Here is a 144179-nt window from a genome sequence, read left to right on the forward strand (position 1 = left end):
GAAATGTTTAAAACCGTATGCAGCCAGAGCAGATTTGAAAATGTATCCTTGTACAGGGTATAAGACGTCTTCTATCATGTTTATTGGATGCGGTCTCGATAAACTCCATCCTTTACGATTCAATCACTGCAGTAGCATTTCTTTGGGATGAAAGATGGCGAAGTGGAAGATGGTATCGACTCGCCGATGCAATCTGTATTTTCGAAAATATGTAATTTTTATACGGAAATCTACCCTATTGAATATATTGAATAGTTCGCGCTTTTTATTATCTATTTATTTGCGTTAAAATGCTATAAACCTTGCTTTTAAATTCCAATAATTAATGTTTTTAAATCGTTTGTATTATCATGAAAATCCTACGCATTGCTACATTACTGAAGCGAATAAACTAGGTCGTAACTAAGTTTTCTTCAAAGAATCTTTTATTAAACAAAACTTTATGAAGCAAGAAGACAAACACGATCAACATAATTATTATCTTTTGACAATTAAGATGGTGAATTGTGATGAAGAGGGAAAGATCTTTTGTGTTAGCTCAGTTGTCTTAAACTCGACCCGAACAATTAAATCAGTCGTCTCTTTTCAAAGAAGCTAAGCTATAAAGAAAACGAACACGTTAGCTTTTAATTAATTAAGACTCTTTCTCCCAAATGACTGTCGGTAGGCTAATAAATGTCTTGCAAAGTAGAAAAAAGTACGATTACAATTAGTTTGCACCCGATAGCTACGAAGAACCTCGTTTCTTCGGTTATCCAGGACAATAGAATGTAAACACGCTCCTCAAACATTGCATTTTCATTAATAGACGGTTTCTACCGCATAATTACAAGAAGTGAGAAAGCTTTCGACACTTTTTCTTCTTTCTTACTACTTGAATCAATTAGTTTCACGTCGTACACTTTGTCAATTGTTTTTTATTCCATTCCCTAAAAACTCTCTTTTGCTAATTAAAGAAAAATGTCTTTCTCTAAGTTTCTATTCTAAATCGAAACTGGAAGAAAGAACGAGACAACCAAGGGGAAAAAATAAATTAAAATTGACATTGATTAAGTTCTTGAATGATTAAATTTTACATAAATCATAGAAAATGCGAATTTTAAAGAGAGAACTCTTCTTATACAAAGCATATTGATTGTGTTGCATTCGATCAAAAATTCTATTCTTTGAACTGTTCTAAAGTAAAAATAAAGAAGAAAGATTTACGTTTTGTAGAATTTTGTTTTGTTTGGCAATCAATAATTTTATAGGTAATTTTGTTCTTGTTTAAAAACTGGATTTTGAAGTCTATAAAATAAAAAAAAGCATTCGTTTTCCTTAATAATTAGGCATAATAAACCGAACAAAAAAGATAAATTGACATTCCTCGCTAATAGTAACAAAAATTTGATTTGTATTTTTATCTGTAGAATAGTATTTTGTTCTATTTTTCCTGGTCTCAATCAAAATATTTGAGTGAATCGGTCCAAGACGTTATGTTTCTTAACTGTTGTGTGCAACGATCGATAGTTTGACTTTGTGGTTGATTCAAGGTGGCTATCGACAGGTCTCACTTCTAATGGATGCTTCGGCTGTTTCAGACAAAGCAACTGGGTGGAAGAGAACGGAAAAAATTTGCTCTGATGTCGGTGACAGCGACTCAAATTGTTGTCACATTCGCAAAGAACAAAATGATTTTGTTTAAGAGGCTGAGCTTTGGTTCCGTTTCTCTTCATTGCTTTTCTGATGAAATGCTTTTATTTTCTTCGATCACTTAAGGCTAACTCACTTTTTCTAACGTATTTTTTTTATTTTACACACACACAAAAAAACATTATATAACTAGTTTCTTCTACTATTTTGTTAATATTCTTTGTTTTTTCCTCCTCTATCGAGCTGTAAGGTAAATATTTATATAGATATTATTTAATTATTATTCTGACTTTAATATCCTGTTATATTTATTATCATCATCTTTGTCGAGAAAAAAATAATTTAATAATTTAAAAACAATCTTTAAAAAATTAAATTATGAAAAAGTGAATTTCTACTATAATTAATTATTGAATTTTTTGACACAGTTCATTAATATTAATGTTTTGAGACAAATCCCACTCAGTGTGAACCCGAGTATTGATCAGTTTTTGTAAAGAAATAAAATTTATAGTGTTTGTGTTGTTTATGTGGTGAATGTCCAAGAATTTTCTCGCTGTGTTGCACGTGTTTGAGATTGTTGCTTTTTGTGATTCAATTCAGGTATTCTTTCCTATGTCTAGTGTCTAGTGTATTGGGGATAAGATCTGTGACAGAGAGGACCGCAGCCATTTTAACATTTTATGCCTCTTCTAACCTTTTTCCTTCTTTAGAAAATAAAACTTTAAAGGCTGTTTATATTTTTTTACATTAATCTTCTGTGTATAAATCTCACAATTGTTGATATACAAATATTTGTATACTGTATACTATTTATTTTTGTTTATCCGTCTGTCAGTTTGAATTTTCTTATTTTTTAAATTCAAATATTTTAAGAATGTATTAATACGCTATTGTTAAATTAAATTGATCGCTATCATATGGATATGTAAGATATATCGATCTCCGATACCATCTCGTGATATTATAAACAATATATCTGTGATGCAGTCTATGTTTTTGTTATTTCAAGAAGAGAATGAGAGATTAACCAAGTACCTGTACCTTATATCTAAATAATATCTCGAGATTATGTTTAGTCTATAAGAAGCACAGACATTTCATTAAAAAGAACTAAAAAAATAATTTATTTAACGCCAGAAGAAAAATAAAAACTAGATAAATACATAGAATAGTGTAATTATGTAGAATTTATAAACATTTTTAATGATTCCAAGTATTTGCTAACGAGAAACTACGATTTTTTGCCTCTTATTATCTTTCAATAAGTTTGAGTTAATTAAGCACATAATAAAATATTCAGATCGTGTCAACATTAAAAAAATATTTGAATTATGCCAAAGTCTTATACGAAAAAATATGGAATTTTTTCCTTCGTTTGATGAGATTATTCAAATTTTTTTCAAAGTTTTCAATAAATATTCAGAGTTGTTCTTCGAGCAACATGTCAGATAAGTCTATAGAGTATAGTTAGTGCATTTTGACTTACAAACAGCAACATTTAGCTAGGATAATGATGAAAATCCACATTTCAAATTTTATGCACTATCGTAGAGTATTCAATTTCGAAAGTATCATTCTATTTACTTATTCATATAACGGAGAATGCGTTACGAATCCTTCCAATTGGTATTCGACCTTTTTTTTCATTTATTATAACTGGAGTGTAATGGTTCGATGTGGCATTGATGGATTTTTATCACCTCCTATAAGGTCTAACCTATCAAGAGTTCAATAATTTCGGGTCCAACCGGAAACTTAACGAGACAGATAGCTTCAATGACACATCGCTCTCAATCTGTCTCTGACAATCTCACTATCCACTAATTGTCAGATTGTCACAGCGGGATTTAGAATCAACTGATAACAGGATGAATTGTTGTTTAAGAGCTATCATATTTTACGAAAATGACTCATTCATATTAATTTTTTCTAAACGTAAAAATCGAATTCTTTCCTTTCTGTCTACTTGTTATTGTTGCAAGTTTAGAACTGATGGAGAGAGTTGGTAACAAGAAAATCTTTCTATGAGATCGAATTAACAATACTCAGACAACCGGAAGAGACAGTACATCACATGATTCTATTCCTTAACAACTTCCGGCTTCATTCTCACAGTTTTATTTTACTTCTTGCTTTAATGCCTGTTTGATGGTAGGGTTGCGTATTAACAATATTCATCGATTCGTGTCAAGAGTTTAAAAATAACAAGTTCCAATATAGAATGGAAAAAACCGATTGGATAGTCCGAAAAAAAAATGTTTTTTAAGTGCATTCAATAAGTGTAGATTTTTGGCGTAAAGTGTGAATATAAACTTTTAAATTACCTTTTTCTTGGATGGGGAGAATTCAATTTTGATTGCACTCTCGAAATAGTTTTCCATCTTAAAATCACATTTCATCCCTAACCAAGTTGCTAACTGCCTTGCTGCTGAATCAAATGGAACCAATATTCTGACCTCCAATCTCATTGGGCGTTACTATTCCACCTATCTAACTCCCTCTGCTAGTTTCTTTACCTACTACCAAATTCGACCCGCTATTTGCCACATGGTAATCTTTGCATTATTCATGACAAACTCTATATTACAGCTGACTTTAAGCTTAATTTCCTTTGTTTTTCGATTTCTCGATTCTCTTATATTACCTAACTTTCAAAACTAGACTAACACTCGATATTTTATTTAAAATCATACATCGAGCTTCTATATAACTTTAAAATTATAATACTGAAGTATATTTCTAAAATACCTCATTTTATTCTTATTGAAATTCAAGTTAATCGTAATTTTCTTTGATATTTATTATTTAATTTCTAACGAGTAAATGTTTACCATATTTTTATTGATTTGTTATATTGTAATTAGCCAAATATTCATAGTTATACTTTATTTATTTAGCCATTCTTGTATATCATATATTTACATTCCAGTTATTGTAATTACTCCCTATTGGTTCGAGCGAATTATACTTCCCTACGGATCTCAGAAACGTCTTTAGCATTTCGTTAATGAATTTTTGTCGCCTGTAGTAAATTTTACGACGTTCTACTAGGAAAAAATCAAGGAAACTGCCTTTGGATGGCAATAACGCCCGTCTACCTACCAGCCTGGAATTAAATGGCGTCAGGTGAGGTTGCTGGAATTTTACGACACTCGCAAGCTATATCTCGTCTGTATCTCATAAAAACTAGCAGAGTAGGGACCACTCTAGACAGGGGGAAGATATCCAGATTACGATTCTTTCAGATTGAACTACCGTTATTGAATGATCTTATCCAATTTTTTGTTGTAAACGAAACAAAATAGCTTGTATATTGTATAAAAACAACGTTGAATTAATCATTAAACTAATAAATGAAGAGCATTAATAATTTTATCGCATGTAATAAACAATCGGAGAGGAGACTTTTGTAAGTGATCTTACGCCGCAGGATGAAAGTCAGCATTGATACATGACTTCGTAAAGGTTGGCATCGGAGGCTATAATAACACGTCAACCATAATAAATGGAAATATTTATCAGCAGAGAAAAGTATGTATGTATTTTTCAAAAAATATGAAAGATCAAATCAAATTTGATATTTCCCCAGTCGAATATAGCAAAGTAGTTCTTACGCCTTGGGGATATATCTGTACCTCCTTTCAGATACATCAATGACGACGTGTAGGTTGGCCATCTCTTTTTAGAAGCTTATCACAATCTGGCATCCTACTATTTTCTATCACCAGACAATGCACACCTAGCTTCAGACATTTAACTTCAAAGTAGTCGAAATAATGCCATAGATTTTTCGATATCCGATCAGATAGAAAAAATGGAATATTTTCGCCCTGAAAGTGAATCCATTACTTTTATTGATAATTAAGATTTATGATTACTTTTTCTTAAGGAAAAAGTATGATGTTTGGTCACGTGATGCAAGCCGAAAAAGATAAATTGTCCGGATTTCACTTTAGGCATTTGATTTCCTTTATCCCATCTTCACTCATCTAGAGTAAAAGATTAGGGCAACCTCCCAGGTAATTCCTTTTCTTTTGTAACGTCTTCAACTATGAGAGATTTATAAGAAACTTTTTCGAACCTGAAAATAAGATTAAAAAAAGAAAAAAATATATCGAACCGTGCAATTGTGTAAGAAAATAGTATATATAAAGATCTCATACATATAGGCCCATTGAAGTCCAAGAGATGTGATAATTCTTTAAAGAGGATTTACAGTAAAAGAAAACATATAGTCATATTTTACAAAATATATTTTTCCTGTATCGAAAAAATAATAAATTGTCAGGATATCGGCACGTTTCTATGTAATAGTGTGCCTATATATATCCTATATTTGCCAGAAAAAAGTAGAAAAACTTTTAGGCGAATTCAGGAATTGAAAATATAGATCTATGAAAAATATATGAAAAATTCTACACCAGCCCCACGAATTTCATTGCTTTGCAATACTTCTTTTTCATTCTCCATAAAAACTTGAAAGAAAATATAAAATATAAATAGCATTTCGTATAGAAAAGAATTGTTATTGGATACCGTTCTCGGGTAAAGGAAGAATCTAAAGGTGCCATTCAAGAATGGAATTCCTTCCTTGTTTTTATGACATTTTACTCGAAGATATTTATCGTTTACAGTATTTAACAAGCATTTCAAGAGTAAAAAGAAAAGAATATTTTAAGAGTTTAAAAGCAAGAATCAAACTTGTATGACCAATTCTTAATGATGACATCTTTCTGTTTTTATTTTCTTATTTATTATTGTCAGAGAAAAGTTTTAATTTAATTCTCTTACAAGATTATGAACAAGAGTTAAGCCATTAACCACGAGACTGTTTCACAAACACTTAGATAGAAAAACGTATTTGTAGTGAGTCTGACTATCGAGATAAAGCTTTATTGGTCGTCTAAGGGATGTCATTGACTTAATGGTGCTGTCAACTTTTGCTTTACAATTACTTTATTTCATTGCTAAGAGAATAAAAAACACATATCTAAAATACTTTTATTTTGCTTTTACTTTGTATTTGTCGAAGAAAGAAATCAAAAATTCATTTTCTACAATTGATTTTTTGAAATAAATTCTCTCGCTCCCGGACTTTATAATTAACTACATCCACGCTAATGCTGCTTCAAATTAAATTAATAGTTATTTTAATGAAGATACTTCAATTTGCGAGAGAATAAGTGGAGAAGAATCTTCCTGTTTCAGTAAAATTTTGCTACTTAAGATGCTCTTCAGTGCATTTTCTAGACTATTTCCGATAGAAGATAAATAAAATAGAAACAGATTTGTAAATTAACTGATTAATTTTAAAATAATTTCATCATTTTACGAAGTTTCGGTTAAATATTTTTGAAACTAATTATTTTGTCATTTACGGTGGGTCAATCATCAATGATGATGGGAAGGAGATTCAGTCGTCAAAAATGCATTTAGGAAATTTCGATTACTTTGCGACTGTTTAGATATAGAGTTTAGTTATATGAAGTTACTACAGCTTCAAAAATGTAATTAAATAATTAAAAATAAAGTTTTTATCCTGAAATTTTCTAATACTTGAAGAATAAATATTTCATTATACCAATATTTAATTCAATTATTTAAGTTGTCAATTATGAAAATTGGATTATAAATTTTTAATAAGTACCATCAAATGTTTGTACGATTGGAGGCTTAATGTAAATTAATAAAAGTTTAAAGAATATTTCAAAGTTCTCTTATGTAGAGTCAATATTAAATTATGAGATCTTACACATTTCTAAAGTAAAAAACAAAAGCTAAGAAAAATTATTTTAAAAGTTCTATAAAGGTATTATTTTTTTATAAATAGAGGAAGTCGTTGTTCATAATCCAAGTTTTAAAAGGCAATTGAATCTAAGGTAACCTTTAGATTATTGCTTATTTTCCAACTTACAAGGTGTCGAATGGCATAAAACTTACAAATTTGGACGTATAATCTTTTATATTGCTCGAGTAAGACGATCCGCCCTATTCTTCAACGTGAAGCATTATTGCAAGAAAGAAAGAAGAAAAACGAACAAGATATATAAAAAAACAAGAAAAAAGGGGGATAACTACTTTAAAGTAACCAATAATTCACCTAACTCAGAAAGCATCTTTTAACCGCAAATTGTACTCTCCAACTATTGAAAGCGGATCTTATGTTTCCATCACTACAAACATAAAAGACGAAAGCTAAGAAACGCGAAACTCCCATTATCTTTTAACTAATGTTCTTTCACCAGAAAAATAATGCGTCACATAAATAATAAATGGTAGAAGCCACCTTCTATTCACTGCAACGACACAACTGTCTGAAGATAAATAAAGTAAAAAGCAAGAAACGTTATTTTTCTCTTCTCCTCTTCCTTACATTTTTCGCCTCCAGGATGTACAGTACAAAATACAGAAAAGCAAAGCAGATAAAATGAATTTTAGTTTTTCCCCCCTGTTCTTTTCTATTTTTATAAAAGTTTTTAATAGTTTCTCAGATAACAGAATATCTCTTTTAATAAACGTCTTGTATCCCTGCAACTGTTTTCTGCTGTATGGAAGAAATAGAGTTTAAAATAACAAATTGTATTAAGAAACTTGTAATTATTATTAACGCTTAATTAGCTTTCAGTTTTTTATTATTAACAGTTTTTGTTATTTTTGTCTGTTTCATTTATCTCTGGTCCTGCGAATTATTTCCGGTTTCTGACATTGCAGCATCGAGAATTAATAGAATCTCATTTGTGGCAAACTTAAAATGTTTTTCACACAAAAGAGCGAGACAAAAATTCTTTATAAGAAATGATAAAGTAGCATTTTAACGTGTTTATATTCAAATTTTTATCGATATTTTAATAACTATAATGAAGTTCATTTATAATTTGACACGTAAAGCTACAAAAGGGTTCTTGTAATTAATTTAATCAATGTTGATGTTACATTACCTATATCAATTTAAGCCATTCTGACATTGATTCGCAGCATTCTATTGTTTATAAAACGTTAAAAAGTATACATTAAAGTGGAGTATTCATAAATATAAACTATTTAACAATTTCCATTAAATCTGTAATTCTTTCAGAAACATACATTCTACATAATAATGCTAAACATTTTGTTTAAAGTTAATTCTAGTTTTATACTTTAAAATGTTATCGCAATTTTGGTTAGAAAAGAGAAAACATCTAATTAAAGTAGTCTACTAATGTTAATAATCTTAGCCGATGAATGTAAGTGGAAAAGGAAGGATGTACTGTACTTTCCACAGATTTGTTAAGCCAATAAAAGCCATGCTGAAGTTATATGTCTCCACAGAAAACATTCAAGTTGAGATCTGGAAAGTTTCAACAATTAAGATAATAACAGAGATACAAATAATGAAATTAATACATCAAATTTTGTTAGAAATCTTTTACAAATGCTAACTTTTCATTTATTAACATAATAAAATGCTCGACAGCAGGAATAATATGATATTTTTGTAATTCAAAATTGTCTTTGATCTTTATCAGGTTACTTTTAATGTCATAAAATAGCGACTATTGTCATATGTCTTATACGAGAATGTGTTTTGTCAGATGCAGTCGTACCCTTAGAATGAGTGATTATTAATTTCATACTTGTAATTTAAAAATTGCACTTAGACAACGATAAAACCAGCGGCTATTTTCCATAAATTACAGGTTGAGATTTAATATATTCTGCGTTAAATCAAGCATTCTATTTTAACAATCGTAATATTCTTTGATCTCCTTTACAAGATTTGAATCGCATCTTTTTAAATTTATCTTGTTGTATCTTATTAAACTAATAAAACAAAACTATGAAATAACTGTACAAGATATTGCATGATATAATTTAATGTATTTCTATTTAATATCTACAATTAAGGTTAAATAAATTTTATGAATTTTGTTTATTTTCAAATTAAAAACGAATAAAAGTTATATTTAATTAATCCTAAATACAAATTTATGAAATCTTTTAAGTAGACTTATGAGAAATAATATTTCTTAGAAAATATTTTTGGTAAGTCTAAAATGCATATACAAAATTCAGGGTAAGTACCGCTATTCAATGTTGTTTAGAGAGATGTTTAGAAGTCCACATGCAATCAAATTTAGTATGGCGACATTTTAGGACACGTGGAAGACATTTCCTTGAAATAATTAATAACAAAACTCACTTGTATGGATGGCACTTTTGAAACTGCACGTAACAAACATTTGTACAATTTGCTACACAGAGACCTTAACAATACAGGAATACTATTCAATGTGATCCCATTTTGAGCAGTAAACTGTGTGTTCAACGAGATCGTCTGTGATGCTTCTCACATGCAACGTTACACTGTCTTTTAAGAGTGAGAAAATGTATAAAAATGTACAACATGTCTCCGATAAACCACAATTTTTAAGTGCCCACAGTTAAAATTCACACGGAATACGATCAAAAGTGCCATAGTGCTGAGTTTTGGTACTATTTTTACGTAAATGTCTTCCTCTCATTGTATAATGTTACCGTACTAAATTTAAACTCTAAATATCCCTCTAGACAACATTGAATAGGAGTACTTTAATCACGATGGTATTAATTTATATTAATTATCAAATATAAGAATACAACTAGGTAGGTAGGTAGATAGAAAATAGTGTTTCTGGATTAATTTTCGATATGCTACAATCTCAACACAATTTATAAACCAATAAATTAGATTTGCATTATTTTATTGTTTATTTTTGTTTCCAAGCAAAAAAACAAGATCAGTTATTATTATTGTTATTTTGATTAATAAAATACAGCTGATAATTAGGTCTATTTAAAAATAATTTTAAAGTGTCGTGGTAAAAAAAGATAAGAAGAATTGAGTCTAGATTAAATTAAAATTGTTGGTAATTTTAAAAAATATAATATTCGAATGTTTATTAACTTTTATCAACATTTCACAGACCTTTGTCGAATTATTAGCAAATTGGATATGTAAATATGTATTGGAATCTCTAAAATTGGTTTGATGGAATATTGCAATGCAACTAACGAGTGATCTGTCAAGAGCGGTTGTCTCCTAGAAGAATCTTCTAGGGGGAAACTGATTGCTATTTAGGCGTTAGACACGTAAAGAAAATCCGGAAAATTCCACACGGGTAGTCCGTTGATCAGGCACGAACTCGCGACACTTAGCAGTGATCAGTGATTTAATCCACTCGGCCACTGTAAGCCGGAATCTCTAAAATTACTTTAAAATCTTTCGTGCTATCTCAAACGACTTTCTGTATATTTGTTAAAGGTAGTTGACATAGTGGTAATTTAATAAACTAGCATTATCAACTGCCTATCATATTGGAAAAATAAGATTAATGTATTAATAAATTGGCATAAATATAAATTCAGAATGCATTAGTAAAATATGAAAATTTATACAACAGAACACTAGACTAAAGTTTCAAATTTTTGCTGTTTGATTAACACAAATTCAAGTTTATAAATTTATTCTGATCTATCGAATTATCTGTACTTTTTATACAACAAGAGGGCTTATACAGTATATACAGTACTTATGTTCGACTCAGATTTTAAGCGTTATGAGAAATGAAAATAAATATACACATATCTGAAACGAATTGAAACAATGTATAACTTGCATTCGCAACATAAAAAAGCTATTGTTTTTCGAAGTGTATCCTTGAGGCAAATGAATCGATAGAATGTACTGTACAATGTTTACACAAATCCATTTATTTATAGAATTTTATATATTTTAATAGCATCTTATTTTATCGAAAACATTATTAATGTCGATACTTTTACAAGTCATTTTTCAAATAAAATCTAAATGGGTTTTATAATATATTCAATTTAAAACAAACTTCATTTCGTAAACTATTCAAGTTATATGAAGTGGGAGTTATATAAATTTTTAAAAATATTTTGCGAATTATTACGAATTTTTATATTTATATGAAATAGTTTAAAATAAAAAAATTTAGAATTCAAATAGTCTTTAAAATGTTTATTCTTTATTGGTTTCTCATTAAAAAAAACCTCTATAATATCTCATAAATAAAATAATATGTTATTTTAAATAAACTAATGAGATTTTTATACAAATACGGGGCACTCTGCGCCCTCTCCCCTTGTTTCCGAGTCATACCACTTACGTATATATTATTAATTAGGAAGATTAGTTGGGTCATCTTAACGCATCGGCACGCTAGGCAGTTGCCAGGGAGGCCCCACAAACACAAGGGACACATACTAATCTAGTTGATGAAAATTTGAGACTAGTGAGACTTTCTGCATTGAACAGAAAAATAATTTCAGACAACTTAAAATCTGTGCTTCCCTATTTTGAAAGTGAAGTCAGATGGTTCATGCGCATTATGGCAACCAACTGTGTAGAAGGACGTTTATTTTCAAGACTGAAACTTATTTAAAGATTAAAAAGTCAGCTTCGCAACTCAATTGGGCAGCAGCGTTTGAATTGTCTTTCATTCAAGTGTATGGAAAATGACATCCTGCAAACCATTGACTTCGAGTCAATTATGAAGCAAAGAAATTTCGCAAATTTTTGTATTGAAAGCTTCATTAATAATAAATAATTCTTAGTAATTTCATACTGTGCTATCTACGGCTTACCATTAGTATGCTAAATTTTTTTTTTTTTTTTTTTTTTTTTTTTAAGGTTCATATATTGTTCAGGCGTTTGTGTTGATTATTTGCTATACAGCATGTTCTTAATGTTTAAAAGCTGATTTTGTCTGAAGTACCAATAAATATATGTTTAGTTTTATCGATATTTAGCCTACGTTTTATCCTGTGTGTGGTTGTGTACATAGGGGCGCCAGTGAACTGTTTTGCCTAGAGGACTATGATGTTGTTAAGACAATCCTGAAGGCTAAAACATAGTATTAAACAGCACGTTTCAAAATCATACAATTTTATTTTTATTAATTATTATTTTAATTTTTTTTTTGCCAGCGACAACCTCTTGTCTGATTACGTAGCAAAGATACGTGCAGCCAGCCAGAAGGATTAGGATGTCAAAACTATTATATACCTCTATATCTACAACAATAACAGTTAATAAACGGTAGCAATTGTTTACTTATAGCTATGACCGCTTTTAAAAAAGATTGGATTGTATAGAATATTCCAAGATTCTTCAAAATACAAGACATTTTTCCGGGAAATTCTAAAATACGAGACATTTCGGTGCCATGACAAAAACTGTCATGGCAACGGAAAAGGGGATGTCAAAATATGAAGCGGTCTTACGGGACGCACAGTTGCTTTATTTTAAATTATAATATTAAAATATTTTCCGTACAATAATAAAATCAGTGCCGTAACTAGGTAGGTATAACGAGTACAAAGGCACAGAACCAGTACAAAAGGGTACCCTAAAAAATTTTTTCCATCGCATTTGTTTTTTTTCTTTTTATATTTTACCGAAAAAAAGAGAATCAAAAATAAAATTTTGCACAGGGTACATGAAAAGCTAGTTACGGTACTGAACGGTACTAATTCGAAATAAACGGCAATTGTTATGTCTATTACTGTATTAATAAAAACTTATAAATCTTAAATTATATATGAACCTTTATATTGTTTATAAGATTTAGAAGTAACAAAATTCATATTGCATGCTTACACCTGACAATTAGAATAGCTTAGAACCTTATGTTCCTAACTCCAACGAATCGTAAGAATGGATATGTTACAGTAAAAACCCGTTTTTAGTGAAAACGCGTTTTAACTAGTTGAAACTAGTTTTTACTGGATGTCATTGTTATAACCCGTTTTGTCTAGTTAAAACTAGAATTTACTGCTGTACATGTTTTGATTTTAGATAAAACTAAAATCAAACATTAACTTTTTAACTTTTAACATTAGTTAAAACTAATTTTAGCTACATAAATACGTTTCGGGGAAATAAATAAAGTGATGATTGGGATTAAAACATTTGTATTATTTAATACGATATTTATTGAAAATATTGGTCACACATCTGTGTTATTAACGTTAATTAACCCTTTATCCCTGAAGGCACCGATCGATCGGTACCCTGGCTTTTTAAGCAAAACTTCGAGGGTACCGATTCATCGTTACTTTGGTAAATATCGATTTTTGTAAAATTTATTAACAACAGATATAATCTCGTTCGATATGAAGTGAATAAAGTATAATAATTCATTATATTAGTTGATAGCTGTATAAAATTTTGATTTCAAACAAATGTTTGATATAATGCGCGATAATTTCACAACGAATAAACATACATGCATAAATGTTATATCAAATTGTACAAAACAATATTCTACGTCTTTCTGGCTCAGTGCCGGCAAACAACTATGTAACTAGACAATGTTAATTTTCACAAAATGTTACAAATTATCAAATTTGTGTGTCAGTTCTGATATATATTATTTTTTTTCTTATAAATTTTTCTAATAAAATGTATTGAAAAATATCGTATTTAAAACTAAAAATATTAATAAATGTAAGTGATTTTTTCATATAGATATAATAATAATTTGATTTTTGGTGAACTTTTAAAATAATATCGCCTGACTGACCTATATTGCCTTAGGAGGGATCGCAAAATAAACGTAAACAAGATGTCGGGGGAAAAGGGTTAAAGCGATACGAAATTCATCATACACTATAGGAACGTGTTAGCTGAATGACCTTGGTCGAAACAGTTTTTACTAAGCCATTTTGTTAAAACCCGTTTTGTCTAGTTAAAACTAGTTTTAACTCAAATTCATTTTTGACTAGCAGTAAATTCTAGTTTTAACAATGACATCCAGTAAAAACTAGTTTCAACTAGTTAAAACGCGTTTTCACTGTAACAGATAGACCAAAAATAAATGCAGCGTGATCATAATTAAAGAATAAGTGTTCAGAGTGCTATGTAGAAATAATTATTACGCAAATTTCAACCGAATCTAGTACACATATTGTCCTGAGTGTGCGGTTTCGATTTTCGGAAAAAAATTATTTCAATACAGCCTCTAGGGTGAAATTTGGCTCTGTTGTTTCTTACTTTATTTTCTAACAAATTTTTGGTAGTTAAGTAACGAAGTACAATAGTTTTATTTCAATTACAGATGTGATTATAGATGTGGAATGTGGAATTGACGATTACATCAAAGATATGGTTCTATGTGTCTTCCATCTCTGTGCTCTAAAAATTGCATTCACTGCACAACAAAATGGTGAAACACAACTGATTTCTTGGAGTTGGCTCATATATGAAATTCTGTATTTTAAGACAATTAGATTGGAAACATTGCTTTGATAAACAACAGTCTTCAGATAGTTCCATAACCGAAATCACAAAAGTCACAGGAGTTCAGATCTGATAACCTGGCGACCATAATATTGGAAATGATAATCTCGCGTTTAAAAACATTATTGCCGGCGAGGCTTGCACATTTAAGGTGATATGTAGCGATGTACCATCTTACATGAAATTATAGTTTTCAGGCAATTTCTCTGTACACTGCTAGAAGGATAATATGCTTTTGGAATCTATCTTCGTATCTAGTGACATTAACAGAATATATCACTGGCCCAGATGTACAGTTTTCATTAAAAATTAAGATTAATGATAAAGTATGCTCTGAAAATACACCACGCCGTTACTTTAGATAAGTGCAATAGAATTTGTTGGTAAACGAGTAAATTTTTTCCAGACCAAATACAGCAGTTCTGCGAGTTCGCATCATCAAACAAATAAAAATGAGTTTCGTCGCTTCAAAGAAGTTGCCAGGACCATGAATTATCGACTATCATTCCAGTTACAAAAGCCAAAGTAAATATTTTCCTCTTTTCATTATTACCAGAAACTTAATTCTTGAATCTATGGATAAAAATGCAAGATTTTTTCAGAACTTTCAATATTGTCAAATAGGATATGTTTAATTGCCACGATATTGCACTGCACCATTTCTGCCAAAAGAAATTTCCATTTCGTTCTTTACTACTATAGTAACAACGTTTTCCATTTTCAGATGACTAATCGGTTTGCGACCATGTGCTGGTTCCACAGCAAAAGTTCTAGTCTCCTCAAAACGCAAAGTCTTTTTGTAAAGATTCCCAATAGTCAGACTTTAACCAATAATGCACGATCAGGCAAACTGATCTGTCAAAGAATTGACAACATTTCGCGATTCTTTTTATACTCGAAATTCGTTATATAGAAAAACAGTAGCGAATTGAAAGTAGCCTTTCATTTTAAGCCTTAATATTTACAAATACTAATTTATATTTGTAAGTTATGTAATAAAAACTGAATGTATTTAGGTAGATTACTTTATATATTCTATTCTACGATCTTGTGTAGTGTTTATTTTTTTATTTTTTAAATAAAATAAACTCGACTATACTATTCATGCAATTGTATAGCCTACAATACAATTGCATACAATGATTCAAATGTGTATCCAATTGTATATTTTATCACATTTGAATAGTTTAAATTAAAAATAATAATAAAAAAAATTTTCTTTTTAATTTTCCTATAATAATTTTAAAATATAATTTATATGTCACTAGTTTTTATGTAAGTCCATAGATAAATAATGATTACTTTATTAAATTTTACACAAATAATTTTAAATAAAACCACAAAAGTATCACATAAAGATTTAATTGTTACGATTCGTCGTATTAAATGTAAGATATAAATTAACACATGTAAATACGTTTTAGTAAAAATTATTAAAGATAAACAACGATTAAATTACAATAGAGAATAATCGGATGGTTCATCATGAGGAGGGAACGTGTTCTAATCTTATCTACAACTTCATCATTTTTTCAAGTGTGGTTAGTAAGGCTCAACTACATCAATATTTTTTGATATCTTCTTTAAATAACGCTCTTTTAACACAATAAAAAAGCTAAGAACAGACGTACAGTTTATACAATAGGAGGCCGCTAAATGTTTCAGTACGGTTCACCGTCTGATTTTCTTAAAAACATTTTAATTTTATTAGGATGACTCAAATATTCATAAATGCAGAGAAGTCGAATGTCTTTTAGTTTAATTTAGTTCCGTATTGTTGGATTTTACAAAATTATTTGTTTTATATCCATATGAATACATTTTATACTGCTTCGACCCGAGGCAAAACTTAACTTATACACCTTTGGTCTGCGGAGTAATATAAAATATATTCTGACAAAAATCTGGCTCTAAATATTTGTGAACTACTTGCTAAATCTACTCACTCTTTATTATATATACATTTTTCGTAAGCTGTTTTTTGTATACTTTTTTTTATTTATTAAGAATTTTGTTATCTGAAATCTTACCAGAAGTTTTACCGTTTAATATATTATTAGAAATTATTAATGATTTAAGTTTATTGTATTGTATTATATAAATGTTATATGATTGTAATATAATATAACATTTATATAACATTATGTTATATTATATAACATTTATTAATGTAATATAATATAACATTTATATAATATTTATATTCAAGTGTTGTAATATAATGTTATATTATATTACAACAATTTCAACAATATAATTTATTATATTGTTCTAGTTTGGCCTGGATATGATTAAAGTTATTTTCAAATTTAATCACGTATTCAAGAAGAAGAGCTGTTTTTATAGAAAGTTTTAATTTAACAAATAAATCTTGAACGTATCATATACCACACTGACGCATAATTAGACAACTTAATATTTATACTAATTAATTAATCTTAAATCATTTGTACAAGAACCTATTACGCATATATTTTACGAACTGCATTGCTTAATTCTAAAATGGTCACATATTTAAACACGAAAAACAGAAGAAAAGATAATGTTAAAAATCGCTTATGAATTTTCTCAACAATAAACAGAAAATCCAACAACGAGTTGCTTAACATACCCGGCAACATTTAGTAGCGCCATCTCTTATCATGTTTTATTTTAAAAACTTTTTATATTTTTTAACTATTATAAAGTGGCAGAAAGCTTGATTTTGAAGGTAGAGATGGGTTTTATAAAAAAAAAAAAAAAAAAAATGTAAATGCTAATAACGAGTAAAATCATTAAATTCGACCCTACTGGAGATACATACGACCCCTTTTATCTCCCCATTCCCGCGACCTTTAATCACTAAAAGTTAATAGCATCAATCTCCTTAATTAATACACAAACCTTCTTGGAAAATTTCAGATATTTTCGACTAAAATCACAGGAGTTATTAAGCTTCAAAGAGGCGAACAAAATCGTGCCCCCCCCCACATACACACTTACATTAATACATACAGAAAAAACCCCGAATTTTTTTGCATTTCTCGACGTTTCAAGGTTTTCTGAGTCCAAAAATGTAAAAATCTGGGGGGGGTCATTTTTTGACCAATCGCCATACTTTCCCTCTGTTATATATAACAGACGGGAAAGTAAAATTGTATTATGTAAAAATTCTATCTATGTTGGTCTAAATATTTTAATTATATTATATTTTGCTAGATTCTTAAAAACTTTAAATATAAAATACGTGTTCAGCTATGTCTAAATTAATGAAAAATAAAAATTATTTTTAACATTGGGAAAGTTTTAAGATTATTTTCTATCATAACAACAAAACTTTTCGTTTGTATTGATAAATGATAGCAAATCATGCGAAAACTTGTTACTGTAGGTGAATAAGATTTATTCATGGTTTACAAATATACATCTTTTATATAAGAAACTATTTTTAGCTTATCGTGAGAATGAGATCTTTACTTATAAAGATCTCATCTTTATTAGAGTGGTGGCTTGAGGGTTTCACCTTGGATCCATTTATCTTGGATGATTCACAATTTCCTTTTCTCAATATTTATCTGCTATTTTTTCACATGAAATCCTTCGTGTGTATGGTCTTTTCAATTGGAAAAAAATAAATTTTGAATAACTTTTTGCTTTAATTTATGCCCTTAAATAGTAGATTGTTATAATTTACGTAATATTTTTGTTATTGTTTCATGTGAAATAAAAATAAAATACGATCAAATATAATAACTTTAGAGATGCTTGTTGACATATTTAAGTTGATGGCGAAGGTTTAAACTAATATAATTGTGCCATTTCTAAAATAAAACAAATATATATACAGGTCTATATACAATATTTACCGTAATGTAAAACTCAATCATTTATATACGTAATTTTGACTAAAGAAATATATATAAAAATAAAGTTATAATTTAAAAAATAGATTATTTCGTTAAGCTCTGAGTCATGACTTATAGATAACATAATATTTACTATCAATTTATAGAATTTATATTGGAAAATGACAAAAAATACGCTTCGTTGGTAGAAGATAATCTTGAAGACGTGTTTTAATTTTGAAATATTTTAAAAAGATTTAAATAAAGTTCAGAATTGTAAAAAGTTTTATAATAATTTAAGGATACCTAATAGCTCTGATGGATAAATTATTAAATATTTTAATTAACGAAGCAAAATGTTTTCGGTTTAGATTTTTGACAAAGTTACATTTTCGAATTGCTAGGGTTTTTTTTTTGTTTTAGTTATTTTATATTTAGAAAATTTGACCTGAAAGGGCTAATTATAACATACCTTAATTATAGTCTACTATTATATAAGTATTTTTTAACGAAATGACTTCAAAATATGCAGAATCTTTTTTGTTCCAGGTATTTATTATGAATAAAATAGTCAATTTTTGCTTTGTTCTTATCTATTCACTATAAAAGTAAAACTGTTTAATAACTTAAACTAACCGTATAAGTCATCTTCCTGATTAGATTGGACTAGATTTTTTATGAAGCATCCTCCTTTCCATGCATCGTTCCAGTCCTTCTATAAAAGTATCATAGACTATGTTCCTTGATGCTTTATGAAATGTTTGATTCTATATTATAAAATAAATTACTTTACTCACTAAAAATACTTGTTGTTTTTTAGATTAAAGTTGTATAAAATTTACACAAATATAAAGAACAAAATGAATTTTTCATAAAACAAACATGAGCTTTGAAACTGTCCTAATAGGTAAGAAGAAAATTCGTGCAGTTAAATAGATAAATATATGCAGCTTTATATTTCAAAATATTTAAAAATAATAAAATTTTAAAATTAAATTTAAAGTATAAAAACAAATATAAATAGTAGGTTAACAAGTAAACACGATATCACGATTGATGTTAGATTATGAAAGAAATGAAGGCAGTTAACTGTATACAACTACAGTTATTATTTCATTTAGAGTGCAACAATTTGGTAATTTATTTTGTATTTAGCTTGTTTCTTTAATTAATTTATTTTAAATTAATAGAATAAAAACTTTGTTCGACATGAGACGATGAATGCGTCCAACATAATATCAATGTGGAATGCTGCTGTGCGTAAATTTGTCGAAGTGACAAAGAGGCGGGTGTTGACATTCCAGATATCTTTGTTAGACGATCATTTGTATTTGTATTTGTAGCACCACACTGCCACACTTCTAGATTTTTTTTTTAACGACAAGACAATGAATGTTAATTTTCTCAAAAGGAGTTGCTGTTGTTAGAAAGATGGAAGGAAAGTGAGCATAAAGTTAACTCTAATTGAAATGCAGTAGTTGTTCCAGAACATCTGTTGTGTTTATACTGAATTTAAAATTACGTTTAAAATATCAATGTAACTAAATTATAAGCATCTAAAATTAAATATTGAATGTAAGGTATTTTGTTTGTATTTTCCTTTTTTAATAATTCTACAAAAGTAGCTTACTTCCGCTAATTAATATGTTAAATTTCTATCATTTGAATCACGTGTAAGCTTAATGGTCCTGTAAAAAAGTAGCCTCAAATATAGCTGTCAGGATTTTCTTTCTATAAAATTAAAAAGAAATACTTAATGAAAAGTTGCGAGATTATAATTTACTGATAAATGGAGGGATTTTAATATATAATAAAAATTAATTAATTAATTTTCGTCATAGATATAAATCTTAGGCCTGATTGTTATCGCAATCGTTCTTAATCCACGTTAGTTAATTAATAAGGCATGTTTAGTTTTTAATATTATCATCTGGTAATATAAAATTGCTTAGAACACATTCACGTTTTAGTTAAAATAACAATGGTTTAATTTCCTCTATATTAAAAGTAATAAATGAACATTAATTGTATTAGGGATACAATATATATGGTGGAAATAGAAGAATATAAAGCGTTATAAATAATAGAATAAGTAATATAATATTAGCATTATAATCAGTCTGTTTTTCGATACCATAATGAATTTTCGATACCATAAATGGATTATAGATCGATCAAAAATGTAAAAATCTATTTATCATTTTAAAACCCAGCTTAATATCGACTGTTGTCCAAAACAAAACAAGTTTGGTAAGACAAAAGGAAAGCTTCTTAGATATATTGTATTATGACACACTACAGTTTTATCCATTGATTACATATATAGATACAGTTACAGTGCTTAAATCAGAGGTCTGTGACAGAGATGTCAGGGAAAAGAATAGGATTTCCAGAAGTCGTGTGGCAACAAATGTGGTAAAGTTTCCATTGTAACGGGATTGTCATCGCAGGCGCGACAGGTAGTCTTCCTGGACGTCGAAATCCGAAAGAGGAACAGAATTGAAGTTCCTTTTTTCCCTATCGTAGCAGGTCTAGACACAATTGTGCAAGAGTCGGTCGATTTCTTCTTTTCGTGTTGTCTGCTGATCTCTGCACAGCTGACAACACGAAACTCATATGAGATGTTTTCATCTCGAACAACACGCAATTCCGATATCTGTCGAGCGCAAGAAAGATAAAGAAAAAATAATACAGTGAGAGAAAGAAATACGGCTAAGATTAATAACATTATTAATGGTTACATCCGATTTATTTTAAGAAATTAGTATCATAGAAATATTTGAAATAATCATCAAATTATATTTGCTTCGTTCACATCCAACATTCACTTGTATTGATCGATGATAACAATCGATGTTTCGTAATATGGTCTGTAATTACATTACAACAATTATAAAACACAATAAAAATAATACAATATACAAAGTTTGTTGTGTAAAATCGATAGTTTAAATATAAATACTTTAAGGTAAGAGTTGCTATTGTGTGCTTAATTTCGTTCAGGTGAAAATTCATCGGAGTTTCTGTAGTCAGTTAACGCGCAGCTAGCTTTAAATAATCTCCTTCATTAAATTCGAACAAGGCAAAGGTGAAGAAGAACCTCTTATTAAGTAATTTTGTTTGGTAGAGCGACCTACTTAAATCACGGTTTATTAAAACTCCAAAACGAATCCTTTCTCCGGCATCTTAATCTCGCTAATTGACTCAGAGACGACGTCAACCTTCACCAAAATTAAATTCTTCACTTTTCTCTCTTTAGTAATTATCGACTGACTTAACTTTGCCTAAAAGATTTACCCTCGATTGAGTTCTCCGTCTTTTATATAAAATTGCTAAACTTGTAAAAATTGATTGTCTTTACGGCGCTTACCACTTCGACAAACATAACTTTTAGTACAAGTGACTGCAATACAACGTAACAAAAAATCAAACTTTTCCATCGACTGGATACTCCTTTATTGATTTACTGAAAGAAACTACTAAAATTAATAGGAAAGGAAAAAAATGATCTAAATATTTAAGTTTTTATTCAGAAAATCTGTATAACCAAAACGAATCTGCAGAAGAATTACGTTTATTTCAGTCAACAATAGATAGAAGTTCCTTTTGTAATAGAATAAATTCGTTGGGAGTTAAATTATTTTTTTATTACAAACATATATCATTTTATTGAAAAACGAGAACAATATCAAAGAGCATAAAGGGAATTTTTAACCATTAAACGGAGATCTAATGATGGAGACTGGCAACATCCTATTGCTGATTCCCATTTGCGTCACCAGGTGGCACGGCATCTTCATAACAATGCCAATTCTTCCGGTCCAATTACATTTTGGATAATTGTGGTAAAAGAATAGGATCCTCGATATAACAGTTTTTGTACTCATTTCCCTTCTTCTACTCATCTTATTTTGCGGTTCGTTAATTCATAAGCCCATTTCTTGTTCTTTTCTCCATATTGGAAATGTTCCAATTTTCTAAAATGATAATTTCCATTTTAAGTAGTTTTATAAACAAAAAAAATAAACAAGAATAACGTAAATAAAAAAAATCAAGAACTGTTGAGAGACTGATCTTATTCAGTTTTCACTATAAAAACCACACATTTAAAGAGATTAAACAAATGAGAACAATTGAATCATAAATACATCACACTTGAAATCTTTCATCGTCTTTCTTACTACTTTTTCCAATAATTTAATGTAGGAATCTTATGAAAAAAAAAATTAAACTGAGAGTTAATAGTTCATAAATAATACGAATTTTATTTTATTTAGTTTTTTTTTCTAAATGAAAAATGACGAAAATAATATTAATTTATGAAACTTTATTAATGGCTGAGTTGAATCCCGAGACTACTATTGATTGATAGTTTTGATATTGTTTTGACGTCTAGGTAAGAACAAATGTATTGTTTGACCTATCTAGACAAATCTTTTACCATTTCATATGTCTTTGCCCCCGAAAAATCACTTTTCACTAAAAGGAAAAAAATAAAAACAACTGCTGCGATAAAGAATGCGATATCATTTCTCTCGGAACAATTTCCTGTTTGAAATAAATAATTAAAATATATATATATATTATATATATATATATATAAATCTTAAAGTATGAGAGAGCAAAATAATAGAAGAAAATATTGTAGAAGTTTAGTAATTTAAATCTGTTTTCAGAAGTGTATATTTTCTGAATTTTTGCAATAAAACAGACATGTGTGCTTACTCTAGTTTTATTCTGTTTGCTTGTTTTTTTTATTATTGAATAGATGTTTTAAATTTTAAATTTTGTTGAAGTTTGGAGTAGACATCAATAAAATTGAAATCTACTAGAGATAAAAGAAATGCAGATTTTTAAAGAAAACAAAACTTTATATCTTTAACTTATCTAAAAATGATTTTTCTTTGATTTTAATAGAATTTGTATGAAGCGGTTCGAGCCGCATGAATGTATTAGCTTTATAAATAGTATTGAATGTCTAAAACAATTTTCTATGGTTAAAATCTATTTTTAACCATTATATTTTACATAAAAGAAAATGGAGGAGAAAGTAAAGAATGGTAAATGTCATTAGCGGATATCTTTTTATTTTATATTTTTATTTTTTAATAACATCAAACATCTAAATTGCCTTTCATCTGCTAAATTTCCTACGTAAAATTAATGAAAGTTCTTTTTTTAAAGTTCTTTTAGTTACTTTCTATAAATAATTATTGTTTGAAGTTGCTCCAAAATAGACTTTTAATCACGAAACTTAAGTTTATTTTTCGGAAAATTGCTTTTAGAATACTTAAAACTTTTAAGATAAATTTTTATCTGTTATGATTTTCTTATATTGCATACATTCAAAGTTGATTAAGAAAGTAATATTTTATCAGTTTTTATAAAGGAAACGAAACAATGGAAGTATGATGGAGGAATATTATAGATGGAGATTGGATGCAAGTGTAACTTATAGGGTGAAGAAATAGCACTTTCTCCAAGGCAAAATCAAAGTCTTTATGGAGACCAACTTTTATGTCGAACTCCCAAGTGTCCAATCATATTATAAAGGAAAATTGTTCCTTGTCAGGTTGGAGAGGGGAAGAAATCAGGCCGAATAGGAACGATTTGGACACAAAAGATCTTAAATCTGTCAAGCGTGGTTTAGTAGAGGCCCTAAAATCTTTCGTCGCTTCTATCTTCCTACCCGATGGACCAAATTTTTTTTCTATTTTTTTGCCTTCGAGCTTTTCGAATTTAACTCGATAGGTGCAGATTTTTACGATCTGTCTGTTCGCTTAGGTTTAAGGATGATCGTCTTGTCGCCATTTGTCTCCAGACGAAGAAATATGGCGGCTCTTGCAACGTACTATCATACCAAAGCAACTTGGCTCTATGCAGTTGTAAATAAGTTAGTTCTACATCAAAAATCCGAAGAATTTTTCAAAAAGTTTAAACTTTACTTACAAAACAGGTCATCGGTACTGAGGCACCATTTCATCTCAATACGATGCTCGAGTAAAACATTCATAAAATGTTAACAAATAATAAAATTCAAGCTATTAATTATATCAATTTAAACCCATCTAATAACTATAAATTTATAGTTAATTATATATAAAGCATTATAAAGTTTATATATTTTATAAGTAATAAAAAAGCTCCAGGTCAGAAACCAAAGAAGGAAAACTTCTTGTTGATCTTGATATTCTACATGTAAAAATATGTATTAAGATAAATTTTATGGCTAAACGCTTTAATTATTACTTGAATTATTTAATAAAATTTGAGTCTAAAATGACTGGAAATTCTCTTTCTTTAAGAAATGCATCCCTCGAAGACCATTAAAATACGCAAGTTTAAACATTAATTTAACAACTTAACGAAGTGATTAAAGTAGCATTTAATTGACCGGAACGAGATATTGCTTCATTATGGACACAAATTAGTCAAAGAGTCATAAAACTCTGTATGATGATAAAATATATTTTAAAAACATTAAAAAAAGTTTAGTCTTCTTACGATTCCTAATACGCACATTTAATGCATTATCAGAAAGGAAATGAAATATATCCAATTAAACATTCTTAATGAACGTAAGATTTAGAATATGGTAATTTATGGAACATAATTGAAATTTTATAAATAGATTTGTACTGTGTTTTAATTATTCTAAGGTTTTTCAATGAGACATCTTGTAATTTTTTTTTCTACTAATTTATTAAATATTTTCGCATTTTTTTATATATATTCTAATTTTCATAAATGTTTCTTCTTAAATTTAATATTTTCATATTACAGAGTGATTTGTTTATTATAAATATTAAATTCGTACATTTTTACAACTTTTATTCAATTTTCTATTCTATTTATAAATGATATATTTTGTAAAATATTGACTTTTTTTTTATACAATTTCTAAATTTCTACAAAATTTTTTAAAAAGAGAATTTTATTTTATAAATTTTCATGTTTTTAACTATTTAAATTAAGTATATTAAAGAGTTTTTAAACATAATTTGTGTTTAGTAATTTCCTGTAGTGTTTTTTTCTTAATTTACATAAAAATTATCTGCTCTAATTTTGTAAACTTTTATAATTTTTTCTATTATTTAGCTTACAGTTTTTAAGATAACAAGATTCAAACAGAAGATATTTCTAATTGGCAATTCAACATTGATCAATTTCGGTACACATCTAACTTGTAAGTAAAATGATGAAAGTAGTAGTAGTAGTAGAAGCAACTACTTTTTCTTCTTAATTATCATGCGATATAGGAATTTATATCTTCATTATCTCCAAGCGAATTTTAATTATCGTTATTTCCGTTTTCCAGATGAGATTGTTAGAGATGGAGTAGGTTACTTCAGCGTATAAAAATGCTACAATTCGATTTTTAATTAAGGCAGAGAAGGAGAAAAAACTACTTCCAGTTCCTTAATAAATATATATGAGGTAAATCGGAGAATATCGGGAGAAGCAGAAGAGTATATAAAACGGATAATTAATTTAATCTGCTAAAATGCTTTCATCAAATTAATTTTAGAAAAATTATTTACAGTATAGAAATACTCCTCCTAGAGGAGTTAATATTGTTTTTATTTAACGTATACAAAGTAAAATCGATAGTACGTAGACCTATATATAAGAAAGATTACACACACTGCACAGGTTATATTTATGAATTAATATTTTTTAATATATAATTATTAAATTTATTATGCATTTTAGTTAGCAGAGAATAGTGTAGTGAAAGAAGGGGTCAGAAAGCTTGGGTCCTTTAACTTCGTAAACAAACGAGTGTAAAAAATAAGTTCAGGAAAAAGATTTGAATGTGACAAACACACTTAAACACATGTAAATTATATACAATATCCGATTTTTAGTCCATACTGCTAGTGACTACACCCACAGTGATTCAGGGGTGAATGTAGATTTCCACGTGCTAATTCATCCCCCAATATCGATTCTAGTTACGCTACTGTAACAGATATATATAACATTTATTTAAAAATGTTATTTAAAAATATTAACTATAAGAAATATCTACTTTATATATCCTATAAGATCTCCTTTAGCATAAGTTTATTGAAGGTAGATTAAATAGGATTCTAGTTTGGTAATATAATTCCCAATCATAGGAGATAATTATAATGATGTCGAATAAAGAGGATTAAGTGATAAATTTTCAAATTTTATGATTTAAATTTGCCACTAAGATTAACGTGATTAATGCAGAAATATTCATTTATAAAATTTCGATTGGAAAAAATTAAATATTTTAAATTTAAACTGTAATTAATACCTCTTGTTTGTAATCTTAATAGTAATTAATAAGTTTCTAAGTTATTATCATAGTTAAAAATTCAAATTATCAGCACAGTTATATTCAATATATAACATCCAAACATATTATTTAAATCTTTAATAAGAGTCTGTAATTTAAATAATAAAGCATAATATTAATTACAATTGACTACTGTATATTCACACGTGTTTACTTAAGTTATAAGTATCGTAAACACGTGTGGATATACAGTAGTCAATACTATTCGACTGAATTATTATATTTTAAAAATCGGTATTCATTTTGTTTAATATTAAATAGCAAAAGCAGGATAACAGAAATAACACTTTTTTTTTTTTTTTGGTCTATTGTAGATTATGGCGAGACATAAAGTTTTTCAGTGGAAGATAAACTGAAGCATTGGTTGTTGCCATTTCTTTCTCTTAACGGTCAAAGAATAGGATGAGTATTTTCACTTGGATTAATGTATCATTTCTAATCCTTCCCTACGTCCCCGGAGAAACGAAGAGATAGTGAAATTATCACTCTTCCTTTCTATTATTACTAAGAAAGTAGTCCAATCCAATTTCTTGTTATAATCTAAAAGATAATTTTTTCTAATAGTCTCTAGCAAATTTAGAATTTGAAAGAAGCTACTAAAATGTTTTTATATCTGTAAATTCGCCGTTTAGATCAAGATAATTAAGTTTTCTTAAATGTATTAAAAAATATTTAAAAATTCTAAGTTTCCTTTCAGTATATTCATCTTTAATTGGGATATTAATTGAAATTACTATTTTTTCGTGATAATTATGATTATTTAATAACATTATAAAAATTTATTTTAATCGAAATCAATGATTTCGTGATTTACTGATTGAGTTCTGTAGTTTTAAACGGCGATCGATCGTATGATTTGATAGAATTTTTACTAGAAAGTAATCAAATACACTCAACTACATTTTAACTTTATTTTACAACATAGAAAATAATTCAAGAATTAATCCTTTGATTAAAATGCAGAATGGAATCAATCCAATTAAACATTTACAGTGATTAAGTCATCCTTATTATATTTTGAGGATGGCTCATCCATCAAACGAAATCACGTTTAAGTAAATATTTTCCTATTAATAACGGAGAAGTACTCTAATGAGATTGAAGATAAATCTATTCGAAATTCGAAATCTAATAGAAAACAAGAAGAAAGATTGCGTGTTATCTAATCAAAGTATTAAAATAGATCCTTCAAGTTGTCATTCTAAAGTAATTGTAGAAATCTCTGACATGGGGACTATCCACATTTAAAACCATTAAACTAATTCTTTAAATTCTAATATCTTTAATTTAACGTCTTCACATACACACACACATATATATAGCCATTTATCATATAATTTTCAGGTTATTACCTGATAAAGAAATATGTATTTCTTGAAACGTAACAGATTTTTTTCTCACGTAAACCGAATATATTTATGCGTGTTACACTAATAGACCAATGAATATTTAAATTTTTAAGAATTTAATTTACTGAAGTAGAAAATTTATTATTTTTGTTTTTATTAATAATATTGACCGAATTATTTTTTTTCCTAGAAAATAATCGGATTAAAACAAAAATTTCTTGTTCTTAATCCCCAAATAATGATATTGTTTTATCCATTTTCATGCATTTACAGATCACATGCGTTTTGCAATTGTTATTTTTCTTGCATTGTTTTTATATCCAATTTTCTAATGTATCGAATTAAATATATCAATTTCTGAACTCCCAAACCTCATAAAATAATAAAAATTATTATAAAAAATATTCTTTAATTCACTTTTATATTGAAGATTTTTTCACAGAATTGTTTCTAAATATATTCAGATTATACAATGTTAATTATTATTATTATTTATAGATATAATTTAAAAATTTAGAAACAATATTTAATATACAGTAACTGATATAATAATCGTTATAATTACTAATTTTAACTTCATACATATGATATAATCTGAAATTAATTAAGAAAACACAAACTTTATCCAATATATAACTACATATTAATCACTAATCGATAAGATATCTCGAAGATAAATATATTGATTTTGTATATATAAATGAAAACTGTGATTTTATATATTCCCCCTCAACGGAAAGATGCAACTCTGGATTAGTTCAATCGTAGTGTGTTTAGATAAAATGCACTTCCTAAAACAATGGCAATGATATTAGGGAAGGAAGGAAAATACGGACAAGTGGTCTCGAGGATCACAGTTGTTACAAATGACTTATAATTACTGCACACTTACTATAGAGTACTTCCTTTTAATTCAAATGATAATGGTATTTAATATATTTACGTTTTAAAAATTTTTATTCAATTGCTTACTTATCTTAATAAAGTTTAAAATAGATGAAATAAATTCTAATTCTGCAATAAGTAATTACGTGTTTAGTTATTTTAACACTTATCTACTTCAATTTTACTACTCATTCGAAGCGATTAAATCTAGCAAATGGCTTATTGCTACGAGGGATACTTTGTAATTTAAATGTTTGTAATCAAATAATTGGAATATTTTGCATAACAAAACAATTTCCTATTATGCAAACGTTATCTTTTCAATGGTATAATAAAGATTATCATCGTTGTTACAGTTGCATGCAGCTGAAATAATAAAAATGCGAAAACTTTTATTATAATTTTTATGCTGTACTTAAAATACATTAAATAATCTTTTTGAAAGATTAAGTTAACGTTTACAAAGAGGAAAAAGGCACATAAAAGATATTAATTTATATAACTAAGCACATCAATTAAATATATTTTAAAGCAAATATACTTTCTATTCAAAGCAAAAATTCTAACAAGTATTTAATTATAGCTTTTATTAAATTAATTTAAATTCAGAATATTTCTTTCGAATTTAATCTTTTAGAAAAAGCTTCGAGCGTAAATAAAGTTTATTAATTTGCATTCGGTAAGTTCTTTCACAAATATAATTTTTTTTTTTTTTTGATATAAATATAAATTCAATTTTAAGTTCATGTTTCATAATAAAATTTTTAAAGTTGAAAATAGCATTTAAACTTCCCATAAGCGTATTTATGCTGCGAGGGTTATATAGGCCTAGATGTTGTGTAATAAGATTTTTTTTACCGTCTTTTATATCTCATAAATAGAATATATGATATAAAAACATGATAAGATCCAATTAGAATAGTTATGTTATGAAGAGGAAAAAGGAACAAAAATACAAGATAAAAATCCTTTTTATTCGGATAAAAATATATATTATAAAATCATTTTTTTAAATTATATAAAAAAATAAATATTTAATAATTTCCATTTTTTTAATTTAAAATTTTACAATATTAATTATAATATTTTGCTAATTTAAATTTTAAAAATAATTATAATTTACTTTTTAAATATAAATTCATATTTTAGAGTAATAAAAAGTAATATTTGTAAATAAAATAAAATAAAATTTAATCAAAATTTCAATTGAAATAATTTTAAATGTAATTCGAATTTTTTTTTTTTTTTAGTTTTTAATACTCTATAGCCATGCTTTTTAAAAATTATATATAATTTATAATATTTTGCTTTTTAAAGGGACGTCTCAGTAGTCGATTGTAAAGATAGATTAATGCAGTTGATCAAACATAAATTGTTTTACTGCCAACAAGTGTTTTGTTTCGGTAAAAGTATGATAGAACATACAAGATACAGGATGGGGGATGTTCAAACGTTAATCATCTATCATTTTCTGCAGAGTATGGTTCGAGTAGTCTCCTTTCATCGTGACTAATCTAATAGGTCTCTTCGGATGAGTATAAAACTGTCATAAAGAGCTTTCCAATGCTTAATTATCTTAGATAATATAATTATAAATGTCGAAGAAGCGCAATTTGTCTTTCATACATGGAATATTTATTCATATAATATATACTTGCGTATCCTTAGAATAAATTATGTGTATATATATTTAAAAAAAATTATAATGCTGGAGTATATAAATAAAATAAAATTAAACAGATTTAAATGATTTGTAATATTGAAACTAAGAATTATTGTTTAAATTCTCAATAATCTGATTAAGGAAACGGAAACATTAATTATCGTATTTAAACTATTCAAATGAATATGTATATATATATATATATATATATATATATATATATATTTATATTTGTGTACAAGTTATCCAAATTAATGGAAATTATTCGTTGTTTGATTTTATTATTTTTATCATTTTTGTCATTTATTACATACTTAAAGATTCGGAGAGGAAAATTAAAGAAAATCTGAAAAATAAACGTTTTGTAAAAGTGACTAAAAACCTATTTTTAAATCCTAAACTTATTATTAAATGGAAGAAAGGTTTAAGAGTTTAATAGTATGAGAAACTCTGTTTTCAAAGAAGATTACTTTTACGATCTTTTAAGAGAACAAGGCACCGAACCGATTGTAATAAAGAAGAGAAGAGACAAGGAAAGTGCATATTTGTATTTGTGAAACTAGATAGATTATAGCCTTTTTCTATTCAAAGAGTAATAAAATTTGTAATCCTCATCGAAGATAGTTTTACTTTTCGTTGTATATACGACCATATTTACTTTTTGAGCTAGCCTGATCAATGACTGGGATTTAGGTAAAACTGTCGGAAGTAAACAGTCAAACAAACAAAAATGGAGATTCACCTTCTGAAGAGATTTTTCCTGTTATGGGAGAATGTGAATTTCTTGTTGAAATTCCACATAAGTAAAACAACATAGATGTATGGTATACCGGTACGAAATAGTAATCTCTGCCATTACCAATGGTCATACATCTGTGTCTGAGATGATGGATTTGCACGTATCCATTGGGATTCCACTATCGACTGTTTACTGTAACTTGTTCAGAATCCCTGGGGTGAAGAGAATGGCTAAACCTAACAGCGTCACTGCCATCATTATCTCGGTGCTATCGACTGATGCTTCGCGCTATTTTCTAAAAGAGGCAATTCTGGATAAGTAAGTTCTTAAGTACGTTTCTTTATTCAGACGATTCTTTCATTCCACGATACTCTTAGAAGCTACAATTCTTTTTAAAATCATTTATTTATTTATATACAAAGTACTGTACATGTTGCAAATTTTCTTTTACAATTTCAAAAAAATAACTGAAAAAATTATAAATTTTATTCAGTTATCCAAACAAAAATTTAAATATATAATTATTATTTGTGTAAATAAATTGTTAAAACGTAATATAAGTGTAATGAATTAATTGCTGTTATAAAAACAAAGATATTGAAGCAAAGCGGAAAAAAATTACAAAATAATAGAATTAGAAAAGTGACTGTATACTTTCTAGTCACGCCTTTCCTTTATTAAATGTTCATGTAACAATTAAAAGAAAAGAATTTCAAATACAACGCTTAAGTGGAGAGTAGAAACAAAAGATGTTAATGTTTTTGTAAGAGACTAGAAGAACAAGAAACAAAGAGAAAATAGAAAAATAAATAATTTAGCGGCATCATTGATATTGTTTAAATCGTTTTGAAGAATGGTATGAGTAAAATTGAATAGTTTGATATCAACGCTAGAGTCGAGACGAAAGGAGAACATTAGATTAGTGAGATAAATAAGTAGTAAAGCACTGGAGGATAGCCCTAGAGGGTTGCTTTCAAAAAGAATAACCTTAGAAATATTTATTACATTTAAACCAATGTAACGAAATAAAGGTAAAGAATTTCAAACGTCTCACAATTGCGAAATGAATATTTAATCGTTGTAATAAGATAAATGGCAAACAGAATACAAAATTCCGAAAATGTCGAGATATTTTAAAGTAATTGAAAGAAGAAATTTATTTCAGGTGAGTAAAATTATGCGTCAGAGATAGATTTAGGAAATAACTGTAAATGTCCGTATCGGATTCGGTATACTAAAAACTATAAAATATTAAATGATCACTTCAAATATTTTATTACTCGATACTTGTTAAATCTAGAATATATAATAAAGAAAAATGTTTTTAGAAGTTAGATATAGTACGAAATGCTTACAAATTAATGATACCAATTGAAAGGAATAAAATTAATTTGCCAAGATGGAGAAAAATATTAAAATAAGTGTTATTGCTTTGTATGAAAATTTAAACAAGATTATAATTAATTTGCATTAAAAATTTTGTAAAGTTTTATAATTAAATTCATATAAAACATCGTCAAAATAATTTATTTGACTCAAAGATGATGAACTGACATAACAAAAATATTTATTTTATTTCTTGCTTTAGGGAAGCTTCAGATAATTTTGATATCGTCGAGAGAAAGATAAATATAAGTAACTTAAAGAAATTTGTTAATTGTTTTCATAATTAACGTTATTTAATTTTAAATTAGTTTTATGATTTAATATGTATTAGGCTATATACAGATATTTATAAGATTTTAATCATTAATTATTAAATAAAATAAATTAAGTAGTATAATTGGAAAATAATTAATTCATTAGCTGAGGATTATGTAATTCAAAATTTAAAAAAAATTTAATAACAGGAATAACAAATGTTAGAAACTGTAAGTATGTTGAAAAAATTATTATCGGTAAAAATAAAAATTCCAATAAATTTTTTAGGTTATTTGAGCCTGAAACAAATATATTGTCTCGGATAGGAAATCTCACTTATGAAGAAAAATTCTCGATTCAGAAATAAGAAAAGAATTAAAGAAAATTGCTAGAGTTATAGAGAGTTAGATTCCCCAGAGATAAATATAGTAAAGTTAGAAGCATAAACTTATTATTAAAAAAAATAATGATAAATTATTTTCTGTAAACAGCTATAGGTCTTAGAGGAAATATTTTTTGAGTTGGAAACACTCAATTCATAATTTTTATCTCGTAATAACATACTCTTATGATAAATGATAAGGATAAAAGAACTGAACTCATTTAAAAAAGAAATAAAATCCCTTAGAATTTAATTAAAGTAATTGATAAACATATTTAAAAAATAAAATTTATTTGTATTACATTTTCAGTGCTTTCTTTTGTTTTTCTTTTGTTCAGTCATACCTGCATTTACTTCTTTTATCAAAAGAATTATTTCGTATATATCATCTGATACTAAAAAATAAATGTAATTTCATATTAATACACGTATGTATGACTAATTATTAACTTAATTACTAGTATTTTTTTATTCTGTTGTAGTTTTCTGTTATATTTATCAACCGAGAAATATGAAATTTCGACTAAGAAAAGTTTAAGAAGGGGTAAGAATAAAGAGCGAAAGAGAAAAGAAATTGCAGAAAATGTACTTTTTAAAAAAGCTCCCGAGGTAAAATACGAACTCATGAAATCCTGAAAATTCAAGTCCGGAAACAAACATTCAGTCACTCAAAACTTGTAGCCATCTTTTGTTACACGAAGACGATTAAAGACTCGAAGGCACAATATGAATGGACTTTTGTCTGCTGAAAGTCCGAGAAGTGGAGGAACGTGTCTACGAACCACCAATAGTTTTTCCTCCGGCTATTCTTTGTTCACAAAAGACAGAAAAGTGCAGAGTAAAAGAGAAAATGCCCCGGAGGCTAAACCGACACCAGAACATGAACAAGTGATCTTTTCAATGACCAGAGTTTGACTGATTTTCGATTATTTTACCCAACAGCTAGATAATGTTATGTTATATCCCAGCTTTTATTGTTTGTTTCTTCACTACGAGATATTGACGATATTTCAATACAGACTAACTCTGCGAGATAAATTTTTTCCTTTCCTAGAAATTCACAAATTTTTATATATAATATATATTTAAATTTGATTTATTATTAATTTTATTATTTTTTATTTTTGCTAAAATGTTTTTTCCCTTCAAGAAACATTCTATTTTTCATATAAATCTTTTCTGATTTTGACATGAATTTAAACAAATATACCACGTAAGAATTTTATCAAGGAAAAATGCGCATGGTTTAGTTCATCTTTACGTTTTCGTATTTATTCGAGGAAATTGAAAACAAGAGATTTTAATGACTTTTAAATTTTAATCATTTAAACTCCATAGACAAAGAAAAAGAGATTAATTTTCGTATGTTCTCTGCATTACAGTAGACTCCTCTCTTAAGATCTACTGCATGAATAGAAAAAAGACAGATTTGTTTGCTCGTTTATTGTATTTATTTTGCCTGTAAAAAATAATAAATAGTTAACAACAATCAATTTAACTTTTTAATTATTTATAATTATTCCGTCTGCAGGAAATAAATAAAAATTGAAGTGATTTATCGTTTGAATTAAAATGTAGCAATTCAAAAATATTTATTATAATTTAGACACAATTAAAAATAGTTTAGGCGAATTAACTTGACAAGCAATTTCCTATTTACACTTAAAATACTTGCACAAAAGGAAAATTGTTTGATGGACTGTACTCAAACGAAAATAATTAAGATATAAAAGTGTGGATTCTAAATTACATTACATTTGTTTCATTTGCATACATTAAAAATAGAAAAATCAAAACGTGTTTTTACTGTAGCAAACAAAATTCATTTTATATACTTTAAGTATATTCTTTCGTCGCACACGACGCTAATTAAATCCGAAAGTTAATTAAACATTTAAAAAATTATGTTAAAAAATGGTACGGACATTTTAATAATTAAAACATTTCTTATTCTTCTTTTACTTATTCAGTTTTTAATCAAAGGAGACATGTTTAAAAAATTTAAAATGACACGTAATAACAATAATTAATAATTTATTTATAAATATTTTAACGTAAATTAATTTATATGAATAAGTTATACTGATTACTTTTTATAATTTTTCCTAAGAATTTAAATCATTTAGTTAATTTTTCTAAGTAAAGTGCAATATTGAAATACTTTTATCTTATTAAAGCTAAAAATAATTATTAAAAATATAATAAATTTATTATTATTTTTTAAAATTGAGTTTTAGTTTATTAATATTTGAATTATATATTGATAGCAATAATTGTAATCAAATAACAAACGTATAAAATATTAATAGCACAAAACAATTTTCATGGGCATAGGAGCTATTAGAGTAGAGATTGTCTGCACATGAAAACCCAATATATGTTTATACATGCTATGAAAGAGATCATAAAGCGGATAACGTACGACATTTAATAGACAATACATTCAGAAATTTCATGTTTATAACTTTCTCAATAGCACAGCTTAATAGTAAATAGGATATCGAATAAACTTTATACGGTAGATTTATCATACGAAAGGTTACAAAACCTTAATAGAATTATCGTCAGCGAGCAGAATTTCCTCACAATAACATTTAATGATTGAAGTAGAATCGTGAAACTTAATCAGAATATCGACGAAATAAATTTGTTGATACATGCTGACTAAGCCAATTTAAATGCTAGCTTGTTTAACTAGGCTACTTTTAAATTTCTATTTTTAGAATTTATCATAGATGTAAGGAGAAGGAAACGGGCAAAAACTGATTTTCAGCGAATGATTTAAACTCAATAAAACGACATCCAGTTCTGATCAACTTCCTATCTTCACTGGGAATATAAAACATTTCACGTCTATTCGTATCAGCAGATATATCTAAAACTTACCAGATATTCTGTATTCTATATAAGAACAGAAGTAAGATGTCTGTCGTATTAGAAATATCTTGTGTGACAAACCTTACCCATTTCTAAATTTTGTAACATCTTCACATACGCCATATCAAATGTCTTTTTTGATAAGGAAAATATAGCTTATATATATATAATATAAATCAGGTTATTTTCGCTATCATTGCACGTTGTGTGTTTTTTTTAAAAAAAAAACAACCTTAACTATAATAGAAAATATTTTAAAAATTTTATTTACATATATTTAATTTTTTGCGCTAGAATTTATTAATTCACAAAGTTAGTAAAGAAAGGTTCATGTTAATTGGTAAGCTCGGAACAAATCACACGAACAACAATGGACAACAGCAAAGTCGTGTGTCACTCGCCAGCTGTTGGTGACACGTGACCCGAACGACTCCCCCGCATCGGTTTGAAATATAACTGATGAGACAGTAGGACAACTGCAACTATTCCAGAAAACAATAGAATTCTTGCAGAACTTTCTTAAAATCATTCATAGTTTATATATTAAAAAAATATACATATATTATTTTTCTCTTGATTTATTTCCCAACGAAGACTACATAAAATTCTAAGTTTATAAGCTTATCATAAAAAGTAGTCTGATTAAATAACAGGTTTTCAGTAATATAGTGTAGTATAAATACTATAATATATAACTTAGATTGACTCCAACTTACATTTTGAGATATGCCACAAATTAATAATTTAAAGCAATGTTATAAACCTATATTCCAATATATATATATTGAAGATGTAATTTAAATTTTCGTTTAGTCCTTCTGTACATATGATGGATAGTTTTGAAGATTTCTAGATAATTTATAGTCTATGTATCCCAGAAAATATATCATATATTCCAGAGTATATATATTGTTGTATTGTTGTGTACATAACAAAAGGATTATAAAACATTCTGTAGGAAATTGTACATATTTGTTTAGAAAGAATAACACAACGTCATAAACGAAACAAGACTATATTTTTCCTAAAAATTCTACAAAAAATTTATTAAATTAAATACAATAAAATTAATTTATAATGATCTTAAGTAAACATTCATTGGATAAATATCAAGATAATTATTTAATTAAAGTATAGAAACATCGATTATGTTTATATAATTTTTACTTTTTCGAAACGCCCAGGGAAATTAATACGTAAACATTAATCGATTTTTTGAATTCATTCTTATCATATGCGGCAAGTAATTAAGAAATTCGAAAAATTACACTAGATAAATAGGAAAAAAACCGTCAGATAATGGAAAGTATACTTAAAATAATTTTAAAAACAGCCGCCAGGAGACGGCACAGCATGTGAGAAGTATTCTACCAGGATAGGATTATTTGGACATCTCTTGTTATGGTATAAGCCGATTACATAGGCGACTTGCACGAATGGGTCGGTGGTAGCTGTGGTTAATTTCCCAGAGGAAATTTTCCCTTCCAGTTAGGTCATCATCGGATTGGGATTAGGATAAATAAGGTCATCGGACTGAAGAATGAACCAAGAATAATGTGACAGGTGGTTCTGTCACCAATTTTCTATCTCGCAACTTCTACAATCTTAACACAAAATGTAAATACTATTTAAAAGAAAACGAGAAAAAACACAATTTCAATTTTAAAAAACTATATTTTTTCGTCTAAGTTTTTAAAATATGATAAAAAGTTCGAAGTTTTTATATTAACAACAAATTTTATCACTACCAGAAAGGATTTCGACTCATTTCTTTTTTGTTTATACTTTTTTAAAATTTTTTTCATAACTACGAACATAATTACGAAAAAATATCATGAAAATTATCTTAATTTCTAAGATAATCATTTAATTAAGATTATCTTAATTAAGTAAACTTCGAAATTATCAGAATGTACAAAATAAGTTGCATTTTATTTTTATTTTTCGCTAATTTACCGCCTCATTAAAATGCTTTGATAATTAATATCTGATTTTATATTATAAAATAAATAATTATTAAAAATTTACAGAAAAAATTTCTTTATAAAGCTTGACAAATGACAATAATTCACGTAATTTACGTGTTATCAAACTTTACCTGTAAGTTTTAAGTATTTGGAGTTAAACTTTAGTTTAAATATCTGAGAGTTTTCAGTATAAATATGAATTAGACGCTTGCAATTTAATTTTCAACAGTAGACACAAGTGTGTTTTGATATCATCTTGCTCCTTGAAAGAGACAATGACACTTTACTGCATAACCGAGAAGCTGTGCAGAAAAGGTTAAAACACAAAGCTTATGAATAAGATTAATACCCCCTTCTATTATTAAATATATTATAATTTTAATGTTAACTAGAGAAATGCGGCTTTACTCGAACAATAAACTATAAAAATACGTTATACACGACCCTATTCTGCTGACAAAATTGCATCTTTACATAATGAATATAAAATGCCATATAAAGAATATTAATGCATTAATTAAAATATCTGTGTAACACTTAATAAATTTAACATCATAGCAATGCATAATAATAGACTCCAAGAAGGGATTTAATATATATTTGATTTATAGCGATCATCATCATTATGTATGCAGCAATCATAATTCGTGATTATGACGTTACTGTAAAATTTGGATATTATGGATTTACGTGTAATTACTAGCGATAAGATATAAATTTAGATACGGTTATTTATATTATAAATATTATAATTAATAGAAAAAAGTAAACATTTAAGTATAGTTTAATAAATACAGGAATTTAATCAATTCCAGTAAATTTTATTTAAAGAAATGAGATTATTAAATTAATATTTAGTTTGTTCTGAACGGATTTTTAACCGAATATTTTCTTTTATTTATTTATTTATGTAAATAACAATTATTTTTCTTTTTATTAAAATTGTTTTTCTTTTTATAATTATGTTTAAACAGTCAAATTCTTTCATTTTAATATAACAAAGTATAATTTTCTAATAAACAATAATACAATACATAACTTCTTTATCAAATATTTATTTTATACTCGATACATAATTGTTAATTTTTAAAAATAGATTTTATTCATATTAAAACTATTTATCACATAATTATTTTAAATTATCTATCTGCTTACCAGAAAGACATTTTTTGTTAAATTTATATTTCTTTATTATATGAATAATTAATTGAAAAACTCTTTCAATAAGCCTATTGTTCTGTATTATTAATTTTTATTTATTACTAAATAATTTATTGGTAAGTTATTTACTGATATTCACCAAACAAATAACTTATTTAATTTTTAATTATTATTAATCAGACTTTTCTTTATTAGAAGTTTGTTAGTTTGTCGAAGTCTTCCTTCGAATAGGATAAAAGTCATGATAAGTGAGTATTGGCAAGGTGGTATCTTATGTCGGTATACATTAGTCCGGTTGGACACAGTCTGCCATCCTTTCGACAACAGCCAATGACACTTCACTGCATGACACACCAGCATGCTGCAAAGAAGAAACAAAGGAGGCGTATTCTATTCTACTGTCTTTTAATGGAAAAAAGTAAAAGGAAAAAGAAAAAAAAAACATCAAAAAGAAAAATAGTTAACTTAATGGAGTAGTCAATAGCTAAAATATTTTATTTTAAATCATTAAAAACTTTTGTAAATGCCGATCGAACGTGGCAAAACTTCTCTCTCTCTCTCTCTTTTTTTTATTATATTAAATAATTAAGTATTAAATTCGGCAATTTAATTTTTAAAAAGCCTATTGAGAATAGGGGAAAAATATCGGAAATGGATTTAAAGTTTTAATCTCATTTGAAAGATAAAAATTGCTTTTTACTAGAAGGAAATTCCTCTTTTCCATTCGAGACACGACGTTTCGTAACAATCTTCTTTAAAGTAGATTTTTGTAAGAAAAGGAAAAACTTTAACATTAATACGAAAATATTCCCTGCAAAACTTTGCGTTAATGCGGAGAAACAGGCATTGCAGGGACCAAAGAAGAAAGAGTTGAAGCGAGGAAAATGCGTCTGGACTTCGATTTGGTAACAAAAGTTAAAGGAATATCACTAAAGTTAATAGCATTAACCTTCTACTTTTATAACTGCACTCCCCAGCCAACCGTTTATTTTAGATTAAAAGAGTATAAAAAATAAGAATCTATATAAAAGTATTTCTTACGGAATAAAAATGTGAAATTATTTAATCATTTTTTAAATAATTTCTCGAAATATTTATATTACAAGATATAAAAGAAAAATTTCTAAACTTATTAGACGCATTTATAAGTATTGATACTTTATTTTTAAAAAAATTTTTATTCATAAATGACGGCTATTAATTTTATCTACGAATTTATTTATTAATATATTCATAAGAGTGAATTGAATACGTCGGGGACGAAACAAATACTGATACATCCGAGTACAAGAATGACCTCGAAAACGTTTATCCGGTAAAATTTTTGAACGAAGGACCGGTAGTGAACTCGTGCGTCACCAAGGCAACCGCAGCCACCTAATCAGCAGTCCGAATGTTCCCGCTCCGAAGAGGTAGACTCGAGCGGATTGGACGAACTGCTGGAAATCGTCCAATTAGAACGTACTTCATTGATTTTAGTGTCTGGAGCTCGGAAGAGGGACACACAGCTTACCAGATTGAGTTGTCAAGCGGATGCGAGACAGATACTGGAGAAGCGCACCAAGGTGAGTTCAAACTCGTGATTAATACTTATTTATTGGATCGTATTAATTTAATACGACCCAAACGTAATACCTCTCGTAAGAAATTCTACTAAATTAATGAAATTTGTATTAAATTCTTGTATTTTATTTATGAAAGTGCTAATGTATTACGTCACTTTTATAATATTTAAAAATATAGTATTAGTAGAATTCTTAAAAATTTAAAACTTAATCATATTCTAAATTAATTACATTAGGATTTTATAAATAATTACGAAGGATTTTTTACTCTTTCTTTTATTTATTTATTTTTTTTATTAGTCGTTATTGATTCGATTGTTTTTATTAAAGTAAAGAATAATTATTTTTCCTATTTGTAGTATATATTTTTAACGTTAACCTAAATTTTAGTATTCGAACACGTTTCCAATATATGATAGATATGGTATTTTTCTTATCTTGTTTTTTCCAATTTTTTTAAAATTCAGTTGGTGTTTTTTGACATTATATTTTCCGGTTTTGTATGTACCAGACGTGTCTTCTTCCAGAACGAATTTCTTAAATCAAAACTTATTAATTCAGTTTTCTAAATATCTTTTAAGATTAGTTTTTCTCCTTTTCTCTATATATAACTTGTATACATGTCGATATTACGTAATAAAAAGTGAATAAAATTAAAATAAATAAAGATTAATAATTGTAGATCTATACAAATTTATCATGAAATGCTTTATTTATTTATTATTTATCATAAACTGCGGTTTAAGCATAATTTTCTCATCTACCAAAACAAGCATGTACAATGTAAGCACATGCGGTACAAGTACAAAAAAAAGTACTTAATGAAGGTCGGGTGAAACTTTATCATCAAACATGTCACGCAATTGAGTTTCGTGTGACTCATTGACTCACGAATTACATTCTCACGAGAATCAATTGTTTAGTCTACCATTTCATGTGCATACCTTGTGAGTTCTCAATAATTTGCTTTCCTTGATTGTCAGGAAATTCATACCACAAATTCCTTTAATAATTCAATAAAAAATTATTATATGAATTTTTTTTTTCTTGATTCATTTATCAGTTTTTAAAATAAGAATAATATATTTAACAATCTGGTACGGGATTTTCATAAGTTTCTTTATAAAAGAATAATCGAATCAGTCTTCCATTTTCTTCAGAAAATGTGTTTTTTATCAAGGAAAAAATAGGAATTTATATTTAAAAGAAATAGAAGGAAATTCGGATATAAGTTATCAAAAATTCAGATATCTCAGGTAAAACAGTTGATTTACTCAGGTTTTGTTATTGGTATTGTCAGAACCAACAGAATATACATTCTGATGTCCGAATTATGAATGTTTATTTCCAACGTATATTCTGCTGTAAGTGCTTCTGACAATAAAAGAGGAAAAAATTGCCAGAAAGCTATCTTGTAATTCCGAATAGAAAGTTCCTGAGAAGTCTATTATTTAGCACCAAGTTATTAAGCGTAAGCTGTCGGATAATGTCGAATATAATAATACATGTATGACATAAGTATCGAGGATATAAATATATTACATCAAAGCACGAAAGGTAACGTTTTAAATTATTAGTTAATTAAAAAATTTAGTAGTAACGAGCGATTGTTTATTGTGAGATCGTCACAATACCGGGCTGCAATTTTTAATCATATTTTAAATTTATTTTATTTAAAACATATGCTCTCCACCTCAAATTAGTAGTAGTATCTTGCCCCTGTAAATCATACTTTTCCTTTAACAATCGAGTCGTGTAAACTACTTTCAGGGCGAACTTTTGAATTGAAATAATGTGGCTTCTAATGCAAATCGAATGTTTATATATAGTTAATCGGGACTTTCTGCTCCTAAAGTTTCCATATTTAGTCTTATATTATATCTATCTAACACCGTTCTCTAGATTATAAAGAGTAAAAATTTGGGAGTATAAAAATGATTTATAACTATATATAAAGAATAAATTTATAAAAAAAAAATATATATATATATATATGTCGTGTAAACTGCTTATTTTATTTTTATATTTTTATTTAAATATTTATTATTTTATTTTTTATAAAATATTTAGTAGGTCAATTGTAAACTATTATAGGATATTTATTCATAAATTTTTAGTATTTTTTAAATAAAAATCTATACTTTAATCATACCGTAATTAAGAATTCGAATTTTTAATTTTAATTAAAAAATAAAAGAATTAATAATAAAAAAAATAATATTTATATTTTTTTCGACTTTCAACAAAATGCTTGTATTCAAAATATAAAAAAGTTATGTAAAATATTTCAATGATACTAAAAAGTTTTATTAAAAAATTCCTGTATCTCGGCACCGCCTATAAATATTACAATAGAAAATTTTATAGTTGAAGGAAAACATCCCTAGTCAATTTTTATGTTTCTTATAAAGCGAAAGTCTCCTTATGATCAAGTTCTTGTACGGTTTGAAATTTTTTTATTGTTGTTAACTACGACGTCGCCGAAATGACAGAATTGCAGTTATTCTCAAAGCAAGCGGTTTAGAGGCATTGTTGCTTGCTTACAACCAACCATTACAAGTCCTCTTTGGTCAATAACTACCTAGTTTGTTTTGACCAGATTTTCTTTCTCGCTCATTGGCTTCTCTTTCATTATCCTGCTTTACTCGACATATTTCAAAAGTGAGTGATGTAGAAGTTTTTCCGATACATGGAATGTATATCGTAATTACGCCTGTAGACAGTGTCATTCCTGTAGCCTTCCTTAAAGAGTATAATGTTTTGTCTAACTTATATATATACATATTTTATATGTCCGAATTTTACGATGGAGAAGAGGAAAAGCCATCCAAATACTATATTTAGTAAGCATATTTTTAATAGGCTGCACTGCCAGGGATTTAGGAAATTCAATATAAACGTTTTTTTTATCGTAAAAACCTTAAGCTTAAACACGGATTTCAGCATAACAAATAGTTTTTCAGCCGAGCAGAATAATCCTCATATACTATACACGGATACATATAATAAGTAAAGCAATAAAAATACATAGGCGTAATTTTATTTTAAAACAATATTTTCAATCTGCATTCGATAGCAATAGTACTACAGTATAGAGTCTTATTTGATCTTTCTGTGGGAGAGTCTCAACCACAAAAGTTTAGGAAACATTGCTCTGGAGATTGAATATCTTTCAGGAGTCGATAGAATGATTTTTCGAATTTTTTCTTTTAGGCATTTTTTTCTCTGGTATAAGGAAAGAGAAACAAATAAAACAAAAATGGTTTTTTCTGGAAGCTATCTCGTATCTCTGTGTGTCTGCGGTAATTTCTATTAAGTTTCGGTAGTAAATTGGAGCCATCCTGACATATGGGACAACTAACTTCATTAGCCGTTTTGGTAAATAATGAATAAAGGTTATAGATAGATGACTGGATTCGGGTTGAAGAAGCGCTTTGTTCCGACACCCTCCTGGCAGACTAGGACCTCGATAGTTCCCGAAATAAAGATTAACTGTCTCCTGGGAGGGAGATCTCCTGTGGTCGCCGAAGGGCTTTCGGTTTGTATTCGCAAGACTCCGGGGAGTAGTGCTGTTTGTATCTCGGACTCTGTAGCGCCAAGCGTGATCCCATTTTTCTTTCCATCGCTCCGACACGGGGCGGGCTCTAACTCTTTCCTTCCCCCTTTCTGTCCACCTAAAGGTCCCTTTGGCGCCACATAATCGATTTATAGTCGAAAACGTTCCGTTCTCCACCTCAAAAATGCGAGAAACGTTACGCGATTAGTTTAATCGCCAGCGATGCACGCGATTTGGCGAGGATATTCGTTACTAATTCAACCGTTACGTTTTTATATATTTTAAATGCATAAATTAAGATTAAATCACATTGAATCTATCTTTGAATAAGGATATTTAATTTTTGAGATGTTTTTCAAACCGAATACCAATTTCAACGATAAATGTTACGCCTTATATTTAATCATAGCGATACACGCAATATAGCGAGATTACCTGTTAAAAATTCATCTTTTCTGTTTTATAAAATTAAATAATCAACTCATAAGATTCTTAAAATGAATATTAAATATTTGAAATTCATTTTAAAAAACTAAATTACACAAATAAACAATCAAAAAATATCGCAATTATACCAACTACTCAACAAGAACATCCATTAAACATCCATTTAAATTTATTTAAATGGACAAAATATCAATAAATTATAATTTAGTTAAACAAGAATATTCGGTATTATGAATAAATTTATTTAAAAGTTCAAAAAATTCAAAAACAAAATGGAAATAAACTTTTTTTTTCTTTCAATTTGTAGGAGCGATTTTTTTTATCGACTAAATATTCATTTGCCAAGCTTTGTTTAATATTACTTGCAGTAAAACATTAGGAAACAATATAAATTCTCCAAGGAGATCAGATTTTTAGTAAATTGACTCTATCAGAAACAACGCATCTCTAGGAAAATAGTAGACTATAAAGGGTTTCTATAACAACCAGATGATAAACATCATCTCAAATTTATTACGTACTCTGACTTATAATGCATTTTATGTTTTATTTTAAGATACAATACGAAAAATTGCTCAAAGAAGTTCAGATACGATAATAAAATAGAAATCTAATATTAAAAAAATAATAATAAAATAATTGTTCTATTATGAAATACACATTCCATATTTCCATTTGAATTTATCTCTTGCTAATATATTTATTTATTTGGTATTTTCGTACAGTTCTCGATTTCTTAAAGTCACGAATCATCAATTGGAAGAGGCTTTTATTGATTAGTAAAAATAATGCCAACAAAATCTTGAATTTTAATATAAATTAAATTATATTATTTGTGCTGAAAAGTCAAATAATACTTAATGTTAAAACAAATAAATCATAAATATTTCTGTGTTTATTGTATTAAGTCTATTCAATTTTCTATTTTTAAGCTTAGCTTTTTTCCAACTGAAACGATTCATATTTTATTTTTGCAGTAAGTTTTTCAAAAAATATTCTTTAGTGACAAGATGTCATATATAGATTAGTCACCTACAGAAAATTCTATATTTAATTTTTCGAATGTTCTTCACTAGAGTGTTTACGATGTATGATGCTATTACTCGAGATCAATAAGTTCCTTCTATTTTTTCTTTTTTTTTCTTTATGTTTTCAGTAAATAGATTGCTTTCTGCAATTCATTTAACAAACTAACTATTTCACAATGTGTTTATTGTATTTTAAATTATCGAAATAAAATTTACAGCAATTTATTAAAGGTTTAAAATTGATTTTGCATTTTTATTCTCTTTCGAAAATGAACTTTGTAGTTAGATATACAGCGTGAATGTCCGTTTGCCTGTCCGTTTTTAATCTTCTTCTTCTTTAAAAAAAGAACGTTTTGTGCAATGTCATTTTTTCTTTATTTTTAATTAAAATGTAATTTTAAGCGTTTAATAGTAGCCTGTTTATAGAATGAAAAAGGTGATAAAACTTATCGAAATTTTCTAAATCCTTTAATTACTAGTTTTCGTTTATCGATAATTAAGTAATTTTGAATTTTTCAGTTTTTGTTAAGACGTCCCCCCCCCTTTAGTAGCAATCATTCATTTTGCTACAAACTTCATTATCTTTTCATAGACAAGTAATATGTGAACAAGCTTCATCTGTCAACTTGTCCAAAATATTTGTCAGGTAAAATCTGACGTCATCTGATCGGGAAGCTTTTTCGTTTTTTTAGAATTATTTATTAACCTATTTTTAAACTTGGATTCATAAAAGGATTATCTTATCTATTTTAAATTAGTCTAGAGTTTATTTTCCGGAAAATTTGACCAAAATATCGCCGAGATTTAATTAATTTTGAAAGTAAGAGAATTTAATTACTTAATTTAATGAATAGCTCATAATTATATTGAATATTAATCAGATCATTTGTGTTTCTGGATGATAACCGTATTTTAATTGAGAATATTAATTAGTAACTTAAATTTTAAGAGGCTGTCCTCTTAAATTATCCAAGTGGTGTATAGGTTGGCAAGTTCGATGGAAGAAATAAACTTTTATTCGAATATATTTTGGCACGATTATATATAGACGTTTTTAAAGCTTGAATTTTTGGCAACAGATACTGTCGGAAATATGGAAAATATAAATATCGATCAGTAGCTAAAAATACAAAAAAAGGAACTTCCGGCTGTAAAAGTTTAAAGGTTCTCCAGATAATTTAGAGCTTACATAATTTATTCTTGTTATAGTAAGAATCGAAGTATCAGTTCCTAACGCTTTGGGTTCTGTTTATGCATAAGAAGCTATCGGATCGAAACCATATTTAAATTTCTTATTTTTAATTTTAATACTGTAAAATTAATAAATATATTTTTTAAATGCTTAAAATTAATTTCTGTACCAGATTCATAATTGTATTTATGCCTTCAATGCTTATCGATAAACGTATTATATAAAATTGAAAAATTGAAATTAGCCAAAAATAAATACCATAAAATAAGATGAAATATTTTATATAAACAAAAAAAAATAGACAGTTATTTGTAACATATAAAAGATATAGACTAAAGGTTATTAGAAGCGATAGTTGGCAATATTGTTGCCTTCGTAATAAAATTACTTCAAGAGCTTGGAATAGACCAAGTAAAAATATCCTATCCATTTTATTTTCACTTATTAATCTTAATTCTCGTATTTTTCATTAGCAGCTTATATATGTGTGTGGCAGAACGCAGTGTTTTTCTTTTTACTCTCTAATGTAATTGTATGCTTTGCAATAACACTCGGAGCCACCAGTAGCCAAGTGGATAAAACCACTGAACATTGGTCGTGGGTTCGCGCCTGACCAGCGGACTGCATGGAGTTTTCTGTACTTTTCACATGTCTAACACCTAAATAGGGGCCAGTTTGTTGTGAAAGTCTTCCTTTGAGGCTTCTCACTTTCAGCAGATTGCCCATGTGTTCAATTAACAATAACATGATATGTGCTATTTAAAACATGCTAAAATAACATATAACTGTCGTGGTTTTAATATAGACATTTATTTTTTAAATACAGTTATATCAAGCAATCAATATAGATCAATACATTAAACTTTATATACATTATACACTAACCTATTTTAGAAATTTCGTTATTGCATAAATATATTTTTAATATAATTACAAACATGATTAAATTTTCTCCACATAAATCTATTATGAATGATCTAATAATTTATTAAGACATTTTATACTTATGAAAGATTCACCCGAGGGCAATTTTTATAAAATATTTGAAATTACTTCGAAAAATGTCAAAGGGTAATAAGACAAATTTATTATTTTATTATGAATGTAACGCAAAACTCGGTTAAAATTTTCAAAACGATTCATATATTAAAATAAAATATTTAATTAAATTTTTATTAAAAAATAGAACTTATAAGTTCCTTTAAAAAATAAATATAGACTATTCGATCAGTAATAATGTTTAATTAATAATAATAATATGAAAATAAGCAATTTGCACGTCGTTTTATTGTTTAATAATTTTTAAAATATTTAAAAATAAATTGTAAACAAATCAATATAAAAATGAAGATATAAGAAATGTGATTTTTGAGAAAGTACTTTATCACAGAAAATAATAAAAAAATCATATTTCTTCTATTGCAATCTTTCGATCGAAGAGTAAACTATCGAAATAGTTTTATAACCTGGAAGCTCTATATATTTAAGTTTCGCTTATGACATTTTTCGGTAAAAATTTGTACCTAATTTAAAATCCCAAAGCGATAAAGTCGAAGTTCGGCATCATAAAATGTTTCTTTAAGAGTTAATATATACGGTGATAGAATATGGTTTTCTTCTTATAAGAACTGCCTCTGGATAATATTTTCCTTGACGTGCTGTGAAGGATATTGAAACTGAAGTTTAGACCTAATCTGACGAAAGGAAAAGTTGAATAAGTCGGAAACATAAAATAGAAAAATGCTTTTAAGAAGTTGATAACTGAAAATTTTAATGTTTTCCCCTCCTTTTAATACTATTTTCTTTTTTTTTTAATTTTGCATTATACATTTATTTAACTATAAACACAAACTGTACAGAAACTATTTTGTATATGAATAGCGTGTCTTATTTATATAAAAATAAACTTAAAAAAATTTTTTCTTATACTTGGAATATCTGAATATCCAATTTTCAAAAATATATGAGATATGAAATTCCATATTTTAAGAAAAATACATTTTCGATAAACGTTTTTCGTTTTTCTATACATATAATATATTTCCTGGATTTGTACGCAAACAATTGTATATTTAACAAAGCTAAAAGTATATTTTAAAACATTAAAAATATAATTATAAGATGTTCATGACTAATATTTTAAGAGAATGTATGCGATATATTTTCGTTGCGTGTTCCGTCTACTTAAACTTAATCAAACTTCCAGATGAAACATGGTCGTTCGAGAAATATGATAATTTCTACAATAGTATAGTAAAATATAATAAATCGTGGTAAAATAATTATTATACTCCGTTTTCCCTTTACATGTTTTCTCTATTTATGATATATAAATACATATTTTTATTTTTGTTGACGCTTTTTCCAATCGATAAACTCCTAAAGTTTGATGTGACATATTCAAATGTCGTATCTTTTGATGAAAAATTCATTCAAAATTTTATATCGATTGTTTAAATATTCATATTCAAGTGAAATTAATTAAGGAAAATGAATATTTATTTATTTATTTTAAAAATTTCTCTCTCTTGGATTAATTAATGGATTACATCACGAAACAAGGTCATCACTATTGTAAAAATCACTCGTGGTTTTTCCTGTAGGTTAATGTTATATAAGTATTCATTTATAATTAAATTTTTTTTTAAATATTTTTCAATTGGTTACGCTATTAATTCTTTTAAAAGTAATATTTAAACTTTTAATAGAAAATATATTGATTTATTCAAGAAAATTTAATAGTTACTACAACATCTTGAACTGAATTTATGTGTGTTGAGATAAAACTTGTTTACACAAACCTTCATTAAAATTTTCGACTTAAAAAGGAAACACTATTCATAATATTTTATTCTTTTAATTTAATCACAAAGAGTTCATCTAAGTCTGAAGTTTGATAAAAAATGAATTTTCTACTTATATAAATTTTTTAAAGTTTATGCTACAGTTTATCATTCGTACGTAGCCATTTACTTATGGGTTTATCTGAAAGAATTTTTCTTCTTTTATAATTTATATCATAAAAAAATTATAAACTATGAAAGTTTGTTGGGTGAGTTCAATTATTCTTTTTTTTTATTTAAAAGTAATAAAAGTAATTGTCCATTAAAATTAATTTTTTTATGGTTAAAGAGCGTTCTAATTGGGAAACTAAACTTTTATATATATAAAATAACGTTGAAACTTTACCATTAATTTACTTAGGTAAAAACAAACTGTAGGTACTTGAATTTACCTGAAGGGTATTTTTATTATAAGCCACTTACTATGCATTTGCCTTCTGGTGATCATTCGATTCAAGTTAGAAAACTGTAATTTTTTTTAACTACTGACTTTTAATTTACAGTTTTAAAATATAAGTACACAATGCAAAATGTTTCTATTGATTGACAACTAATTAACGTTAAAATAGCTTGTAAAATATTAAGTAAAAATTCAAGTGTTGAATTTATTTTGAATTACGTATAGAATTAATATTACTTCTATTTTCATATATATATATATTGAAATACATACGCTTATTTATTATATAATTTTAATTCAATGCGATTTTAAGTTATTGATTTTTTTCTTTGTTATAATTTAATTCGATGAGTTTTATCAATATTAATAACTTGAAAAATTAAACTTGGGTTAACCATGATCAATAAGATTCAATGAGAAACAATAATAAAGTGCAGTCAAACCTCTGAACAACGGACAATCACGAAAATATAAAAAATCGCTGTTGATGAGGTTATTTTGTATGTGTCAAGAAAGTTCTTGAAAAAACAGCTGCTGTTTACAGGTGAACACTATTAGAAGGATCCGTTATGAGAGGTTCGGTTATATATAAGATAAAGGGCCCCACTTTGACCCACCGAGTTTGGACCATTATTTTGACCAACTCTGATTTTTTTTCACAAAATGAATAAGCTACACCTTGACTGTAGGCTATATTTTAGTCATTTCTTGGAGAAAAAAATTGGAGTTAGTGAAAATAATGATCTGAACTCGGTGGGCCGTAATCTGGGCTCCTACTTTACTTTTTCTATAATGATTAAATTGCTTATTTAAAAATATATGAAGTTCAATAATCACAGTTATAATAAAATTAATTTATTTTGTGATAAATATCAGTAATTAAAATTTAAAAATATGAATTATAAAATAATTAATACGTTAATTTAACAATGTAAAAATGACATTAATAAAAATTACAATAAAAGTAGTTTGAATAAGGTAAACGACAAAAAAATAAAATAACAAAAATGATTTAAACAAAGAATAACATTTTAGATGGCTTTTATTTTTTAAAAGATGTCAAACATGGTTTAAATTTGCAATTTAAACAGCAACAAAATAAAATTTGAAATGAATTTATTGTTAAAATAATTTTTTTTTATTTATCATTGTAATTGTTAAAAATCAATCAACATGATAAAAAGTTTACAATTTTAATTATATAGATTTTTTTTCCATTTTTAATTAAGCGCCTGCATTTAATTATTCTCAAATAATTGTTTCCTGTTTTAATACCAAAATGTTACCCCCTTTTTTTTAAAGTGCTGTACATTAATCTGAGAGAACTTTCACCTGACATTCGAGATGCAAATTTTCATTTCAGACTAATCGGAGACAGTGAAGAAGTTAGCTCGAAATTCTCATCGTTGTCGATTAAAACGTCTCTAGTGAACTTGCTTATTCCAGTTCTCCTAGTGATTCGGTTCAGGAAGCACCGAAAACTATAGAGTCAGTAAAGACTTTAATTAAATTTTAACATGTTACGGTACGACAGTTGTACCAAGTGATCAAAACCAGATAATTTTAATAAAATTTTTATCTTTAAACATACTTACTTAAATCAGAATTAATACTATTACAGCTTATTTCTCTAATTATTTACCTGATGGTCTGTGTATCGGCGAGAAAAGACCGTTCGAATATTTATATATTGTTAATTTTAATCGAATTTATTTACATAAGTTAAATGTGACGAGGGAAATGTAATCGTGCCGAGAGTAAATCAACAAATCAATAGAAAAAAACTTGAATTGCTATGAAGATCCAATTACTCCCACTGTGTATCCAACTCGCAAAATAAACAGCATTTGGTCCGGTAACTCTCCTTAGATTAAATAAAACCTATTGTGATACTAATAGCTGCGTAACGAAATTGTGAAAATAAATCACTATCGTGCTATGATAGATTATTAATTATTTTCGTGTTTAATCAGAATTATCGTCAGTCTTATATTTACACAATAATTACCCAACAGAAACCTTGAGTAAATTTAATAATTTTGTGAAATGGTAAGAGACATAATAATAATAATAATAATAATTTAAAAAAATGTAATAGGCCTAGGTAAGTATTTCTCTGTGATGTGTATAGGATTTAAGAAACAGGATTTTTATAAAATTATTAAGCAAATAATAGTCCTTTAATTAATAAGAATAGAATAAATATTATTGAAAACTTATACTTTTTTTGGCATCCATGTTCTCTTCATTTGTAGATAAGAATTTTTAGAACTTATGAGCTGCAGAGTTAAATTTTTTCGGCATTTATTAATATTATTATGCCAGTGCCGGATTAAAGAAATTTTGGTCTCTAGGCAAAAGTTGCGATCCTTCCCCAAAAAAGAGATTAATAATTTAATTTGTTATATTTATTGCTAAATCTTCTTGGAAAAGCTGTGGATGTCACTAGTTCACATTATTTACTATAAATTTAAAATTTTATTTTTTTCATATGTGAATTTACAAACAGATTTGCGGATTTTTGTTAGATCCGAATCCTAGGTAATTGTCTAAGCCGAGGATGTGCCCAAAATGGCACATTGGGAGACTCAACTGGCACGTACGATTTTGGTTTATCACCCATCTTTTTCAATTAAAGCATTTTCATTTAATTTCTTTAAATATCGTTATTCGAAATTCAAAATACTTCGGCACTCATAAATATTTGTTAAAGATAATTATGTTCGTTATATGGCACGCAAATTCGAAAATATTCGCCATTCCTGGCATAAGCTATGGATACTCTGTCTGTGAATACTTCTTATTATATCCTCTATCCGATTATAATATATATAATTTTATATTTCCATTAGTGTCAATTAATGCATTTTTACTTAATTTTGGCTTGAAATAAAGGAAAATAATTTATTTAATGGTTTAAATACAATGTATTTTTTTAAAAATCCAACTCAATTTGTTTCCGATAATTCTCTTAACATTTTTTATTCTCTCTCTCTCTCTCTAATCAATCGTTTTCAAGATATTTATATCTACAATCAATTATCGTTAAAATAGATTAAATAACAGATGAAAATAAGTTTTCTTTGTGATTTGTCATATTAAACGAACAATATTTTAAATTTGTTTTACGAATTTTCTCTTCTGTATATTTCTCTGTACACTTACATCGTTGTGCGCTTATACGTGGGATTTAATATATTTTTTAAAATTCTAAATTATGTATATAAATATTTTCTGACAACGAAATATGCAGTAAATCCTATATTTAAATGTCACGATATGTAATTAATATAATATTAAAATAAATTGCTAAGAGTGAACGTAATGACTAGAATTTAGTTGAGAAAGTTCATTTCTAAACCTTAATGAGCTCAAATAAATGATAAACTCTGAAAATAAATAATAAGTTAAATTTACGATTTCTTTTTCAAAAATTCGAAATTAGGCATGTAAGAACTTGGTTACAAATTCCTTTTATAAAATTTTCTATAAACGAATTTTCTAAAGCAAGTAAGAAAGAATTTATAGATCCACTGTTGGTTTTCATCCAGTGATCCGTAGAGCTATTTCACGGATGCAGTACAACCTATCTACTTTCTGCTAAAGTTTTCTATCTAGGATTTACTGTATTTTGTTGTATGGGCATTAAAGTCAAAAGTAAGCCAGTTGTCTTACAAAATTAAAAGCCTGTTATTATCTAGTCTAAATAGCGCAAAGAAACGACAAACTATCAGCATCTTTCTTTCTAGCTTCATTACTATTGAAACAAGTTATTTTTCTTGCGTAAAAAAAATTATCAACGGCAAAAAGGCACACCCTCCTTACTCTTTTTCGTGTATTTAACTTGTCTAGCACGCACATTATCAATAAAATTCAATAATAGATTTGTTTATTGCTCTGGAAAGTATAAATATAGTTTTAAAGCCTGAATAATTATCCTTTAAACATTCTTATGTTACGTGTATAGTTTATTATCTCTCTCATAAAAATTCACTCATTAGATAATAAATTACAAGTCGGAAATTATTTCTACGAAATCGTTTTTTGTTAACTTTCACAGTAAGTTTACTTGTATTTTCCACAAAAGGAAACGTACTCGATTTAACAATTAAATCTTAATTCATTACTATTAATTATTATCATCCTTCTACCAAGCGTATCATACTTCTGTAACAGCATTACAGTTCTAACAATCGTACTAAAGCAAATATAGGAAGCCGTAAAATTAAAATAGTCTCTCTATATATAAATTTAGAAAGGAGTAGATGTCTATAAATGACTTTCCAGTTGTGAATGACTCGCATTTGAATATTTGTAATGGGAATATTTAGTATATAAATGATAATTATGCAGTTTATGTCGTTGCAATTTGATTTCAAATAACTTTATTTGCTTTAATTACTATTAAATCTCGCAATAGCCTAAATTTATAACCTAATAAGAGCATCTAAATTCAATAGATAATTTTTGTATTATTAAGAGATTTTTTTTTTAATTCGTCGGATTAAATTTATTTAACGCTAATTATATTTATTACTATAATAACACGTACAGTACATAAGACTTTATTAATTCAATAAGAAAAAATTATTTAAACTTATTAATAAATCGGAAAAAAAATTTAAATAATATAGGCCTATCTGATAATTTTTTAAAGTTAACTTGACTATAAACAGATTTTCGTTTAACGAAGGACGTTTTTGTTTTCTGTAATTACCTATTAGGGGTCAATGCTTTCGCCATTAAATGTAATTAGTTATGGAAATGAGCCAAACAAGATTTTCTTGAGATCCTGCATTAGATCGACGAATCTCTCTTCTTGTGCTTTCATTAATAAGATATACTGTAGCTTCTTAGGTGAAGCTGTGTTTATTGGCTTATAGGCTATATATATATATATGTGTGATATGCTATATCAATATATAATACTTTTAACACATTTATATATGCATATATATTTGATACTTAAGAAGCATGCAACTTGTTGTTACGTAATTATTCACTTATGTTTATAATTGTTTAATTAAAGAAGGAATGTTAATACTTGATTGCTTCTTGTTCTTATTATGTTCTTTAGAGTTAAGCACGAAATTGCTATAGACATATCACACATCAAAAAATTGTTCCCGTAAGATAAGTTCCCTGCATACACATATATATAATAAATACTTTAATTAATTTTAAAAGTTGTAACAATTATTCAGACGGAAATAATTTATTATATTTAATTTAGAGAAATATTTAATCTTTTTCCTGGCCAGATATTGAACAGATTCCTGAGTAATGTCATACTCTATCAGCCTACTAAAAAGAGAGTGGCAAATAAAACTGTTTATATAATTGATATTTTACTAAATTTTCTCATTTCGGCGAAAGTTCATTGACTTAAAACGTGTCTTAACGATACAAAAGATTAAAACGAGAGAAGCTTATATTTTAAAAAAGAATTGAAAGAACGAAAAGAAAAAACTTGTAAATTCGCGTTAACATTAAAAATAGCGATTTAGTTATTTAATAATAAAGCAACCTTAGAGCTTATTAAACAAAGAAGAAAAAATAAGTCAGGAATGACAGTTCTCTTAGATAGGAAAAAAGGAAAACAAAACAAAAAACAGTGTTGCCGCGAAGAGAAGCAGAATGATGTCGTCGACAGCTGGGCCAAGCTTTCTAGTAGCTGAGTTACACGTAATTAGGCCATCCAAGAGACGTGTAAAGGACTACTCGATAACGTTGAAATGGTCGCCTTGGGAGTCATATGGAAGACTAGACAGGCGCGGTGTCGGCTTTCAATCAACCATCCCTTAAACTCCACAAGCGGGTCTCCGAGGATTTCAAGCACTTCTCGATTCGTTGCTTCTGCATTTTGTTTCCGGACCAATCCACCTTTTGAATGCTCTACTGTGTTTCCTATGATACGGAGTCCCTTCACTAAGACCACACATCTTGCCTTTGTTTCCGTTCGCATCTTCTAGAAATCCCTTCTAGATACATTATGTCTTTACTTTAATCGGATCATTTTCGAATAGATCAAAGTTTTACATGAAAATTTCCTTATGTAATTAATATCCTGAGACGTTCTAGAAAATTTATGTCGTGTTATTTATGTTTAAGTCGATATCACTTAATTTATATCTTGACAAATAATTGCTGTACTTTCTATGATTCGTAGTGTATATCGGCATGAAAGATCGTATTACTCTCCTGTGGAAAATAACAATTAATTTCATTATGTGATATGGTTATGTTTCATATAAAGTTATATGCGACGTTATTAATGTCTACGTTAGTATTATGTTAATATGATTCAGATTCTCGCTTAATTTCTCTTGAATCAAAGTATAGAATGAATTCGTAATTCTCCAGAATTAAAAAAAAACAACAAAAAAGAATTGTTGAGTAAAAAAGTTCAGAACCTATCGAGTTAGACCAACTGAAATTTCTAAGATTGGTGCCGAATTGATTTTACTCCTTAACACTTAACTAGACTAATTGAACTGATTAACAATCAGCAATCAAAGTAATTGCACTGGTGGGAATAAAAAGATTAAAATAATAGTCAAAAAAGGAAAATATTAGTATTTCGGAAACTATTTAAAGTTGTAACTAATTTCAAAAATTAAAATCAATATATAATAATAATAATAATAATAATATTTGGTTACTATGCCTTGACTTTGGTCCGGCATAGTACATAGCCACCGGTGTTAACCGAGTATATCTCACTTAACCCAAAATAATAATAATAATAATAATAATTAATAACCTTAAAAAATTGAAATAAATAGTTGTTAAAAAGGGACATCTCTTCATCTAAAAGAAGGAAAGACGCTTCATTTCGTTTAAAGAAGATCGATTTTTGTGAATGATGCTTTCGTTTTTGAGGAATATTCCTGAGGCACAAAGCACGTGATTGATTCCCCTTTCTATTCAATGCCGTCGAGAAAAAGAAGAAGAAGAAGAAAAAAAAAAAAAAGGCAAACATAGCGTGAACGACTTAAAAGACCCACACCATAAATGACCAATAAAAAAATATAAGGTAACATCTACTAAAAATTTTATGAATTATTAGTAAAGTTTAGAAAAAGAAAAACGTCACATATATTGTACAAATCGTCACGCTGTTTACGTCTTATTCTAAACGGAGATCTTACGATTATGCTAATTTTTACAAGGGAGTACATCAGACCATCTAAAGACTTTAGTGTCATAAGACATCAGTGAAATTTCCACAAAATATATTTATATAGTCTTTTGTTCGTGAAATAAATCTTAATAAAGTATTTTTATGACAACACAACATAAAAATCAATTGTTTTTAATTATTTTCTTTTTACTTAATAATTAGACAATGCAGATTTCTATCGTGATTAATAGAAAATTGTTAATGATTTTGCTATGCTTAAGCGTTAATTTACTTGAAATAAGTGTTATTTGCATAAGTAAAGAATATTAAGTGTGAAAATTTATTTTAAAGAGTGGCGGTGGACTTAAATAATTTATTCTGTTATATATATTGTAATGTAAATAAAAAAACTTACTATATAAAACATTTTACATAGATAAGTGGAATAATATTTTTATTTTATCTGAAAAAAACACGAAGGAAAAAAATCAATTGTGAAATTTAGTACAGGCAGTTCAATAGATATTTAAAACTATTTTTTTTTTTTTTAAATTCCTTATTTACATTTTATAACTTTATGCAAGCTATTTCAAGAAATAATAAATAAAAATATAAAATTAGGCCAATTTAAAAAATTTTGTTTATGTTTTATTTCTTCTTTCATCCAAGCTCATTTATTTTTTAATTTGTTAAAACGATCACTTTTCACTAATGGTCATGTTTTTAAGATATTAGTTAGGGATCCTTCCCTCTTGAAAGATGAAACGTAAAGGATAAACACTTGATGTACTTAGAAGATATACACGATAACTGTACACCACCTACTCACTTTCAATTATCCACTAATTGACTGATAGAAATAAAGGATACTGCTTCTAAAAAAAAAATATCGATTCTATCACAGAATTGACGAATTGTTTAAATCGAATAAACTTCTTAAATTGAATTTGATATAATAAATTTTACATAGTTTTAAATTAAAATTTTATTATTAGATAACGCTTAAAAACTTCTTTATTATATTTACGAATTTCTTCTACCTGGATGAAGGTTTATGCTTACATTAATAATTTTTAGAGCAATATCAAAAATACAATATTTTCAAATTGAAATAACAGAATTATATATCTTTCAACGCTTTGACGATTTCAAATCCTTATTTTTATGCAATATTATTGTTTTTATTCAACTTTGTTATGTACACACTGATGGATAACATGAGGCACATGGTTGGAGATCACGAAATTGGAAAAAAAAAAAAAAAATGTGTAATTCTGTAGCTACAATAAGACGTTATTAGTTTACGATGTAAAATTATGTAAACAGGTTCCAGCCTTTTGTGTTCAGGGACCTAGAAAGTCTTTATTCGCCACTATGTATACAAATTGTATTGTATTATATATATATATATATATATACACGTATACAATCGAACCTCCAATAACGGCCACCTCTAAATCGGCAGCTATTTTTTCATGTTTTTTCATTCAGATACCAAATTTTATTAAAAAGTTTTAATGTTACAAAAAAAAATATATTTTTCTTAAAGTAGTTTGTAATATTTATTGTTTATTCATAAAGAGTAAACATACTTTACTTCTTCCTTAGATCTAGAATAGAACTGAAGTACCATGTTTTTCAGTCCCACTAAAGTAATTGAAAACTACTTTTATTGAATTCTGAAAAAAATATATATATTTTCTGATCTCGTTTATTTCCATCGACATTTCTTTTTACCAATATTAACGAAAACCTATTTTAATTAGATCTATTATGGACTCCGTGTCTGAAATCTCTGAAAAAGGGCATCAAGTCGCTTTCAATTCTTTAAAAAAAAATTCCAATTTCAAGCAAAATAGTTAACATGTATTTCCATTATAATAAGAAAAAATTAGCAGAAAAATATCCTGATTTTATTATTTTCTTAATTAACTTAATATTAGTAAATTACAAAAAAAAAAAATAAAATAAAATAAAAACAGAATCGATTCGAGATATAAATAGCTTACAAGATATCTTCTGAAGCGTTAATTAGTTAAATTTTAAGATATTAATTAGTTGTTAATAATTTGTAATTATACGTAATATGTATTAAATTGCAACTTCATTATATAGAACTCAATTTATAGCGATAGAAAAGGATTAATATGATTGATTATTTTATATTTTTGTCGTAATATGTGATAATATAAAGCCAATCATCTCTGCTGTAACTACTCCAATATTCAATATTCTTTTGTATTTATTTTCAAAGTTTTAAACAGTTTTTATCATTCGAATATCTGAAGGATTTAATATTTTCTCTCATATATTCGAAGGATTCACCAAAATAAATCTTTAATATTCGAGAGTGCTAGTTTCAGAAAGATTTTCGAAAATTAAATTTTCTCATGGAAAGAAAATCTCGAATCTTCTAGAAATGTCACTCGCTTTTAAACTGTATTTTATTCTAAACAACTCCGTAAAATAAAACAGATTTTTTTTTTATTTTAAACATCTCAAAATTATATCCATTGTTACAAAGAAATTTTTATAAAATTGGATTTTTTTCATATTATTACATGCAAAATTGAAGAGAAAAATGTGAGAAAGATTGAAAATCTAAGTGAATTAATGATAAAAAATCGTGATTCGTAATTTTCGTTATTATTTAAGAAAAGATGGCAGATCTTTTATAGAAAAAAATATATATTTTTCTATGCTACTATGCAGCAATTCACCCGATAAAACTTCTTAAAAAATAAAACGAATAATGAGAAATTTTTAAGTTTTATATTCACATAAATATACGTTTTTTTACTTTTAAATCTTATTACTAAAGACAATTTATCTTAGTTTATTTACTTATATATATTTTTTAATGAACGGAAATTCTGTATTTAATATTTTATTTGTTGAATTGGTAAAATTTTAATGTTTTGAATGAAAAATTTGGCCGCATTTTTAAGAATAAAACGGAAAATCGTGCGAAGTTGTGGAAATGAAGTTTGGCACAAATCCCAGTTAACTTTTCTGATAATCGTAGAACTGCCATTTCGTCTAGAATTTTTCATTTCCTCTTCTTCGATAAGCAGAATTTAAGCCTACAGAGAACATTCTAAAACTTTACCTATTTACTTTAATTTGGGTCGTTTGACTAATTTATTCTTTTTCTATTATTACATGAACGTAGGAAAGAAGCCGATAGTTTTTTAATCATCGCTGTTTTGTACGCTGTTGGCTCTGTTGCTACCAAAAACTGAAGTGCCCAATCGTGAATTGAATCCTTAAGAGAATCTCCCAGACTTGTTATTTTCTTTGTAATTAAAATTCAGATAACGTTCAGTATCAGCAGACTTTCGTGTCATGATATTTGCGTGTTTTTCTTCATAATATATCAATGATGGATAAGAAAATAAGGCAGCGCATTCTGAATAAACATCATTACATTTATTTTAAGTTAAGAGACAGACTAATATTACTTTGACACGATTTAAAATTTTGAATTTTTATTATAATTTAAATATTTATTTGTATAACGTTACAACTTATTGTTAGGATAAATCCCATTTCTATCAGATTTTACGAAAAACCTTATTATTTTTTATGCTTCAGACATATCTAGACTTATAGCAATGATATTAAAGTGACTGTAGGTAGTTTATTTTTTTGTCATTTTGTTTTGCTTTAATAATATATTCTTAAATTTATATTTAAACTTACGAATCTACAATAATCATAATTGACTTCATAAAACAGAAATTTATGTCATTCATTTTAAAATATCAGAGTTTAAATTTTTGATTGTTTGTATTTAAAAGATATAATAATATTTTTCTTAGAAATTTTATTCTGAAAATGGATCAAAATTATAATGTCTAATTAACCGACGATAAATTATGGAATATTTCACGCAATAATAAAACATGCTATTTAACTTTTTAAATTATTTTAAACCATTTAACCATTAATTGCATTTATTATTCAATTTCAGTTTTTTCTCAGAAATATTTTATAATCTTTCGTGACTCTTTTGTCACAGATATAAATCATTTATTTATTTAATTACGTGGCATGTAAAATATCACATATATTCGAATATAAATAAGTCTTAGAGAACCATCTCCAGTCTACGGTACAGGTACATCACGTTTTCTATTATGATTTTATTTGAAATCCAAGAACTTATCGAATTTTCTTTCATTGATTTATATTTACTTTTTATATGGTTTCGATTTAATTTCATTTTTCGTTAAGATATTAAACACAATATTATTATATTTAATCGTCGTTATTATACGTACAATATATTATATACGATGCTTTAGTTGTAAACTTAGTCAAAGGCATAGGCCTACAGTTTGTTTATAATTGTTTTTTTTCCTTCAACATATAAAATTAGTATTTGAAATGAGAAAACAACTAATGTAAAAGTGAAAACGTTGATTTAATTATTTAAAATAAAAAAAATATTACTTAGAGTTATTTATTTATTATAATATGGTGCAATAACTTTAAACAATATATATATATATATATGCAATGTTTGCTTTTTAAACCCTATAATCGGAGAGTGCTCGATATTTCTACAAAGGAATAAAAAGAGTATACGCTGTATATCCTACCACTACAGCCTTGTTATATGTACAGTGATACTTCGTACTTCAAACGACTCTAACTTCGTACGCTTCAGAGTTTGAACGCTAAATTCGAAACAAATTGCTTCAGAGTTCGAACTGCGTTCACAGTGAAAAATGCACTTAAATAACGACAGCTGTTTAAAACACGCAAAAACTTTCTATTCAACCCAATATCTGAATATCACATTAACTATGGCATTCAAGAATTATGTAGAAGCAAACAAAGCCTAAGAGGAAGATTGGAATATCGACGATTGAGATGAAAAAGAAACTCATCGCGAAGCACGAAAGCGGTGAATCTGGCGGCCATGTTTAACATGCCGAAGTCGACGGTGTGACCAGTAAATGCAATTTTCATTTTTATTATTATACAATAGTCATGTATTTTATTTACTGTTTTCGTGTTTTAATTTACTATTACGGCAATTTACTTGTGTTATTTTTACCTTAAATTATGTGCATTTGCTATTTTAAGTTTATAGAAATGGGTGTTATTTAGGGTCTGGAAATGAATTAATTTACTTTCCATTATTTTTAACGGGAAAAACTGCTTCAGACTTCCAATGATTCGGAGTTCGAACGGCCTCCTGGAATGAATTATATTCGAAGTATGAGCTATCACTGTACTTATATTGTTGATATTACTGTAGAAATATATTATATTCATAGTGTAAACTTTATTAACTGAATACATTTTCTTAACCTGTTTTACTAAATTGTTTAAGATTCATTAATAAATAATCTACAATTTTTTAACCATCTTGAATACTAAGATCCCGGTTAATTGGATTTCCGATTAATGGAATGTTTATTATAGCTTATTTAAGTTCGAAAGCAAAATCAATAAGTTTACGTGGAAAGATATAAACAGAAAAATGTAAATCGTACATAATTAATATACCATAGACTTAAAAAGAATATTATATATATATATTTCCAATAGAAAATTTACGAAGTCAAAGAGTTTTATTTTCCTTTTTCAAACAAACACTATTTGAACGAACGGATTTGTTTATAAAATAAAAGGAAATAGAACGTGCTTTCGATAAAAATTAGAAAGAATAGCCTGAAAATAAAGTAAAATTTGAAAATATTTCTGTAAGAAAATTGTTAGAGTAAAAGAGAAGAAATAAGATTCCAGTAAAAGTTATATCTTACAAAAAACACGTTTATGTTTGAATCGCTAAGTATATCTTTACAATTTATATAAATAGAAATTTTTGATATCTATCGACGATAAGAAAAGAATTTATGAGATATAATAAAATTTTAAATTTAACATAAATTTTAACTGAAAAATAATTTCAATACAGTATTTTCGATTTTGACGATTTTTAGAATTAATTTTTTTTAAACAATAATACAAGGAGATGGGCGAATTTAGCCTCTCCTCATTAACCCTTTACGGTAAAGTACATTTATATAATATAATTGACAGTAAATTTACAAAATTAATAAAGTTCTTTACAAACCAAAATGTAAATAAATACGTTCTGTATGAATGTAGAAAGGGATAAAAAAAACTGTTACTTGAGAGTTAAGTCTGTTGATAGAATAATAAGAAAGAAAAAAAAAACTTTATACTTGAATGAAAAGTAAAATCGTTTATCGATTCTTTTGTCGTATAAAATATTTGTATTTATTTAGAATTTTTAATTAATTTTTATTTCTTAATTTAAACTTTATTAAATATTATTTATACGGCATTTAATTATTAAAAAAATTGAAATATTGTTTTATTATGTATAATTAAAAACATTTCTTTTATCGTAAAAACATATCATTACTTATTTAATTACTACTTTTAAAAAGAGATTTGATATTTAATATTTTTTACATGCTTAATTAAGGTTAATCACTGTCAAATTATTATTTAAGAATGAAAGAAAATATATTAAATGTTGTTTATATTTCCGAATAAAATATTATTTAATCAATATTTAATTTTTGCGACGTTTTTCATTATAATTAATACATGAATTTATTATAATTCTTTAATAATAGTCGAGAGGGCGTTCGATACGGTCGGCGTGTTTGGTTAATAAATTAATAAACAGACAAAAAAACAATTTCAAATAATAATAGAGCATCGCGCCATCTGCTGGATAAAAATTTTATATATATATAATATACAAAAGAATTACGTATATTACACTACAAGAACAAATTTAATTTACAAATAACGTTCAGATTAATTTTATTCTTTATAAAATCGATCAAAAATAATTTTTGAATAGAGTTTGACGTAAAGTGTTCTTTAATTAAATTTAAAATCAAAGAGTCAATTATTATAAATTGCCAATAAATTAAATTTTTTAATATAAAGCATTTAATATAATTCATATCGATCGATAGTATTTGATATAAAATATATAATAGCTATTTTTGTGATTTATACAGAATAATATCTATGTTGAATAAAAGTATTCATAAATTCTGAAAGTACCAATGTAGGAGTATCTGAAGATAGATGGAAGTTATGAGAGAAAAATGCAGGAATTCCGAGTATGAGAAATTCTAGAATGTATATGCTTGCGTAGATGATGCTAGATGAACTGAGAGAGAGAGAACGAGAGGAATATAAGGTGAAAAACGATTCTTCATCTTATATGAACGAGTCATTGTTACCGAAAATGCCAATAAGTTAGAAATTTTACACTTCTCTCATCGATTATCGATTTACATTATCTTAAGCAATACTGTTAATTGAAAACCGTAATTGTCGGAAATGAGATAAAAAACACGATATAATGCTTTTCTGCTGGTTAACATTTGCCATCGACATTATACGATTGCGCCTTGTTGTATAGAACCAATAAAGAAAAGATATTGTGGCGATTCAAAGCGTGCTATTATGCGGGTCACACTCATATATAGTCTTTACTATTCCTGTGAGAGAAATTCAGAAGTTCTACACAAAGATTGCCTTCATTTAATACACATATCTCGATTGTTTTACGTGATGAATTTTTTATTTTATGGTTTGTTTCTATATAAAAAATATATTTAAAAAATGTTTCCAATGAGTATATTACACAGTTGTTTTCGATAAAAATATTTATAAAAAGATAATTGAACAATATCATTACCTTTTCATAATCTAATGTATTTTTCTGTGTGGAACCACAATGATATCGATTTCTAACTACTATATTTACAATCGATTTTAAGAAGAATTAGTACAATGAAATATATATATTTTTTCTTATTCTGTATAAATATATAATTATTTTCGAGCATTTTAATATATTATAGTAAGACTTGTGCTTAGAAAAATATTTTTAACATTTACCAGAAAACTCTTTTTTATATCTTTCTTAGCAAACAATAATTTTAATAAATGCTTCTATTTGTTATGAAGACTGCAGGACAAACTAAAACTTTCTTATAAAGCCAAGTGCTCGTAATTTAAAATTTATGATCATAGTGACCTATATATTTATATTTTTATTCTATGCGTCGCTAATCCTTGATGAAAATAACAAAACTTTCAGAATTCGTCAGCTTCAGAAGAATAAATAATAATTTCATCTGTGAATTATTTAATATATGATAACCATTTTTCGATTGAGAATGGAAAGTCAACTGAACAAATGGAATTCTGAAAATGACTCCACCTTTCTACAATCATTGTTCTTAAGAGTGAAAAATTATGAATTATGTGAGTGAATTTCGTTCGTGCACGATTGCTTGAAGTGTTAATACATAATTTAACAACTAAATTGATTACATTTAAATGCTAAAACATTATTTACAGAAAATATTTCATTTTCTATATACCACGTAGCGAAAATCTTAACAGCATAGAAGTTTACGGATCATTTGCTCTATGAAGTCTCCCGAAAGAAGGGTGAATATTTGAAAAGAGAGCAAATAACATTGCAAGAAATAAAGCCACGCTAAAAATTTCGCCAGATATATTAATAATAAACCTTGACTGCAAAGAATAACTAAGAAATATTGACTACGTTATAGCGAACGTCCATCGATGTAACGATGATTGCTTCGCATACACTTTCTTATAATTGATTTGTTATAACACAGTTCTTACTCACTTTTTGCTTTTATAGTTTAATGTATACTATAAATTTAACAATATACAGTATATATGTTGTTAAATATTCTTTATTAATTTATATTTAATTGATTGATTTATTTTAAGCTTACCAGATTTTTACTTAACTGTTTTTAAAGATTAAATTGATCCTTGAAAATTGCATTATAAATTTTAATTTTACATTATAACATGACACTTTTAAGCATTATATAGATAAACATATTCTCAAATTCGCCTATATAATGCTAAAATACATCTTTCTGTCCGTCATTAAAAATTTATTAATATTTACAGTAGTTATTTTTCTGTACAGCTACCAAACTGTGTTATGCATGCAATAATAATAAATCAGTGAACCTGCATACCATATTCTCGTCTCAATATTTTAAGCTTTATCTTAGTTTATGATTCATCGTGTCGGCCAATACATTTCTTTAAGAATTAGAATAAAATATCGGTTGTTGAATTTTTCAATGCATGGTAATCTTTGCATCGGCATCGTTTTCAGGAGTTACGTGATTGCGTATCATAAATCTGTTTTAAGTCAATGACTGATAGTCTATAAGAAAGAATATAAAACAGTAGATAATGTGACGATGACAGGAAATCCAAAACAATGGATGAATAACATATTTAAAATCGGTATGGAGATGCGGTACATTTGTCTGTTAAATATATATTATATCGTAACCTGCATATGAAATATAGTACCGATAGATTCATCATTATGTTAAGGTTATAAATTAATAAAAAAATCGGGTCTGGATTTAATTTTATTTTAAAAAATTAGTTTTTAAAATATTCTGAATGTCAAAAATGAATTTTTTCTTAAATACAGCTTATGTATAAAAAGTACTATATAAAAATGTCACAAGGAAAAATATACAGCTAGTATTTTTATAAACGTTACACAAAAACATCTTTAGTATGTTTTTTGTAACGTTTTTTCTAATGTTTTTTATGTAAATATTTTTTATTAACACTTTGCTTCACTTCAAACGTTAAAAAAATATGAAAAAAGATAATTTAATTGAAAATTGATTACTTAAAATTTAATTAATTAATCTAATATAAAAATTATTTTACGTTGATACTGTCTATAATTAAAATTTCGAAAGATATATACAGACTTTTTAAGGAATTTTTTACGTTTTTTTTAAAAAACAGCTAGAGGTTTATACATAGTATGCAACAAATGATAATCCAAATACTTTAAATATAAAAAAGATTATTATTTGATATATTTAAATAATGTCACTTTACAGTAAAGAAACGATGAAAATTTAAAGAAATAAGAAGTCTTACTAAAATAAGGAATCGAATTTTGTGTAATGTAACCTAATATGATAAAGTGATAGGATTTAACGAGAAAGAAATAAATACATCAGGTGACGATAATTCTATTCTTTATAGCTGCAGGCTATTAACCAAAGTGCAATTTGCTGATTTATAATAATATCTTACACATCCAGACAGCGATCAAATTAAAGGAAATGTCTTACAAACCCGTTCGTCTGTAATATCCAAGTCTAAGTTACAGAATAACATTTATTGATTGGTATTGCGCTAACTGCTCGGAATGAGAAGGTCTTTTCTCATTTTGTGTAATTTCCATGCAGCATTCGTTTAGACTACACGTCATATATAAATCTCGATGAAATCTTTAGAAGGAGAATATGGATACAAACGTATAGGGCTTTTCTTCCATTACGTGTCTTGAAATTTCTGATAATTTATCATTGTCGCAAATCCGTATACTGTACTCAAATTTTATCTAAACTCGATTGAGGTTTCTAACCACACCATTAATAAAATATATTTGACTTTAATGTTATAAAATAAATGTTATCCGAGGCCAATATATTTTTACTATTTAAAAAAATAATAATAATAATAACTTTTAATGCTTGCCGCATCGCATTGTGTGGCATACTCTTTAAATAGGAAATATCACAACGCGATGAGAAATATTTCGTTTAAAGCTTCAAAGAAGAATTTAAAAAATTCTTAGTGATAATCAATCATATAGAAACAAAATATCACGAAGTATATTTTTTGTATGATGAATAATCCTTAAATGTTCCTGGATCGCAGAGGCAAAATTTCTTTAAAATTTCCGAATTCTTCCATTTTGAAGAAATTTTATAAGAAGTATTTTGGATTTTTTGTTATAAAAATATTTAAGTTTTTTCCATAATATGCTTTTATAAAATATTTTATATTTTTTTCATTGTTGTGCTTTATAAATTTGGTTTCATTTAGGCCTTTGAGATGCGCTGTGCATTTTTTCAATATTCGTTATTTTATTTTGTTAAAAATATTTAAAATGCTTTTTTTCGACATTTAAATACGTGTTAAAACAAATTTGTTTTGTTTAAATTTTATTTAGATAATTAATTGTGATGATTTAAGCTGTGATAGATAAGGGAATTTCTGTTATCTTTATGCAAGAGCACCTGCATTATCATAGCATCTAACGCAACATATTGCTTTATACAACAAAAATATATTAAAGCTCATATATAATTTATAAATTAAGTTATCAGAAATAAAGAAAGTTTATTTGGTGGAATAGAACTGTTGCTCTAAACTGAATAAATTAATACATGAATAAATTAATTTGTAATCTAATACACTAACGAAGCGTTGATGAATGTAAATACATTAAAATTATTATGCATATGAAATTAGCGATACATTTAACATTATATAATATTATTTTATTTATTCTTCACAGTATTTGTGAAAAAATGAATTAATTCATGTTCTTACTCATTAATATTTCATATAGTTCATGAATTTTGATGAACGAAAATTGAAAAATGAAGATTCCGAAAACAAGTTAATTTCTATTGAAAAATAACTGAATGTTTATAAAATTTTATAAAATTTACATTTTTTGCGAAATTAATTATTTATTATAGCTTGAGCTTTATGTTAATAATAACCGGTATTTACAGCATAAGAAATATCAGATACAGGAAAGACATCATCACATGACATTAATGATTTTTTTGTTTGATTATTGATTTAATGATAATGTTCTTAGATTCAAAATGGCTAATAAAATATTAAGTATAGTCTAATTATGCAGAGTGGCCAATGCCAGTATATTTACACTTAAACATTTCTATTCAAAATAGATTTGTACAATTTTGTATACAATAATTCATTATATCCACATTAAAATAAAAGATTAAGATATATATTAAACAGTAAAATATAAAAATATATCGACTAATTCCGAATATGGAATTTAAAACGTTATATATACATATATATATATATATATATATATATTGTATATTAAAGTATGTATTAGTATTTTCATAAAATATATTATTAAAATCTAGATAATAAAAAAAGTTATATTTTTCACATGATATATGCACTTATGAGGGAAAATTGTGACAAATCAAGAAAATAACTAGATATAGCATTAACGATGTTGACTTCAATTCATCCAAGTCGAGACGAGTCAACGAATAATATGCCTATACAAAGCAATCGACACTCAATTTAGAGAAGATACGAGAAGTGATCAATCAAAAGATAGAGAAAGTTAGTGTAGTTACAATCCTGATCTATCCAAAGGATTGCTATTTGTAAAGGAATGTTTATGGAATCTTTCCTCTCTCTCTGGATAGATTGGACAAGTTACAAAATACGAGATTTCGTCGCTGATGGAAGAAACTTTTACGAGCTTCAGTGAGAAGAGACAGTTACATTTCCAGGATTAGAATTAGGAAAATAAAACTCTTATAAACGTTTAACAGTAAACTACTGATAAAAACTTTCACGTGAGATATTTTTAAATTGTATATATCTAAAAGAAAATAATGATATAATTAATATTTTCCTGACAGATTATTTATAGAATATAATAAAGAAAACAATTTTCTTGTTACATTATATATTTAAGAATATTATAAATAGTTTAAAATTTATATAAAATTATATAAATTTTTAAACTATTTATATTCTATAAATATTTATATTTATATATTTATATATTTATATTCTATAAAGATATATTACAAGAATTGTTATTGATATATTTTAGGTTAACCATTATGAAATTTTACAATTATGAATTCTTAATTTTTAATTTTAATAAATTTTCGAATTATGACAAAAAATTCAAAATAGACTTCTCTATTTTTAATATAAAAATATTACTACTTACGTTTTCTAGGACTCATAAAACGTGTTCATTCTTTTCAAATTCGTAATTTAAATTTAAAATATTACAGAATTCAATTATAAAAGCAATTAAATTTTAATTAACTTTATTAGATTCTTAAACACAACTGTCGAACATTTTTCTATTAAATCTTCAATAATTTTTTTATTATTCAAATTGCAGATAACGTGTAAATAATACGAGGGCGTATTGTATAATTTTAAAAGTTTCCCTTTTCATATGCTTATGCGAATAAAGAAATTTTGTTTTTCCAGATAAAACTGTAAAACTCTTCTCTACGTCTTAATTTAATGCCCAAAAAATCAGCAATTTTTGCTGTATGTGTTTAATTTTCTTCAAATTATTTTGCCCTATTATTTCTATAATAATTTACACTATAAAAAGGCTTTTACGTCAATTTTATTCGTAAATTCAAATGCTGAATGTAGGATTTTTTTTAAAAAAACTGTTGAAAATATATAGAATTACACTATCACAACTGTTAATGAAGTCAAATTAATCCTGTATTTCCAGAATAAAAAAATTAAACTGCAATAAATATATCGATTTTAATAAAATTTCTAATCACTTTTATTGTAAAATATATCTATATTATGTTTGGGATTATTACATAAAGTCACTTTAAATTAAATGTGATAGATTTAAATAAGAAATTAAAAATTGCGGATAACGATTTAATTATTTGATTTAAATATATATACATATATATATTATTTTCTAAGGATTGAATGCTTAAAACTTTGTAGAAAATTTTCAATAGATATAAAAAAAACATAGCTTTTCATAAATAACATTATTTCTATAGATGCATGTAGGAGTAAAAATATACAAAATTTAATTTAAAAGAAACCGAGTAATCTGAACCTCACAACTAAACTTTAGTCAAAACGAATGCACTTATGGAAAACAGTTGGATATAAATGTGATCAAGATAACTAAATTTCGTAAACAATAGAATACGTTACTATCTTTTTAAGAATATTTGAATATTTATCATTTAAAAAAGCACTTTATATTTAAATATAATTTGTTAAATATAGGAAGGATATGTAAATAAAACAAATTACAGTTACTTGTAGAATCTCAAAATTTGTACCATTCGGAAAATTATTATTAATAAAATAAGAAGTTTCTTCAAGGAAAACTTGTTCTTTATAATAAATCGATGTCGTAATTAACCTATATGGAGGGTGATATAGAATTTCATCTCTTGGGAGAGAAAATGCAATGATCTTCACTAAGATTACTTCGTGATTAATAATCGAAGACAACCAAGGAAACAAATCATTATCCATTGGAATAGTAGGACGAAAACTTGTCTAGCAATGAATCAAAGTATCGAAGTTAAGCGAAACCAATAAATACCATACGATCCATTTCACATGATATAAATGAATCATCGAGACTTCTACGCATCTACCTTAACAAAACTTATATGTGATAGACTAATATATGAAGACAGAAAATGTACTTTAGTCAATAACTATCGATATCGTTCTACGTAATAATATTACGCTTTGCTTGTATACAAAATGATATACAAGTTTACTTTTATTACAAAAAAAAATTAGAATTAAATAAATTTAAATAGAATTTTGTGTGTAAATTGCAAAGGAGCGCATAAATAATAGAATCGTCAGTAAATAAAAAAAAATCAATCGTTATATCGAATTTTCTTAGCCTATTATTAACAGAAAATTGAAAAAGATTTTAAGAATTCTTTCCACTCGAGGAAAAACTTGGTTAAACAAGTGAAACCGTATTTAGGACTTGAAGTAATTAGACAAGAACCAATAATTCAATTAACGAAGTTAAGAACACAAGACAAAAAGAAAGATTATTATGTTTCAGATAATTTGAAACAGGAGAAAAAAATTAAAAGTAAGATTCTGAAACGTTCAGAAATGAGGAAAACAACGTAATGCAGTGTAAAGTAATTCGCTTAATAATTATTTACGTCGGAGATTGTTTATTATTACAACTAATGGAGAATTAAGGAATAAAAAAAGTAAAGTAGTATATTTACAATATTATCTTTGCCGAAACTTTAGTAAAATTACGATCTCTGCTGTATCTCGTTAAATTAACGAAGCGCGCAACTATAATTTAGAGTTAACAAAAACATAAAAATGGATACATAAGCTTAAGTTTCGGTTGGAAGAAAATGTCGAATGACAATATTACCGTATATAAACAACACAATGTCATTTTGGTTCATCTTGTTAGTGTAGATAGAGACTTGTATTCAGTAAAATTTCCTCTCACATCATAATTAAAATTAATGGTTTGCCGAAAACTGCTTATCTCACAGTGAACGACGCGACATCAGAAATTAATGTCTGATTTCCGTCCTGGCTTCATTATTTCTCGCACGGTTCGTGTTTGTTTGGGAAAATTCCATTCTAACGACAGCTGCTAAGTGTCTTAACATCCCTTTATTTCAGTTCTTTCTGCACCAGAACCTATTGCGCCATGTATCATTCTATACGCAATGACAGCTGCGGAGAAGCTAAATCAACCACAGAAACACAAGTTATCAAGAAATATATTTTTCTTCTCTTGGAATATTTTCAACCAATTGACTAATCCATTCTTTATTTATGACAGAAAAACTCGTTTCTATCAATGCAATTGTTTTCTTTTTCTTTTTCTTTTTTACACTGAGGCACAAAACAATTTTTTTAGCAGGTTCATCGCTCTTCGTGAATTAATAAACAATCGTATTCTATATTCAGTGATTCTTTTTAAATTAATTTTTGAAGTTTCTTTATAAATTCTATATTTAAATGCAATATTTTAAAAAGTTTTCACATATTTAAAAGAATTATCATGATGTTCAACAATATTTTAAACGCATATAATTGACATTTTTTTTACAAAGTTTACATTTTAATATATTACATTTTAGCGTATTATAAAAGATATAATTCAGGTAATAACACTTTCATTGCATCATTTTACATCATTTATAATAATTTTTAATATACTTAAAAACGTTTTATTAAATTAATAACGCTTTAAAAGTCATTAATAATTCGAGAAAACATTTTATAAATTCTATTTTAACATATTTTTCCGTTACTTTTTACAAAATATTTTTAATAGCTTTTAAAGAATTTATTTTAATATTTAAGAAATTCTTGAGTAAATCGATTTTTAATTAATATTTTAAAAATTGTAATACTCTAATATATTTACTTATATATCATATTTAAGGTTTTTTTTCACGCTAAAAACTATGCATAAATATTCAAAATTAAAATGATAAAAAGTCACACTAATTTAATTTTAATCTAAGAACTTCTTACGTTTAAAAAAATTAGCGAAAAATAGAAAAACAAAAGTTAATTACGACATTCTGTAAACGTTACGAAGCAAAGGTAAAAAGTTTTACAAGTTTTTTTTATATGTTTTAATTATTCGAGAAAGTATTTAAAAAAGTCTTTCACATACAGCGCGAATGGTGGAAAAAATATATGGTAAAATGACAAAAGAAATGATGATTAGTTTCTAAAAAGAAAATTTCAGTCAAAGAGGTTAATCGAATGTCACTAAATTCAATTGAAAAGATGGAAAACATAGTAAAGTCGAAAGCGAAAAATCAGTTATTGAAAATGAATTAACAAAGATTTGTTAATGAAAATGTATCAACGAAAATACGGCTCTTGAAATTATCAAGAAAGGTGTTTACCGCTATGTAAAAAAAATAACCAAAAAAAAATCTAACAAATCCGATAATTTATATCAGCATTTAATGTGAAAATGGATCGGAAATGTATCTGATGATCTTTATTATTTTGAAAGCAATTCGCTAATGATGGTTTCAATTGTATTGTCGCTTGTTCGTCGATCGTGCAGCAACAATCATCATTAGACACCTATCGTTCCCGATGGGATGTTTAGCTACCATTTGTACACCGACAATGGATCGATCCGATTTAATTATAGTCCAGACGGGTAGATACAAAGGTGTTACGGATGAAAATAGCCATCGAAAAGTAAAGTTAAAAGCTTAATGTTTCGAAATGGCAATTACAATTCTTTGATTGTGTACCCTTAGCATTGGCTAACGTGTACGATTGTTGAGTTTTTCCTCCCTTTCGTTCTTTTTCATTTTCAGCTATTCTATTGTTTGATGCTTTTCTTTAAGTTCGACAAGTTGTATCGTTAGAATTGTATCAATGAAAGAGACTATTAGTTGAGCTCGAATTGGATTCACTACATAGTTTCGAAGATAGTTTTATTATTGAAAGAAATTAAATTTTCTCAATGTTTTCCTATCGTAATTTTGTGAAAAATTTAAAATTGAGATAAGAATCATATCCGTGTTTTTCTATTAAATTATTTTTAAAAAAATACATAAAAAATACATAGCAAACCAGCAAACCTTCAACCGGAATAATTTGATGATCGTCTTTGCTGATATTCGATAAAACTACCAATTTTAGAATGTTTTCATATTATTTTACATCACAAACGCATATAAATTTGCTTAGTTGTAGATAAAATTGGTTATTTTTATATCCTAAAAAAATAAATTTCGGTTCTACATCAAACGCATTGCCACACACTTTTCAATTACATAAATTGAGTTCACGGAGTATTATAACTTAAAATGTGTTTATATGCCTTGACTTTATTTTTAATTCTTAATGTGTTAAAATATTCTTTTATAAATATCTTTACGGTTAAAAGAGTTAGAGTAACGCGAAAAGACGAGAAATTAAATACATTTAAAAGAGCGTAAACAGAATTTCTAGCTTAATTTCTCTCTTAAAGCTATTTTTTATTATTTTTTTATTTTGCAACAAAAATGGTTTAATTTAATCTGACGATGATTTGGAGCGACAAAATTTGAAAAATGAATTTTTGACACCATTTCGAAAATTATAAATAAATTCTATTTAATTAATTAAGAGAGGAAACGGTTTTAATAACAGCATATCTGTTTCGAATCGCTTTATGAATCAAAGATATTAAACTGTATTTTTGATTTTTTCCCCTTCTGTTCCATCAAATTTTTGTAAAATTATTTGCAATAATGTCATGCAAAATATTTATTATAAGTAATTAAAATTATACTGGTTTAAACTACTTTAATAAGACTTTAAATGCGTTAGAAACAAAGTTATATTGTATTTTATGTTATTTATAATGATTATAAAAAAGATAAATTATAAATAAAATTTTAAAAAATCTCTCGTTATTTTATAAAGCAAATTATTGTATAATTCGGAGAAACCGGCTATCGATCGAATCTAAAACAAAAATAGGAAAAAACTGCATCTTTAACTCTCTTTTGATCTTTACTATTCAATAATCCATATATATATAAACTATACTAAAAAATAAAAAGGAGTGTATATTATATCTAAATTTTAATTAAAAATTTAATTAAATTATTTTTATAATTAAATTAAAAGATAATAAAAATAACGAAATCTAATCTTTTACAAAATAATTATTTGACATTATTTATTTATTGAAGATAATTTTGTTTTTCTTCTGTAATTATAGAGGAAAGTACTTTAAAAAATCACAAATTTATTCTATAAGCATCGAACATTGAAATTAACGTTGGTAGATGCGAGTTTTGAATGGATAGCCATTGAGCTACTCCGCTAACAATCGAAGAACGTTATGAAGCTGTAGAGTTAAAAGATTTATTGTTTCGAAGCGATAACCGAGAAAGTGAGCGAAGAGAATAGGTTCCTTTCTGCCAGAAATCACCGATAAGTCGACACGAAATCACCTGATAAGTATTTTCGATAAAGCTCTTTTTCTTTATATCACGAAAGAGAAAAAGTAATCATTCAATATTTAGAAATTTATATCGTAATGTAATATAAACTCCAACTTTGCTGATAATATTGTGCAAAAAAATTGCTTACTTATAAGACATATATCGGATAGAAAACACTTCTACTAAAGAAATAAAATGCTGAAAATGTAAATGATCTGAAGACTTGCAACCGAACTTGAAAGTAAATCCCAATAAAATCGATTTTAGAGTCGCTAAAGGGCTTCATTGTATTGAAAACTTTTATTTACCTTAAAATATTCTGAATAATTAAATAATATTAATTTTAATAAATATCTTAAAGTTTTAAGTTTAACAGAAAAGCAAAATATTCATCTTAGAGAGTGGAAAAATCAATGTTGTCTTGCTAAATTATATTATTTAACTTTAAAAAAATGCAAATAAATGTAATTAGAAACATTTAAAAATAGTTAATTACAGATTATATTTTATATAATTTGAGCATCTACGTTTAAAATATGCTTATATAACAAACCAACAAGTTGTTTAATTGGACTAGCGATTATATAGTGTGGAGTATTTTCGCCTTGACATTATTTCCATCGCTACTAAAGCATAGATTGAATGGAGTGCATCAATTCTAACGAGCTGCAGAATATTTTGAATAGGACTAGATGATGCTAGACCATATTCGTCTTTGACACCGAATCTAGTTATGCATGACAATTTCACCTCCTTTGAATGACAATTTCTGTCTTCATATCACTGACGTAATTCAAGAATGTTTGAATGAAGAGGAAATTGAACTTCTGACATCTCATCGAATACATAGCCGTATAGAACTGTAATATTAGCTATTCCAGTTATAGAGAAAATGATTGAAAGTGTTAGACGATATCAGAGATATTTCGAAAATGTCATTCTCGGATTGGGAACAACTTCAAATTTTTTTCAAATTTATTTATTTTTAGTTTAATGTAAATTAAGAGGGTTTTCTAAATTAAATATTTTTACTTGTCGTATAATATAATTATAACGTTTAATACATTAAAAATATATTTAAAACGTTGAATAATGCATATCGAAAAAATAGTATCTGATTTATATGACATCGAAGTTTCTATCTTGAAAGAATGAACTTTAAATCAATAAGTTCTATTTTAGGGATTAATAACATCTAGATTTTAAATTTGGCAAGATCGATTAAAGGAAAGTTATTCCAAGTAGGCGATTTATATAAAAAGAATTCTTCATTTATAGAATAATGCAAAGTATTATTATCATGTAGTGAAACTTATATAACAGCGTATGTGTAAAATACGACACAACGTAAAACATAAGACAGAAAACATATAATTAATTAAATTAAAAATGTATTTTATTAAATAATTGTTAAACCAAATTTTTAGCAATATTAAGAATTTCGTATATTCAAATAATATTTATAATATAGTCGAATTAAATAACAAACAATTCAAACTAAAATAGATGAGAATATACATTCATTAATCACGCATTCGAATGATAAATTTTCTTACAAATTCATCTTTTCCTAATTAATCTCAATCATCAAATATCTTCACTTTACAGTTTTCGGTTTACATAAACATTACTAAATTTACAGTCGTGTACATTACAGCACTTCATTAGCATTAATTAAATTGTGATTTGGTAATTGCAATTATGTCTTCAACGTTTCAACTTAAGCTAAACCTTTTATATGTTTAACTGGAAAGTAACTTTTATCTAAAATAAACTATTCAATTATTTTCTTTCTTATTAACTTTAAATTAATTTATTTATTTTTAATTTAAACTTATATTCTTTTTTTATAAAATAAAGAATCGCAATTTGATCGGAATTTAAATGATTAAGAATATAAAATCAATATAGTTTCCTTTAAAATAGGAAAAGATGGCTTCTAACAAGGTTATATCTTATATAACATGTTACGATCAATGAGTTGATGTTCCAGAAGTTAAATATATAGGTCTATTTATTTGGTTTATCCGACTAACAACTCTACCTTTACCTCGATTAAAATTTGATAAAAAGTTTTGCTGTGTCATATAATGTGTAAAGAGAACGACACTGACACAATATAGGTCAGAGAACGTCGAAAGTAGAACAAATTGAATGAAATCTAAGCGAAACTATTAAAAAGTAGATCAGTGTTATAGCTTTTATTAGACCTATAAACATTGAGGAAAATAGATCACGGTCACTCATCAAGGTTGAACAGTGCTTTACATGTTGTTAAGTCATCCAGGAAGCATGATACAATGTCACTTACTTTCTCTATTTTCTAAACAATCTAGTGACATAGATATATGTTTAAACAGTTAATATTCAAGGTTAGAGATGATCAAAAGCGTGACTAATAATGATAAATGATATTCTAATACGACAGCCAGTAAATCTATATGATGGGAGCTCTTATAATTACAAGTAATTGTTAGATCCTGGATTTGTCTCATCAAAGATAATGAAGTTTTAAGAGAAATCGATTGTTAATTACGTGAACCTTATTGATATGTACTTAGTCTAGATATTATCAATCAACATCCTCAATGAAGTGGAATATAGTTCTTGATATGCTGCTTTTTTCTGGTTGATGAATTTCTCGTTCGCCTTCGCATGGAGAGGAAGATAGTTTCGAACTCATTATCCTTCAAACCCATTTTGAATGTAACGATACAATCATTGGAGCGACAGATGTCAAACTAATCGAATTCACTTAGAAGACGAAGTTACCCTTGTTATCTGTTTAGACTTTCATAAGTCAAATAAAAATACTGTAACATCTGGAGTGTTTGGAGTGTTGGCATCTTGACAGAATTGTGACTATATTCTTTATGAAGTAATGCCGACGAAAACCTTTAGATGTTTCGCTCTTAAAACCTCATAAATTCTGTCAACTATCTCATCGATAAATTTCCTTTCGACAGAAATTGCGAGTAGGATGTATTAAAATCTAGTCGAAGTTTAATTTTTTTACTAAGATGCATTTTCTAATATGGATGCTTTGATGTCAAAACGTTTCTTCGAAGATGATAAATCACGTGTTTTACAGGTTAATAAGCAAATTTAATCATGACACATACGTAGGAAGAATCTCGATCTAATAAGCGATCGTTCAGCATGATAAATATCTCTGTCTCTTTTATATAGAGTAAAACGTTAAATTTTTTAATATAAAAAAAAATGGAAAGAGTAGATTTATTTAAAGTAAAAATGGAACACTTTCTTACTATCAAAGTAGGAAAAATAATCCGAAGGTTATTGAAATCACACGTCACTTAAAATTTTATAACAAAATCAAGAAATGAGTAAGTATTGGAACCGGTTATGGTAGGAAATCTTTACTTTTGAACCGTTTGTCTGCTCAATAGATTCGATCTCGATTCCAAAAGATGTTGTGTTTTTTCCACATCTCTGATTGCATCGTCAATATTCTGGCGTTTTGCCATCGTTCTTAACTTTGAATTTATTTTCTTCTTTTATCCTTTTTTTTCAATAAATAAGAACTTCTACTATTACATATTACTACTTGATTTAGTTATTTATTTAATGAACAAAAAAAATATATTTTTTTAAAAATCATTTCCGCGATACAGATTTTAACTAAATCTTTAATATAATGATAACCTTGTTATAGCTGCTAAAAATGGTACATTTTTTTAACACAAATTATATTTATAGTATTTAAGTATTAATTACAAGATGAATGACACCCGACCTTCCTTTAATTCGTTTTCTCATTTAACATTTATTTTTTATCGCCTTATCAAGTGTTGATAGCAGCAACAGCGTGATAGTAATTTACATTGTATAATTTATCTCATATTATTCAAAAAGCTACATTATAGCTACTTTAAATTATTTTATCACTTAAATCAACTTTTAATATTATATAATATTTCCTTAATTAAATCATATTTAATGCATTTCTCGTTAATAAATGGTAAGTTATCTAATAATCTCTTTACTAAAATTCTAAGATAGACACGAGATTTTACATTAAAATAGTAAAATAATATACCAAGAAACATTTATCACGATTATTAATAAAATACTTACTTTAAATAATTTTCTCTTCACCAATTATATCGGTCACGGTCTGTTTCTCCTCATTTTTATTCTCGTTTACTCTATTACTTATGCTATAAACTCTAAGTGAGTTTAGTTATTTTTCGAGTTTTCAAAAACAACTTTAGTAAGATACTATTTAAAATAATGAAGGCATAAAAACAACAATTATTAGATCTAATATTGATTTCTTTAACTTGAAACTAATCTACACAGTGAGAAATTCAAATGATCGATATTTGTGTATCCAGTAACTTATAAGAAATTAAACTAATCCGCTTATTCCTGTCATAAATTTTTAAATAGTTTTTATTTTTCGAATTAAGAAATGTATTGGCTTAGTTTTTCAAAAGGTTTTTCTACTTTTAAAACTAATTGGATTACCTTTAATATTTAATTCCTTTACTAAGATATATATATATCCTATAAGCAAAATTATTTAATAGTCGTAATGTAATAAGATATACACATAATTATAAATAATATATTTTAATTAATACTTTTTATTCTTATTACTTATTAATTTGGCATAACGAGTGAAAGCTCTAATTCACAAATTTAGTATTAAATATTAAAATATTCATATGTAAAGTACGATGTGTGTGAAAAAATTTAATACTGTCTTAGACACCTGACTTAGGATTAGAATATATTTTTAGAAAAATATTTATTATATTTTTCATTTATTTTGAAATTGAATTTTTTACATTTACTATTCATCAAAGAAGAAAAAAGTAATCTGAAAAAGTAAAAAGTGCTGAAAAGACAAAACATAAGTTGTACTGAATAAAGGGAGAATTTTATTTCCCAATTTACATCTTATAAAAAATTATTTATAGGTTTAATTTTGAAAACAATTTATAATTTTTATTATAAAATATTATAAATTTAAATTATGTAAAAAAAATGTTTATTTTTCAGATGTCCAACAGAGAGAACAACTCGAAACGTTCATCACTATTCACTGCCATCGACAATGCGGCATTTGCATCAGAATACGATTCTTCTTTAACATCTGACTGTATTTCTGGTATGCAGTCGTTTATGAGACAAGACCATTCGGACGTGTTACTAGATTTAACACAATCGAATGTCATCCCTTCAGTTTCCGCCATTACCGAGTCAACTTATCTTCGCTTTAACCCTCCAAATGCTATGCATTGTAATAGAATGGACCCTTTTACCATGCAAACCACTAAATTAGATCCCTACGATCATCCTCCCGTCACTATGGCTTCTATAGGGTCTTCGACAGAAAGTGATGGTCTCGAACCAGGAAGTGCAACACATCTTTTAGAACACGAACGGTTATCTACAAGAAATTTGCAACATAGAACTTATCCTTCGGATTTAAAACCATCTAGATGTCCCCTTAGAGTCCAACAGGTATCGATACAGAATTCATCATCGGATGTTGGCATTTTGCGGTGGAATTGGCCTGTTATCCGTCTCGGATGTTTGGTGACATTAGTGTCTTCGTTAGTAGCTATGGTATGTGTTGTGGTTGGAATTATAATAGTGGGTCCATTCCATTGCAATCCTAACAGGGAGTGGTGGCAAGGTGCTGTGATGTACGAAGTATTCCCCGCTTCCTTCTTAGATACGGACAAAGACGATTTCGGTGATTTTAGAGGTTTAATCCAACGTCTCGATTACATTCAGTCATTAAATATTAGTATTTTAAGACTCAGTTCCATCTTCAGTGCTTTGGATTATCCCTTGGAGTACGAACATATTATTGATTTCATTAATGTCGATCCTCATCTCGGAAGAATGGAAGATTTAAATGCGTTAATCGATGAACTTCATGCTCGTAATATGTATCTAGTATTGGACATGAATCCAACTTTGACCAGTGATCAACATACGTGGGCTGCACATTGGCTTCTGGAACCTCACGGAGAATATCGATATTATTACATTAATACCACGGAGAGCTTAGTAAGTTGCTTAAAATATCCGAAATAATTTTAAAACATTAATTTAAAAATTACTTAATAAATATCTTTATTGAAACTAGGATTTTTATTACAAAAAAGAAATGGGGAAAAAATAATAATAATAGAATCATTCTTACGTAGAATGCGAAAGCGCATCACTTCGTTTAGCGTGCAAAGCATGATATATACAGCATAATAATATTAATATTTTTAAGGTTAAAATATACATTTGCGACAATTCGCATTGCCTAATGTGGCGAATTATACGATCAGTCCATTACGCAATGCGAAACCAGTCTACGACGCATACTAAAGAGTAATCGTAATATATTAAAGTAGTTGTATATAATATAAATGTTAGAGTAATCGATACATAATACTGTAGAAAACTAAAATCAGAAATACTGAAAAGATTTTTTTTTAATCTTCTCGTTGACAGCTGTATAGAAGACGACTTCGGTATATTTCCATGAATATTTCATCTCTACTATACATTCAACTATTTAAATTCAGTATGTACCAAAGACGAAATTTTACAAAAAAATAAAGTGTTAAAAATGTTTATTAATAATTATATGCGGTACAAATATTAATATTTAGTATTATTAATAATTAATGCAAAATGCAACGTATTCTTTCCAGTTATATAAATTGAATAATGATGACAAGATCTGTTTTTTTTCATTGATAGTTCGTCTATTTAAATTTTAAAAAAAACAAAGTAAATAAGATTTATTCCGAAAAAATATATTATTAGCGAAATTTGAGCAGGAAGCTTTTAACTTCTCTGAAGAATCAATATTCTTCAATCAATAATTAAAGTTATTGATTTTCGTATGATGGCGACTTTTTAAATATTTCTCTCTTCTTAAGCCAAATGTTCTTTCGAGCATTATCTCCTTACTTTTATTTATTTATTTATTTATGAGAAAAAATCAGGTGTTATCCGATAGAAAACTTTAACTACGTTTGAAACATACGTGAAATAACAATTAGTACACCATACAAACAGTACAACAGTGATTAGTTTTATAAATTTTAAAAACGTATTTGATATTCCGTGAATAACATCATTTTAGATATTTCTCATTTGTTAAAATGTTGCATTGTATGAAATATAAAATTCATATTTAGTTACTTATTATTTTAAATCAGTTTTATGGGCTCAATACTCTAATGATAATTCAAAGCATACGTATATATATATATATATATTACTAATAATATTATTATTTATAATAATTCTTTTGAATAAATCAATATAATCTTTAGTTTTTAATTTATTTTGCTCTTTCGAATTAGTTTTTTTCCTTAAATTTTTCTATAGAATACATTTGAATTTAAAATATAAATTTAAAAATAAAAAAATGAGTTTTTTCAAATTTGAAAAAATAAGGAAGAGATTTTGGAATTAAATCTATTAAAAAAAATCTATTCAAAATCGAGCGAGAAGTAAAGTTGTTGTGGTTTGTAAAATGACGTCTTATACAGAAAAATAAAGCCTAAAGCTGATCGTGATCGTGATGCGTCACGATCAGCTGTGACATTCGAATGACTTTGGCAAAGTTCCAGAAGTTAGTTGACACGGTAAAGGTGGAAATAAGAAGTTTTAGTCTCGGAACTAAGCAGCTTGGTAAAGGCGACGGTTGGAAGATTCTTCATAACGGTCGACTGATGCCTTGTGGTCAATTTTCTTCTCTTCACACATCGTTAATTGAAACGACGTTTACACTCCATAAAATATACAACACAGAAACAGTAATTGATTGCTCACGCGAACTTCTTTAAAATGAACTCATTTTGCCTATACTTATTTAAAAAACACTTCACGGTTTGTTTTTTTTAAACTTAAATATCGAATGTAGAAAGAATTTTTTCCCCAAAAGCAAAATATATAAAAATTTAGATCAATTTATCAAATTTTATAGTCACTGTTCATTTAGATTCATCTAATTGAATTCTTTTTTCTGAAAAAACATTTATTAAATTTTTTATTTTTTCTGTATAAGTATTGAAATAGTTAAGTTTATAAATATATATATATATTTTCTGTATAAAAATTTGATTTTAATGAAAATTTAAAACATGTTTTTTAATATTAAATTATCCTTTCCGTTTTAATAATATTGGAAACTTTTTGACATGAAAAAATATACTTACGTTAAATATGAAAATCATTCGAGAATAAATTATTCAACCAATTAGATTAATGAGTTTTCGGATCAAAAGATAAATAAATGATCATGGGTTTTCTCTTAAGAGACTGCTCGAAGGTATATTCGATATCTATTTTAACTAAACAAAGTTCAACAAAATAAACTTCAACATAAAAAAAAATATTCAGTGGGAAAAATACGCAGACACTTATACACATAATTTCAAAAATATACCATTCATTAATTATAGGAATAACAAACAAATTAAAAATTTTAATAATAATAAAATATTAGTTTTATATTTTAAGATATTCGCTTTTTAATAATAATTTTTTTAGTATAAGCGTGTTAGTTATCCTTGTCATAAATACTTATAATTAAAAAACTTTTGTTTTTATATCTAATTTAAATATTTTATGTAGAGATTTATATTACCTAGATAATACCGGGTTGTAGTAGCGATATATTAACTCGTATAAATAGTGCTGGAGTGAACAAAATCACTGAACTCTAGGAGTTGGTCGTGGGTTCGCATCTGGTCAACGGACTGGTCGCGTGGAGTTTCCGGATTTCTTCAAGTATTTATCATTTAAATAACGGCAAATTTCTCGAAGAAAGTCCTCCCGGAAGATGCTCTCCTTGACGTGTTCGGGGCCGTCGAAAGGGGAATAATTAGAGACTTTTCTTAGAGCCCGTAGTGATTCCTGCTCCTATAAAGTTAATGTTATTTTTATTAAGAGAAAGTAAAATCGTCAAGATAGATTTTTATAAATAAAAATCCCATCAATTCAATCCAATCTAATCTAACTTATACAAGAATTCGAATAGTCTATAGAAGATTCTATCTAATCACAACACATGTCTTTTCGTCAAATATTTATGGATGAATTATATTTGAAAACTTTATTGACAATTTTTGGACACAATTTTAGATATTTAACAATTGCATAAATTTAATACAATATTAATATTAAGTTGTTTGTAAGTTCGGTTTAAATTAATAATACGAAATTTCTGTTAATTTGTGGCTTTGGCTTTGAGATACATCAAAGAATTATTTATAAATAAAATGATTTTTTTTTAAATAATTAATCATCTGCTATTTTATTTATTATAATTTAACTTTTGAAAAATAATTTTTATTTTTTATTTTGAAAATTTATCCTTCAATAAACATGTAATTCTATATTATTTTATCAAAAATATTAATATTGATAATCATTATTTTTATGTATTAGAAGACTTATTTAGAAAAAAAATAAATAAATTGCAGGCTGAGATTTTATACATGGTATTGATTATATTTGATAAGAATCTCTTTCATATCTGAAGCGTAATGAATCAAAAATTGGCATGTTGTTTAAAAAAATACCACTAGATGTATTGAAATTTTGTATGGACTTCAATGGCTGATCAATAAAACCTTGACGAATTGTAATCTAGATAGTGACGATTACATCGAACGAGGTGCACTTCGCCACTTTTGCCCATGCCCAGTTGCGTTTGTGAAGTTTGTCAGTTTGTCCTTAATGATGTCTTGCAAGCGCGTAGACACGTGGTAATTACTCTATGATAAACTTAACTTTGTAAGTTTTTCTTCTTTTTTTTAACTTCGCATAGATTCTCGAATATTTCTCTTTTAATATTAACATGTCATACAACTTAGATGCATTTCTGATATACGATTTCAACAAAAATTGATGATATTTTCTTTCATCGTTGAAAATAATGAAAGAGTTCAAATCAATAGATTTCAGTTAATGCTTCGCCTATAGAAATTATTTTGCGCTGATTCTCTTGTATTAGTTTCGAAGAATTGACATTCTAGGGACAATTTAATCGACATTGGCAATAGTTAGTTTGCTTGAAAGCCGTTTTTAACGGAAATCGAATCGATGTAGAAAATAGGAATCGTGTCTGGACAACGTTTCATGTCAGCACATGATTTTTCCTTCTTTTGTTTCTTTTCTTTAATCTTGCTGATTCTGTAAAAGCAGCTAAAATTCTTTTTTTCCCCAGCATTTTTTAACAGTTTAAAAGGAAAAAAAATTCCCATTCACTTTTCTCAATAATCTAGTTACAGCAAAAGAGCATTATCCAAAGGAAAAAAATAATAGATAAACAGGTTGAGATATATTTACACAATTTGCAGGCAGAAAAAATAATAAATGATCGTATAAATAAAATAATAATAATAATAAATAACAGTAAAACTCACAAATACGTTGGTACAAAAAATGATAACTTTTGCATTTAATTATAATTTAATAAATAAATATTTTTTTTCCTTCTTTTAATAATTGCAATTGTTCACTTTTGTCATCAGTTTAATATATATATACATTTCTTTTTCCTTCTGGTTCATTCAATTTTCTTAATTTAAGCTTACCGAATGGCAAAGAAGAAAAAAAATATATCATAAAGAGAAATACAGAAATGAATTCATTTCTCATTTGACTTAAAGCAGATTTCTTTGTATGGTTGACGTGACATCAACCACGCACTGCTATGCATCTGAAGATATAAATAGAGACACTGATGCAGAAATTCTTCTGGGAGACAGACTCACCTCTGTATTTATTTGTAGAAATATTTTTTCGCATGTTAATTTTTTAGTTTCTAAACTTCCACTTTTCCAAGAACTAAAGCTTTATCTTTATAATAGACCTATTGTTAACATGATTTAGGTTTCATTAATAAAAATAACTTTATGTCTTCCTTTTCTTATAATACTTTTCCATCGAGTAATCTTTTAATAAGTCATTTAAAATTTTTAAAAGCCATTTTCGATTTTCAGAAAGTTTGAAAAAAAATGGGATATTTATATGCTAACCGCACTCTCCTATTTAGAATTTAATTGAATTTTTCGAGAAAAAAGTAAATCCCGGATGTAAAAATATACATAAGTTACGAAAAAATATGATAAAATTATTATGTAATGCCGTAAAATTTTCCTCTTTTTTTGGTATGTAAATTTTTATATTTAAAAATTTGGTTACTGTTACAAAATATGAATATTAGGGAGAAAAGAATACGTCCATTCCGTAATTATTCTTCTAATTATTCAATTTTAAGTAATTTGATATTTTATTAAGAATAAATGCGATAATTATATGCAGTAAATGCGACTAATTTCCAGCATTGTGATGAAAAAGAGGATGTTCTGTTTTAAATTACTTTTCTGTAAACCTAAGGTAATTTATAAATTGCGATATATTCTTGATGCTAAATAAATTCGATTTTTAAATTATCCTTCTACTGACTTTTTTCCTATACTGTATTATAGATTGATGTTATTTATTTTCTATATTTAAGTGAATGTAAAACACTACTTATAGTTGCTTTTTATATAAAAAAAAATCCAAATTTTGGTATTAAACACTGTAAATGTATGGAAAATTTTTGTAAGAGTAATGAGATAAAGTGAAATGCGACATTGAAATCTTTATCCCAGATTTCTCTAACTATTCTTTATTTAAATCTGATGGATGGAGTAAGTAACGATATTACTTCTTATTCATCACCGCAAATTCTATCAAGCCATATATTTTCTTATTTTAAATATCTACTTTTTCCATTTGTACTGTACATTATCATTAGGGAGAAAAAATAATAAATTAAATAAGAATGGCTTGATATGATTTATTTTGGTGAATAAGCGATAATATCATTGACAAATCCTCCATTCAAAATAATAAAGGAACTATATTAAAGAAAACTCTCTTTGACATTAAACAGTCAATCGATAGCGCTCATTTGACATAGGTTTCTATCGAATAAACGGAAGCGTTATATTATTATATGTATAATTTGTAAATACGTAAGTATAAAATTACCTCTTCTAGATATTATGATAAACGTGAAATTAAATTACGTCCGAGATAAATATGAAAAATTTCACTAATCTTTTTATATTGAAAATTCTTGAAACATTGCATTTGATTCTTTGCACAATTTTTAACGAATGAAAAATTGTTTGACGGTCTCACACAATCAATTTTCTTTGTAAATACGCCTGTCTTGCAATCCCGATTGCTTTCACTTCCAAATACATTTAAACAAGGAAAATAGACAGACATCATAAAAACCTGGCCGTGAGAACATGAAAAATTTGGATAAAAATAAAAATAATAATAGAATGCTTTCCTCTATAATGGAATTTTCCTCATAATCATAATGGAATAGGTTTAAGGCAAATATAAAATGTAGATTTATCTTAACGTGTGTATAATGGATGTTTGTTTTCTAAAATATACTTCTTTTTTTGTTTTATTCTAATCATCATTTTTGGATTAATTAGGATAATTCAATAGAAGAGAATTTAAATTGGAATGAGATATCAAGTTTTTGAATTATACATAAATTCTCTTTTAGTAAAAGAGTAAAATCATAATGGAGTATTATTGTAGATTTTCTTCCAATTATTGTTGAACTTTTGGTAAATAAACTACAATAGATTTTTTTTTTTTTTTTTTGTTCTAACAGAAAGATACAGTTTCACTTGTTTATTTTGATATTAATTAAACATAAATCTATGAATTTAGAAATTTTTTAGAAAGAAAGCTTTAATTTTTAATTACTATAAAACTCCATTATGTTTTAATATTATAACAAACTAACCTAATCTAACAGAAATTCTAACACTTATATACAGTCAAACTTCTGAATAATGGCCACTGACGGGAATATAATAGAATAGCTGTTGCTTGAAGGAAATTTTGTACGTAATTTTGTAGAAAAATAAAAAAAATCATGAAAAAATATCCGTTATTTAGAGGCTTATTATGAGATGGCCGTTATTGAAGGTTCGGTATTAAGAAAATTTTTTTAAAATTAAGATATTTACTAAACTACTTGTCATTTTAAAAGTTTCTTATATATTTATTCCTATTATTTCTATGCTTTTTCCAATTTGTAAACTAAAATAACGAGACTATTCGCTAGTTTATGGTGGATAATATTTTGATATGATCTACATGAAATTATGATAAGTTTCAATTGTTTCCTCATGGTTAGATGGTCTTTTGCAACTTTAGTGTGCTAGGAAATTTAATATTGATCAATTTAATAACGAAAACGGTGTCATTACGATAAAATTTGACTCGATATCTAAATCAGATATATAACTAACTAACATTTCTAAGAACTGGCATTAATTGCGTTTGACGAGACAATAATCACTTCGGTAGTTTGCAACATTAATCAAACCATTAGTCAACTCCACCTGTCTAACAAGCAGGAAACTAACCATCTTTCAATGTTTGGCTGGCTTAATCCTCACCATGCAGAGAAACTGTTCCATTAGTTGATAAAAGGTCAGTCTACACTGCAACTCCATCTTTAATCATCCAACGTTCCATTGCTTCCATGTCTTAATTGCTAATATTATCAGTAATTTTTAACTGTCTTCAACCAAAGAAAAATATAGATTTTATAAATTAAGTCGGATTTTTAAAAAAAATTGAGAATAAAATCTTTCTTATTTTTTTTAAAAAAATATATATATATTTAATAAAATAATTGTAGAATTTACAAATTAAAATGACAAATTCCTGTTTAAAACACTTAAAAATCGTAAAAAATAAGAAGAGAGTTAAGAATCGAGAAGAACAAATTGACGAGATAATTAGCATGCCTTTCACCAATAAATTCTATAGAATTGTTACTTTCGAGAAAGACGAATTCGACTCACTTCTAAAATTACAATGTGCAATTTTAAAAATGATAAAACCAGTAATTATTTAATCACATATAATTACAGAGAGAGGAAGTATATATAACGTTTTCAGTATATCAAAGCTGTAACTTCACTATATATCCAGAGATTTATAGCTTAGAGACAGCATTTGGTGATCTTAAGAATGTAATCCTCTATCACTTACGGTTAATTGGTCTTCAATCTTTGGCTTGTGCAGTGTACTTTTAGCAATACGTTACTGTAATGACTCTGTAAAATTATCTGCTGTAAAAAATATAAGTTTTATTAAAGACGAAAATCGAAACCCTACTTTCACCTCTTGTTAAAGAGATTGGTAATTACGGTGAATATTTTTGAACGATTTCTTCCACGATCTATATGAAAACTGCGATGATTTTGAAAGTTTTAAATTTAATGATTTTTAATACACTCGCACTTGTTTTGTACACATGAAGTTCTGTTTTATTGATATCGAAATTTGATCAACTTCTTAATAAAAACAACTCTTTGGCTTATCTTATGATTCAGACTCATTGATAGTCTTATCAGAAACTGCAACTCTGTCAACTTATCTTCGATGACCAAAGTTCGGTCAGTTTGCCAGCTGCTAGGCTTATCTTCGATATAGTAATGTCAATCAGAAATCGGATTTTGGCCATCTTCCTGGACAATTTTTCTATAATAGATAAAAAGTCACAATAAAATAATTTTATTGAATGACAATTTAATGTACAAATTTTGAAATTAATTTATATTTATTTGCTATTCTTTGAATGTATAAGAAAAACATAATTTATAAAAAAGAAGTCATTAAATTGGTTGATTTTTGAATGCAATATGTGGATTTAAAATTCAGATAATTTACTTCATAATTCTGTTTTCAGGAAGAACTTCTCGAATCGGAAGATGAAGAGGAAGATCAAGAATGGACGGTGCCTCATAGAACTTTCGGAGGTTGGTATCATTTAAACTGGTCGCATACCGAAGTCAAACTGGAAATGGCCCGAGTATTGGAATTCTGGGTGAAAAAAGGCATAGATGGATTTTATTTTAAGCATCTGGAAGATCTACATGTGGACCAACCTGAGGACATCATTGGCTCCATTCGACAATGGAGAGAAATTTTGGATATGTGGGACGACAAACGAAGAATAATGATGGCTTCCATCGATTCGTTTCAAAATCTCGGAGGGATCGAAACTTCATTGGTACGGGCTATCCTTCCATATTTCGATCTTATTGATGTTTATCTGGAAGTAGATGGCAACAGAAGTCACCAGGTGATGAAGCAGGTGGAGGAAACCACCCAATGGAATGCACCTTGGATTCACTGGAATGTTGGGAACGTCGAATCCAGTCGTTTGTCTTCCACACTAGATTCCAAATATACCTTGGCCAGTCTTGTTCTTCTCATGATGCTTCCTGGTTCTGTTTCAATTTTTTACGGAGACGAAATCGGATTACGAGATTCTGTAGAAGAAACAACTGGAAAGGTTAGTTTATTCAGAAAAAAATATTGTTATTACTAAATATATTAATAAATTTCAGTCAATAAAATACTAATAACATTTTGAATAATTAATTAACAAATGAAAAAGAATTACATCGAAATTGATGATGGAGGTGCAAAAATTTCCAATTAATTCTCACAATCGGATTTTTACGCAAGATTTAATTCGTTTAAACCTCTAATTATTAAGTAAATTATATTATAATAAAAAAAACCGCAATCCACTAATTAACTTCTTATCTAATTCATTCGTATTGGAGTTTATTTACAGTTCTAACTTCGATTTAAATATAATTCAATAGAGTGAAATTAAATCTTCGTTAGTTTAGGTAATACAGTAGAGCATCGATTGGGGACTGGGGTTGGTCGGATAACCGAAAAGTATGAAAAAATACATTATTAGTATAGTGTATTAGGCCTGGTTTAAATACTAGCCTCCCTTTCATGGTCGAGCCAATGCTGCCAGCTAAAACATGCAAAAATTTAACAAAAATAATATTAAAGTAGCCAAGACATAACCAAATATTGTAGCGCTACATCACTAGCGGACATTTGAATTTGCCGACTAGAACGCGATCGGTTAACCGATAAGTCGGTTAATCGGTGGTCGGATAATCGATGCTCTACTGTATTACCTTTACGTTCTTCCGTATTATATTCTTGAATAATTAATATTTTTCTTCATTTTTCTAGAATTTTTAATCGAATTAGAAAACAAAACTCCATGGTAATTTCTAATTTTCATTATAGCAATTATTGAAATAGATTTTCTTAAAGTTATCATCATCAGTTGAGGATTTTATAATAAAAATCCATAAATATCTATTAGTTTAATGATAAAGAAAAAACTGATTTTCCAATAAATTAAATGACATCGTATTTTCATTGAACTGATTTATCGTATTTAGCGAAAATTAAAAAAAAGGTACTGCATTATATTTCCAAACTAGTCATAGCTGAATATTTGGATAATATCACAGAAATGTCAATTTACTAAAAAGAAAGTTTTCAACTAAAAAGAAGGTTAGGAAATAGCCTACTGTAATATTCCTGCCATTGTTTGTGTTAAGAGATTCTGTAGAAAGCTTTATTAAAAATTGCAAGATGTATGGATCAATAACGTTGAAAAAGATAATTAATCATAATCGAGATTTTTGTAAAGATCAAACGAATGTTTTTATTTCTATGTAAACGCTATTATGAGAAGCTATCTAAGCTATTTTTTCAATCTTTTATCAAATTTTTTTCCCTTAATTTTTCAATAGCATCAGAGATATCAATTTATATTTATTTATTAAATTTATTATTATACTACAGTTTATTTATTTATAGTAGATTGAAAGTTATAGAAGTGGTAAAAATTTAAACGATATTTACAGTTATTATCTATTTTTTTTTATTTTTAAATTAAATTAAATCTGTTAAACTTAGGATATAAGAGTGTAATTTCTTTTACTTCTAGCTAAGATAACAAAACAAATTTAACCGATATTTTAGATTTACTGAAAAATATACATGAATTTCCCATAATAATTTAATAGTTTAATTCAAATTTTTAGATTTGTAGTTTTTTTATTTCTTCCGAGGAAGTCTTTTTTCTATATCTAATCAGTTAAATCAGTTACTTGACTGTGAAAACTATTAAATAAAAACTACAGAATGAAATTAAGTTTACCCAAAAAAAACAAAAACATAAAAGGCAAGTTATAAAGTCGTTTAAATAAAATATATTCAGCAACCGAGCGAAAATATTTAACGTTGAAACCGTTAACAAAACGCATATAAACTTCATTGAAATGTTTTATTTGAGAAAATGCCTTGCGCATCCGTATACATTAAACCATTTATTAAAATAATTGGAGACTTTTATCATATTTTTAATTTTTTAGAGGCGGTTACAATAAAATGATTCGCTGTTTTTAACGAATTTTTATATGCTCAAAAGAAAAAAATTAATAATTATTTAAGTCGTCACAGTAAGTTTAATTGGAAATATATTTAATGTCATGTTGTTAGCATAGACATGATGCATACAGTAAAACATAAATCTAGATGTCTTACGAAATAAAAATTAGGTAGCCATCTAATTATTATTTATTCAGTAATTGTATAAGTTAAAAAGTTAAAGAATATTTATTAATTATTCGTATAAGCTATACAGTATACTAGTATGATACAAACGTAAACTTGGCACGTTTTAAAAACTGCAAACTAAAACAAATAAAACGGCTATAAAATATACATTTTATTTTATTGAAAATGTATTGTTATTTACATAATTTAATCACACTATAATACGTATATATCGTGTTCGAAACAAGGCCTACCTGCATTGTCTACACATTTTGTTGACAGATGGTGCAGGCAAATGTACTGCACAGTACACAGCAAATAAAACTATATCAGTAAAAGTAGGGCACATGCATTTCTTTATGTTTTCTTTTCCTAATCATATTTTAGTGGCATTAAATTCAAGTAATTGTATAGAATACATATTTGCATTATCTATAATTTTAAGGTCGTAAATTTTATAATAGGATATTTTAGGCATAAATGTAAGACGGTAAGATACGAGGCAACCCTAAAAGAATGCTAAATCTTCCATTTTTAATTTTAATATTAGTAAATAAAAATTTTAACACACGTTTTTTAATTAAGAAATTGACTATTGATACGATTTTATCTTGTCTGCATCGATTCCCCTGAGATGAAATGAAAGAGTAGGAATTTGAATGTTTGAATTAAACTACAAAATTATTATGAGAAATTAATGTATTTAAAATAAATTTTTATTCAAATGTTTAATTTATCTTCGGAAATGTATTCCAGACGAAAAAATTTATGTTTTCTATTTTATTTGTGGGTGTAGAAGCGACATACAGAGACCTTTCCTTAAAGTTGCGATGTTTTGCACTTTGACTTTAATACATTCTGAAAACAAGTTGACAGTTTTATAACGTCAAGTAGACTCTCGCTATTAACGTCTTTATATAACACAAATTCCCTTAAAGTAGGTTTGTAAAATATAAAGATTAAATTTGAAAGGAATCAGCTTAATTGTAAATTTCCTACATGAAGCCATTATATAGTATATTCATCAATAGAAATATAACAAATTTATCAATAATATAAAATAATATTTCGAAAATTAATGTTTTTACGGTTATTTATATATAAATATTCTTAATTTTGGAATTTTAAAATACACAAAAATGACTTTTCTTTAAGCAAATAATTCACAAAGAAATAGTTTTCGCTTATCTAGCAAATTCAAACCGGCTGACGATTGGTTTATTTTTATCAAAATTTTTATGATCTTCGACCAAGTTTTGCAGAACGTTATCCCCGAATACATCAAAAATAAGAAAGTCGTAATCCCACGCAAATTATCTCCTTTATGTCTATAACATGAAAAACTATCTACAGATAGACCGTGTATAAGTATTATATATTAACATTCATAAAATAACTGAAAAGTGAATAAACTTTATTTTTTCATATATCTATTTTATATTTATTTATAATAATAATAAAAGAATTTTATGAGTCATTTACCGCGAGAGAATATAAAGATAATCCTACTTTATTAACTTTACACGACATGAATATTTTATTTTGAATCGAAAGTCTGAAAATATGTAAAATAATCATAAATTTTTGACGATTGAAATTTTCTAAAATAATTCTAAAATGTATTTATTAATTTAAAAAACCATTTCTGTTTTTTTTTCATATCGGAAAGTTTTATCGAAAATTTTTGATGAAACTTAAAAGAAACAATAAACCGCGAGGTAAAAATGAAACTTTGTAATCTTGATTTTGATGTCTTTATCGGAAACAAAGACGAAAAAATGAATTTTATTATCTTTGTTTCTTATCTATATTTCGTGGTCGGTTTTATCACCTTGCGGTTGTAAGACATGGCGATTTACTTTCTATTTTCTGTCGCTCCAGGCACAAATATCGCTACTGAAGTTATCAAACAAGAAATTTAATATTATTTATTTTAACTTTTAATAAACTTAGTTATGAATTAATACTGTATAAACTTTATCACAAATTAGGAAAAGTTTTTAATTAAAATTCATTTTCTTTCTGTCATCTTTCTCGGCATTTCCTGCGATGAAACGATACGAACAAGATTTAGCCATTTTTTAAAAATTAAACTGGCTATTTGTAATTTTAGAAAAATACGTAACGATGTTATTTCTACATTCGTCATTATGTAATTAACTATTTCACACATAAGACATTTTTCATAAAATAGGAAAAATAAAAATTAAAAAATGCGTTATAATTTTCGAGAGTTGCAGCTGCGGCATACCATTAAGATAATGGAACATTACTGAGATAATTAAATAACGTCGCCTGTTGTTGTAAACACGTATATTATTCTATATAAAAGTGGATATTTTTTTACCAGAAATATTTTTATATTATTTCTTATATTTTAAGACTTTTTAATAGAAAACTATGCTACACACTAAACTGTCCTAAGATCCGAAACCAATACTTTGTTCCATTATGATTATCAACAAGTTTCCCGTTTGTAATTCGATATTGCATCCATAAAGCACAATAGGCATTTTCTTAAAGCGATCTTCTCGAAGGACGATCTCCTTCACGATTGATGATTTAACGACCAGTAGTCGATGGAACTTATAACGATTGTTATGCCATTTATTTTGTGCGCTATTATTATCCCAACAGTTCTATGTCGATGGCAGACTTCGTCCGTCTTCACTGCCCAGAAATATCGATGTCTTTAATCTATCGTTAATTAAGTTGTCCACTTCAACGGGGTCGAATTAACTGCAGTATATCATTTCTATAACTTCCTTCATTACATCTGAAAATATGTCCGCGTTAATATTCTTTATTCTCTTTTTATATAAGTTAGACTAAATTATGTAAGTTTTACGAGTTTTATTCACTCTAGAGTGATTTTTATTAAAATAATAGAAGCTTTCTTGAAACTTTTTAAGAAAGTAAAAGTAGAAACGTTGAAAAAAATTTCGAAAAAGGAAAAAAAAACCTCGGCTAGGTGCATTGAGAGAATTCAAAGGTTTCGACACTTTGAACAACACTTTCCTTGAAAAGAGACGACGAATAGGAAAAAAAAGCAATGAAAGACCAAACTGTCAATAGACCATTTTGAAAATCGTTACTAAAGTTAAAAAGTAAAAACAAACACCGAAAAAAATAACGTAGAAGAGGTAACACGGCTTAATGCTAAAAACATGCTTTTTTACCATACGCAATATATTATCTCTTATTTATTTATACTTTTAAAACTTTATTTTGGTTTTAAAAAGTTGTTAAAAATGATCGTTACTGATTTTCGATGATAAAAAAAAATCTTAAGTACAAATGGGGTATATTTTCGAACGATTTCCAGATATTCCTATTATAAAATCTAATGTAAAAAAGACAATAGTAAATCGATGTAAATGATGAAATTGTACAATAACTGAAAGAGTATAATTTAAAAATACTTTGTAGTACGTCAATGCTATATTTCAATGATATCGAATTATCTATAAATACATTTTGTGTAATGTATGGAATGGGAATTTATAATGTATAACGCTTAGAGAAAATTGTTTTTCGATTATATTATTTTTTATTTTTATTTTTAGATATTCTTTCCATCTGCAACTTGGAAGTGATATTTGACATAAGTATCTAAAATTTATAGAGACACATTTTCACATTGTAGTAAAAAAAAGAAGAGTATTTTATATTTTTCTCTTTCGTAAAATCTATAATATTCCAATGGAATTTCTCTAAAGAGAAGCGTATGTATATAGTACACAAATAAATTCATTTACAATCCCATAATAATTTTTATATATAAAAAAAAGCAATAAGAAACAAAACAAGTAATAAAAAATTTATTTAGTTTTCTTTAAAGCAATATAAAATATTCATGTAAATTTCCTCGTATATGCAAAACAAATAGCGTTATGTGAAAAAATACCGACAAGAGAGATGGTCGGTACTGTAACTCTGTGACCCAAAATTATAAAGGGTCCGGGCGGAAACCTGTGTAATGAATTATAAACAAAGTCTACAGAATCAATATACGTAATTTCAAGCGTATGAAGGAAGGGAGAAAATGTAATAAATCGAGAGTATCACATCGAAATAAGCGATAGGATAGCCTGGGAGTCTTTAGCCTCAAGGCTCTTAATCGTTTCTCAAGATCCTAGACTTAAGTTTCTGTTAATATATAAATTTGACAGGAATATACGCTCCTTTTCCGGTTGTAATGAATCTTATAGGAAACACGATCCAATCGAAGAAAAAATGATTATAGTACGTTACAAATTATACCAATTTTTCTTTGGTCAACACGTTTGGAGATGACGTTTTTCCTCTGTCATTATCGTGGGTAAACTTAGAAATACCTCTAATTAAACCAAAACCATAATCACAAAGATAACTTTCAGACATTATATTCTGCGAAACGAGTTTAGAGGTGCGGTGTAAAGTTTCTTCATATTACATCATGAATTTTGATTATCTCTAAATTAATTTAGCCTGCCCTTAATAATACGCTTTAAATTCAATTGTTTACTATCATTAGATTAAAATAAATATTACAATAGAAAGGAATTATTTATTTTATTATACAAACAGTATTTTTGTTTCCCGTAATTATCTACTAAAATATTCTTTAAATTTTATTTTCTATCGCATTGTTTTGCATTTTTATCACTAGTAAAAATTGTTTTAGATAGCGCAAAAAATATTAAAAGTCGAGTTTCGTAAATCTCACGAGAATCATTTTGGATGTTGGAAAATTCAAATGAGTATAAAGTGCATTAAATAATTTTTCAGAAAATATTTTTATGTCCTATTAAATCTATCGAAATTTGTATTATATTTATTATTTTTTTATTAATTTTGGAGCTTAAATTGAATTATTTTTATCGAATCATTTGTTTTAACTGTATCAAAAATTTTATGGTAGAGATTCGGTCTATTTCTACAGAGACACATTTATTTTATTACAGAAGATCGTACTGATCTAAAATTTTCAGTAATGATCATTAACTGTTCGGTCATTGGATTTAATACATTTAACATTTCCATTTGTTCATTCGTAAGTCGATCTAAGTACTAAATATATCAGTCGAACGATCAATAAACTTCAGTTCGAATTTTATTTTATTTTTCTGTCGGGATCTGATCAATATACAATATTTAGAAGATCGTTAAACGCATTTCGCTTTAATTAATAATTATAAATGTCAAATGAAACAGCTATAAAAAAGTCAATAATCTCTAATTTAAAATTAAATTCTAATTAAATTGTTGCTACACTAATTTGATTTAAAAAACTGACCACATATCTCTCAATCTTCTTCGCTACCTGCAACGAAAATTGGCGATAAATGTCTAAATAAATAAAAGCATTGGCTTAATTCCTCGCTTCATAATATGGAAAATTATTACAGTCATGTTTTAGATGATTTAATTAAACATTTCTTTTATCAGTTTCAGAAATGTTTCCTCCGCTTAAAATATTGTTTTAAATACATATATAAATTATCATACTATTTCTTTCACGGAAATCAAAGTAAAAGCTGGAATGTTTGAGCTGTAGACTTAATGAATCAATAAGAAAATCCTTAATGATGGCAGCTCCGGATCTAACTTGTTGGATTATCTCTATTGAAAGACAACAATCTGTTTAGTCAGAATTAAGGAAGATTAGAAGATTTATTGAAAGATATGTTATCGTTATTGTCCTTCTTTGTTTCCTATGAAGACAAACAATCCGATTTTATTTATTTCTATATCCAGTATTTTACTTTTGAGCCATTTTTCTCTTGTTCAGGATGGATGCCGATGTTAACGATTCTCTTAAATCCCTTTGTTATTCTGGAAGAACTGCATTTCCGATTTTCATAATCTGCAGAATTTAGTTTTATTCCAAAAGCGACTCGTCTTTTCACGTCTCGCGTTTTATTTTTATATTTATGAGTTTGTTTCCATTCATGAGGTTTGGTAAGAAGAGAAGTTGAAAATTCAACGGATATTCCGCCTTAAATTTAAGTAAGTTTCAGAGCTGCTGCCTCACAGTTTAAAGGATTTATTGTTATCAAGAATTTTCTTAAAGTTCAGTTATGAGAGAATAGTTAAGGAATCGCTATTTTGTCGACTGAAATTCAGGTAGATAGGAGATTTTTATCTTCGTGCATGCATTGTTCTTATAATTTAAACTAAATATCTCTTTATGTAGAGTTCGAGAAGCGTCGTAATCTCTTCAAAAGAGTTGGATATATTAAAATTTTATAATATTTATCAGTGTGCTTTTACATCTTATTTTCTAAAGGACTTTTAGTTGAAGTATTTTATGGATAGAATTTTCAAAATGGGTATACTTTTTTTTCCTTATTCTTCTTGAAAGATGGCCAGAGGATTTAAGGAAGACTTCCCTGATTTGATTCAACAAAAACCTCTTAAGAAAGTTTTTATATAGATCCAAATCAAAAACATCCACAAAAAAAGGAAGAATTTTTATTCGCATTGGAAAAATAAAATTTACTTTTTAATCTCTTTTCGAAATGTTTTGAGTTGATATTATTATAAAATAATTCAGTTTATAGATAAGAAGTTTTAAACTATTAAACTTTATATCCATTGCTTCGATTTCTTTTTTCTTTTTTTCCTTTTTGAAAACGTTTCTAAAGACGAACTAAATTTGAAACAAAATTAATAACAAACTTGGCATATTTAATTAACGTTTATGATTTAAATAGAAAGGTTAATTCTCTGTATAATGATGAAGATTATCATAATGATGTCTTATTATCGCATTCGATAATTTCGGTTTCGCATTGTTGTGATACGTTTGATGATAAAATGTTATCAAATGTGAATTATAAACGTAAATCGAAAATATAAATCAAACTGATTCTTTCCTATTCTAATTTATATTATACTAAAGCGTATAAATAGAAGAGAGCACGAGATGAAATTGTTTCATTTATTGAAAGCAATTTAGTTTATTAAAAAGATAATTAAGTGAAGCGCAGATAATATATAATAAAACGATCCTTATTAAAACTTTAAATTATCAAACGGTTCTATAAATCGATTTAATCACTTGTCTATCTTTAAACTAATGAAATAATTAGGAGTAATGATCTTCGCATAATAGAAAACTTACAATGAGGTGAAATTTACTTATCTTTTATTACATTTAATTATTATTAGTTTTAATATAGTGTAAATAAGGATGAGGTGGTGAACACGAATAATACTGTATAAACTAAAAAGTAACGCCTCGTATTAATTAATATATTGTGGTAGTTGAAAGTCATGCTTGCTATATGTACTGTTTACGCACAGTTACTGTAAAAATAAGTAAAAAAAAATCAAATGTTTCTGTTTCTGACTTGCAGAATATTTCATTCAAGCTTATGTTTATCGTAATTTAGAGGACGACTTTTGTTTCTTGTATATGATACTATAGAAGCTTGAGTAATTAGTCTACCTTGTAATCGGTCATAAATAACAGAGTAGATTGTGGTAGAGGGCATAATTATCAATATACTGTTCACTAACTAACCCACACCTCTAAGGTTGAGATGGTGAATTAGCAGAAAATTGTATACATATATTTTTAATTTACTTTTCGGAAAACACTATTATTTTGCTTGTTATTATGTTGTTCGTTATGATAAGAAAACACCAGTTCAGTAAGTTTGTTTTAAAAATATTTATTTTTACAAACAGCTTCCAGAACTCTTTTATCATCTCACCCACATTGACCCTAATAGTGTAATGAAAGATATGTTTTAAGTAATATCAATTCAATATTTTTGTGGTAGAAGTGATAGAAATAATAAACAGTGTATGTGCATCAGATAATCCTCGATTTCGGACATAATTCATTCTTAAAAATATGTACCAAAGTCAAATATGAGTTGCATTCTAAACAATAGTTTTAAAATCTTTAATCAAAGTAGAAAAGTTTTACTTTTTTTTACAGATAAATGTGTAATTTAAAGCAATATATAAAACATTTAAACCTAAGATTAAAAAAGAAAATAGATAATAATAATGTATTTTTATAAATGAATTTGATGTGACGTTTTCTGCTAAAAAAACGGGAGAAAGCACCACCGTACGATAGCTAGAAAGTTTTGTTTGTCGACTAAAAATGTACGAAAGTCCGAATTTGGTGTAATAAAAACGGTTTAAGAGCATCAAAGTATTATGCACGAATGGGCGGGTTGAAGACTACTTGTATATGCATAGGACTATATAATTCAGTAAAGTCATTTATGTTATCTAATGTTTTTATATATACTAGCTCATATTAAATAAATAAAAATGATATATATTTGTTATATCCGACGTTATGATCATAGGATAATCTTATATGCAGAGAATCTTATAAAATAATTTATATCTCTAGAGTTTATCATGTTTCATATGTATATTTGATATAAAAAATTGAATAATGGTGTCAAATATAAAGCAAAATTGAATTTTGGTAATATAGAACTTTGAGTTACTTGATACAAAAAGTGAAATTCAAAAGAATTCAGTTCTATGAAATGAATCAATGTTTTTATATTCTTAGGAATGACTATTGCTCATATTTTTTTTATAACAAATTCACTACATGACTTTATATCTTGAGAAATTCTTTTTATTTTATACACTAGAGGTTCTTAATAGAATGCATTCGAAGGATAAATGAGAAATACCAATCGCTTTCGTACACTTTTATAATAACACTTTTCCACTTCAAAGAGTGAAGTGGAAAAATAAATGCACAATGAATCTGATTAAAGGAATACTTCAATACTTTAATAAATAAAGAACGTTAGATTAGCAATGATTTAAGAAGCCAAACCGATTTTAAAATAAAAGCTTTTAATATATAAAGATTAGAGAAAGAAAGAGAAATGAGAAAACAGTAAGAAATTACAAGAGAGAAAACATAAAATTTGAATTGAAATTTGGTTACATTAAATCCTCATGAGAAAATAGATTTTTCTCGAGAGGGTCTAACGCAATATGTTCTATATGGCTGGCCCTCGGTTTTGTTCATTAAGTCAACTCTGACTGTCAATCATCTTGAAAGATATTGAATTGAATCCTTCGTGATTGAAAACTTCCTTAACGCGCGACCAACTGGTCAAAAATCTCAAAAGCTTTGTTATAAAGATAGAATACTATTAAAAAATTAACACTAAGAAGAAGAAATATGATATTTTTATTTAAAATACAACAGTCTACGATTATAATAAATTTTTTGATCTGATAAAAAGTGAATTAATGAAATAACTGAGTTAATATTTACACGATTGAAAACAATAAAAGAAATATTTGATTCTGAAAAAGTAATATAGTTTAGCTATTGAAAAATGTTGGATTCAAACAGCTTCTTCACCGATCTCAAACATGCAATATCCATTGTCTTTATGACAATGGATATTGCACGTTTGAGATCGGTGAAGAAGCTGTTTGATTATGATATTATCTTTGAAACTGAAGAAGTGAATAAAGGAGGCGAAGAACAATTTTAAACAAAGCAAAAGAAATAAGCAAAATACAAAGATTAAAAAGTTTATTTTGAAAAAAGTCGATTAATATTATTTGAATACGTTTGGATATAAAAGTATTATTATGTATTTTCAAATTACTAGAGTTTGATTCAGTATGGCATTCAGAACTTGACCGAAATTTTGAAATATTGTTTAAAAAATATATATATATAAATTTGCAAAATTATTGTATGAGAAGTATTAAAAGGGCAGACAATCTTATGCGATATAAAAACGTATTTTAAAATTTAATTAGTCCTATAAAAAGGAAAAAGAATGAAAATCCTTGAAAGCATTTCAATTCTAAATTTTATTCTGTTCCTATGTCTTCCAAAGTAATTTAGTATTCTGGAAAACTGTTATTAAAAACATCACTTAAAATGTTATCCTAAGAGTTACACATAAAATATCCGACGTAAAAGATGTTACAGTATAAGAGATTGGTTGAGAATTGTTCTAACAATGATTGGCTGAAGAAATGAAAGAGCATGTTCCTGTCTACTTCTATTTTTCCAACCAATCGACTTCAAAATCATTTTTCTTCAACAAACCTTCGATAAAAATCTTTTACAGTTAGTATTTTAGATATATGAAAGTTGACATATCATTAAAGTGTAAAAGTATGTTACTTTTTTCTACACTTTCATACTTATTGTATATGATATGTATTTTGGAAAACCGAATAGCGAGACGATAATAAAATTAAATATAACAGATTAAAGCACCTTTAAAGTTTTAATTAGAAAAATTTTGAGACATTTTTTAGTTTGTTTCGTATTGTGTCATATTGGAATATTTCCATTTAAAGTTTTTTACATAATAATTTATTCATTGCAGTCCGAATTTATTATATTAAATTCCATTGTTTATATATAACGGTAAATACAAATCATTAAGTTGTTGTTAATTGTATTTATAAGTGGATTTTTTAAAAATGGGATTATAATATTTTTATTTCATAGATTTAAATAATTCTTAATTTAACAATAGAGTGAATAGAAATATTCTAAAATTAAAAATCGATTGTAAAATATTGATGAATCAAGATCTAAAACCTCTTAACTGTCAGTTTCTTATTGTTTCGCCATTATTATGATTAAGACAGCATAAAAATCCGGAAAAAAGATAAAGTATTGACTACATCGCGCTATCCAGATAAGCGTAATGGTCCCTTTAGTTATTTTTATAGGAATGTACTGTACATTGATGTGTATGCTACTTTTTAGGTATGTTATAATAAAATAATAAATAGTTATTTATATATTTTTCATTGGATAGATATAAATATACATTATAATGTACAAAAATCACGATAAATGAACTCTCCCTCAGAACAAAAAATAAGTAAAGTTTATGTAATTATGACAATTTAATTTTAACGACATCGTATTTTGTCCATTAAAAAATAAAAGAGAGTAAAAATTAAAGTATAATTTATGCAGCTTTAATTTATTGTAATTTTAAATAATTTCCTTGCCACTTAGACAATTTCATAGATTGTAGCAGAGGAATGTCTTTCTATCGATTAACAATTCCTTAACAAGTCAATTATCTCGAAATGCTTCTTTAATCACTTTTCTTCTCTGGAAAAATTCTATAAACGATTATCTACTCTAATAAAATAGCTTTTTTGCATTTTAAAATAATCAAATCTTTTTTTTTCTTTAATCAATGTTTTTCATCCATGACTATTTTCTTATTACATAAATTAAATATCGGGGAAACATTAAAAAAATCTCCATAATACTAAAATATGTTCGATATCAACCGAACAGAAGGAGAGAGGGAGAGAGAGAAAGAAAAAAAAATAACTTCTAAATCTGTAAATTGTAATGGTCGGTGGAACATGGAGAAAGAAAAAATTTCAAAGATAGCATCTCACGTTGTACGCCCGACTAACCAACTAATCGATTATAAGAGGACATGTTGGTATGTCACCTGGCTATATTGACAACTGTCTCACGCCGGAATAACCATCAATGGCTGCAAAACGATCTTGCAAAGGCTACTAGAATATAATGTAGCAGAGTGAAGAATGTCTTTGTATAGATATGGATATTCCTACATCCTATATCTTACAATGACTGGCAGGTTAGGAGATAAGTGAGTGGGGGCCAACGTCTCCGAGGAGGATTCTATCTAGCTAGATAACATGGTCCATCACACAAGAATGACATCCGATGGTAGAAAGTTACTCATAGGAAAGCCAATGTTTTGTAGGTGTGAAAAAGCACCATTTTAATATCTTTCTATTCAGGCAAGTTAAGGATTTTACTTGGCATAGTGACTCATTCATGCAATATGTTTTTACACGTTATCATTGGATAAATTTATTCGTTTCTAAAGTCGAGATAACATTTTGTTTAATTTTTATTAAGTACTAGTAGAGATTTACGAGGGAGTTACAAAGGTTCATGCAGGTAATAAATTAATAATCTTTATAATGTCAGCTGGGGTTGCTTATATAACGAGAAAATATTTAAAAGTAAGATTTGATGCGTAATAAACTGTAAAACATAGCTTAAACTTTGTTAAATTATGAAATTAAAAGTATAGAATAATTTTGTTTCAGTAATAAAGTATTTTTATTAATTAAATATCCTTTAATAAGCATATAAATTAAATAACTTTTTGAAACCCTATGGAATAAAATTTGAGTTATGGGAACTTAAAAATTTTAATAATATTACTCTTTAATATCCATTTAATAATTTTAAAACTTTAATTTCGTAAATTGTAATTAAATATTAGTAAATTATTTACAAAGTATTTACGAATTATTTGATCCAAATTTTAATTTTTGAAGAAATAAATTGGAAACATTTTAATTAGATTTAATGCAGAATGCGAGTATCTTATGTAAACGTAATCCCCAATGTATGTTTGCATCAATTTTTAACTAGTATAAAATCATTTATCCGAAGCTAAACTAAGAAGTTTGAAACTAAGAAGTTCTTAACATTTTAAGCTTTCTCAGGCCATTTCGTCTCTACTTTGTTTCTGGTCATTTACTAGCTTTTCTCTGAGTATAAAGTCAAAATCGATGCGGTGCCTTCAGGAACAAGCTATTAGCACCTATTGTCGAATGTATTTTAGACCACATTTACACTAGATGACAACACATTAGTCTCCTTAGTAGCAATGTTTGCAGTGCAAACACGCGTTGGATGGTCGATGGCATCTTAAGTTTAATGCCCGAATAGTAAATTATCTAAAATGTATGCAATGAAAGGAAAATAGACTACATTTAGGAGAAGATAAAAATTATTGAACAAGAGATGAATATATATTAAATATTACCTTCCGCTTAATCTACGGAGAGTTAATAATTCGCTTCATAATTTACTAGTCTTCATGAATTTAGATTGTTTTCTATACAAATTTGGCCATTGTTTGCTATATTAAATAAGATATAATGTTTAAGCGTCAAGTATAAGTACTTATCTTTATACAAAAAGTCATTATTCTCCATTAACCATCTTTTTAAATTCATTGTTGATAATGATTTAGAAAAAGTTTATACACTTAAAAGATACATAGAAGAATGTTTAAAATTAATTTTAAACATTCTTATATATGCTTGACGAGATACAAGCTAGACTAATTGGTGTATTTGAAATGTAATTAGCTGACGTGATACAGAAATGAATAATATAAAAACAAGTTTTTATATAAAACTTCTATATTAATGATATTAATTTATATATATATATTTTTTTATTTTTTCACTTTAAAATTTAAAGAATTGTTTGCCGAAACGAACTCTACAACTAATACTTTATAAATAAAGTTTATACGAGTTTATTAATGTATTATCTCCTTTTATACGTTGAATTACAAATTTTTAAATTGTAAAATGTTAAATTTCTTTATCAAAATCAACTTAAATTACAACTTTTGAATGAAAATTATACGAGAGTTGTTATTTGAATGTAATAATGAAACTCGTTTCGACAATCAATAATCGTATTTAAAATAAATATAATACGGTAATAGTAATATTATTATTTAAATTAAAATTAATTTTTATGTTTAGATGTATAGAGAAGGCCAGCTCTGTCCCATGCAATGGACAATTGCTTCTACAGTTGATAACATTACAGTTGAACGCATACCGTTATGGTTACCACCAGGACATCAAAATCCTTCATCAAACGTAGAAAGCCAAAGTGATAGAATAAACTTAATTAGCCAGTTAGTTGGTCTGAGGAACAATTCTGTGCCAATTGCCATGAATTCAGCGCCAGCATCTTTTTACCCGAGAGGCGGCAGGACAAATATAAGAGTACACCTGGATCAAGATGGTGTTTTAGTACTCGAGAGGTATTATCCTCGGAGGCACCGTTACGTGGTGGCTGCAAATTTCGGTCCCGAAAGGGTATCTAAGGACATATCCAACACGCTTTACGAGACCGTAATCATAATAGGGACGAATTCCAATAGGAAAGGTCTCAGATTAAATTTCAAAGATTTCGTCATAGATCCGGGCGAAGCTTTTGTTGGTGAATTAAGTACGTGACCCCAAAAAAACACTGCTTTGAAAGAGAAATTTCTTTATCGAATCTTTAACACGCTCGACCACTCTCGGTCTTGTGCCAAATTTGATAAATCGGATGACATAAATCGTACTGTTGAGTGGGTACTTTTATTTTTTATATCATGTATATTCCGCCTCGTGCTTCCGAAAACACACAGAAAAAATACTATTTAAAAATCAAAGTTTAATTTAAGTTTAGAATTTGTTTTCTATCTCGATAAGTAGTCCATATCTTATACATAATGTCTAGTTTCTCAGTAAATTATAAATTACAAAATTATTCATATAAAGAGTTTTACATCCAAAAGAGAAATATAAAGATTTATGAAGACATTTAAACTAATTTTAAAAGAGAATTTTGCACATTTGATTGCAAAATAAAGCGGAGACATCGCGTCCAAAAGGTAATCATCCCTTTTGTATAAACTCAAATCGTGGAAACTCCGTCCCTCGATGGCAGTTCTGTGAATGTACGATCGTCTATTCGGAAGATATATGCTGGATAAATTATTAAAAAAATACCTGTCAGAAGCAGATATGACCAAATTAAATATATCCAATAATATAATTTTGGCAATCCGAATATTGTATAAAAAGCAATGTCTTTCTATCGAGTTGTATGCGATCACTGGTTGAAATATGATTGTCTACAATGGAAGTAATAATAAGAAACTAATTAAAGTAAAATATTTTTTAATCTTTATGCTTATTAAAATAGAAGTTAAGACAGGAAAACTCGATATCAGTTGCATATGTCATATAATCAGGCCGGATTTACTTATATTGTTGCCTCTGTAGAGACACTGAGGAGATCCCACCAAATATTGTCGACTGAAACAAAACGAGGTCCCTAAGACATGGCTTATCTAGAATATACGCAAATCCGATACGCATACAAGTATTTGTTTCTTTATTGTTCTCTTCTCATCTTCAAGCGCTGCGCTGATAACCACGATTTCAGTTAATCAGCGAAAGTTTTCATTTGTTCTCGAAAGCCTGAACTTTTAATATAATACTCGGACCAAATGCACGATTTAGGTCATATACCCTTATCTGATAAGTACTTTCCACTGGTTCATTCAGTATATATAATTCGGAAGATCATTAATCAACCAAAGAATTTTCCCGTCAATTCTGCCAATTACCGAAAGATGAGTCTATCAATTTACTGATTATAATAATAATAATAAAACCGATCACAAAACTAAGATAAATTTTGTTAGATCGGACATAAAAGAGAAAGTGAATCTTTACTGTGAAGTTTTTAACTGTTGTCTTGATTAAAAAGGAAAAAAAAGATAAAAAATGAAGTTTCTTGTTTCTTGACAATATGTTTTCTAATTTGTAGATGTGTTGCTACTTTCTGTATACGTCAATAGGAGACATGAATTGAATAAACGATTATTTAATAGTCGTCTAATTTATTTATGAAATCTTTATTGCTTCTCTTAAACACTTTTTTGAACTTATTATTTATGTAATTTATGATTTTACTCAATTCTATTTCATAAAAAACGAGTAAGGTTGAAAATAACTAAAGCTATGGCTATAAAACATGAATATATATATATTTCCAACTTATTTTAGATTTCTTGCATAAATTTCTATACATTTATATCAGTTTTATAATATAAATATAGAGCTACTCTACGAAAATTAAGATCTAATCTAAAACTTAGAGCATTAATAGAGAAAAATAGTTGTATAAGAGCATCATCTTATACCTCGAATTTTCGACTGATGTTTTTTTAAACTACATTAATTAATAGAACAACGACAAGTATTATGATAAGATAAGCTTACTTGAATTTTATTTAAAATATTTTCATAATCTAAAATTACATTGTTTTCTGATTTTTCTTGGCATCAGAAACATTTATCGTTATCGCTTTAGCTTTTCGATGTACTCGGGGTATTTCTAAGTCATAAAAACTTGTCACCCTCGTCCATTTTCACTAAGTCGTGTGTGTAAACAAAACTTTCCGCAGATATTTATGTTTCTAAGTGCCAGAAGATATTAAAATCCATCATCCATAAAATTTTTCCGCTTTAAGCATTAAAGTGACCATTTCTAAATCCGATACTGAATACAGCCTTGTGCTATATTTTAGATAAGTCGAGTTATCTACATTCGAACTTCGTCAGGTCGTGGTGAAAGATAAATGACAAAATATCATTTTATAAAATTATATTACGAAGTTGAACTTGAAGAAAGCAGCTAAAATTTGAATGAGAAAGTAATTGTTGAAAGGAAAATTTTTCTTATTTTTTAAAAATAAAATTAAGCAGTAACAAACGTTTTAATCTTTTCTATAGTAAATTTATATGATTATAAATACTATTTAAAAGCTTAACTTTCCCTTAAATCACTAAATAGCTAATTATTTTTCGATACAAGTATGATATTTAATCTCTTATTTGTTATTCTTTTCGATACAAAATTAGAACTTAATTAGGTTCTAATTTTAATATTCGATATATACTGATCACATAATTATATATATATATATATATATTTCATTTTAATATAGTCTGAAGATTTATATTTGAAATATTATGTAAACGTCGTTTCCAATTTCACTCATAATTTAAGTTTGTAACATTTATATTTATTTTCAATTTACATTTATATTTCTGAAGTTAAATATCATTTAAATAATCACATTCCAAGCCAATTTACATTAAAATATATATAATATAGTTCCTATACGAATAAAAATGTTTTACATAAATTGTTTTATCAGTCTCCATCTCTTACTACCTGAAAGAGACAAAAATAAAGTAAAAAAAGACCTTCTGAGGTTATTTTATTCGTGATTCATTTTGTAGAATTTTAATGAAAGATAATTTGGAATTAATAATATGCTTATTTAAAATCTTTAAAGCTTAAACAATTAAAATTTTATAATATTTTATTCCAATAAATTCGGCAAGAGGCGAGTAAAAGTTTTAAAATTAGCTCTAATAAAAATAAAAACATTGTATAGATGTCAATCAATGCATTTTTCAAAGGCTTTAACGTCACGCGAATGAAGATTAAACTTCATTTTAACATACACACACACACATATATATATAAGCAAACGTTTAAATAATTTCCTCGATCGAAAAACACGAAAAAACAAAAAAAAACCAAGGAAAATTATCAACAGTCGAGAGTGAAATCATTTAATTAAAATAAGAAATGTAATACAAATAAGACGAAGGCTATTATATTAAATAAGTAAGAATGTAATAAAATTTTTAAGCAAGTTTGCCAAAATAATCCTGAAAATTCATTAAAAGTTAGATCAATAATTGAATTATAGATAAGGGCTAAAGAAAACACAAATATAGCCATGAACCGTAATAATAAACAACTTCAATACTTTAATTTTTAAATATTGTAGAAAACGTAATAAATTATTTATTATGTGATTGATAAATTTTATTAACTTATAAACGAACGTCTAACTTCTGCGTTGAGTCGAATAATGAAAGAATTTTATGTCGGTTTGTAAATATTGTCAATTTTTTTTTTTACATTTTATTTAAAATTTTAATTGTTCGTTTTAATTTTGTTTCTTATTTTCGCTTCATTTTATTAACATTAAAATCGAATGGAATTATTTTGCAAGCAATATCACTGAATGAGACGATTATATACGATTATTTGAATTTTGAATCTTAAAACTTAGACGAGATTGATCCATAGAAGAGTTAACTATAGGCTATATAATAAACAAAAAGTGGAAAATAAACACTGATTCCAAATATCAACGAGAGCTATACAGATGTAATTTAAATTAAAGTCAGATCTCTTACGGCAGTAAAAAATTTCTTACTGCAAAACCGTTTGAAATAAGATATATGGGTTAATGTTACCCTTGGTGCCAAGATGGCGGCTCGTCTCTGATTCCAGCAAGGAAACAGTGGGACGTACGTTTCAACCTAACCTAACCTATTCTAATAAATTACCATAATTATTAGCAACCAAATTATTAGAATAGGTTAGGTTATGTTAGAACGTGCGTCCCACTGTTTCCTTGCTGGAATCAGAGACGAGCCGTCATCTTGTCACCAAAGGTAACATTAACCGATATATGGAATTGTTAAATTACGCCAATTATCAAAAATTAGATTCAACATATTTCAAAATAGCGAAAAGATTAATATTTAACTTGTAAAAAGAGTGATTTTATTCAGTTTATTTGTATAAAAGTAATAATAATAGAGAATATACATGCAGTATTGGGATTGATCTGATCTTAAATAGCCTAATTCAAATTCTCGCAAAGAACATTTAATGATTACAAATCAAACTTTAAAATTTATAAATTATTTTTTATACAGATTATATATAAGTAGTGTTCGATACAAACAATTTAAACATTATTGTGCCTTTAATTGAAATACATTAAATTTTAGTTCTATTGTGATGTGTACAATGAGTCAATTCTACAATATATAATACGAATAACTGTGCATTTTTGTTTGGATTAGACAAATCACACTACGCTACTACCGCACGGTATTTAATAAATAAATCTTTGTAAGTAAAACTTTTCTAGTAAGGGTGAGATATACTCGTACTGTATAGTACCTTCTCCATAATGCAGTGTATTGCAACTCTGAAATCTAAATATTTTATATTTTTCCACACGATTACAACTCACACAAGTAATTTTAATTAAAATTTTATTTTTGATTAAAAACATTTGAAATGATGTTTTCGTCATAAAATGTATTTATTTTTTAAATTTAAAGCTGTTTTTCAAATTTGAAATTTATTTTTACCTTTGTATACATCGTCTCTTACATTACTTTAATTATCATTTTAATTCAGTAAATTTTATACCGTACTTAATACATTCATTTAATTAATTTTATATTAAATAAATAAAATAAATTTACATTAAATGAATTAGTACTGTAAATATTATTTTAATTTTAAAATGAAAATATTTCTTTTTCATTTTGAATAATCATAAAAAATAATTAGTATAAAATCTTTTCTTTTTTATTTAAGTTGTTGCTATGACAGAGCATATTGTCTCAATAAAATAATAAAATGATTACGATAGTTTAAATGTTAATTCAAAGATATATGTTTTATTAATTCATAAATGATTGAAGTTTCTGATACGTGGTTATAGCATTAATATATCAAAAACATTATAAATAAACAGTTTACTAAAAATACCGAACGTTGGCCTGGGTTAATCACGATGAGCCTTTTTACAAGCCCATTGTGAGTTTGACCAGACCTACGATCAATGGTGCATAATATCTTCGTGGGGCCAGGTAAACTTGAATTAGGGGTCCCAAGTACAGTATTAACTTCAGACATTTTTCTTCGGGAAAATTTTTTGGGGAAAATGTTTTCTCATAAAAGATTGCTTTGAGGGCCCCAGTCTATTGCTCCTTTTGCCTATAGGATAACGCGCCACTGCCTACAATGAGGACCAACCGCTCCCAAAAATCTATCCTTTGACTTTTCGACCACCTAGATTCGACCCTGGGTGCCACAGAGCGGTAAGGTAACGCCTTAATCGCCTTGCTCGTAGACTTTTTAATGTTTTGTAGTATAAAAATAAATAGTTTTATGTTTTTTCCGATTGTTTTTTTAATTCTAAATGATAAATATTTATTATTATTTTCAATTTTTTTGCAAGGAGAGAGTATGCACAACGTATCATGCTCTTTTTTAAATGAAACTTGCGAATGTTAAGGTTTCAAATGTTATATTATTTATTGTTGTTGTACAATATTGTTGTATACTTATAAAAAATGAAAAATTCAGCTAAAATTTGGATAGAAATGTAAATTTAAATTTATACAGAATTCGAATGAAGATTTCGATAAAAATCAATATATTGTATTGTGTATATTGTAGACAATAAATACAGTAATAATAATAATAAAATGTTTCCTTCAAAGTGACTTACATTCAGTACCCATTTAAAAATCTATTTTTCTTTATTTTTAATACTTAAACATTTATTATCCATACAAAAATAGAAATAAAGTTTTATTTTGCTGTTAAAAACATTTTTATTTACTATTTAGAATTAAATTAGAATTTCTAGTAATCGAGGATTAGTTTGTAAAATATAATTGCTCTTAAAATTACATTTGCAAATCCAAATTAATGAAAATGCACAAAAGGAGAAAATAGTTATTTTTGTTCGTTTATATACGGCAATGCAACTAGCGGCCGAGCTGCCGTGGGTAGAAGCATCCTGGGAAGATTTTATATGGGAACTGGCCACTGTTTACGTGTTACAAACATGAAGAAAACCCGAAAAACTCCTCGTTGACAAAGCACGAATCTATCACCAACTACCAGTGTTCAGTGGTTTTATTCACTCGGTCACTGGTTATTGCAACTTCGTAGATCGTGATTGGTTAATGGAAAAATTATGCTACATGATTTATTTTTGCATTGAATTATAAAACTTAATCTTGATATTTTCAATTTTTTATAACATTTTCAGAACTCAGGAATTCCACAAAAACATGTTAAAGAAGTTCTCCAGAACTTTAACATGAACTGAACTGAAGAACTGAAAACACTTCCCGATAAATTCCAAGTAAATATTTACAAAAATAAATTATATTCTTTGAAAACGTATATCTAAATAAGAAAACGCTATAAAATTCTAAAAATATATTGTATTAAAATCATATAAATTTAATTTACAGTCATAATTATGAAAGCATCAGATTCTATCGTACTCGAAAATAACTCTTCACACAATATAAGGATTGTCAATGGAGGGTATCTAGCTGAACAAAATTACAGTATTGTGTATGGCATTCAGACCATATAACTGGAGTTACTGTTTAATTACATTAATCTAATTATAATTTAATAAAGTTATAAAAGTTTTCAATTTTAAAAGACTTCTAAATGCATCTTTATCAACATTTCAAAACTGTATATGAAACGTTCTTCCTAGGTTGTAATTACAACTAGATTTAAATTACTCATCAATATATAACAGAATGAACAGCATTTTTATTAGAAAAAGCAATACCATATTTCACAAATAAGAGCATGCTCTTATATGTTAAATACTTTGTTTTCGCATTTTTGAGACATATGTTCTGCTTCTGTTTGAACAGCATTCTCTTATTTGTGCCAACTTGTTTTGGCTTGCAAGAACACTGCACTGTTGTGTTAAAGTAAAATGTAAATGTACTGATTTACAGTGGCATTTATGTGGTAACTATTATTAAAAATAAAAGTCCAAAATAAAAAATTTCTTATAATTTAAGTTTTTTTGAAAAAATAGTAAGCTTTTTAGGTACTTTGCAGGATATAATGCCGATTTTTCACTATCTATAAGAGCATGCTTTTATTTGCTACAGTAAATGTTAAATACGATATCAGATTTACTGTAGTTTCTTATATTCGGTTATTGAAATAATTTTTTACTCAGTTTGCGAAATTGCATTTATTCAATGCTGACAATCATAAATAAGTTATGTATAATATTTAATTTTGATAACTATTTAAAGTTTATTATAACTGAATCATGATAATCTCTTGGGATTTGACTAATTATACCGAGGGACAAAATGGAACTTAATGACTATTAAAAGGAAATTATAGATGGATCTTACTAAAATTTAACGTTTACTTCAAATCTATTTTTTTTTTTTTTCTTTTGATGGGTTTTCGAGTAATGAGTATTTCTTTCTGCTGCCAAAAATCATTTCTAATGAAAACACAAGTCGAAATGATTATATACTCATCTAAAGTGTATTCTTTGATGTGTTTACCGGAAACATGCAACAGGGTCCAACAATAGTCAGCCAGCATTTTAGACTCCATGTACCTTGATAATGGCTTTCTGTAGTCAATAATTCTTTAAGGATTTTTTCGCTGCGCTCGTCACTTACAGAACCTAGGTTCTTAGATGGGAAAGAAATACAGATGTGAGTCCAAGAAATAAATCTTAAAAGACACTCGACACCTAGTTGAATATAGTCCCTCAGTAGTTCCCTAGCAACTTCATAGTTACTCATCATCCTACGGTACCAAAGAATTGTTTACGACGTTCTTAAGGAATTCCAACGCTGCTATTTCTATTTCATTCAAGCACCTTCGAATGTAGGATCTTTCATTAGTTCCAGTATTTGTAAACCAACAGATATGTTAATCCTGATCTTAGCGTCACTAACTGTAAGAACTTAATCAAGTTTATAGATTTGTTTATTACGATCCATGGCTTTCACAGATTGCTTCATCAAGCCAGGTTTTACATATAGAGATGAAAGGTAGATTTTTCTCCGAGGAGACAAGTAGCTCATTTAGTACGTTTTTCTCCTCAACAGTAAGTGCTTCTCTCCTTGACCATAGTTGTTTGATGCCGTACTGTCTACAGTACCTGCCGTCCCACAGACACTGAATGCGGTCGAACTTCACGTGAAACCCAGCTATAGTATCAATAAAGCTGTCTCTTTTAAATCACTACAAATATTCTATCTGTGGTGATCATGTTGTATGCTACTTATTCACAGGCATCGATTCATAAGTGACAGAGGAAACATAACTCCCAATATTTTTGTACAAGCAAATTGTTTCTCCTCCTAAGATATATACATATTAGTATTTTATACCATACCATGAAAATTAGGAGTAGAAATGAGTACACTTTAAACAACAGATACATCTTACTTTTTGTATCTACTCAAAACTCGACAATGAGAAAAAAAATTTTCTTACTCATTGTCATTTACCCTACTCCCTAATATTTATACAGATCGAATTTGATGTACTCGGGACAAACGTCATGTTTTAGTACGTACTTAGTACATCCTTTATATAGGAACATAATTTACTGGATCGTATTGATACATGTTTCCAACATAAAGTAGGGCTGCCTTCATACTTAGAAGAATCTATGAAAAGTCAACATTCTTCGAGATTGTGCTAAATACCAAAGGCTTCCAGCACAACATCGACAATTGCAATATATTAGAGCAGGGATCGAAAATTCAAACGCAGCAAAGGACCAGTCAAATAGATGCGGGCTGTATTCATTATTATTCGATAAATTAAAACATTGTAAACTAAAAAAGCCTCTAACAAAGGTCCTTTTGTTGCCAAGCCTTTACGACTTACGTAAACAGTTAGAAGTTTGAATGTTTTCTGTTTTAATACTCGCAAGATGTTAGAAACATTGATTCCTAGAAACGAATTCATCAAGGCCGCGGGCCGAATATGAAACCTTAACGGGCCTCATCCGGCCAGTTTGCGACCCCTGTATTAGATAATTAGCCTGGAAGGTGTTCCATTTCAAGTTGCCTTTCACGAATAAACATATTTTTATATCTTCTATAAAAAATTCCATTCTTTCAATCTTGAACTCGGTAACCCGGCCTGTTGTTTTGGATAACTCGAGATCACGTACAAGATCATTTAATTCTGACTGGTTAATTACATGAGGGACATTTAACAGAAAAATTTGAGTCCGTTTCTTCATCACGAGATGACAGGCTGATACGTAAATGTCGATATTATTTTAATCTTCTTTATCAGCATTCCATACTGCATCATGAACAAGAAGCTCTCGACTGCGCGGCAATGGCCTTATAGGTAACAAAATGTTTGGATATGCAGATAAAAGGATTCAAAAATGAAATCCGTTATAATATAAATTAACTGCTAGGAAGTTTTATAACCATTACACATGTAATTTGAAGTCTTACCACGTTATTTAAATAATGATTGTAATTAACCAAAGTGTAATTACCAATAAAGGGATTGGTTTGTTACAAATAAATGGAACCCGATCGAAAAATTCTGAGATTAGATTTGGAATCAGCGCATCGTATTTAGTAGTAAACTGTCGCAATTGTTTATTTAACAAAATATTTATTGACCACTGTTATTCTAGGAACCTAAATGGTGAGAATAGAGAATATTCCTTCATTTGTATTAAAAATATCTGAAGTGCTCTTTAATGTTAAAAAGGTTACGTCGTATTCTGTATTGTCAGTCGTATTCTTCACCTTACAACCGAAATATTCCTATAAATCAAGGGCAGTTTTAATATGTGCCAAACCTTTTTCTTGGTAATCTTTTTTTAATAATGATCTTTTGATCGACTTGTCACACAAATTGCCCATCTAACTTAACTTTTATTAGACATTAAATTGAGTGATTAAATTATTATTCATTAAATCATTAAATGATCGTTAAATTGATCATTAATGAATCATTAAATTAACATTTCATGGATTGAAATAACTTTGAAAATTATGCACATGAACTGTACAAAATGCAGGAATGTCACAAGTTGATTAGAGGAGTTTTAGTAAATGCAGTATTATCAATCAAATACGAATAGTCGTCTTCATGTTCAATAGATATATAGTCGAGTCCAAAGAGATAATTTTGACTAATCTCTAAACGCCAATGTTTTAATAAGTTTTAATTTTGAAAATATCAATTTTCTCACTCTGCAGATGCTACTGGTTGAGCAAATTTCAGAGTTATAATTATTTAAAATTATAAAAACTTCGCTTTCTTGTCTTTTATTCCAGCGACAGTCCAAAACAGAATTCTTATATGCGGAGACGACTTTCCCTTTGAGGCTACGACCCCGCAACATCATGTTGCGAGGTCGTAGCCTCAAAGGGAAAGTCAAATTAAGCCTCATGCTCCACTCTTGGTGGTGCCCTTCTGTCAATTTTTTGAAGTTTCAGCTTTGCAACCATACTTCCCATGGAACTTAAACACTTTGGTTTTCCGGAAGCTGCCCGCCGAGTCATTAGAAGAACTCAGGCGGATTGCTGGTTGGTATCGTTTATGGCTAGAACTAGGGCAGTATCTGATCGCCTTCGAACTTCTTCGCTGTTTCTATTTACATAATGTTACATAATATTGGGCCGCAACCTCAAAAGAAAGGTCGTCTCCGCATATAAAAATTCTGTTTTGGAGTAAAAGACGGAAAGAAAGCGAAGATCTTTCTTCACAAAGTTTTTATATTTAAAAAAAAATAATAAATACAGTCTGCCAAGATTTTAAATATTTACTTCATTTATTAATAATCATGTTTAGTAAAATTTTCACTAATAAATTTGAAACTATAAGCCAGCTTTTCAGATATTATCATTAATGTTTTTAGATTTTATTTTTAGAGAAGTTCTTGTTTCTGAATGATTCACGAGCAATAGATATTTTTTAGTGAAATTTATTAGTTCTTACTATAATTTTGCATTCAGTTTCCATAATCTGTCAGTATTGGCCAGTTGGATCAACACTGACAGATTATGTAATGAAAGAACTATTCTATCATTCTGGAGGGCACGAATTAGAGTCTGATTAAGTTCATAAATTTTTATTAGTGTGCTGATTCTGTTGCTTCAAGTCCCGTTCCACAAGGTGGGAGTCTATCTGAACTCTTGATAGACCCGAGACAATGTTTTCTTAGTACTACTACTTATTACTTCTAGGGAAAATAGCCTGTGTCTATAGTTTAGAAATTGAAAATAATTATTTATTATCTACAATAAACATTTTGAATAGTTCGTCTAAAGAAGATAGCGTAACATTTATGACCTCATTGAAAAATTCAATTTGGAATTTTTTTCTTCTATTTGTTGGTGTATCTTTTATTTCACATTCACTGAGGTAAATATATTGAAAGAAGAATATAAGTGTTATAAAGAGGAATTGACGGAAATTAGATATAAGCTACAAGAATTGGATAAAAAATCGAAAACTAATGACCATCTCAAAGGTATGTTTGAATTTGAGTTTGACAAATTAGCAAATGAAAAGACTAAAAAGAATATAATTATTATAAATTATCCATTCGCAACACCAGATTATTTACAAGAAATAAATTCATTTATTAATAACGAATTAGAATTAAAAAATGTTGAAATAGAAGAATTAATTAAATTAAATAGCAGTAATAATAAACCTATTGTTAAAGTAATCCTAGAGTCTGTAAATATAAGGAATTTAATTCTTAAAGAATTTTGGAGAACGAAACCGAATTTAGTTGGTGAGAATGAGAAAAAAATAATTTTTACTGCCGATTTATGTAGGAGATCGAGGATAAGGAAAAAACATTTACAGGCCAGAATTAAACTAGAAAAGTTAAACAAGGAAAAAATAATAGTACGAGATGATTATTACATAAAAGATAACTTAGTATATACGTACGATATTGCCTAAATAAGATCATCCAATTAAATCATTTTTTAGGAGATGTTCGACTGCAAAGATAAGGAAGGAAGGGGAAATAAGGTGTAATACATCTTATTCTGATTCAATTGGTAATAATTTACAATTGGTTCAAAACTCTATCATAAGTCTGGATGATAGAGTCAATGATGTTAGCAATAATAATTTTGCATCTATAAGATATACTAATAACGTTAGAGACAAATTATTTATTAGTTTTTGGAATATACAAGGTCTCCGGGGAAAAATCCATAGAAAGTCAGTAAAAGTGTATATAAAAATTCAAACGATAAGTGGCTTCACGGAAACCTGGATTGTTAATCTAAGTAAAGAAAATGAGGTGGTGTTAAAACGTGAAAACAGTATCATTTTGACACCCAATTTATCCTTCGATAAACAGTACAAAAAAGCCACCGCCGAAGTAAATACTTTAATAAATAATATGGTTAGATTGTTTTTCAGGGCAAAGATAAAGAACATCCAAGTTCATTTCCGGCTGTTTAACTCTATAATAATGAATTCCATTGGCTATGCGGCCCCAATTCGGAGCCTTACGAACTTTCAAAAATTAGAAGTGATCCAAAATAGGTTTGTACGCAAGATTTTTTTGCTGGATTACAACACACCAGGTAGCGTGTTAAGACTGGAATTAAGCAGGTTTAGATTGAGTGCTACTTTTATAAGAAGATACATGAAATTTTTATTTAAAATAAGAGACGCTCAAAATCTTTCAACTGTATTATTATACCAATTGTATCGAAAATCTTTGATTAAAGTACAAAGCAAAGACTGGGTGTCACAAATTGCACAAATTTTAAAGCGTTTTGGATATTCTATTAAAATATTCCTAGATTTACCTGAAATAAGTGAGCAACATTTCCAAATGTTGATACAAAATGTGCTTGAAATCTTTATCACAAGACATGGAAGACATATTCCAAAGAGAGAAAACTGATTGGTATAACATAATTCTTGAGTATCCATTTATTAATAACTACATGTTAACTAACCTGGCGTTTAATGTTAAAAGATTTTTCATACAACTTAGAATAAACAAAGAATTAATATTAATTAATAATAATTTCATTGAGTTTTCTAAGAGTATCTGCCCAAGATGCCAAAAATAATTTCAAAATTTCACATGTTTTGTGGCTGTAAAGATGCAAAGGAACTAGCACACAATCTTGACTTGCATATGTTAACAAGGTGCACTGATGAAAGAGCAATGTATGAAATATTCCATACAGCCAAGATAGACATAATTTATAGACTATATAAATATGCCCACAAATTTTTAATGTAACAAATTCATTGAATACATAAGTAACATAAATTAATGGTATTGTATGTTATAGAACCATGTGTATGAAGAATGTTACAAGTTGTAGTATAGGTTGAAATGACTTTAATTTGATGTTATTAAAATATTTATAATTGGTAACTAAATGTGGAATATAATGCTTGGTTCGACTTGTGTTGCTAGTGTATTTTTTAACATTAATAACAAGTGATTGTTGTCAAAAACATCCTCTGTAACTGGCTACTGCCTTATTACGAATAAATTTTGAATTGAATTATTTCACATTCAAACAAGCTGTTTGTCGTATTCTTACTTGAGAAAAAAATTCGTAGGTTTAAGTTTTGAAACAATTTCCATAATGGACATAGACCTAATAATGGATAAAATTCTTCAGTTACTAATATATCAGTTACAGATAATCAGTTACAAATTCTTGTAAAAATTGCTTAATGACTTCTATTAGATTTTTAATAGTACTAATATCTATTTATATAATTTGCATAAATTCACTCAATTTATTGATATCAAATAAAATTTCGTGCCAAATAAGCAAGGGAAAAAATAAACTAACACAAAAACATCTCTATAATAAGGCTGTTTTAGAAAATACAAGCCCATCATTCTGTAATTCCTTGCAGTGAATTTCATAAGATTATTTTTCAAGACTTTTGTAGGAATTAGTCGGATTTCCCATTTTCCAATTGGCCTAATAAGAGGTTTAGAATTCTTCAATATTTGTTTTTAACGTTTTTCAGTGCAGCTAAAATTTGAAGATTGTTTATATTCTGCAAAAAAGAAGAAAAATAATTGCTATAGATAATGCTTTTGTAACATTATAATGTTACAAAAGCAGTTACAGTTGTTACAGTTCGATAAGACTGTTATATCTACTACGGAGTGTTTGAGATTCATTCATTAACAATTACTGAGACAAGAAACTCTTATATACTATTATAAATCGTAGTTTAATGTATGATTAGCATATAAAATGAAAAATACTCAATTGCTCTTTCTTTCTTTTTTTGCTAACCTAATGCGTTAATTAACACCATACTGGTCCCACATGTTAGCATTATTGTCGTAAGATTAATTGTTGCAACTTTTTCATTTCAGTTAAGTTTTTCCACGGAGAAAAAACTTACCGTAAAACAAAATGTGTCTGTTTGGTAAGTAAAATTCTATAGAAATATTCCATGATTTTAACTGCTTTCTCTTCACTTTCAACAAAATATAACGGAATAAAAATTATGACAAACATCTAAAATGCACTCCTTAATAACAGGAAAATATTAGCAACACGCACTTAAAAAATTATTTTGCAAAATATTTTACTTGAAATTAAGCTTAGTACTTCATATCCGAGATGTATCATTTTTCAATCTTTGGCTTCATTCAATTCGAATAATCCTCAGGAAAGACATAAATTTCTCCATCAGCATTAATTTTCAATAAAAAGCAAAACAGTAAATAAATTAAACAACTGAGAATTAAATACGAACCAATTTTTTATAAAATTTCCTCCCGTTAACATGGTATAAAGTTTAATATGCAACTTTATACGACCCGTTCCGAATTACCCTTAAATTTTTAACTTTTCGTAGTATTTTACAAGAAACCAGAAATTTCAGAAAATCTGGATCACATCACAGACAAAGCTTTTAAAGTGAATAGGACATATTTTTATTAATTTAATTCTCCATTAAATAATGATTTTGACCACAAAATTCCACTAAATTAATAGTTAATTCTTTAGAATCTGACTGTTGATTTAGATTGTAGCCAAAGTAATTTAGTGATAAATTGGATCATGAAAGAGAGTGAATCATTCAAATCATTCAAGATGAAATAAAAATTTATGTTAGATTTGTACTAGATATTTCTAGTTCAAACAGAAAGTAGGAAGAAGTGAGAACAATGAAAAAGCTATTAAAAAGTTTCGCGAATATTTAATAAAATACAGTTTAAAGAGAAAAAACAATCTACATACATGTTACAATATTAAATTATCCTTAGTCTAGGGTAACTTTGATTCGTTTAAAATTTCAGATAAATTATATTTAGGATCTAGGAAAATTCATAATGCATAAAACTGAATTAAAAAAAAAACATTTTATACTGTAATTTATTAAGTTTTAGCATGACTTATCTCATTTTTCTCTATTTTATTTGATTTGCTTAGTGGTACATTTTAAAATAATATTTTTCTCTTTCATTTTTATAATAGTGTGTATTGCATAACTTTATTAAATTAGCCAATTCAGCTTTTATTGTTTTTCGTGTAAACTTTTTGTTATTTTTTAACACACTGCTTTTTAAGTAATACAGTACTAATAAACGGTAAATTGCTAACATATAATTAAAATTTAATTCGGTTACAATCGACAAACAGTTTCATTTCTGTAATGAACATTATTAATGGTAAGGATTTTACTGTTGTATCTATTTATTATTGTATCTATGATACAATAACAAAACAGAAACTCAAAGTTATATTGAAAAATTGCACTGAACAAAATAAAAAGCAAAAATTTTAAATTAATTTTAAAAATAAGTTTTAACGCTATTAAAAGTAGCAGTTATAGAAATTTACAGATGTTTATCATAGAAAAGAGCAAAGTTCTAAGTGTTTGTTGTCCATTCGTGTAACCGTTATCGTCTATATTCATGAAATAAGGATAACACAACTCTATTCAATATTAAAGTTATTATTTATTATCATTAATATATAACGGATTCATTACAATATAAAACAATAGGGACTTATTTAATCCTCCCAGAATATACCTAATAATATTGTGTTTACTATTAAAATATTTATTTATTTTAATATTATCTTCTATGTTCTTATGAGCATATAAAAGGAATTTATTATTTTATCAAAGAATGGAGATTAAATAACTCATATACGTTCCACACTATCGAATATATTAAAAAATAATAATAATAATAATCAATACATTTGAAATGTAAATACTTCTATGATATTTAAATGCTTGTTGAAGAATAGCATTATCAATAATGAACTGCTCTATGCCTTTCTTTGAAGTTATGAGAGAAAATATTTGCAGGAACTTATTATTCAGTTTCAATATTATTATGGTAATGCTTGTAGATTTTTTGTATGTTTGTATGCATGAAGTAAAGATTTTTGCATATTGCGAAGTAATTTATTGTATTGAAGTATTTCGGTATGTGTATCTTTAATGTTCATGATCAACAAAATTTGTAAGAAGTTGATGTAAGTATTTGAGTGTAAATATTTCATATATATATATCAATAATGAAAAAGTTATTCAATTTCTTGTGTAAGTAGTAAAAAATTACTTCAATTCTTACACTTAGGTAAGGCGTTGCTTTCTGAAATCGTGATTAAATAAATTGCTTTTTACTTATTGGCACTTCTAAATTCCAAACTTTAATGAATAACATATAAAATAATTATCGTTAAGTACTTCAATGAGCAATTGAGTCACATTTATTTTACTATTTTAACTTAGTTCTTAACTACATTATATGAATGATAGAATGCTAAAAAACTCTTCAAAACGATTACAAAATAAGCTGTATTGGATATAATTTGTAACTCTTTAAAAAATTTTAGTGAATTTTATCATCAATTATCCCATAAACGGATAGTATTTATCATTGGTCATCATAAAGGGATTTATTATTATGTTGGGTTAAGTGAGAGATACTCGGTTAACACCGGTGGCTGTGTACTATGCCGGACCAAAGTCAAGGCATAGTAACCAAAACAGAAATTAAAGTGTATCAGTGTGTGTGTCTGTATTCAGGAATTTTCTCACAATATGACATGTATTCAATATAGTGGCCTTCTGTAGTGTGATGTATATGTTTCTATTCAATTGTAATGTGCCCAAGCTTTTGTGTAGTGTGTGTGGTATGACACCTGTAGAGGAGAGAACAACAGGTACAATAAGCACCCTATCCATCCTCCACAGATGCTTTATTTCCTGGGCGAGTTCTGTGTACTTGCTAATTTTTTCAGCACATGCGTTTTGTATATTGTGAGTGTTTGGAATGGATATGTCTATAATGTATGTGATTTTATTGTGTTTGTCAATGAGTGTGATGTCTGGTCTGTTGTGGTAAATTGTTTTATCTGTGATTATGGCTCTGTCGTAGTACATTTTGTGCGTGTTGTTTCCAATACTGTCTGTGGAATGTATTTGTAGTATGGCTCGTGGATGTCTACTAATTTGTGTTTCTTTACAAGCTCTTGGTGTATTATATTTGCTACTTGATTATGTCTGTGTAGATAATCTGTCTGTGCCAAGAGCTTGCAACCAGAAGTGATGTGTTGTATAGTTTCTGGCATAACATGACATTTTCTGCATGTGTCATTTGTGAGTGTTGTATCTTTGAGTATGTGTTTTCTGTAGTTTTTAGTATTTATGACCTGATCCTGTATGGCGATCATGAATCCTTCCGTCTCCCCAAAGAGGAATCCCCGTGCTAACCAGCTGTTTGACGCAGATTTGTCAACAAAATCCTGGGCCAGATCGTAAGGATGCCTGCCATGGAGTGCCTTTCGAGCCCACGATTGCTTAATGGTGTCTGTGCTTTTTATATGTTGCGTTGTGTCTATATGATGTGAGTGTAAGTTTAATGGTGTGTTATTTGAGTCTGCTAGAGTTACTGCTTTATGAAATTGTGATGTTTCTTGTTTTTTGTAGAAAAACTCTCGCAGTGACTGTATTTGTTTGTAGTGAAGGTTAACTATGTCAATCAGGCCACGTCCGCCATCTTTACGTGGAAGTGTTAATCTTTCTGTGGCGGATTTAGGATGATGTTGTTTATGCTTAGTAAGTGTAGTTCTTGTTTTCCTTTGGAGTTGCTCGAGATCTGTGTGAGTCCAACGTATAACTCCAAAAGAATATGTAAGTACTGGAATAACATTTGTGTTTATTGCTTTGACTGTATGTTTTGCATTTAACTGTGTTCTGAGAATAGCATTTAACCTACTTTGATATTCTTTAATTAATCTTTGCTTTATTTGTGTATGTTCTGTTAGTTTGGCCTGTTGGAATCCTAAATACTTGTAGAACTTGCCCTCTTCCATGGATTCAATAACGTCTCCATTTCCGAGCGCAAAATCTTCTTTCTTCAGGATTCCTTTTTCTATGTGAAGTGTTTTGCATTTATCTAGGCCAAATTCCATTTGTATGTCCTTGGTGTATGAATGTGTGATTTGTAGGAGTTGACAAAGTTGTTTTTGTGTGGATGCATAAAGTTTTATGTCATCCATGTACATGAGATGTGACAGTGTAAACTGTGTTGTTTTTTCATGTCTGATATTGTAACCATATTGCGTGTTGTTTAACATGTTTGATAATGGGTTCAGGGCTAAGCAGAACCAGAGAGGACTCAAGGAATCTCCTTGAAAAATTCCTCGCCTAATAAGAATTTGGTTTGTTTGTATGGAAGTGTTACTAACCCTGAGATGTAGTGTTGTTCTCCAGTGCTGCATAGTGTTTTGGAAGAATGTAATGAGTGATGGATGTATTTTGTACATGTGTAGAATATGTAGCAGCCAACTGTGTGGAACACTGTCGAATGCTTTTCTGTAGTCTATATATGCCATGTGTATGTTTCTGTGTTGTTTGTGTGCTTGCCGTAGAATGACTGAATCTATGAGTAACTGTTCTTTGCATCCCTTGTGATTTCTACGGCAACCTTTTTGTTGTTCTGTTAGAATGTCGTGTTCTTCAACATGTTTGTATATTTTGTTTGCGATACAGGATGTCAATAATTTGTAGAGTGTTGGAAGACATGTAATTGGTCTGTATTGTATGGGGTCTGTGGTATTGTTGTTTTTAGGTTTCATGTAGGTGATGCCCTGAGTAAGAAAATTTGGCATGTCTTGTGGATTGATGATGGTGTGTGTTAGATGTTTAGCTAGTTCCTGGTGCAGTGATGTGAACTTTTTGTACCAGAAATTGTGAATGTTGTCTACACCAGGTGTCTTCCAGTTGTGTGTTCTGTTGACAGTGTATTGGAAATCATGTATGTTTATTTCAGCACAGGACATAGTTGGTATGTTGTGCAAGTTTCTGTTCTCCTCCTCGATCCAGCCTGCATCAGCATTATGCGTGACAGCACTGGACCAAAGAGAAGACCAATATGTTGTGAGTTCTTCTTCTGTTGGTGTGCCACTGTGCTGTGTATCAGTGTTTGCTTTGTTATTAATTTGTCTGTAAAAAAGTTTTTCATTGTTTGTAAATAATTTATTTTGTTGTTTTCGTAGTGTACATGTTTTGTAACGTTTGAGTCTACGTGCTTTGGCAGCAAGTTTTTGTTTTAGTGTATCAATGTATTCTGTAATGTGTGTGTTGTGATGTTCATGTTTTGTATGCGTTTTTATTTTCTTAAAAATGTTTTTGAGCTGTTTCCTTAATTTGGGTGTTATGTTGCTTTTAGTGTATTGTGTCAGCCTGCCTAATTGCTGTCTAATGTCATTTATTTGTATTTCTATTCTTCTCTGCCAGGCAGGCTTGTGATAGTATTGTGTTTTCTGTGTATTTGTCTGTGACTGTACTTTCAGTCCATGTTGTGTCACTACTGTGACTGCCCCAGCATAAACTAATGTATGAATGTCTGCGAGTGTAGAAATTGAATTAATGTAGTGTGGTAGTAAATGAGTGTTTACATAATTTAGTGTTTTTCCTACTTCCTTTGACATGTTGATTTTTGGTATTCGTGGTCGTTGTGTGGGATCTGTGCCTGTATATTTAGTGAGTGTTTCCTGAAATAAAAGTGAGAGTGTATTAACTAAATCTATGTCTATGTTATCAGTGATGGACGAGGAAGTGTCTGTAGTATCATTAGTGGTAATTGTTGTATGTGTGTTATTATCAATGCTTGTTGCTGGATTATCCTGACAGGTTACATGATCTTCATTAATGTTAGATGTTTCTGTCTGTTGATGTATTTGATCAGCCACCTGTTGTTTGATAAGTTGAAGTGTTGTTTGTGGAATAAGGTTGTTGTGTATAATTGTTCTTTTTTGATCAACAACCCTTTGTTCAGTGACAGTGAGGTGAGGATATTGTTGTGTGAATTTATGGTGTAGTTGTTGTCTGTATGCTGTCATGTTTGTTTCAATTTTTGTGATCGTGTAATAAGTACGGATGATAAACTCGTTCATTTCTACTGTCCATTTCATCCGTTGGCGTGGTTTTCCAGCCTTTGTGGTCTGTGGATGCATTGCCACAGAAACACCAAGGCTAGGTTGGTTCCTCACATCTGTTGAGGGCATTGCAGTAGCCATGCTTGGGCCGGTGCTGCTTTCGCCACCGGTAACCAAGGGAGACTGTGGCCTATTTTTCGAACGTGAGCCTCTGCCTAACCCACGAATGCGGACCTTGTTAACCCGGGCGACGTCCGAGCCGGTATCACACTTTGATCTAGTTATCACCATAATAAATATCTCCACAGAATATGGGTGTGGTCACTCTTAGCTTCATTTTTCCCCATAGGCCTTACTGGCATGGGTGTCCCTACCAGGAGCTTGTGCTCCAGCCTGCATTGCCCTATGGATCAGTAAAATTACTGGGCTCTCCCACCACGCCCAGGTGGTGACCACGGGAGAGTTATTATTATTATTATTATTATTAAGTTTAAAAAACGAATCTTTCAGTTATAGACTAATTCTTGAATAAATATGTTAGCCAATAAGTCTTAAGTATCAGACAAGTTTTACAGAGATTAAATATTTTTTAATGTTTTATCATTAGACCGGTTGTATAATACTGTATCTGCATTTTTAAAAAAATATCACTATGTACGTGTATTTAAAAATGAAACTGTTAGTTAAAATTGAATGTAGATATCTTTGTATATTACTATTTTAATTATTTTCTTATATTAAACATCCAGAATAATGAATATACCGAAGTCTTACTTCATACATATAATATCTATAGATAAAAAATGCACGAATGAAGCATATGAATCGACAGAACAGCTTTATAATCATTTTTTTATCGTCCCAGGAGATTTGAATTCAACCAGGATCTCGTAATTTTTCCTAAGCATTTCTGAACGGACATCTTTTCCCATCTTTTATTCATTCCGGCCGAGCCTTTGTAGATCAGGCTTAACTATAATAAGCAAATTTAAAATCGGCCATACATTCCATTGTGTTCATGTCGCTATAAGTACATAAGTAATGCATAAAAATCCATTTCTGTGATTATATATAATTTTTTACTACTTACACAAGAAATAAGATTTATTGTATTCATTTCTTATATCTCAAGAATTCTTATTATGACCTTACACTGATATATACATGAGTATGATTAATGTAGTTATTTATACGATTTAAAATGTAATTGATATTGAATAAAATAAATAAATATATTTTTTAAATTTAAAATAGAGAACTTTAGATAATTTTCAAATTAAATTAAATGTTAAATTTATAATGATATCGATGCAGCATATTTGCTAATATAATTGGCGTATTATGATTTATGAATGAGATAATGGATTCCATTATATACATTAATATATTCAACGCTTAGAATTTGGCCCTAAATGAGGAAGAATTAACACGAGAAGCAATTTGGAAAATTCATAATTAACATTTTTCTTCATATAAATCTCAAAAATTTTAAATAAATATTCAAAATTTTTATGTAGTTATTAAATTGTACTTATATCCGATAGAATAATCATTAGTATATTATCATATAGACCTTTTATTCATTCGTGGTAAAGATAAAATGAAGAAAATTATTCTTTCTAGTATATGAATAATCTTTAATTTTTCAGAAAATTTAATCAAATCTACCAGAGAAAACATCTTGAAAATAGTATAATATTTTAACGGAATTGATCAGCGATGTGGTTTTCTCAATAATAGTTGGCTACGGAGTTCAAAGTGAATATATGTTTTTACTTTTCCATTTACTCGCGAATACAAAAATATATTTAAAAATTTGATAAAATTAATCAAAACTTCAGACATATTCTATAAATTCGCAACGTTTGTTGTTTATCTAACAAAGAAAACTATTATATATATTATAAAACCTTTTCTTCTAAGGAAATCTAATCAAAAAATTATTTTTGGATCAGTACAAAATCAAACAAGTAATCGAATATATGTAATCTTATATTTATTCTAAGTTTAAACTGAAAATATTGTTCAAGAAAATCGGTGAACATATTGAAAATTTTTAATATTTATAAATAGTATAAACAAGATATAATATATTTTTCTAACTCGGCAGAGAAAGAATAATATCTTCTATCTGATCAAATCCTTCTATTTTCTTTCCAACAAGATTAAAGTAGGAAGATTCCCCAATGGATTTCTTCCGTCACATTCTCTTTCTTGATTACATTCCCAACTACTTTTTTGTTCATTCATTCTATGGCCTTGCAAGTACGTCTTATATAAGCGTCAACTGTTGAGGCTTAAAACAATGGACTGCTCCGGAAAAATTCCGACTTCTCTGCTTTAAATCCTTATTCCCAAATGTATTTCCACCTCTAGGGAGAAAGAATCCTCTTGCCTATTGTTTTCTGTCAGAAGAAAAATATTCTTTTCAAAGTTGATTTCTGTATTAAATACAATCGTCATATAAGCCCAATGATTTATACTCAAGTTATACAAATTCTGCTATCGTTTCTGTGGCTTTTTAAGCTCAATAAAATGCAGGAAAATCTAAAACGTCTTATTTTTTGACATTAAACAAATTTAGAAAATTTCTCTTAATAAATTAACATATTCGTTTGCATTTAGAAGCAGAACGTATTAAAAAGATATACATTATTTAAATTCAAATATAACTTTTTGATTCTTTTTCTTTTTTCGTTTTTGATTAAATTTAAACTTTTTTTCAATTGTAATTTCCGTCTTTCATGTTCGAATTATGCAAAGAAAAATAAAAAGTTTGGTATGCTCGAAGACATTTTAGCGCTTTCCCTCCCAAATTTTCTACTAGAAAATTCAAAAATTACTCTAAGCAAATTCTCCAATCTGAATTTAACGAAATTTTTTAGAAATGGAATTTCAAGTTTTCCAGAAAAAGTTAAAAGATTTATGCAATATAAGGGCATGGTTATAAAAACAAACTCTGTTTTTCCGTTTATAGAAAACTATAACACGAATTCTATGCCGTACCAACTTTTAGAAGTTTCTTGAAGCCTATTCAACAGTTTTTATAGTTAGTTAAATCTCTGTTCCGTTACAAAAACGTGTAAAATTTCAAAACTCGAACACACACATATATACATTTCAGTAAAAAGTTATTACACGATTTAAATGCTAAACCTTCATAACATTGAATATTTATAACCGCGTATAAGAAATACCTAAATAAAAAGAAGAAAAAAAAACTATATCTATATAAAGTTGATAACAATCAATCTATATTTTATATTTTTATCTTATCTTATTCCTTTTGATTTATTTATGCTTGAGTCAGAAATTTCGAATTAGTATTCAGCAGAAAGAGCGAGATTGAAAAATATGATGGAATAAGAGAGGTGCATCTACCAAAACCATCGATTTTTTTTCCTACCAAACTGCAACAACTCCCAGTAAAAAATAAATAAAAGACCAAAAAAAAAAAATAGATGAAAAAATAGATTTTAATCGGATATTCAGTTCGTTCTTCGAACCAAAAGTTTTATTTACGTGACGAGTGTATCGATAAGATTACTTAGAATACAAAAGGGGAAAAAATTGTAATTTACTTTAAGGCTTTCTATTTAATTGTCATCCAGTTTAGTAAAATCTTTAAAACAGCGTTTTATATCTCCAATTTATTTGTTAATTACTAGATTTCGATGTTGTTTGGTAACCGCTCTGATTTTATACGTGATCAATTACCGACATCACTTTTAAAAATTTGTATAAAGTAGGAAGAATTATCAAAAATCTTTACATCAGAAATTTTATAAATTTAAATAATTATATAAACTTACACGTAAATACGCTAGAAGTTTTTTAAAACACGAAATAATTAAGTAGGACATTAAAATTTTTCGACTGAAATTCAATACTTTTTACATTAAAAGAGCTTCTGTTCTGGATAAATTTCATTTTTTATGTACAAAGTAGCACGTTTTTGAACTATACGTTTTATTTTTATTCGATTTGCTTAATACAACTTTTAAGTCTCTAGACTTTTATTTGTGCTATTGACAATCCATCTTGTTCTGCCAATATTTCCTATGTCTCTGTTAGCAATAATCCATTTTTCTACACTGTCACGTTACTCGTAATGCTATATTCTTTTCGAACACTCTTCTATTTATTGCTCACTCAAATTTTCTCTCCTAAATGATCGAATACGTTTCCAATAGAAGAAAAAAGAAAAAACGAGGGAAAAATATTATCGGAACAAGTTTCAAGTGTTTAAGTGAACGTAAATGATTCATTAAAACATATAACGAAAAAGATTCGCATTGATTTTGTTACTAATTACATTAGAAAGGTCGTTAAATTAACTTAAAAACTGAGTTTAATTTGTGTAGTTTTAATTCTATCCTAGGATTTAAGATGCATAAACATCCATTCGAAAGTTTTCTAACAGTTTCATGTTATATTTATTTTTGTTTTTTTAGTTCTCATGAAAATAAAACGTCTTCATCAACTATCCTTCCTCGTATATCTCACTCAAACATCTCTAATTCCCAATTCAATAAAGTAGAGAACAAGTCTTACATCGAACGACAATGTCTCACTTCGATCGAAGTACATTTCTTTCTTTTATTTTTTTCTTTTCTTCTTTTTTTTCCCTTTTTACCCCTTTATTCGACAGGCTCTAAGTGGCATCATTGCGAAGTTGGTCAAACGAAGATTTGCTGTAACATTCCGATTGCTCACATCGGAATAGAAAGAAATTGGATTTGACGATTGAACATTTCCCTTTGGGAAAATCTGGAAGCTTCGACTTAAAGTTTCTACTTTATTCAGCAATACTGCAGATATAACAGTAATTTTTTTATCATTACACCTGGGTGTTATAGGCTTACGTTGTAAAAATTGCAACTGCCATAATATCTAGAAAGATATTCTTTAAATTACGAAGTATTGCTGATTTATTGCTTCGTATATCGTTGCTAGCGAAGAAAAATATACCCTCTTTAAAAATTTAATACAATAAACCGTTTATTCTACAGGGATTACTTTCGAAACTACTTTAATTTATATGATATTTGCAAAATTTCTTTTTAAAAATTTTGCCAGTAAAACTATACATAATTTTGCTATTTTAAGTAAAAATTAATATATTTAAAGTTAATTTACATATAAATTAATTTAAAAAATAATATATTTCTCTAATTATTTTAACATTTTAAAAGGGGGGAAAAAAAGCTTTCAAAAATCGTACACAATGCGCGACTTGAAAACATTATTTTTTAAATTTAATTCGCGTAATTTATTTATAATTTTTACTTCGTAAAATTTAATTTAAATATTTTTTTTTTCTTATTACTTTTTCCGCATCATTTCTGTACTTGTTGATAACAGCAATATTTGAATTATTTATAACTTTCACTATTCTAATTAAATTTTTTCTTATATAATTTAATTAAGGAAAAGGAAAATTTACAGAATTGCTAGAGATCAAATCAAAATTTTCTTTGTTATTTTTTTCCCCTTTTTTCTTATGTTTGGAAGTATTTTCAACTAGACAGAAAATACCATGCTTGACAGATTTAGTGTCTTCGGCCATCAAATCTCGTGTCGTTTGTTTCTTTTTTTTCTTTTTGGGGTAGTTTTTTTAGCATCTCCCTTTAGACAACTAAACGTTATCGTGTTCGAAAAGCAATGCCAACAACGCAGAATATATATATATATATATATATAAATCTATTTTGTTTTATGTGTTTTGATGTTTTATTTTTGAAAAGTCAAACTAAAGAAATAAATAATTTTTTGGCTTTTATTATTGAAGAACCATCGTTTTCGTTTGAAAATATTGTATTATTTATCTATAAAAATGAGAGTCGAGTAGAAGAAAATAAAAATAAAGTGCAAAGGTGGTTAATAAATATACAAAATCGTATATAACCCGCATTGTAAATTTTTCGAAATTTCCTGCAATTGTTTACCTCGAACGTAATACGGTTAGCTGATACTAATAACAAATGAGCATTTCAAAACAGAATTATATATCGATTGTCATTAAAATGTGGTAGAAACGGCGGTTTATTTACTTCTATTTAACTAGCCTCTTTAAATATTCATAGAATATTGGTTATAAATTTCGTGTATGAAGGATGAACCCTTCGAAGCAATAATAAGATCGATTAAGATTTTAATGTCAACATAAATCATCGAATTTAAAATTAAAATTAAATCTTTATATAGTTATAAATTTATTAAAATCTATGAATTTTGTATTTTTTAAATAGAAAAATTCTATTAAACATGCGTTGAGAACAATTCAGATGGGATATAAATTGTCAGGAAGTAGTGTCAATCCTTGTTCAGAAAATGTTAAGCTTGATCATTTTAAATATTCATTTATAAAATTTTCAATCGATTTATCGTTTTTAGAGTGGCGAAAGGAGATTCTCGATAGATTGTAAATGACATTAAGTTCGATTACGATAAACATCATCTAAAGAAGCTTTGTTTTAATTAAACAAAAGAGTTCGTGTTATAAAGAATTGCCGAGAAGATTAGCCAAACGTCAAAAGAGACTAAAAAATAAAAATAAAAAAGAAATTGTTTGTCTACCCTGTTGTCACATCCCAGAGCATTTAATGAAATGTTGTTTGCCAACGTGACTAATGGATAGTTCGCGTGTCTTTCTTAGTTTTCCTTATTACAGTGCTGTTTAAACATTATTGGATGCAAGCTTCGATGCAAGTGCTTAGTTTCGACCAGTACAGAAAACTGTTCGGTAATTGAACAAACGAATAAGTTGATGAATTTAAATGTTTTCGCCTCTGTTATTATCAAGAATTAGTTGTATGATTTTAACAAAAATTCAATCTTTGAACTGAAATTGCATTTTATTTTATTGTTTTTAACTTCGTCTTACGTTAATGGATATGTTCCATTTACTTTTTTTGTTTTTTTTTCTTCACTCTAACTTTTTGTTGATGTGTTCTTATAAACATTCTGAGTGATAACAGTTTTTGGAAGGGATTAAGATCATAAAATGAAAGATCGATGGGTTCCATACCATAAAATATGAAGGGAATAAAATATATGCTCGAAATTTATTTTTTCCTCTTTCGTGATTAAAATTGATTACGCTGAAATTCATTAAATGAATTTCTTTAATCAGTCTTCTTATACCTATGCTTCTCTAAAAATTACTTAAACATAATTAAGAGCAGTTATTGATAATTGAATTGATAATCAAAACTTTTAAAGAGTTAATTTAATTCAGACTTCACGAAAATACTTTATTATTATTATTCATTTTTTCAATAATAAAAAGAAGGAAAAAAATATAATCGAATTCTGAACGAATATTAAATTATTGAATTTTAAACTAATGTTAATTTGTTTTTGGAAAAAAAAATTGAATAAAATGCATTCTAATTTAATTATCGTCACTTAAAATTTTTTGTTGTTGTTTAAAAAACGTAGAATAAACTTATTTAACACAGAAACGGATGTTAAAACAACGATTATCATTAATTATAATTGTTATTGTTGACTAAAATTTCATAAATAAATATATGTATATACTATTAATATTTTAAATAATATAATTTTGAGGAGAAAATAGAAATACAACTACAGTACTATTAAAATTTATATAAATTATTATTTTTATTCCAAATTGAATAGAAAATGCGATCTGTCAGTAGCGTATTCAGATCTTAACGTAATGATGACACCTAGAATGTTTTTAATACATTTTATTTATTTAATTTTTGGTTAGGTTAGGTGGTCTCATTCCTCCTTTGGCCTCTTCAATACTCCTATGTAATCTGCAGAGTTCAAACGTGAATCATAAGAATAAAACTTTATATTATATGTATACATATATATATAATGTAGTTAAATTTGTGTAAAATAGAATTGCACAGTACCCAATTATTTTTTCTGTTTTAACAGGTTTTGGTAGACCCTATTTTTCTTTATCTTACACCAGATAAATGTTACACAGTTACGTTTTTTAAATAATAAAATCACTTTTAATTTCTTCTTGTTTAAGAGAATGTGTGCTAGGTATTCGATTACTGATGAGCTGAGATCCTTGTCTAGCTTCTGCTGGAATTTTAATACTCTAATGAATCGTTAATTTCAATCGTTGTAATCAAATACTCTATACTGCTTAGTTAACAACTACTATAAAGAACTATAAAAAAAACGTTAATTATTGATAAAATAGTTCCACAAATGAATCGCACACCTCACAGCAGACCTTTACTCGTAGACTACTGCTGTAAGTAAAACTCAGACTCCAGCAGTAGCCTACAAGTAAAGGTCAGCTGCGAGGTGTGCGATCCATTTGTGGAACTATTTTATCAATAATTAACGTTTTTATACATCTTTAAAATATTAATTTTAAAATTAAATGCGATGAAGCGTTTTTATAAGAAATTTTTACAATTTTTGTAATTTTAATAGTAAAATTTAACACGGAAAATCGTTCCGTTTCAAAAAATTTTTCTGTTTAGCAAGTTTACTTTTTATTCATGCTTTGTTTAAACACGTTTTACTGTATAATATTTTATTTTCAATGTATAAAATTTGTCGAATGGTAATTTTTATGTTATCCAAATCGAAGACAAAGTCTGTCAAAACAGTCATTTTTTATTCACTTTCATGATCCGAAATGTTTCATATGAATAAAATGAGGACTAGATAACTATTTCTACGGACTTTGTCTTCAATCTTAATAATATAATACAGAATTTTATAATAATAAAGTTAGTAAACACTACAACTCTGATTTATTTATAACTCATTTAACATTTATTTAATTCTAAATCTTTGATGATCTGCTAGTAATTCTGTTTTGTAAGAGTTAAATTAATATTTATAAACGGCATGCAAGGTCCTTTCAGTATTTTAATATAAAAAGTTAATTTTTTTTACCATATCACAATACAAATTTTCTATAAGATTTCAAGTTGTTGAATTTTAATAATGTTTTTGCGCTATTACTGAGCACAGAATATTAAAAGTAAAGTTTAAAATTTAAATCTAGATACTACTTTCACTTTTTCTTGTGTAATAACCGAAATGAACAGAAAAATAGCAAATTTTATTAATCAACAACAAAGTCACGCATGGTATTTTACTAATGAACATGAAAAAATTACGCAGCAGAAAGGGTTGTCAGATTACTGCAAAATTCATCTATGTAACACAGACTGGTGTATAAATCCGGTTGCATCCACGTATTGCCATCAGCGTGCTCTAAAATCACCATTCCACTAGCGATTTTAGGGCACTCTGATGGCAATATCCTCCTATAAAAAGATTTGTAGAAGTTCTCTGTGTACAGAATTTATCTGTTATTTGAAAGTCTCTAAATGCTAACCATGCCTATATGAAACACTCAAAGATATTAGGCAAGGTCGACGGAGTCTGAGAAAGGCCGCATCATTGGGATAAGGAGATGGGATGGCCGTTTTGCGGAATTTCCCGGTATCTGGGTTGTTCTGATCTCACCAACCTGTGGGCCTGGCCACATCCGTAACAGGCTTGCTAAAAAGAGACCCTTTTAATACTCATAGAACGGAGGAGTGTATCTCAAATTATCATATCATTTCTGCCCATATAAGAAAATGCTCTTATAACCGATGGGGATAAATCGGCATTAAATTACCTAAAAATTCACCTTTAACATTAACTTTTAAAGTAATTGGAAGCATTTTTTTTCATTTTGACTCTTTATTTTTAACAATAGTTACCACAAAGGCGTAACTGAATAGTTACTGTATACACGGTATTGTACCGCACTGTACAGTAATGAGTGCTTTGTTAACAAATTTAACTGGCACACACAAGAGCGTGCTCTAAAATACTGTATTTAAAACATCATTTAAAAAACCTGTTTAGCCTTTTCAGAAAAATTTGAAAAATTTTCCTGTATAAATAAATTTTAATTATGTAATTTATATATTTATTAACAATTTTTTTATTAACAAAATAAAATTTATACAGAATTTTTAATAAATTTAGCAAAGGAAAACGAGAAAATTCATTTATACAATAAAAAAGCATTAAAAAAGTTTTTATTATTTTAATTTGATATTTTAGAAAATAATAGCGATTGTAATATATATAATACATTTAAAGCTATTAAATACAGATCATAAAAGTAAACAATTTAAAATTCAGTACTGGGTTATTTTTTAAAATGTTTGTTATTTATTTAAAACTAAAAAACAACCGATATCTTTCTTACAAGAATAGAAATGAGTGCTTTAGATAACAAATATGGAATACTTATTCAGATAATTGTTATTAAAAGAAATACCAAAAATTTAAAAAAAAGCAGAGAAAAATGAAACTCGTTAAAATATCCTAAATATACATATAAAATAATTCTAGTGGAAATTTCTGTTTTCTTATCTCCGTAATAGTTTTAAAAAATAGAAGATATTGTACAATTTATAATCGATTAAATAAATTGTAAAGTTCTTTTCTAAACATTTAAAACTGAAGAGAAAAATTCTAATTATACTTTACTTTTTTAAGAAAATATTTTATTTTTGATTTTTAATGAAATTATTCTGAATTATAGAGACGAAAATTGAGAAAATTTTAAAATTGTTTTCTTAAAAGTCGACGTAAAAATGTAGTTTTAAAATCTTTTACGTTTCTATTCGTAGGGGAGGTTGGGGAAGATGATGTGATTTTTTAATGGCTGGTATAAAACACAAATTGACAGTTTACGTTTTTTGTTACCACAGTAATAAAGTACATAGTTTGTACTCCGTAGTATTAGGTTGATATCTTACTTTAAAAGTAACAATTTCATTAAAAAAAAGTACTCTGCACTTTGACATATTACCCTAATCTTGGGATAAGATGACTGGTGAAGTTTTAATGCAATAAAATAAGGATTAGACTTGACACATAACGTTAGATCTATTTATTTTTCAGTTAAAACGTTTTACAATATCAAACACGACAAAAGAAAATTGCTTAAAATGTTAAACATAATTTTAGAAACATTTTAAAGTTTTACAATAAAACAGTTTGGAAAAATGCAACAAGACCGAGAGTTCTATCCTATCTTTTTTGCTGTGTGCTTTTTAAATTCTATTCTTTCGCCCTTTTCGGAAGAATTTCAGCCCTACCGAATAGAACAATTGTTGAAAAAGTTTTCACAGACATCTTACTCTAACAAAACAGAAAACATATCATAGCATGTTACACCTATATGTCATCTTATCTCAACTAGTTGGACAAGATGCCAACTGCAATAACCAAAAAATAATCACGACTGTCAGGCAACTGTTTAGTTCTAACGTGTACTCCCTTAACCCTATTTTCAAGGGATACTTTAAATCATTTCATTACTGATAATATTTAACATTTATCAGTCATATGTAAAAATGACGCTCAACAATTTAAAACGATGAATATTCATTGGTATTTTATGAAAATGGCCCTAATTAAAAGCGCATTATATCTGAGTTTCACTGTATTTCAATCCGGCTTTAACTATTCTTAAAATCTATCTTAACTTAACTGATTTTTGAGTCACCTATATCTATGTATGTATGTATATGTATATGTATAAATTTTCAATATACATACAAGAAAATTTAAAATTTAAAATGGTCGATGGGTCACTTTAATCTTTAGGTTTTAATTGAGTAAATTTGTCAATAACTTTGAGTTTTGTTGAACGACAATAAAAGAAAATGAATCTTATATAATAACAACATATAAATATATTATTTTTTAGTTTAATAAATAGTAACTTTTCAAATATCTCATTAGATAGAATATTAAACATTGAATTTGTTTCAACGACCGTAAAAATCATTTATTATCTGATCTTAAATATTATAAAAATATCATATAATTTTTAATTATTATTATTATTATTATAAAGTTCTGAAAAATTAAGTATTTTATTTCGTTTCAATAGTAAATTATATAATTTTCTCCGGAATAATTTGTAATATTTAATTAAATAAAGATAAAACAGAATAATATTAGATTTATCATGAAACATTTTATTAGCCATTAAGGAAATCCCTAATTTAAGACTAGTATGTCATTGATACATATCTCTAAAACAGTAACACTAACTTGTCTATTCCACGAATTAATTTATATTTAGGATATAAAAACATTCTTTACTTTATAATTTCGATTTTATTTTTTTAAATATATAAGATTTTTGTAATTATATATACATAAGCATAAGTAAATAATAAAAACTCTCTACTGTTTACCATTTTTAATATTACAATCAGAAATATTAATTTATAATTTTTTTATCGTACCTGTTTCTTCATTAATGCATTTATTTATCTACTTTATATTGCTATTTTCAAAAGCTTTGTCATTTATATTTGATTTCAAATCTAAATAATTCTCGTTTTTCCAATAATGATTTCTTAATTAAAATTTATTTGTTAGCCGCCTATAAGAATATATAAAGAGATTAATAGTAAAACAACAGGTTATAAAATAGTATTTTTATATTAAAGTTAAACATGGATTTACATTCACATGCAAATGTATCAGAGAAAAGATGTGTAATTTATTAACATTTAATTATATTTAAAATATTGACATTTCGAAGAATACTTATTAATTATTTCCGTAAATTTATAACAATTCGACAGAAAAATACTAACATTTTATGAATCTAAAAGTAGATAATTCCTATCATAGTTCAATGAACTTAAGTCATAATTTTAATAGTAAAAAGGTATTTTAAATAAAGTATTTATCTCAAATAATAAATAGATTTAACGAAATAAAACCAATAAAATGATATAGAACACTCTTATTGAAAAAACAATGGTCGTAAATTTTATATCCTAACTTCAATTGTAATCTTAGAAACATAAATAAATTTATAGTGTGTAATGTCTAGTTTGTGAATAAGTTATAAATGATAGGAGGCTGACTGAAAATATATCATAATTTATATTATTTATTTCACAAATACTATGAAGTACTTTTGTAAAATTAATACTTAAGAAATGTTGAAGTTTTTTATATAATAAATCTTTGTTTTGAAGACATCAATGATTCCGAGTCTTAATGTAACCAAACTGTACGCAAATTTAAACGTATATAATATATTCTCATTTGAATTTAAAACAAAACTCTTGTGGGATTCATTTCTTCTTATTAAATTTATTTATGTTTTAATAACTTTTCAATGTCCATAATAAATTTTTAAAGATGTATGTCTTATGTAATTTTGAATTTATTGACAACGTAATTGATATATTCGAAGAAATATTTTAACACGTTATAAATTAATTTTGTATAAATTCAAATAAGTTTTCCTGAAAGTACTATATATTCTAGCCGTTGTTTCTTCTTAAATATTTTCTTATAAAATCTTTCACTTCGCAGAAAGTGGCTTGTGTTGTACTGTATTTATCTGATAACATGTCAAAATTCCTTAAAATCTAAAGAAATTTTTAATACCTGAACTTTAATTTTATTAATATCAGCTAGCGGTAGTAGAGATAAAGTTAACTTTGTCCGAAAGTATATGAGTCGAGAGACAGAAGAGAGGTAACTGTCCTTTCATATTCGGGGAAAACAAGAAAATAAAGTCAGACAAAGAACAGTTATTATTGATGGCAAATTAAAAATTAATACTTGTATCTTTATTTGTATAAAATTTTGGACAAATCAATTTCCTCTGCAATTTTACCAGTCTCCCCACAGGGTCCATGTTTGCCTTTACATGTTTATTGACGTAGATGATTTATCTGTTAATTAAAATTAAATTTACGTAATAATTTATAATAATTAATAATAAATTATATTAGTTTGACAAAGAACAAATCAAATCAAAAGGAAAGATAAATTGAAGAAGTTTTTTCTATGTAAGATTAATTTCACATAAGATAAATTATTAATAAATTTGTGAAATAATAGAGAATATAAAACAGTTTACTTATCATCGTAGATAATTCCCTGTTAAGATGTAAATTGAATATTTAAAAGATGTTACAACTGTTTCTACTTCGTCATCAAGAAAGTAATTATTAACGAATCCTCGTTTTTTAAAGAGAATTTATTGAATACAATGTTCATACGTCTGTATTCATATCGTCCCATTTTTTTAATGTGTTATATGTACTGTACAGTACAGTACTTTACCACGTTATTTTTATTCATCATTTCATTCATTTACACTATTTTATTAAAGCGAAAAAGTTATTAATATGCAAAAACAAAATTCGATTAATTATTTTTTATAGTTCGCGAATCATGCTTTTAAAATTCAAGCTATCATCTAAAATACAGCAAATATCTATTCTGAAAAATAGATTATGATCTAAGATCCAGCACATCCATTATAGCCTCACTGCTTTATTATATTAGTCTATAATTATAAGTTATATATAATAAATTATTGTAACTGCCGATCATGCTGATCATGCTGATGTTAAATCTTCGTGATTTTTATTATTGACGTTATCCGTTAACGTCTACTAGAGATTATTAAGAGGAGTCATGAGAAGATAAGTGATTATTGCCAAATGAGAATTGCCTTTCCATAAAACTGATTTCGTGTCTGTTTTTCTATTTTTCTTTGAGTCATTTTCCTTTAAGTTTTATCTTACATTCCTATATTTTTTCTTCGTGGCTACTCTTATATCAATTATTCTTTTTTTTTTATTCTTTATTATTAGACCATAAACTCATCTAAGCATTCTCATCTCTGTCATATTTGTTCTCTATTCGTGACATTTTTTGTTGCACAATGCTTCTTTATATGATAAATCAAACTTATCCAATCAATCTCGTCATCCATTAGCTGAATTAAAGTGAAAAATTGCAAATTATAATTAATTAACGCTTTGACGACTTAACAAATACATTTAAATAAATAAAATATCTTATCTTCTTTTGTAAACGTATAAATGAATATAATTAATTACTTTATAAAAATTAAGCAGATAGAAAACTTATAAGAAATTCTAAAGTTTGCTATGATGTTATTCTTAAAAAGACTGTAATTATCTTCATGTTAACTTCCGGTGGAATTGTTTTCTAATATGTAAGAGACGAGAATATCAGCACAAAACATTCGTAAATTTTCACATTAGAGTGCATCAATTCATTTTTAATTACTGTAATTAGATTAATTCATATAAGAAGTATTGTGGTTAACGATTATTTTTACTTTTCAGATATTCAAATTGATAGCATCATAAATTAATAATAAAAGATTTTTATTACCGTGGCAATATTGGTATCATTTAATTTTTGGAAAGAGTTAAACAATAAAAAAGTCATATAATCAGTTAATTACATTAGAAACATTATTTATGTCCGTATTTGCAACAAGGATCAAGAGTTAGAGTTTGAAAGTTAACCAATAAGCGCCCAGATACTAAGCTCAGGCACTTAGTTACTAAGCTTCCAAAAAGATAAATGCCGATTTGATTGTTGTATTATCTTTTGCTCAGAAAATTTTAAAGCTTGTATCATCAATAACATTATAAACTTTAAGCGGCAGTATAAAATTAT

At 27.2% G+C, this 144179-nt stretch overlaps 1 protein-coding gene across 1 annotated transcript; it reads left to right on the forward strand.

The window, feature by feature from the left end:
* The first annotated feature begins 41113 nt into the window (after nt 1-41113).
* Nucleotides 41114-108674, forward strand: LOC136977530 (amino acid transporter heavy chain SLC3A1-like). Its single transcript, XM_067273028.1, has 4 exons — nt 41114-41302; nt 81543-82562; nt 91300-91908; nt 107535-108674. The coding sequence occupies exons 2-4, from the start codon at nt 81543-81545 to the stop codon at nt 108015-108017; spliced, it is 2112 nt and encodes a 703-aa protein (XP_067129129.1). The 5' UTR covers nt 41114-41302; the 3' UTR covers nt 108018-108674.
* Nucleotides 108675-144179: the final 35505 nt, after the last annotated feature.

Source organism: Centruroides vittatus, unplaced genomic scaffold (genome assembly GCF_030686945.1).
Source record: "Centruroides vittatus isolate TY-2023 unplaced genomic scaffold, ASM3068694v2 contig_1114, whole genome shotgun sequence".
Taxonomy (NCBI): domain Eukaryota; kingdom Metazoa; phylum Arthropoda; class Arachnida; order Scorpiones; family Buthidae; genus Centruroides; species Centruroides vittatus.

Bases quoted from the DNA above. Each gene is read 5' to 3' on its own strand.
- LOC136977530 (XM_067273028.1), top strand. From the start codon at position 81,543: ATGTCCAACAGAGAGAACAACTCGAAACGTTCATCACTATTCACTGCC. The intron at 82,563-91,299 runs GTAAGTTGCTTA...TTCTGTTTTCAG, and splicing joins TTAATACCACGGAGAGCTTA to GAAGAACTTCTCGAATCGGA. The intron at 91,909-107,534 runs GTTAGTTTATTC...TTTTATGTTTAG, and splicing joins TAGAAGAAACAACTGGAAAG to ATGTATAGAGAAGGCCAGCT.